The sequence below is a fragment of the Rhea pennata genome, chromosome 1 (genome assembly GCF_028389875.1).
Source record: "Rhea pennata isolate bPtePen1 chromosome 1, bPtePen1.pri, whole genome shotgun sequence".
NCBI classification, from domain to species: Eukaryota; Metazoa; Chordata; class Aves; order Rheiformes; family Rheidae; genus Rhea; species Rhea pennata.
Genome location: NC_084663.1, coordinates 97,881,486 through 97,997,068, shown reverse-complemented (window position 1 = coordinate 97,997,068; position 115,583 = coordinate 97,881,486). Strand labels below are relative to the sequence as shown.

General features: G+C 40.4%; 3 protein-coding genes and 1 long non-coding RNA gene across 9 annotated transcripts; 3 read left to right on the top strand and 1 right to left on the bottom strand.

Moving 5' to 3' along the window:
- The first annotated feature begins 9,979 nt into the window (after positions 1-9,979).
- Positions 9,980-13,568, top strand: LOC134138582 (uncharacterized). Its single transcript, XR_009957935.1, has 3 exons — positions 9,980-10,159; positions 10,538-10,578; positions 13,469-13,568. It is a non-coding gene; the product is annotated as an uncharacterized LOC134138582 (long non-coding RNA).
- Positions 13,569-19,880: 6,312 nt separating this feature from the next.
- Positions 19,881-67,478, top strand: MYH15 (myosin heavy chain 15). The gene is made up of 42 exons (XM_062596757.1): positions 19,881-19,991; positions 21,188-21,291; positions 21,819-21,962; positions 23,712-23,868; positions 25,495-25,522; positions 26,429-26,522; positions 27,887-27,907; positions 28,508-28,600; positions 29,897-29,960; positions 30,075-30,173; positions 32,333-32,436; positions 32,867-33,005; positions 33,632-33,750; positions 34,961-35,110; positions 35,865-36,035; positions 36,782-36,961; positions 38,063-38,195; positions 40,107-40,174; positions 41,853-41,940; positions 42,140-42,257; positions 42,514-42,637; positions 43,324-43,460; positions 43,845-44,100; positions 44,560-44,802; positions 45,401-45,577; positions 46,114-46,259; positions 46,826-46,916; positions 47,945-48,334; positions 49,775-49,901; positions 50,987-51,105; positions 51,574-51,770; positions 52,758-53,107; positions 54,211-54,335; positions 56,598-56,713; positions 58,757-58,949; positions 59,542-59,745; positions 60,858-60,983; positions 62,301-62,471; positions 63,041-63,145; positions 64,614-64,709; positions 65,198-65,335; positions 67,337-67,478. The coding sequence occupies exons 1-42, from the start codon at positions 19,901-19,903 to the stop codon at positions 67,352-67,354; spliced, it is 5,814 nt and encodes a 1,937-aa protein (XP_062452741.1). The 5' UTR covers positions 19,881-19,900; the 3' UTR covers positions 67,355-67,478.
- On the bottom strand, positions 65,256-80,071 carry HHLA2 (HHLA2 member of B7 family). Of its 5 annotated transcripts, none has more exons than XM_062596768.1 (9): positions 79,570-80,071; positions 78,444-78,510; positions 76,465-76,648; positions 76,000-76,096; positions 74,701-75,021; positions 73,997-74,257; positions 72,172-72,456; positions 69,510-69,601; positions 65,256-68,113 (listed from the first exon to the last, which is right to left on the bottom strand). In XM_062596768.1, the coding sequence occupies exons 4-9, from the start codon at positions 76,061-76,063 to the stop codon at positions 68,084-68,086; spliced, it is 1,053 nt and encodes a 350-aa protein (XP_062452752.1). In that variant the 5' UTR covers positions 76,064-76,096; positions 76,465-76,648; positions 78,444-78,510; positions 79,570-80,071; the 3' UTR covers positions 65,256-68,083. The 5 variants fall into 5 exon arrangements, with proteins under 5 accessions (XP_062452752.1, XP_062452761.1, XP_062452770.1 ...); XM_062596777.1 differs by having other exon boundaries at positions 76,000-76,092; XM_062596786.1 differs by having other exon boundaries at positions 76,465-76,527.
- A 237-nt stretch (positions 80,072-80,308) lies between these two features.
- Positions 80,309-100,128, top strand: IFT57 (intraflagellar transport 57). Of its 2 annotated transcripts, none has more exons than XM_062596743.1 (11): positions 80,309-80,475; positions 83,204-83,366; positions 84,504-84,622; positions 85,587-85,677; positions 89,052-89,120; positions 89,656-89,778; positions 92,469-92,540; positions 93,139-93,270; positions 94,546-94,608; positions 96,337-96,403; positions 97,577-100,128. In XM_062596743.1, exons 1-11 carry the CDS (start codon positions 80,381-80,383, stop codon positions 97,753-97,755), a joined length of 1,173 nt encoding a protein of 390 aa, XP_062452727.1. In that variant the 5' UTR covers positions 80,309-80,380; the 3' UTR covers positions 97,756-100,128. The 2 variants fall into 2 exon arrangements, with proteins under 2 accessions (XP_062452727.1, XP_062452718.1); XM_062596734.1 differs by lacking the exon at positions 80,309-80,475 and adding an exon at positions 81,954-82,854.
- The last annotated feature ends 15,455 nt before the right edge of the window (positions 100,129-115,583 follow it).

Here is a 115,583-nt window from a genome sequence, read left to right as displayed (position 1 = left end):
AGCCTCAAGCTAACAGCTGGCCAGGAACTATGTTGTTTGTCATCTGTTTTCTTGATTCTGAGGTAAGTACATAATTCTCCAGGAATTCTCTAACTGCACTTTTCTGGAATAAGTGTAAGGCAAAGTGGGCGGAAAAACTCTATCAAAGCTGCTGATGCCCAGCTCTATAGGTTTGGTTTAAGTCTTCTTTTGAAGATGTAAGGAGAGGTTCTCTACTTATTTTTCTTGAAAATGAAGGCCAAGTTTACTGTCGGCAGCTGAAGATCAAGTATTTTTACACAAGTACATATTTCACAAGGAATGCTTTCAACCTTGCAAAGTTGGTTTATATATAAATAAGTTCCTCCATGCCTTCCCATCTGGCTACTTTTAAAATCTTCAGATTTTTTTCTCTGTCTGAAACAGACTTCCTTTCCAACCCTCTCGCTAGGGTTTGCCTTCTGCAGCATGATGAAGTTGGGAAGAGACTGCTGGTTTTTACATCCTCAGTGATAGATTCCCATCTTTCCTCCCTAATCTGATCTAAACTGACTGCTTTCTTGGGAGTATGCATGAATGTGGCACAGCTAGTCACACTCAGAATTATGTCACACTGAAAACTTTAGCTTGTTATGTAAGTTTGTAGCTTCTTTCTGTGCCTGTCTTCCCTTTTAAGCAGAAGATTTGTGAAGAAACCACTGAAAAGGGAATACAATGGAAAAAAGCTTGTGGGGCAGCAACTTTCTCCTTTACAGGTTTATGTGCCCTCAATAGGGCCTGGGGGTGGGGGGAGGACATAGTGTTGGGAGTAAGGCACTTTGCTCGGGCGTAAAGAAGTCGATGTTCTTGACTTGCTGCAGAACTTGCAGTCTTGACTTGCTGCAGAACTTGCAGTCTTGACTTGCTGCAGAACTTGCAGTCTTACCATGCAGGTGATGGCCTAGTTTGAAAAACATGCTGTGTGGACAAAATCATCCGCAGTTCAAGGATAGCATACCTTGCTCAGAAGTGGACACTGTAGCTACTACTGTTGAGTTGGATTTTGAATGCACTGCTTATTTGTTTGCTTGGCTTTGGGATGTCTTTTCCTTTTAAAGCCCTGTGTCAGATATGAACTCCTCGGTGTTTGAGGCATGATGGAAGTGGCTTGCATGGGGAGCTAGGGAGGTGGCTAGTGCTATGGCCTGTGAAATGTTACCAGCACTGCTAGTGCTCTGGGGTAAGAAAAAGGGAATGAGGGGAAAGGGGGAGTAATGCCACCTGGTCTAAAGGAAATTAATAGGAGTGGAAATTCCCAGATTTCTGTGGTTAACCTATTATACTGTAATAGTTGATTGCAGTTTTCATTTAATATGGTCATCTCATGATACAGAGTCTTTGTTCTAACTCCAGCCTGTGGGTTGTCACTTAAAGTATTATGATTAAATTCTGTGGGATCCTGTTCCTCTGAGCCAAAGTGTATCTCTGAAAAGGTTATCTCTGCATGGAAACCAAGCACTTTACAATGCCGGGATGTCCCACGTAGCAGGAAGGACAACCCTTGATTTCTCCATACATAGCTAAGCCTTTATGTAAGAGAGCACATATCTGTATCACAGTTCAATTTTTCTTCACAGTAATTGAGCTAACAATGTGTTTTAGGGGTTTGCACTGTATTAAGTTATTAAAAACTAATTTAGCTAGTAAGCAGCTGTTGTTTTGGCTGGGTTGTGCTTTAGAATAATATATCTGTGTGTATTGTTTATATTGATACTGAAGTGTTGCATTTCAGCTGTGTTTTATAGTACAGCCAGAAAGTCTTATAGCCTTTGAAGGAAGTAGAAGTATTGCAATTTAAAAATCCAGAGGCTTATGATAAGCCCTGGAGAAAAAAAATCCCATGCTGCTCAGTTACAATATATTTTGTTTAATCTTAGAATGGGTCAAAAAAAAAGGTCAGGAACCATTGCTGCTTGCTTATGTGTCATATCAAGTGCTTTAATTGTTTCTCTTTTTATCCCCTAAGGATCAAGCTTAGAAAAACATCTTTGGTTTATTTTTTCATCTCATCTAGCAATTGGATTTGAATCTAGGTTACCAAAAAGCCCTTGAATTTTCTTTCTTGCACTGATTCACCTCATCCTGTGTATGACTCCCTTGCTGTGACTTTCAAAGGCAATAGGAATTCTCAGAGCTATTTTGTTCGTTTCAGTATCAACCTAACTGTTTGCTTCAGCATTGACTTCTTCAGTGTATGGTGTATATGGTATTGTGCTGTTGCCTTGCTTATGTTCTGCAAAGGCTGAGTAAACTCCTTTATATTTTTCATTGGCAAGAGCAAAAGAGATTTTATTTTTTGAGGGTTATGATGCTGAGTAACAATACCCTCTCTGCAGGTGTGGCTGTTGTCACTACTCAACCTGTTTAATGTCTTTAGCTGAAGAGCTATGTATTTTTAGGCATCGTGTGTTCAGAGAGCCTGGTTCTGGGGCTGACTGATGCATGCTTCCCTCCGAGGTGACTGTTTTTGTCCCCAGAGATATAACAGGCTACTTGGCTCTTTGGAATACCAGGGTAAATGTTGCACATACCTCTCTCTGCATGGGCAGAACGTGGCTGCAGCCTGCAACTCGGACAAATGGTTCTTTTGAGACTGTGCCCTTGTGTAGGTGCAAAGGACATTAGATAAATATCTAATGGATAGCCTTCTGCTTAGACTCATTCATTTCTTTGTAGCACTTACCTTTAAAATATCTTCATACAATACCTCTGATTCTACTCTCATCTTATGAAAAGAGAATCAAGAGAACATTGAGGTGGAGTACCTGGTAATTTGGGATCATTACTTGAAATGCTGAAAGCCCACATTTGTTTCTCTCTCGTGTGTGTGTGTGTGTGTGTGTGTGTGTGTGTGTTTGTATAAAAACATCTTCTATTCAAAGTATGGTTCCTGATGGATTTACTACAGCACTGGCACTTCTGTGTGTTTCCACTCAGCATTTCCATGAAAATCAGAAGGCTTTTGCAAGCCCAGGGCTTTCAATCTTGTTTTTTTAGAAAACAATACTAGTTATATAGTGGTTGTCTGTCTAAAAGTTGGTGTAATGGCTTGCCTGCCATTGCAGAGGTACTCTGGTGAAGCTTTCTGGCATACTAAGGCAGCAAACAATTACATGAATCTTAAAATCATTTTTTTCTCACTTCTGACTCATGCGGAAGGCAGCTTCTGCAACACAGTGAAAAGGACATGCAGATTGCAGTGTTCTTCACCACATGACTTTGCCTTCATCCCCACGCAGGTCTATCTTGTATGTAAAATGAGGCAGAGCCCCCAGGGGAAAAATGGCATCTAATCACATCACTGCAAGCCAAGTGCTTGTGCACGCAGGTGCTGAAGTGAGGTTGCACAGCCTCCAACTTTAGTTCTGTTTCTGCAGCCTATAGTACTCCTAAAAAAAAAAAAAAAATCCTTTTCTTTCTTCCCCTCCGGCTTCTAAGCCTTATTTATTCTGAATCTAACTACTTGGAGCCTGATATTGTCTTGTTTATTCTTGAGTTGATGAGAAGAGAGGGCAGAAGCTAGCCCTAAACTGCAGATAAAATTTTACCAGCTTATCAACTCTGCCTGCAAGAAAGATAGTGAAGGACTATTACCAGAGGGCAAAAAGCATTTTGGCTGAGGCCAAATGAGTGCCAGTTCTCCAGGAGGCCATACCACTGTTATGTAGGAGGGTAATACTTCCTACTTTGGAAGTATCTCTTCTATCTTATCTTAATATCCTGTTAAGACAAAAATGACCTTTTTTTGACAATATGTCTCAGGCTGGAGGGAGTGTTTAAAACGTCAGTGTCTTGAGTTCCCATAAAATTTTAATACCAGTTGTGATGCCTGCAACTTTTTTCTTTTCTTTAAAAAAAAAAAAAAAAAAAAAAAAAAAAAAAAAGGGATATGCAGGGTGTTTAAATGTTCCCTCCCTCCCCCTCACCCCCAACTAAAGAAACATGAGATAACTTGCATTACAGAAACTGATGTTTCCTCCACCCTACCCCCCCCCCAAAAAAAAAAAAAAAAAAAACTTCAGTTTCTCAGAACATGAGGTAGAAATCCTAGTGATTAATAGAGAGAGAAAAGTGGTGTTAATCTCTGGCAAGTATCTTCCATTCTTTGTGGTGCTGAAGTGCGATAAAATTTTAAATCGGGCAGCTAAGTCTGGCATTAGTCTCTGGCTGTTGTTCAGTGATAACATTTTCCTGGATTTCTCCCAGACTCATTAAGTATCGGCAGTCTCAGGCAAAATAAATAAGGACTTGTGCTTGACGGGATGGATCTTTTCTGGGCTGAAATACTAGATCATTCATACACTGATATGACCTTGCAATTTTTTTGTTGGAGGGTTACAGTGAAGCCTCACAATGTAGCAGTAGTGCCAGCTCAGAAATACTTTGGCAGAGGAATTGTCTCTGTCTTCTTGCCTCTTTCCCCATAGCACTTAGTGCTGCACTGGTACTCCAACCCAATGTCTTTAGCACTGGCCTGACACTACTAATAGACATGCTTTATAGAGCCCTAGCTCCTTTTTTCACTTTTTTTCTTTCTTTTCGGGATAAAGGAATACAAGCAAGTCAGTATGAGTCAATGGGCTACTGAGTATCAGATGAGCTATGGTAACTCCTTATGCATTTGTCTTTAGCCCAAGGCAAAGTTAAGCTCAGTGATTTAGGTCAAACCTCTTTTACTGCTGGCTTAAATCAGTTGCTTTCCACAATTCATGCATCTGGGCAACTCCGCTCCCATGCAGTAATGTGCTGTGTAATTGTAGAAAATCACAGTAGCTTTGAGCTTGTTCATATTCTGTATGTATTATTCCCCCATGCCAAGGTCTCTGTAATCTCTTTAACACTTTCTGAGGATGGAGGCAGACTTTTCCCCTCTTCCAGGCACAAATCTGTAGTCCAAGTTGCCATCTGAATCATTAATTTTATATCTTAAAAACTATTCACTACAGAAAGCTCAACAACTAAAGCAGTACTTTGTCACAAATCCTTTTACGGTAATCTTTGCTGCTCAGTGCTGTTCTTCACCATATGTGCGTAGTCCTTCTCTGCAGTGTTTTCATTTATGTTGCTATAGAGAGTAAGAGATGTGTGTTTATTTTTACTCATTTAGAAAGGAATAAAGCTTAGGTCTGAGACTTGAGTTCAGAACTCAGGTATCAACACTTCCCAAATGCTGATCTATGTAAATGAAATTGGATTTTTTCATCTGTGTTAAAGACTTCGGGGTGCTTGTATCTTTAAAACATCGAATACTTAAATGTCCTCAGATGCAATATCTTTGAGAGATACAAGTGCTAGTATAAATGCTGCCTATACACCTATTTTGCAGCAAAACTCTATGAACTCATTGAAAAGTTAGATAACACCTTAAAGCTATTTATGGCCTGACTAGGAATTTTGTTTGGAGATATTATTGTGCATTGATGTTGCGTTTTTAATAACCCTGTTTAGCAAAGAGAATACTGGCTGGTTTCTATAGACTCAAGTGGGTCGATAAATGGGTAACAGATGCACGTGATGTGCTGGAAAACCACTTAGAGAACAATAGCCAAGGTCACTCCATGTCACTTCTGCAGAGCATTGCAGAACTGTGAAGCCAGGTTTCCCTCCGTTACTTTTCCAGCCAGGAAAAATGTAAGCTCCTTTACAGATTCATGCACAAATAGTTTGACTTCAGAAGAGAAAGATAACTCAGCAGGAGCTGGTTACTATGGCTATATGCATTACTTACTCTATTTAGAGAAATCAAGACAACAATCACTGTATACATTAGCTATATTTATATATGAAGGAAGCGCATTGCCAGCAGCTGTGTGAAGTTGTCATGCTGAACATCCAGCTTTGTTTGTGCCAATCAAGGACTTGGTGATTTTTCACGCATTTAAAAGCAGAATTTGCTGAAAGCAGCAAAACTCGTGTGTGGGATCAGGTCTTTTGTCTTTTTTAAACCCTGTTTTGCTCTACACAAAAGTGACCTCTGCTTCTGTCCCTCTATGCCCTTAGTGATGCCCTCACTGGGGCAGCAACAGTGTGTAATGGTGTTGGCTCTGAAATATTGAGGTGCTTGGTGGCCAGCCAGGCAATTCCATATGGAACATGGAAAGACGGACTTCTGCCTACCTTGGCTTTAGTGAGGCACTAAATCTGAGAGTACAGCTTCTAGCCAGCTATTGACATGTGGGGAATGTCCTCAGAGATGCTGTCCTGTTGTCAAATATGGTTGGAATTGATCAGGAAAGATAAGAGTGGTTGTACTCTTACCATTGGGAGAGATCCAAAGCACAATTGTGAGAATATTTTACTTTAGATTTGCAGATGAAGAAAATAAGTCTATCTTCCCTTTTTGGAGTTATCCAGCCCATTGATGCTAGAGTTTCTGTGGAGTATCTAGCTAATTTCCCATATTTTGTTGCAGGGTGACTGTTGACAGCTACCATAGCTGGGCATTGGTTTTTCCCTTTTGTACAATGCTGCACAAACACCTGAGTGTTTGGCAGATTAGGAAGATTAAGCGAAGGCTGTTACGACTGGATAAAGTTCCTGTTTCTAGTGCCTTGATTTCTATGAGTGGCAGCAATGGGCTTGGGTATTCTCAAGAGACTGTACCCTAGAGCCCAAACCGATGAAGCTCTCATTATTTGCTTTTGTGTTTTTTTTTTTTTTTTCTCTCCACTTAAAGTAGGAGTTAAATCTTCAATCTGAATGCAAACTAGAGCATATTATCTGTAGTCTTAAAGACCTGCTGTTTGAAAATGGAATAACATTTCTTCATGGAATCTGCAAAGCTTTTAATTAGTCTGAGTTCAAATTACTTAAAAACTTTCATTTAAAGAATTAAGCACTTGTGTTTTTCACTGAGTTCTGAATGATCTTAATGGAATAAAACAGGCACTTGAAACTTTCCACATAATTAAAAATAATTGAAACCTTGTGTCTGCATGTACATGAAGAAATCAGCTGGTAATTATGCTAAGTTATTTGCAACTGCTGTACTTAATGTTATGATTATGTGTTGGGTACAGACAGGCTAAAAATTCTTAAATAGGTCCACTGTGATATTAGAGATAATGCAACTCACCACCACGCTTCCGCAGTCAATTTGTCAGCAAGCTCTTTGCTGGCTGAGATGCTGCTCGTATGGAGAGACGGCATGTGTACACTCTTGCTAGAGGGTTAACTGTGCTTCCTAGCTTTTAGCCTTTAAAGCTTGAGTAGTTTTAATGGTCGAGTAACTTGCATGAGTTGTCCTTCATACCACTGAAACTTTGGCTGCTTGGGGAAATGAGGCGGAGATGCAGAGAACACCAAAAGTCTGGTGCTGGCAGGCCTTGGAGAGTAGGTTCCCCATGCCCTTGCTTTGCTTTTTAAGAAAGCCAAAAGCCAACAGTTCTGCTGCAAGTTAAAAGCCAGAGCTGTGAGCAGACTTGAGCTTTTGCCACAGGTCTGCAAAGTTGTTGCAAGCCTACTTAGAGGTCTGGTAGCCAGCAGCTGTCTTGTGCTTGCCCACCATCCCAGTTACTCTGACCTTAAAATAGGGCCCTGGTGTTTGGCGCTGTGCTTCCTTGGAGTGCCAGAAACCTCGGACGGGAGCCCCAGCACGTGGTGTTTCTTTGGCGTCCTCGTGGTCGCTCTGAAGTGGGAACTTCTCAGAGGAAAAAGAAGCCTGTTAGTCATCTTCAGCACTGACTCATTTTAACTCGGGGACTTTAGAAAGGTGAAATTAGCTTTAAAAAAAGTTAGGAATGCAAACGCTTAAATGTCTTAACCACAGTCTACCCTCACTGTACAGCAGTGTTAAGGCTGTTCGCATGCCTTAATTTTATTTCTTTAATTTCTTCAGATTTCTTTTTATCTGATCTCTTAACTTTCTGAATCAGTGATGCTTGGTTTTAGGATAATGGCAGCATCCTTGTTATATCTTTTCCTCCTGTAATTCTATTCTTAAAGTGTGTTTTTCTTTGAAATGAATATGTGAATACCAGGCTGGATTTACTTAGACTGGCTGAAATACTATCTGTGCAGGAGAATGGGATATCCTGAGTGTACTTAAGTTTTTAATACTAATGCAAAACTTTCAGCTTTAAGAGCCCTAATCCTTACTGGCTCAGAAGATACTCTCTTAGAAAGTGCTGGGGGCCTTTTCTGGTATTTGAGGTCTGTAAAGAAGTTCTAATAGACCTGACAAATGCTTCATCTTGAGAAAGATAAATTAAGATGTCTGTATTTAAAATGTTTTGTCAGGCTGTGAACACATCTGAGGTGATGTGTTCATTCTGTCATTTTGGGGGGGGGCTTTGGGGGGGTGGAGAGAGGAAGGTGGTTCTTAAGACGATAAAGAATAAAGGAAGATGGAAAAAACATCTGATGATTCTTCATTGCCCATGTTTGGTTTTCTTTTTGCTTTCTAAATGCAGCACCACAGGCAATGAATTCTCCCAATGCTCTCCTTTTGACAGGCGCTCCCCCTGAGTCCAAAAAGCAAATGAGTGCAGGGAGATTGGGAGCATGTTCCCAGATTGCCCTGCCTTCACTGAGGGAAGGGAGAGAGAGGAGCAGATACCAAGGAAATTAAATGATACGAAGACATTAAATGATTGACTGTCGCTTGGCTCGCTCTTTGAATGCACGGAGTTATGAACAGCTTTCATGGCTGGCTGACTGTCCGTGCGCGTGCCCGCCTGTCTCAGCCTGTTCTCACTGAGCCGGAAAGTGGAAGGCAGATGCGAACCCTATTTAATGAAAGATCACTACACATACACACGCAGAAAAAAAAAAAAAATCTTTGCTTATACTTTTTCAGGCTGTGAACCAGTATCGGGAAACTTTCAGGAGACAGACATCTGGATTAAGGCAGGCACCACAGCTTCCCAAAGTCGGGTTATTGTGAAGGTCTTGGATGGCCTTTTCGTATGTTACGGCTTTATCGGTGGCTAAGTGTCAGAGGTCTGGAGTTCATCGCGGCAGAGCCCCGTGTGACATGTCGCACGTTGTTACAGCCAGCAAACGGACAACGAGATGGGGAGTAAGAAGAGGGAGCGGAGGATTCTGTTTAACTTGCCCTCTTGCAACCTCACTTTCATAACCTGTATAAAAGCGAGCACTTTTTGTATTACCATTTACAATGCCTGCTAAAACTAAACTTGAAGCTGTGCCTTCCGGTTGAGAAAGCAGATATTTTCTGTCTTGTTTGAACGCTGCATGCACGGTGCAGTAAGTCAGGAAGACCTGTTTGCATAGCATGGGTATGGGACAGAAGTGTTGCCCTTTGTTGGAATCTCTTCTAAGCAGTTTTTGATTTATTATTTTTATGGAAGAGATCTGTCTTTCTGCCTTGTGATCCCTTCTCTTCTTGAAATAAATTATACTGTGTGGTCTCCTACTCCAGTTTCTGTGGGGTGTCCCCCAAAAACCTTAAGGAACACAAATGTCGTGTGATATTAGTTTGTAGTTCACATTAAACTAATGGGAATTTCAAGTGATATCAACAAATGCAATAGAAACTGTACTAGTTTCAGTGTGAGCTAGGGCTATTTTTCTGATTACAAGCTGCAAGCAGCTACAATTCAAGTTGGTGTGAAGAAAGCGAAGAATGACTCTAGTTTTTTTTTTTTTTTTTTTTTTCTGAGATATAATTTGAGATATAAAAGCTACGGCCGCTATCTTTAACAGTATTTTGCCTATTCTGTTTTGAACAATAGTTCCACTCAGTGCTATCACTCCTTATACTTTCAGTGTCTAAAATCTCTCTCATGTCTTGACTCTTGTCCTTGCTTCAGTCTAAATTGGTCTGGAAAAATAACTTGCCTTCAGTGCTTACATGGGTATCTTGTACAGAGAAAGCACTGAGAATTAAATGCCTCATTGTTTATATGGATTTAACCCTTACTTTTGCCTCAGACAATCATTTTCCTAGAAAGGTATCAGTAACTTCTGTATTACGGTGAGGTTTTTTTGTTTTGGGGTTTTTTTTGTTTGTTTGTTTTTGAGGCTAGATGCATTGCAGGATCTTGAGGCACAAAGGAGTGTCGGCAGTAGATGAATGAAGGTATCCAGACCAAGCCAGAAATGCAATGGAAATCATCTGCACTTAAGCTCTGCACTTCCTTATCTGAGGTTCTAGTGCATGTTTGTGTGAGCATGGGAGGTGAGTGTGATTTTCTTTCTTTCTTTTTTTTTTTTTTTTTTTTCCTGCTTTGGAAAAATCCCTGTTTCTCAACTGCAGTACACTTGGTCCTGGTAGAAATCCTCATCCTTCCCAATATATCCTGACAGGCAAGAAGCAGAAAAACCCAGCTTAAATAAATTTTCTTTTCTTTTTTTAATAGCGTGCTTTTGTACCTCAAAATTGTCAATGTTCTTGTTGAGGTCTGTGTGAAAATTTGCAGTTAAACCTTCTGCTGCATGCTTTAGTTCTCTGAAAATATTCAGTTTATATATATCTCTTTTTATAGATAAATAAAAACGTTATTTTGTTGCCTTTCACGAGTCATTGTTAGGATCCCGTTCTCTTCTCTGACAGCAGCAAGGCACAGGAGCCTGGCCAGCAGAGCAGGACTTGGAGAGGTGAGATGAATAACCACGGGCTTCCACAGGGCAGTTCAGCAACAAGCAAATCATGACCACTCTGATACGTTCTTTTGGTGAATAAGCTGAGGTGTCAGTGAGAAGTTTCTGCGGGAAATGCTTGTCGGATCAAAACCTGAGGCTCTCCTTTGAGTGAGTTTTGATGGAAATTTAACACGTTATTTGAGAGGACCACCAAGCCGCTTGAGTTGTTTGTATTGTTATGCTGCCGGGCTACCAGTATTTCAAGAGAAATTTCAGAGGCACCTACTGAGCTAGGGCACATTTCCCATTCTTGCTCAGTGTCTAGAGCAATCTGCCTATACGTTGTTATACCAGACACATTATTTCCTTTCTTCTTTCCCTTTTCTTTTTGAGACTGTTGTGCAAGAACAAAGTGCCTAAAACTATCTATGTGGCAAGTTACTTCAGCTTTGTGCAATCAGTCTTAAGCATATAATTTGTTTTTTGTTTTTTTCATCTGCTTCTTCTTTTCTTACAAAGACACAATGTGTATTTCAATTACAAAAAAAGAAATCAATTCTGTTACAGAAGGATAAGGTGCTAATGGGGAGCCTCTTTGTCGCTAAAGGGAATTATGCCTCTAACTTGACTGGAAATCTCAGATGCTTCTCTCTGAAGGACTCAGCCCAGTGCTGTGTAGACTTTTGCATTCTTCTGGGCTGTCCAGCAACCTCCCTTCTCACCGTGGCCTCCCAGAGCAGACCCCGTCTTCTGTAACTACTAATGGCTTGGTGCATCGTTCTTTGCTTTGTACCCAAACTGCAAAGAGGCAGCAGGCATTCACAGCAGCTTGGCATGCTAGAGCTCAACATTTCCCCCTTTCTGACCTTATTCCGTTGTACATTTTCAGAAAAAAATTTGACTTTGGATGTGATGCAATCATGCAGGAAAATAGAAATGTCCTATGCAGAAAAGAGGCTGAACTTAAGGTTCTGCTTTGGAGCATTTCCTTGCAATTTGGATACTTTGCTGGTGGTGGCATTTTAGCTCCAGTTTAAGCCTGCACGTTTTCACAATGCTGAACCTGAGTAGTAGGGAGGCTTTTTGGAGCCTGGCAATGTAAAAGGGAGGAGTGTTGCGGAGGTGGAATCAGCTACAGCCGAGCTGCTGCACAGCTCAGATTCCCAGGATCAGTTATGCAGGTCTCTAAGGGAAAAGTTCATTTTAACTAAGATTAAACTATAAGTGTGGGACATCATATTTGGGAGAGATTCGCATGTATCTGTATATGCATGTGTGTATTTATGTATATATATATATACTTACACACACGTGTGTATATATGTATGTGGATATAAATATGTATAGATACACACACACCCCAGCCAGTTGCTCCAGAACATTAGCATTGCTAAGAAGGATGTCATGTTCATCTATGGACGTATTGATGCTTATTGGTGGTGAAGTTTAAGGAACAGGTGAAAAGCACAGACATGCTTTCTCAAGCTTGCAGCAGAAAGCAATCTTAACAGCAGTTTTTAAGCCGTTAGACTTTTTGTTTGTTCGTTTTTTTTTTCCAAGAAATGCTGCTGCCTGAACTTCCCAGCAGAAATGTTGGAGTAAAGCTGTATTTGGAAAGACACAGTATCTTGTCTTTACTTAAAGAATGTAAATACTGAAAAATCATAGACTTACCTTCCTGTAATGGCTTCCTGATATTTAGTATCTATGTCAATCACATAGTTTTTCTTTTTTTTTTTTTTTTTTTTTTTTTTTTTTTTTTGGCACTTGCAATGATGATAAAGTATCCCTACAAGGCAATTATTTCACAGATTAAGTTGTCATTGCATTTCTTAGCAGTGTTTGGCTTTTTGCCAACTGTGCTACAAGACAAATAGTCCTTGACAAAAAGCCAGGTTAAGACCTGATTAAAAAAAGGAGAGGAAAAAATGAAAAATCGCTTATGTCTGAAAAAGCATAAATGTTTTTTCTTTCCCCTTACCTGTTCTTAAAAAAAAAAAAAAAAAAAAAATCCACAGCAGCTAAAAATAAAATAATAATTAGCGGAGTTAGGTACAGTCCTTGCTCATGCCTGAAAGAAAGGCTTTAAATACTTGAAGCTGAAATACAAAAAGATTGGAAACAACAAAAGCAAGCGGTGATGAAGAAGCTTGTCTCTGAGGGCTGGCGTATGTTGTGTTTGAAAGCCTAGAAGTATTTTAGGGTGGTTCTGTGTATGAAAATAGGAAATATGGTTTGCAAACCACTTGAGCAGAGCAGATAATAGCATTTATGGGCTGAAGTAGGGGCGCTGGAATCCCTGTCTTCTGAGGTAGGTTGTGCAATACAAACCCCAGGGAGAAAACCATGTATTCTCATTTTCTGTATTGACTGAGGCTAAAGCACTGCTGACCTTAACTTCAGAAGGGCGTAATAAAACTGGTGAATGGGCTACAGCAATTCTAACGAAGTGCTGCACAAGTAAATGCTTAGTTAATGAACACTGAAAAGAATAACTTGAACTGCTTATGTGAATTATTAGGGTCTTTAGCCCCTTGCCTTTCTCCAGTGGTTACGGGGTAACATAGAACGGTTTCAGAGGAGGAGAAAACAAGCTCTCACTAAGGGCAATTAAAATGGCAGGATGTGAAAGCTGTTACCAGAAGGGTGCCTTCCAACTCCAAAAACACGTCGTTACCTATTCTCTGACCTGACAGGCGGGTTAGGATAGTCAAAATTATCGGAGACCGACAAATTTTCTTTGGGGAAATAGGGCAGCATCAGCTCTTGGAGACAGAAGAGTAAGAACGGGCCTGATGGAAGACCTCGCTGTCCTTCCCCAGTGTGTTTCCAGAGCTGCAGAGCTGAGACCATTCGTTTAATTAGGCTTGCTTCTTACTGTTTTTGCTTTTCTGTTTTTTCCTAGGTGCTGCGAATCAGCGTGCGATGGGTTTATCAGCACCAGTAATCTGCTCTCAAAGAGCTGTCAGTCTCGCTGCCAGAAGCTGAGCTCGCCCATTAAAACCTTGACCCTTTAAAACGTTCTTAAGATACCGTAATGATGAAGTGTCAGCAGGGGAGAGGGGCTAATGACGGCTCTGGCACATCTCTTCTCATGGCCTGGGTTAGGAAGGGAGCGCGCTGCTGCGGCGTGGAGCCTGGGTCTGGCACGGGATAACAGGCGGAGGCCTGCCGAAAGCACCACCGGAGGTGGCATGGAGGCTTATGGGCCTTCTGGAGCTAATGAGGGAGGTTGCTGTCCTCCATGGCGGCATGCGGCATGCGGCATGTTCTCTGCGGTCACTGGTGATTTTTTTTAAGCTGTTCAAAGCAGGAAGAAGTATTCGGTTGCAGGCATCTGCATGCTGATGGCAACAGATCATGGGTTTTAGTGGTTTTAAAAAGCACTTTAAAAATTTGGAGGGACTTAGAAATTATTTCCTCGGGCACATTTGCACAGCAGCAGATGCTCTCCATGAAGAACTTCAGATTTGCACACCACCCTGTAGCTATCAGTAAAGAGCTAAAGGATGGGCACTGTTTAAAATGATTATTCAGAAAGGAACGTGAACAAACAGAAGTTACTGATACCTCTTCAGGTTGTGGACACTGGTGTTCGTAAACTAGCATGCACGCTGGAGCAGGGGAAGCATGAGGGCTTTCATAATCCGGAAAATCTCTAGTCCTAGTAACATGAGTCTAGCACAGTCTAGAAACACACTTCAAATGTGCTGTTTAATGCCAGTTTTCTCATCCTTTAGACATGTAGCAGAGTGCAACTATTTTAAAGCTAAGCTCCTCTCCACCTCCAATTTCTCTTTGGGCCACCAATCACTTGAAGAATTAAACCATACCTCTTTGTAAGAGAGAATATATCCAGTCATACAGAATGGACTTGGATTTGCTGTTGGTCAATATGTGCCAGTTCACATTTTCCTTCCTCTGAAGCCATTCCTGCGTGGATGACCTTTTTTGAGGAGCACTTCTGTTAGTTCATGTTAACTCTTTCCCATTTGTCTTTTCAATGGAGAGGGCAGCAGCAAGGAGCAGTGACCAGGCAGCCCCAAGGTAAGTTCTCAATCTCCAGCTACAGTCAGGTAGATGCATTGAGCTGAAGGATATGCTCTCTGCTTGCTTTGGAGCAGTCCAGAGGATCATGACTCAGCAGACATTTTCTCCAAACATCCATTTCTTGAAATAGCATCCTCCTATCTCATGGATCTCACTTTATAGGTGTGCCAGGATATTAAAGTGAAAATTTTATTAGGAATATTCTAAAGGCCAGATTTTGTGAAAACAGTTGGTTGTTTTTTTGGTTTTTTTTTTTGTTTGTTTTTTTTTTTTTTTTTGTTTTTTTTGTTTTGTTTTGTTTTCTTCTCAAGAAAATAGATAGGCGTTAGAAATGGGCTTTTACAGTTCCAACATGCCAGCTTTCCAAAATAAGACCACAATATTGACACTATCTGTGTCTAGAACAGATAAATGTTATTGCATTCTTTTCCAATATGTAATGTTATTAAAAATAGATTAGTCGCAAGGGCTTCTTATCAAAGTTCCTCGTTTCCCCAGAAACGGTGACCAGCATTAACCTTTCTAAAAGTAGCCCCTGCCAGAGACAAATGTCTTTGGTTGTCACTGTTGCGAATTTAATCCAGGGGAAATGTGCCGTGTATCCTGGTTCATGTTAGAACAAAGCAAATAGACTGCAGAAAGGCAGGAATAACAGATGCGCAGTGCCAATTCATGTCAGGCTAGCAAGGAAAATGAATTGATCATGTTTGACCCAGTGCTGTCTGTGTCACTTTTCAAGTGACATCAACACGGAAAGTGCTTTGGCATCAGCTGCAAAAACAGTTGTTTGCAGCCTCAAAAAAGAAAACTGAGGTGTGGGAGAGAGATTGTAGTGTTCATGCAGGGCTGACAAAAGCCAAATCTTTGTAGTACAGAAAACACGTAAGTGATAACAGAGTGTTTGAGGAAGATGCTTCCTTCCAAGTAAAGTCGGTAGTAACGGTAGTGTTGTGTCTGGAAGAGAAGCTACTGGCAGAGTGAGGAAGGAGCAGGGGGGCAGAGTGCGAGTGCGTTATGTCCTTGTGGTGTGGATCGATCATAGTCCCTGTCTTCCGCAGCAGATCCACAGCATGTGTAAATCCAAGTGTTGTGTGCCACTCACCTCGTCCTGAGTTACGTGATCAGGAGCTGCTACTTAAGCTCCACAGAATCATTCATTCTTCACCAAAACAGCCTGTACCGAGACCCCTAGCTCCGTTTGCCTTGTAACCAGAAGCCTCTAAGGGGGAATTCAGCTCTGCTGTGGATTTTATTGATGATCTCGGGCAATGTTCTCGCCTCACCCTCAACCTGACTGGTTTAAGCCCTCCTTTTCCTTACAAGCCTCCTTTGTCCGTCCAACCTGTCGCTGTCCAGTCATCAGCACAACAGCTTTAAAAATAGCAGATGCGGTATGCAAACGTTTTTATTCTTGTCTGCTCCCAAACCAAGCCACTTGCTCCTGTGGGTAACCAGGAATTTGATGAAGCTGTGGCTGAGCTGCCTCCCCCTTGCTTCCTTGGGACCGAGTCTGCTGTAGCCCTAACACATGGTCTTCCCTTGTGGCCAGCTAGGGTTACCCACAATACTTATTTTCCTTTGTTTGTGTATTCAGTTCCTTCTGGAACCAAAGGAAGCCTATGTATATTTACCTCCACTGGTAAAAATCAAATCAGTCTGGACGTATCAGTTGTTTTGCTGTTTATGGGCTGAAAGGAAATGAGACCTGAGCTACTTAACGGTATCTCTTCTATAGGAAGAGGAGTTTACGACGAGAACGCCAGACTATGCTCAAGCTCAGTCTATGAGTTTCCTGAAGCAAAACTCTCTCTAAAACTGGTGTCGCCTTTATTCATTATCTGTGATTCACTTTCCAGACAGAATCAACGTTGTCTTAAACTTTTCCTCCCCGTTCTTGCCTCCCTCCTAACCCGGCAAGTGCCTGTGTAACCCCAAGCCAGGGCTGCGGACTTGGTTCCCGTAAGCAAGGGGCTTCAAGGTGCCGGGCTGTGATTTGGGAACTCCTGTCCCGGCTCTGCCCCTCGACTCACATAGCCGCGTTCCCTCGAAAATTGCTTATCCCTCAGGCAAGAAGCTTTGATTTTTTTTAATTATTATTTTCTTTTTATTATTGTTATTTTCCTTCCTTGGGGAATTGCATCCGAATAGTCCAACTTTCCCCCACTTCTCCCCCCCATGCCCTCAGCCAGGCAGCAGTAATTAAGTTCTTGAGTACAAAGTAAAGCAACGCCTGCCGCCGTGAAAAAGCGGCGTGGAAGCGGCGGACGCTTCTCCCATGAAGTCACGGAGCAAGAATGAGGCGGTGGCGGCGAGGGAAAGCGCGCGGGGAGCCCGCCGCCACCCGCATTCCTGCGCCTTGTCTCCTCCTCGGGGAGCCGGGCGACAAATATAGACGCGGGGGAAAGCTGCCGATGCCTTTAAAAAGTTATCGCCGGTGACCTTGAGGCAGGTGCATATAAAGCCCCGGGCGGGCAGAGCCGCGGTGCTCTGCAGGCGCACGCGCGCTCGCTCCAGGGTGAGTACCAGCCGCCCCGCGCCCCAACGCGCTGCCCTAGCTCGCACGTCGCTAACAGCTCGGGGGGTCGCCGGCGTTTTTCGCTAAACCTACAGCTCTTGTCGGCCCGAGGAGGCGGTTTGAGCACCGGGGTGGCGAAGCCGCCTGCCATCCCGTGAGCTGTGTTTCTCGCACTCCCTGTCGCTGGCAAGATGTGCTATGTTACGCGGGTCACGGTTTTGAGCACCGGCTCTTTTCGTTGTTAGGCGGGACGGACCGAACGGGAAGTCAAGGTGTTTGCTTTTTATCTCTTATTTCCAAACTACGCTACCTTTTAAAAGTAATACTCTGATCACGGGCTCTTCCAATTTCTCCTGTCTTGCAAAGGGTTTCTCTCATCGCCTCTGAGGCACCCACGAGTGGGTGCTTCCTGGGCTCTCACCTCTGTTGTCAGTAATCTCATACGCTCGGAGTTAGGAAAGATGGATGATTCTGGGTGAATCAGAGCTTCTTTACACCACAACGTGCTTGCTATAATGAATATACTTGGAAAAATAATACCCCACAAAAAACCCAGAAGGTAATAGCTCAGTAACTGCCCCTAAGAGGTCTACCAATGGAGCAAAACCACACAAAGCAGAAAGAGCTTAGAACAGTTTAAAGTATATTTGGACTTGCAGCAACACCTCCCAAATCCTCAAGGTTAATATCGGAGTGGCTCCTCTTATATTTGCACGTGTGATGTGAAATAACCCTTGCATGCTCCACCACTGCTCTGTTTAGATGCCTGAACCGATGTAAGTTTACTGCTCTGCCAGTGCCAAGACAGGTCCCTTCCTGCCATGGCACTACGCGGGAGAGAGATGCTTCCATGCTGGTCTTCAGCTGTCTCTGCAGTTGGAGGTTTTGTCAGCTCTGACAGTGTTAAAATAACCGGTGTTAATTGTACACTCTTGGTCTTCAGAAAGAAAAGTTAAGGCTAGTTCTGGGGAAGAAAGTATTTTTTTTTTCTGGTGCTACAGCAACAAGACAGCAGGTCTCTAGTTTGTGCTGCAAATGGGGGGAGTGGAGTGGTTGTAAGATGCTTGGCAGTTTTGCTGCCTTTGGGCTTCACCTTCCCCAGGACGAATGCACTGAAAAAACTGCATGGATTTTATTAGACATTGAAAATGATGTTAAGGTTTTTTTTTTTTTTTTTTTTTTTTTTTCCAAAAAAAAAAAAAAGAAAAGAAAAGACTACAGTGTCTGTTTTGATAGGGGTCTTGAAAGTTTATCCGCTTCCTCTGGATGTGGCAGGGTAAGTAAAATGAGGGAACAGGTAATATCTGAGGATCACTTGTGCAGCTTTGAATAGTAATCAAATAGTATCTCAGATGGAAAGAAAAAAAAAAGTCTAAAAAAATTCTGTTAAACTTGGGGTAGGTGGAAATCTTTGGGCTGTGTGACTTCTAAAGCAAATTCCCTGGGCAGCACTGTGAGCAAGCATACTTCACACACTGTACCCTGTGTATATATATGTATACACACAAACATATATGTGTATATGTATACATGTATGTTACATATACATGTATATACAAACACATATAAAGGTGCATCTATGTGTGCATATATGGAGGGAATTTATTTCTATAATCATTATAGAGGGAAAGCCACAAGTATATAGCAATCAAATAAATTCCTAGTAAAAAGCCCTCAGTTTCACTGGTATTCAGTACAGCCTCATTTGGCCTACTCGTCAAATCCTGCATCTTTAAAAAATAGATATGGCCACGAAAATAAGTACAGTCAGGACAGAGCTGTTTAAAGGGTGATTTTACTTTGAGACTACATGGCGTGCTTTTAAAAAGATTTCGTGATATGAAGTGCTGCTGACTTGAGCTGATCGTCTGCTTTCCAGACAATAAAAATAGGACTGTCGCGGGATAACCACTTAGCTCCGCAGCGCCTGGCAGTACGAACCCAGCAAACGGGTCTCGCTTACGCGAAGCCCCCTGCCGTTGCTCTCCTGATAAAAGGCTCCCAGGCACCACGGCTTGGCCGCTTAGGAAGACGAGTGTAGATACCGAGCTGGACCGAACGGCCCAGATGGATGTGGAAAGCCCCCGAGCCTTTGCACCAGCGCCGTGGTGGCTCCATGGGATGCCCGCGCTGCTGATCTCGGAGGTCCCGGCGGCTGGGGGGGGCCTCCCCGGCTGCGTCAGTCTTGGTTCCCACGGGGCTTAAGCGCGCGGCCGGAGGGCCCCGTAACAATTTTGAGTTTGCGGTGGCATGTCCTTGCTCTGAGATTTCAGGGAAACGCCTGCCTGAGTTGACGTGTGAAGGGGCTGTTTGGCAAAACCCCGAGGAGCGGCGCGGGAGGGCTTGGGACAGCGGCGCCGGTGGCTGAGGTCATTTGAAAGGAGGCAAGACAGGCCACTGCTAAGTGGCTTTCAAAATTGCAGCTTCAAGCGTTTCCTTTTGCCAGTTGCTCTTAAGCACCATTTGCGCAATGAAGAAGAGATTAAATTCTCCCATGGAGATAACTGTGATCCATGTTAGGGTTTTGAAACACGCAGGATCTGATTGACTTTAACTAAGTCAGGACCAGTGAAGGGTTTGACTGAAGGTGTAGTATAGCCTCAAATCTGTGCCAGGTATTTGCATTAGTCTTCACTTTTGCTGCAGCCACCAGCCACATGGTGCATCAGATGGACCATAAAAATAGATATTCTTCCCCTCCCTTTTTTTTTTGGTAGACCAGGTCCCTTTCTTTCCCCTTGTTGGGCTGCGCTACCTTGAAATCTTGCCAAGATGATGGACATGACGGAATTCGGGGAGGCTGCTCCCTTCCTCCGAAAGAGTGAGAAGGAGCTGATGATGGCCCAGACCGTCGCCTTTGATGGTGAGTTGCCCTATCTGTCTTTCATGCTGCCGGGGACTGGGCTAACCTGAATAAGAGTTACGTCCATAGCGTGGATGTGGGAATGCGGAGCTATCCATGCTGCAAAGCCTGTATTGTCACTGCTATGCTATTGCTGCTGTATGAAGTAGCTGGTTTAATCAAGCTTTGATTTCTTTATTCCACGAGGCAATAAAAAGCCCTCAGGTAGCATTAACTACAAAATAATTCTGGTTGATTTATACTACCTTAGTTTATTATTGGTTAGTACTAATTTATATAAGTTTAACCTATATTGAATAATTAATTAACAAGATTTGGAAGTTAAGATCTATACAAGCTGCTCTGCTAAAGTAGATAGAGATCGTTCCTTTTTCTTTGCCCTTTTGAGAGGAGGGTGCTGCACACTGAAGTTCCATCAATGAAAGAAATTCTGTGGCGTGACTGGATGTCCCGTTATATTGTATCTGTATGTCTGCTGGACTTGCCCTCTGCGTGACAATCTATGATCTTAGATTCCAGTTTTCCATAAGTTAGTTTTCATAAAATGGATCTATGTGAGCTTTGAGGTGTAATAGTAAGTTTGAGTATGTCAGTAAGCACAGTAATAGGCTATTCATAGCACCTGCTGTTAAAAGCAAGCTACCTAAAGCCTAGTGCAGCTACTCTAAGCTTCCAAAAAGAATTATATATATATAATATATTATATATATAAGTTAATGCATAGTTATTAATATTGATGTTCTTCAAGACAAACTTTTGAAGAACGTGCAGACATAAAGTTAAATTTGATAGCTGTCAGGCAAAAAAAAAATGCGGGCTGTATTCCTCATTCACATAGCAATTTTCTGTGTGACTTTTAGCAAACAGCTTAATTTGGGCTTGGCTCTCAGTTCTTCTGTCTGCATACTTATGCTGATTATGAATTTCCCATGGAGGCTGAGGTAGCGTTTATGAAATATTTTGACACTTTGTGCTGGAAGGACCTCTGGATGCCAAGCTGTCATTTCAAAGGATACACAACATTTGGGAGCCCTGTACCTTCTGTTTTGGCATGCAGCTCTCATAGTATTGCAGATTTGTTGTGGCCCCAGGGGTTTTGTATGCTTGGAAAAGTAACCTTAGCAATCTAACCTAAAGTTGGGCATGGTATTACTATTTACCTGAAGACTGAACCCTGTGCCTCCTTAATTTCACAGGGAAGAAGAAATGTTGGGTTCCCGATGAAAAGAAAGCTTATGTTGAAGCTGAAATTACAGAAGCCAGCGGTGGCAAAGTGACCGTTGAGACGGCAGATGGAAGGGTACAAAACCTTTTTTTGTCTGACCAGTGACTAATGAGGCCCAAGTGCTAAGCTGCAAAAAATACATAACGGTTTGAATGCCGTTACCTGACTCAAAGCATTCATGAAATAGGCTGTGAACGAGAAGCCCTGATGATATATGAAAATGACATATACAAAACAACCACGGGCAAGTAAAAACACAGTAGAGTCTAAAGAGCGTTGGTGGCTGCACAGCAGTTGGCAACCTGTGAGCGGAGGTAGGCAGTCAACCAGTTCTGGGTTTGATCCAGCAGGGAGAAACGAGGAGACAGCAGGTGAAATCCCATGCTGTAGTTAGCATGTTCCACAGTCTTACAGTTATACTCCGTATTTTAGTCACCTCAGCCTTCCCTCATTCTTCTGCTAGCTGCAAGAGCGAATGATATTATGCGCGTCTGAGCTAAAGAATTTCCCTCTGTGGGGAAAAAATGTTCTCCTGCAAGGTACGTGCTGCAACACAGGATCTGCGCGTTTTCCAGCAGTGTCTTTCCTGTCTGTCTTTGCAGATCATGACTATAAAAGAAGATGACGCACAGTCGATGAACCCTCCCAAATTTGACATGATTGAGGATATGGCTATGTTGACCCACCTGAATGAGGCATCAGTGCTGTACAACCTGAGAAAGCGCTACAGCAACTGGATGATTTATGTAAGGGTCATTACTTGGTATGTTTGGAAACCTGCATTCCAAATGCTGTGACGTTTGATCACATTGTTTTCTTTGTATGCAAGTTACAACTTGGCAATGCCACAAAACTGAGAGTCTTGCTCATTTTTTTTCAAGAAAACACTGCTTGCAGTTGGTTTGTGACTGAACATAGACAGCAGTGAATGAATAGGCTTGTGTTCTCGTTCTCAGTTTTTGCTTGTTTATCTTGCAAAATAGTGTCACTGGAAATATTCTGCAGTTAAAACCTTCTGGAGGTAGTTAAAGCCTTCTGGTCTCTTTTGTCCACTCATACTATTAATCTACGTTATTACTAGCTATGGAGGTTTCCTTGTTAAAAAAAAAATGCCTCAGACTTAGAGTATACATGTAACTTCTTTTAATTATGAGCCTTTCTATCTTTAGTTCTCTTCATTTTCAGCGCTGATATCTTTCTTATTTTGGTCTGGAGTCTCCCCTTGGTTTGTGTCTTCCCCAAAAAAGCATTAAGCATTAATTTCTGTCAGCAGCAGAACAAGCTTCAGTAGCATCTAGTTTCTTAAGGCCAAATTTTGCCTTATGTTTGCTATATCTGAAGTCAAAGTCAGTGAGAGTGATGTGTGTATTTCCTAGCCAGTTCCTATTCCAGCTTTTGTTTTTGATCAAGAGATGAAACCTTGTTTTTCATTTAAACTCCAACCATCATACATTTTCTGCATATATCTAATAACCCCTATATATGGTCATGTAGAGCCCTAAAGCATGGCTTTGTCTTGGAGGTCAGTATAGTTAGACAATGAAATTTGTTGTCTTGCCTGAATCCAGTTGTCAGTCCACTGGTCATGCTTTTTCCCCTTGCAGAACGCGATTCTGTGACTCATACAAAAGCCCATGTGTAGCAGGTCCTGACGCTGTATTTAGGAAAGGCCCCTGCATTTTACCTGAAACTTTTACAATGTAATTGAGCTCATAACAGAATATGCACGTGGGGCCTTTGCCCATGTAATATCTGGTTTTCTCTGAAGACTTCTGTTTCGACCCAGAGGAAGTACCTGAAAAGTTAATGGCTAACGTCTGTCCCCAGATCCATGGGAGGACAGATGTTCTCCCTCAGAACTGCTGGGCTCTCATTAATTAATATAGATAGCTTGAGGAATGATTATGGAGACGGATTTTTACCAACTATGTTTCTCCAAAAGCCAAAAACGCTTTGCGGCTTTGGGGAATAACACTATGGAGTTGTTTTCTCTCTGAACATCCAGCTGATCCAACTCTAATTTGCCTAAGGTGCTCACATCAAATTAATAACGGGAGACTGTTTCTCCCAAATTCCCCTTCCTAAGAATGGAGTTCAGACTGGGAAGCTGTAAGTTTTCTTTGCTCCGTAATCCTTATTTTTAAGAGGAAACAATTCTTGTAGGGGAACAAGGTAAAAAGCTTGGACCCAGAAGAAAGTCTGTGCTGCTTCTTAGTTCTGCCGAAGGGGCTGCTCCTGTTTGCTTGTCACTTGAAAATATTTTTTGCCTCTGCAAAGCTATTTAATATCTGTCATTTAAATATCATCTGTTGCCAATAGGAAGCACATAGCAGATCATTGGCTTTAGAAACACATATCAAAGGCATGCTAAAAATATAAAATCAGATGGGTACTCATTTTTGAAACCAGCTAATTCCTGCTTGGTTGACTGAGATTTTTTTCTTATTCCATTCTTTCAGATTTTGTTTTCACTCTTATTTTGGGTCCCTTTCTAGACCTATTCAGGTTTATTCTGTGTGACTATAAATCCCTACAAGTGGTTGCCTGTCTACAAGTCGGAGGTGGTTGCTGCGTACAAAGGCAAGAGGCGCTCAGAGGCCCCTCCTCACATCTTCTCCATCGCTGATAACGCATACCATGACATGCTGCGTAGTAAGTAGCACTGTTCACTTTCAAATTTGATTTCACTTTATTTAGCCTATGTGATTGATATGGGATAGAGCTTCCTGGGAGCATTTGCAGTGCAAGCCCTAAGCACTGAATATGTAAATACTCAACCAGGAATGGGAGCTTAGGAATTTTCATCAGTAATTTTTGTTTATTTATTTATTTATCTTCCTCACTGTCCCTGTGGTAGCTCTGATAACAGTAAGCTCCATGCACTGCTTATCTGTAAGGCCTGTAGTTCCTAGGTGTCTGGACTGGGATCATCCAGCATGGTTTGTAATTGAAATGGGCTAGCCTCAGAAAGGCTGTAAGTATATTCCCAATTTTACTGTCAGTTTATGCTCAGAGTTCTAATGCTCATAAGTTATCTACATTCATGAAAAGCAGATGTAAAACTTGCCTATTCAAATATTTCCACAGAAGAGGCATCCTCACTTGAGGCAGCTCAGTATCTGGTGAATTAATGTAAAGCTGTTCCAAACTCTTCTGACACAGTCTTAACTCAGAGGCAATTAATAAAATGATCTGATAGTATTTGTTGTATTATTTGTATGAACAAAGAGCTTGGTGCCAGCTATCCATGTTGCTGCACGCACATCCTTTGCTCAGACCTGTTGTGGCTCCGTGCATCAGTATTGCACTGACTGCCTTTGCTGGGGTCCTGGTGCTTGTCTTGTGGGAAACAGCTCCAGAGTTTTGTGAGAAATCTGCCTGCCCTGACCCTTAAGCGGCTGCAAAGACAATTTATCAGCAGAGGGCAGCAGTGATGTACTTACACCAGGTCCTACGAGGTTGCAGAGAGAAATCCTGAAAAAAAAATAGGGGGACACATGCTACTGCCACCCAGCTTTAATAGCACGGAGAGTGCCACAGCTGTGAGGGGACAGAAGTGGCCGGGGGGAAGGGGCATCCTGAGGTACACATGCCTGCAAAGAGATGCTGTTTTGTCAGATACGGGTGGATTACGGCCAAGCTAGGTCAAATTAGTTATTGATGTAAGTTGTTGTGATGAATGGAATTAAAAAAGGATAGAGGAATTTAATCTCCATGGTTTGGGAAGTTGTTCTCATTTTAGCATTTGCTGAACTTGATTAATAATATAGTATGGATGCAAAGTGTTATTTTAAATACTTTTTTCTGCTCAAGCCATTAACAATAGGGAGACTATAAGATTGCATCAGCAATGTGTGTAGTGAAAGACAAGTACACATAGAATGCAACAGTTAGCAAACAAATCATAAAATTGTTTGGGTTGGTCCAGTAATACAGGGTCAGATGTAAGCAAAGATGTATTCAGAAGTCAGAAAAGAAACATTTTGCTGATAGGAAATTACGTCCAGTTACAGTTTCACAGATATATGGAAATGTTTCTGACTGGCAGGTTTTTAATACTGACTTAAAATATAGAGGAGGGTTCAGGGCAGAACTGGCACTGCTGGAGGTTGTCGTAGATGACAGTTGTTTTTATCTTTTCATCTCTGCTTCTTATGACTCTCTCCTATTCTCTTGGGAACAATTCTGGAATAGCTGGTACTTATTTGCAGTGATAATAAGCAATTTGTACAGCCTACTGACTTTGCCTCGTTTACTTGCCTTTTTATTTCTCCTCAGATCGGGAAAATCAGTCTATGCTGATCACGTAAGTATTTCTTTTTGACAGATTTGAGATTCTGTTGTTGCAAAAAACCACAAAAACTAAACAAAAAAAAACTTTAAAAAAGAAGGGAAAAATCATCTGAAGTACAAGTTTGCTGGTGAAAGCTCGGCTAAATTGTCTGGAAATTGATGCAAGTCCAGTGACTGGCCTTTTGGCCATCTGACGGTTACGCTGCACCACAAGGGAAAGTGGTAGCCAAGGCTCAGATAGAGCTGGCCTGCTTTCTGATCCCCCTTTGGTGTTTGTTCCAAGCGCATGAAAAAGGCTCAGCAGGCAGTTAAAATAAGCTTGTTTCAGGGTTGTCCTTGCTGTGTGCTGCCTAGTCTGCTCATAGAAGACTTTCTCGGTGTGGTTGCCCTTGCCACAAAATACATTTAAGAGCGTTGGGTGAACAATTGAATGTATCAACAGAGATGACCACGGTAGAAAAGAAGAGGCGTATCACTTGCTGGCAAGCCTAAAAGATGGGTGTATTTGTTGCTTTGTACCATTCTCATGTGCTCTTGGATAATGCTGGGAATGTACTGCAGGTTTTCTGAATGTTTTCCAATTCATTAGCTCTATATAAGTACACCCCAGTGCCTGAGTCTGGATGTTTGTAGTAGAACTTCATGCCCTTAAAAGAAGTTCAGTGTAATACGAGTTCATATTAGATTTCTGAGACCAGTAGCACAAAGAATTAGTAGTTGTTATCGCAGGCATTCACCTCTGTTCATTCAGTCAATTTGGTGTGATTTTGCACTGGAATAACCAAACAACAGGTTGCAGAAACCTCTCAGCATCTCGGAGAAGTGCCTGTGCAGAGGGAGGAGCTGGTGGGACTGGCAGGTAAAAGGATGAACTGCAGCTGGTTGAGCAACATTATTGTTCCCTTTTTTCTTCCCTTAGCGGAGAATCCGGTGCTGGCAAGACTGTCAACACGAAACGGGTCATTCAGTACTTTGCCACGGTGGCAGCCCTGGGTGAACCTGGTAAAAAGAGCGTAAGTCTGCCAGCAGCGGTGGCCTTTCAAACTTCCCAGACTTTTCTATTGTGTGCAACTAACCTCACAAGTCTGTACTCCAAACGCCAGAACATGTGCTAGACCTCAGCAGGCATGGTTAAGAAGAGTATTTTTCCCCTTTACTTTGGGAAAAGATATTTCTGCCTCTGTAAGTGGCATCACTGAGTCTGCAGGTAGAAGGCCAAAGTAGTTCTGAACCTGCTGTGCTCCAGATGGGACAACCAAACCCCTCATGAGTTTGAACAATTGCTTGTTGCCCCCTCTCTTTTTCTAGCAGTTTTAGCTTTGGTAATGTTAAGTACGTTTGCAAATGTATTAAAGTTGGTCAAAAGCTGGGGAGACTTTGAGGATTTAAAAAAAATCTGTGGATTTTTTTTTTCACAGAGAGCCTAGTGTTCAGAAGCATAGCTTTCTCATCAAAATGTCTGTTTTGTTGAAAAGCTTTTTCATCCACAAAAAAAGAATATTTTGACAAGAGATTTTCAATTAGTTTTTCTGTATTTCCCTTTGGATAAGTGCTATTCTGCCTGTAAGTGCACTCTAAGTGCACTGAATATTGTATTCATGTTGCTTTTTATTTTGTATTGCTAAGAGCTATTCACTAAGTGTTTCATTGCACTTGGGGTCTCAACACACTTCTACAGCAAATTAAATGATTCCTATGAACTCTATGTATAAGGCCAAAATTTCAGCCAGGCTTGGATTCTGTGTGCGTTACTGATGTCGCCAAAACTTGATACACATTCATTGGAGGCCTGCAAAGCTCTCTTAAGCGGTTGAGTGCTCAAGAGCTGGCTTTTTATGCCAGTGAGGTTGGTGCTCATTTTAGTGGCTAAAGTCAGATGTGCTCATGGAATAACTGTGCAAATAATAGATATTGCAGTTGGAAGCTTTTCTTAGTAGATTGCCAGCTGAGGTTACATTTTATCCTCATTATCACCCCTTTTTACAAAGAATCCAAAAGTTCAGGTGCAGCAAGATCTAATTGTCTAAAGCCTGTCTGTTTGCATTTATGTCCTTTTATTCTTATCACCCCATATCAACCTCTTCTCTGCGCCCAGTTTGTCTTTTGGCTCCTTGTGGAACACCTCTAGAGCAAAACCTGGTAGATGTTTGGACTAGGGGTAAAAATAACAAGCTGATAGGAACAGCCCTTGGCTATTTTGTGATACACGGGGAACATAAAGCAACAGCTGCACAGATTTTTTGATGCAAAAAATCCTGCTGCTTGCTACGTTGGTGCCAGCTAGATCTCTAACCTTGCTAATCTTCATCTTCTGTGATGTCCTTCATGTTAGTTCTCACATTCTGTTTCTTTTTTTTTTCTGTTTCTCTTTTGATAGCAACCAGCTACCAGAACTGGGGTAAGTAGTCAGCTTCACTATTTTATCTTTTCCACACGCAAATGGTATCGAGCTCTGTTGACGCATTTCATGACCCCTGGCATTGCTCTTCATGTGGTTTCTCAGTGGAGGTGTTCCCTGGGGCCCAAGATGTGAAAGTAGTTCACTTCAGCAAAACAAAGTCAGTGGGAGTGGAAGTTAATCTCCCCAAATGCCCAATATTTCAAGCTCTGAGTGCTTGCAAATACATTTCTTTTCAATGCTTGTGGCTCTCTTCAGTAGCCTCTCTCCTACTCTCCTACACACCTGCACACGGATGTCTCCATGTGCTCCCAGTACGCTGAAAGATATGGTTGCTTCATCTGCATGTGGATGGCATAAAATACAAAATCCGCAAAGCAAAGCAGTAGAGAGCAGCTCAACATTTAAGGCCTTTTAAGCTCTTGTTATTGAGTGCTGATGTTGCCACTAGGCTGTTCTCGCTGTGCCTACCCCTAGTGGGGAGCTAAATTGTTTTGCTCAGGATGGTTCTCACTGTAAGTGAAATGCATGGCTCCTACAGTTGCCAGCTGAATTTTTAGCCTGCAGGTTTCTCAGCAGTATTTCAACCTTGATTTCTAGGGAACCTTGGAGGATCAAATCATTCAAGCAAACCCAGCCCTAGAAGCTTTTGGAAATGCCAAAACCCTGAGAAATGACAACTCTTCACGTTTTGTAAGTCTAGAATCTAATAACGTCTTGTTCAGCAAGGGCCAGTTAATAACATCTCTGTAATAATCTTTTCACAAATTGTTTCTTGTTTCGTCCGTTAGAATAGCTGAATTCCTGCACAGGTAAAGAACTTAGGCAGGGAAAACTATGGGGAAGATTAAAGAAAAGAAGGAAAAAAGAGCCACCCTGAACAGCTGTTCCATGCCCAGGGAATGAAGCCTGGTTTTATGAAGCCCTTCACATCCCCTGACTCCCCACGGCAATGGCAGATCCTCCCCAGGACGGTGTCTTCTGCATAGCCTTATCTCACTACCATGTTTTCCCTTACTTAGCCAGGATTGCTCCCTCTTCCCACAACATCACTCCTTACTCTCTGTCTGAAACATAGCACAATTGCCCTGCTCTCTCCCACACCTTTCCCCTCTGCAAATGCACACAGATAGCTACGTTTCCTCCACATTGGCTGAGTAAGCCCTCCCTGCTTGTTCCTCCGTGCTGTCATTAACTTGGGCATCTCGCCTCATTCTCATTAGGCGTGCAGGAGAGAGATCTCCTTGCGAGCTCTGCCTCTGCCACAAGGGCTTGATGTTGGCTGAGAAGCTCGAAAGAAATGGTGCGAGGATGACAGTCTGAGTGTGTAGCCCATGTTTCCCTAAGAAACCCCCTTAAACAAAACTGAGATTTGAAGAGGTGGAAAAGGTCAGAGGTTGTAAGCACCTCCAGGAAACCAAACAATTGTTTGAGGAGTTTGTCAGCTAGAACGGAAATTAATATCAAAAAGATAAAAACCACAATGGGTTTTAATATGATAATTTGGATAAAATCTACTCAGAGGTTTTTTGAAATACAGTGGATGAATACACAAATTTTATGGGCCAAATAATATAAAAAGCACAGCACCTCACTGACGTTAAGTAGTGCATTCAGGTCAGGGTTGCAATCGTGGAGGAGTCCAGACTGCGTGTCTCATGACCAAGCTTATTGCCCTGAGTTCTGCTTTACAGTAAAGCTGCATCATGAAATTTAATGCTGTGAGCATTCCCCTGTGCCTTAGCCTGGCAGAAGAGGACACTGTTATCCTTTCCCCACGGGGTAATTACATATCAGTATGTATGGCTTTAGGCTTAGAAAAGTGCAATATTATTGTTTAATATTTCTCGCCCAAAATCTGCCTTCAGAAATCCAAGGAGTTTGCATGAACTGAATTTTTTGACCAAATGATTCCCTTTAAGGAGCATCCTTTGTTTACCTTTGTGTACAATATATACATTAATTAGATTATTCTTCCATGTGAATTAGGGAAAATTTATCCGAATCCATTTTGGAACCACGGGCAAGCTGTCATCTGCTGATATTGAGATTTGTAAGCAACAAGCTCTTTTCTGCTTCTAAAAATACAATTTCTCATCTGATACCTTAGAGAACCTTTCTCACTGATTTTTTTTTTTTTTTTTTTTTTTTTTCATTATGTGACTAGATTTACTGGAGAAATCTCGAGTGATTTTCCAGCAGCCAGGTGAAAGAGACTATCACATCTTCTACCAAATCCTGTCGGGAAAGAAATCGGAGTTGCTGGGTAAGCATTAGATGGATGCACATCTTGCAAGAACTGACCTTCAGCTGAATAGGCAGTGGCTGAAGAGGGCACTTAAGGGAAAATGGCTATGTTCAAAAAGGCTCTTATGCTTCCACTTGTCAAAACTGAACTTCCACTGACAAATAGGTTTTTAAAAGGTGGTGTTCTGACGACAGTAATAAAGCCAGTTTTTCCATGATACATAGGTGCAGGTACCCTTTACAATGAAGTGATCTTACAGATTATAATAAGGGAATGGAGACTCAGACATGACTCTTAAAATATAGCATTATAAGGGCAAAAAGCAGCACACTGAATTTGTGTAGTCTAAAGCCTCAAAATATCCAGAAAACTGCTTAAGCCTCAGAAAGCATTTATGGCAATAAAGCCTGTAGTACCCTGACTTTACATGTAAGGAGATTGATTAAAGCTCCATAAAGAAAAACCTGTTCTCTGTTTCTGCCCCAAATGCTAGAACTGGCATCCTATCATGCTGCATAACGAAGGAGAATATGCAAAGGTGCACAGAGCTCATTACATGAGAGACCACCTTCCAGGTTTCTCCCTGCTTGAACGTGGTCCCATAGACCTGCTGGAGAAGAATAGACAGCAGATGAGATCCCTGCTCCCATCTCCCAGTGCTTTGAAAAAATACTCTCTAGTTATTTCTCTAACTCTTTCCCCAAGTAATGTGTTTCAATTACTTTAACCTGTGCTCTGAAGAAACACTAAAGAGCTGTTTTATTCCTGCACTAAACTGTTACTAAGCCATAGTAGTTATAATCTGTTTTGAAGTCCTATTATTCTGACAATATGTGGTCAAGTCCCTAAATCCCTAACCTTCTTAGCTTTTATGTGACCTAATTAGTGAAGATTAGGGGAAAGACTTCAAGGAAGTGCTGCACTTGTGTGAGAATCTCTATGCTGGGAAAATGTACTCCTTCTCATAAACTTTCAATTTGTATAATCCACATCAGCACACACCCTACTTATCAGCAGAAGCACATCCACGGGCTCTTAAAGAGGCTGAAATCAATAGTGACTTTGTTTTATATCAAGATGTATATATACTTACATATAAATATGTACATATCTAAATATAGACAAGTATGAATACAGGCAAATATATAAATATAAGTAAGTCTATATAATAAGTATAAATGCCTACATAGCAAAGTAACATATAAAATATACAGAAGATCTGACTTTTTATATATACATATATTGGTAGGCACATATATGTACATACACACACGTTTGTGTGTATGTATATGTATGTGTGTGTGCATATATACACGTGTGTATCCCATGTTTCCCTAAGAAACCCCCTTAAACAAAACTGAGGTTTGAAGAGGTGGAAAAGGTCAGAGGTTGTAAGCACCTGCGGGAAACCACACAATTGTATGAGCAGTTTGTCAGCTGGAACGGAAATTAATATCAAAAAGAAAAAAAGACAATGTGTTTTAATATGATAATTAATCATATTACCATGTTATGATCATTATGATAATATTATATTATCATTAATATGATAATTTGGATAAAATCTACTCAGAGGTTTATATATATAATGTGTGTGTATACACACACACACACACACACACACACACACACACACACATATATATATACAAAAGGCTGAAATCTAGACCAAAGCTTGGTCTGCTGAGTAAGGGTGAAACTTCTTGTTGACTCAGGAGAGCAGCACTTGCCCTGTTGTGGAGCCAGTTAGCTTTCTATAAAACAGCTTCACTTGTTTTCTGATATGGAGGAAAAGGGAGTAGGAAAGAAGCGGAGAAGCTTGTTCAGACTTGTATTCATTGAGAGCTGAGTGTCTTCTCCAAGTCTGAAACTCAATTTTTAAGGAGTCTCATGTAAATGGAAGGTACCATGCCCATTGTCACTAAATCATGCTAAAACCCTTTTTTCTCCTCTGTATTTGGATGGGCTGTTTACTCCCAGAGCCTGGCAAGGCAGACAGGCAGGGCTATACAGGAAATAATGACCTTGGCATATTGCAAGACATCCTTAGTAGATGTGTATACAGTATCCACATATCCTTCTTATTCACTCTATATCTTGGGTTAACCTTTTCAATCTCCATTTTATTGGGATATCCTAAATGGATGGCAGTTTTGACCCTGGCACTTGTTTTACAGATATGCTACTGGTATCTACCAACCCATATGACTACCACTTTTGCTCACAAGGAGTAGTTACAGTGGACAATTTGGATGATGGAGAAGAATTGATGGCAACAGATGTAAGCAAAATTTCAAATTAGTACAGGCTTAATAGGTACACGTGGAGAGGAAAAGTACTGACAGAAGCCTAATTTCTGTCACTGACATTTTTGGACTAAATGGAAGTAGAAGTAGGTCTCAATTGCTTTCATAATATGAAGCATGAGGATTGATAAACTATTATGCTTTTGAATGTGGTCTTGCTCCATGTAATGTCCATGGGCACAATGTTATTATCACTTTGATGTACAAAATCCTGCGTAGTGGAAACTCTCCCAGTTCTCCCCAGCCACTGCTGGGCACCCAAGCTGTTCAAGTGGCTACTTTGTCAGATAATGCCCCTTGGGAAGTTAGTAATATCTGCCATGCAAAGGTAGATTGTGGTGCTTCAAGACGTCATTGTTATTGAGGAGGCAAATGACAAAATATCCTGGTGTTTCCTTTTCACAGCAAGCCATGGACATCTTGGGATTTGTGCCAGATGAGAAGTATGGTGCCTACAAGCTCACAGGTGCAATAATGCACTTTGGGAACATGAAATTCAAACAAAGACCCAGAGAAGAACAAGCAGAGGCTGATGGCACTGAAAGTAAGAAAAACACCTAACGTTGCTCCTTACCTTTAAAAACCTGGCAGGTATTTAGAGTAACATCTTATTGAGGAAGAAACAGGTCCTTGCTGCCTCGATCTTGCATGAGGTACTCCTTCCTCAGCCAAGAGTGATGTATTTCATTTGTAGTAAGGCTTATGCAGTGGCAGGTGAACTAATTTAGTAGAAGGTGAATAGACACAGTCAGAGCAACCTAACGAATATTCACAGGCCCTATGTTTTTGCGACTGTATGAGCAAAATGTCAAAAGTTGTTGCCTTCACTCTCTTGTGTTTCCGGTCTTGCTTCTTTGCTTGAAGGAGGAGGAACTCCCTCAAGCACCTGAAATAGTTTTTTTTAATTTTTTGAACTGTTCATGATCAGTGTAAAGATCTGTTGTTTTCCCTAAACCTGAAGAGTTTCTCAGGTATAATTCTTGTACCAATTAGAGTCTAAGCTGAGCTTCTCTACTGCATGGTGGAGCACACACACACCTACCACAAATCATTGGAAGAGCAAAGTTATGCAGTTTTTCTTAGGAAGTGGAGGTGCTTAACATTTTTTTGGCTGCACATGTTTTCAAGTAGTAATTCCAAGCCAGCTGAAATCTTGTTTCTCTTGCTCAGGTGCTGACAAAGCTGCCTACCTAATGGGAATCAACTCCTCTGATTTGGTTAAGGGTTTATTGCACCCTAGAGTAAAAGTTGGAAATGAGTATGTGACCAAAGGTCAAAGTGTTGAACAGGTAAGAAGAAACTTTCAGAGCATTTGGGCGCCTGTCCTGCAAGTGCTCTTTGAGGGTTCAACTCTTATGTCCCAAAAAGAGAGACAGCTGCTAGAAATATTAACATGTGTCTGTGTTACACGAACAGTTGGATCCTCTTGTACTCATTCTCTTGTTATATCCTCAAGCTTGGGGAATAGAGAATGACGGAAGGAGAAACTGATAGATAGTAAAGAGACTAACAAAGGAAAGCAAGGCCAGTACCGCCTTTGGTAGCATTATTTCTGCAATGTGTTAGTAGCAGCTATTCAAGGAAGCTAGATGAAGCAAAGCCTCATGAGAACTGCTATCTAATTCTAGATCTGAACAGATAGCTAGGAGAGCTGAGCCGTAGTTTGTTTATTCACTCATTCATCGTTCATGTAATTTTAAGCTCTGTGTGACCTCAGTTGCCTAAAGGCAATATCCACCTAGAGGTACCTCTTAATTTATAAAACAGAAGGCCCTAGATTAGCACTGCTGCTTTTCTGAAATTTCTTAGCAGTGTCATAGATGAGGCTTCAGTGTTTTGGTGATGATAAAAATTGCTGCCTGAAGACAGATTGCGATACAAGCTCAGTAACCAGCAAAATGCTGGAGGCAGCTATATCCTGTTGATATAGTTGAGTATTTGGCAGGCTGAATGGCATCAGCACCATTTGGTTATGTTTTATGCTTATTGTTTTGATTGCTCTTTCAACCTCCTGCTTATGCATTCAAGACACAAGTCCAAAGTCACATAGTTTCCTTCAAAAAATGAAAGCAAACTGCGATGACTAACTTGAGCACAGAGCTCCTCTATTCTTACAGTGGTTTTGGACTTTCTACACATCATGGCTGGCATCAGGCACACAAGCTTTATGGTATCTAACTTCCACGGCAATGTAAGGGATTAAACTATTTGCAACTTGCTGCCCAACTGTTTTCCATAAGGCCCTTTATTAATACTTTATGTACGTACGTGCATATATGTGACTGCCACATATATACATAACTGTAATTCAAAGAAAAATGAGCTCAGATAATGGGAGAAGCTGTGTGTTGTATTAAATATGCACTTCTGATTATATGAACCATTATGAGATTTCACTTAAACCGCAAACAGGGATTGAAAAAGGCTGCCGTACTGAAAACCTTGTGTTTCATAATGAATCCTGTTCTACCTACTGGTGTTTTGAAACATGTATTTTAGGTTTTGTATGCTGTCGGTGCCTTATCCAAGGCAGTGTATGATCGAATGTTCAAATGGCTGGTGATCCGTATCAACAAGACCTTGGACACTAAGCTGCCAAGACAGTTCTTCATTGGAGTCCTGGACATTGCCGGGTTTGAAATCTTTGATGTGAGTATTAATGCATGAGGATTTGGGGGAAGGTTGTGAAAGACACTAAGCAATAGCTCTTGGGTGGGGGCTTCTTTTTCCAACCGCACAGAAGGTAAACAACCTAGAAAGCTGAAAAGCAAATAGTCTGTGTAATTTTGCAAGATTTTGCAGTGAACAGATGTAACTAACAGCATTTAGCACAACTGGACATGCTGACAGCTCCTGGGGAGGGACAAGGCTGGCAACCTTCAGCAAAGGGATCATCTCGCTTGCTTTGGGCTGCGTTTCAGGAGAATGCATTACGCCCACTCTCTCTCTCTTTTATAGGGTGTAATATTTCTCCCACTTTGTATCATCACTGTCAGCAGGTATATGTGAGAAAAGCGCTTCAGAACTTGTGTTTCTCAGAACCCCTTCATGAAGGCTGGCGCTTCATGCTGTTACTGCTGCACGCTGCTCTCCGGCGGAGCAGAGCGCTTGGCTCTGCTTTGCAGGACTGGTGTGGCACGCTGCTGAAGGCGGCATGGTGCCCAGCGGGGGACCTGAGTCAATCTGGGCATCCTGGTACTCCATGGGGGGACTGCGTGCGAGGCAGCTGGCTGCCTACAACTGACCTCCCTCCTCCTTTGCCTCCAGTATTATGCTCAGTAGTTTCTCAGTCGGTTACTGTTTCAGAGGTTTAAGATGTAAAGGATTTTGTCTTTGCTTTTCCACCAAACTCTTGCCATAGTTAACTGTGTGCCGACGCTTCTCTTTTTGTCCTTTTCTGCAGTTCAACAGCTTTGAGCAACTTTGCATCAATTACACTAATGAAAAACTGCAACAGTTTTTCAATCATCACATGTTTGTCCTGGAGCAAGACGAGTATAAAAAGGAAGGCATTGAATGGGTCTTCATTGATTTTGGCATGGACTTACAGGCCTGTATTGATCTAATTGAGAAGGTATATACAGGAGTGCTAAGACGTATTTACTGAATTGTTTTTATTTTTGATGTTCCCTTAGAAATGTTCTCAAATCCTAGTGAGAAGAGCAGACGTAATGTATAAACAGCATAAACAAGTTTTTCACCTTCCAACATGCAAACCAGATTTAAAGGAAAATCAGTATTTGTGGCTACTTGCCTTTACTTCAATGAGTTTGCCATACAGAACCAATAGTAACCGTCTGTTGTTTGTCTATATAGCTGCATAATCTTGCTTTTTCTTTCTCCTCTTTTCTTATTCCCCCATTTCTTCCACTTACCTTATTCCACATATGCTTAATGTCAAATTTTCTTGTCAGCTTTTCAGGGAAAATGCTGTATTTCAGCAATGTGCCTTTACCTCCCTCCAAGAGGCCCCAATTCTTAAGTTGCATTAGATTCTGATGTGCGAAGTCCATCAGGCTCTTCCTAAACTTAAACTATTGCCTCCCTCCAACCTCTTCCCCAGAATGGGCTATGTCTTTCCTTTTCCCTTTCTTATGAGTATAATGGGATCCTGCAGGCCTGCAAGATTTCTTCTTATATTGGTGAGGAATCTTTTGATTAGTCTGTTAGTGTGGTAGCCCTACCTCTGCCTATTCACTGTGACATTTCTGTGGTGTTTAGGCTACCTGCTTTTAATATCTGTGCAAGTCTTTAAGATTCCTCTGGTGGTTTAGCAGGTAGCCTAAACATTTTCTTATAAAAATCCTTTTAAATTAACAGCCACTGGGAATCCTGTCTATCCTTGAAGAGGAATGTATGTTCCCAAAAGCTACAGATATGACGTTCAAAGCCAAACTCTACGACAATCATCTTGGCAAGTCACCTAACTTCCAGAAACCCAGGCCTGACAAGAAAAGGAAATACGAAGCTCATTTTGAGCTTCTTCATTATGCTGGTGCAGTAAGTTCCTCTGTCTGGGGGAAGGTTTATATTAGAGGTGTTCCAGGTGGGGTTTAGCCCTTAGTGCAAAAGGGAGGGGAAACGGTGGGAAGGATGAGAAATGGGAAGAAGGGACAGTTAGAAGTAAGAGTAGACTTCTACTTTCTCTGCATAGGTTTGCAATGTATTAAGATGCTACCATACTTCAAGATATATGATCCTTGGACACACAGATAAAAGGAAACAAACTGAGGAGGGCTAAGAACGGTTTTGCTGAATGGTTTTCCAATAATCAGAGTTAGATGAGTGTTTAAACAACAGCAGCATCTTGCTTTCTGTCTTGTTTCCCTGTAAAAATGTATTGAGTCTTCTTGGAGGGGACAGATTTCTCACCCCTTTTTTGCTCATGTTAGGATCAGTCTCAAAGCTGAGTTTTCAGACCACATAAGCAGAAAAAATTTGAGGAGAATGCAATAAAAACCAGAGTTTTTATGATGCCTCAAGAGAGTAGAGCTAGAGCCTATCTGATGCAATTTATGTTGCTTTCAAAATACAATCAAATGTTAAGCTAATTTTGTATTCATTAAGAGAAGTAATGTCCATTTTGCTCTTTATGTGTAGATGTTAATGTACTTGGAAAAGAAAATGAATATTTATATCCCCATGTGGTCCTGAGAGTGGAATGTATTTGCCTACTAAACAGAGCTGTGACAAAGCCCAGGAATTAATGCTGAAGTGTCTATCAGAAAATCTTAATTATTCCAGTGTTCTGTGCTGTTGCAAAGTGAAATTATTGCTTGTGTGCTTTATAATTTAGCAGTTACAAGTAGGGTTCCTGGGTCACTTATCAAATGTGGGATCTTTACAGCTGGCCCCATGGAGTCTATGAGAAAATGTAGGGACTGGAAAGCTTGGAAGGAGTGTGCAGGATTCAGATGGTAAATATTAGGAAGAGAAATCTGGGAATTAGGAAGCAGAGAATAGTATGGGAAGTGATGAAAAAACAAATGCCAGTTACCACTGTGAAGCAGCGCATTGCAACATGTCATTTGCTTTAAGCCAGATCTGAAGGAGAACATTTGCAACCTCTGATTTATGTTTTTAATACGTTGCTTACTGTAGGTGCCCTATAACATCATTGGGTGGCTTGAGAAGAACAAAGATCCGCTTAATGAAACTGTAGTAGGTATCTTCCAGAAATCATCCAACAAACTGCTGGCAAGCCTGTTTGAAAGTTACGTTAGTGCTGACAGTGGTAAGCAGAACTGGCTCCCGTGGTTTGTTTTTCATTTCTGGGAGGCATGCTGTCTTGGAGGAGTGTGGAGGGATGTGCTCTGGGTTGGGAGGGAGGAAAGTATGGGAAAATACAGAGGAGAGCAGGGTGGAAAGGGGGAAGCGCACCGTCACATGTGCCTGGCAGCAAATTTAAGAAACAAAACAAGGCTCTAAACTGCAGCTGGTGCAATGCTAAATGAGGCATTGGCTAGTTATTTAGATGTGTGCAGCATCTGTGTAAGTTTACCATGCTATCTTAAGGAGGCTGTTAACTCAGCTAGTTTTTATGTGTAAAACTTCTGAGGAATTTTGGAAAGGATTTGTGTGTTGTGAAGGCTGCAGTGAGGATTTGAGCATACAAATGTTCAGGTATGCAGACAAGTTGATGCACAAAAAGTTCCATACATAAAAGCACAAGAACAAGAATAGTTCTTGTTTCACACGCTGTAGCCCTCCTTGCTAGCCATCCTCAATTCAATAAGAAATACAAAATTTGAGAGACACTTTTGGAATATTTTACAGGGAGACTGTAAGATAACTGAGCACTATTCCAGCTTGGCAAAAGCAGCAGAAGGTTGCAAAAATACACATTCTTTTTCTGTTACTGTTGGTTTTTCCTTTGACAAGACTGATGTACATCTGAGGACATATTCAAGCTGTCTGCATTATATACAGCTGTTTTATTTGTGGCAAAACAAGTAGCAAGCATCCATAAAATTGATGTTAAGTAAATAAGACTGGCTTTCATTACAAAGATGTAGCTCTTATGTCCTGAAGTTGCAATCACTTACAGCCTATTTATTAGTAACCTCATTTCTATAGATGTTGCCATGAATCATAAGATACTTTCTCAGAAGTAAGCAGGCTGCAGACTTCATAATGTGAATAAGAAATGGAGCTGAATATAAATAACAGAAATCCTGCCACTAGCAAATTCTTGCAAGTTACTAGGTGTGTGTGTGCCTGTGGATATTCCTGCTTGTCAGAATACTACCTGGCTTTTCTTTGGAGTCAGGAGGAAAGAACAGCCTGTCCAGATTAGCCTCTTCCAGGCTTGGCAATGTCACTTCCAAAGGAGGAGAAGTTTTTGATAATTGCATCAAACACACTGCACTCTTCACTTCTCTTCCTATGTTGACTGCTGTTGACAGGTGACAGAATGCCAGACCTCCTGGGAATGATCTAATGGTCCAGTATTTAGAAAGTTACAGCAGGTCTTTTAGGGTAGCGTTTGGCTCGTGTATGGTGAAACTTCGTAAAGGTCGTGTCAAAAATTAGCATCCTCTTTGAAGATTAGAATGAGTTTGACTGAAGCTTTAAGCAAAATTCAGGGGGTATAAAGCTACAAGATCTAAAGTTACAAGAGAAATACCCTTGCTTTCTCTCTACTCTGGACAAATGTTACTTACACAACTCCAGTATCTCCAGAACAGATATGTGGGAGCTATGATTTCAGTTGCACGGTACAAAGTCTCTCTTGCTTTTCTTTGGCTTTTTCTACATAGTCTCACCTATCAGTTTTTTAATGAACAACAAACTACTCTGTTTCTTAAAAGCTATTTTTGCCTTATTCATATTTATGGACTTTCTGCATAACAAGTGATGCTGCCTGGATCTGAAATGAAAATGTAATCCTTAAAGCTTACAGTAGTCTTCGACAAAAACCATTATTATCAAACCATTATTATCAAGAAGGGCAAATTTGTGATATATAACGCAAGTTCAGAATTTTTTATATATTTGAGCAATCAGTCATGCAAGTCATTTGCTGTGCTTTTTTTCCAAATAAAGTTGTGCTTTTAGAAAGATTTGTCTGTCTTCTTGCACCCCTCATTAAGATTAAGAAAATGTGAATTTTTTATTTCTTACTTTTTTTTTTTTTTTTTTTTAGCTGACCAGGGTGGAGAAAAGAAACGCAAGAAAGGTGCTTCTTTTCAAACAGTATCCTCGCTACACAAGGTTTGTTTCTGCCACCCCACCTCGTAGTCTAAATTAAGACAATACACTGAAGAAAATGTTAAGGTCTGTCCAAACTGAAATTGAAATCCCATACCAGAATTTCATTGGCCTGAGACACTGGCCTTGACTAAATGAGTACATTGTCACTAAAACTGCACATGTGATGGGCTGTTCAGTTTTCTCTTCTTTGAGTATTCAGTAGATTATGGGATTTTTATTATATTTGAGACAGTATCACAAATTTTGCAAATGGCTTTTATAAGTGTTTCCAAGTTATTTGCTAGCCCCTGTTTGCTTTGTAACTGGATCCTAAGATTGGCGTAACCATGGAAAACAAAAGTCGTAGAATGCAGTGGAGTATAACCCTTCCTTTTTGCCCTTGAGTAATTCCCTCCTCCTAGAACTGGAATACACTCCTGGCAGAAGCTCTCACTAGGGCATATCTGGGGAAAACTGTGGCTATATTTACCATTACTGAAATTTCATATGGGTAACATTAAGGAAGTTGTAATGTAGTTAAAGCTCAGGTGAGGAAAGAGATATTTGTCTCCCCCTAGTTATGTTATTTTGTTTTATTTGGAGTTACTCCTCATGAAGTGAAATCACTGGAAATTGAGACCTTTATCTTGCCTGTATAGATACAGCTGAAGAAGTGCGAAGATAGCTAAGAAAATATTTCTAGACACTTGTTTAATAATCCATAAATAGAAGCCCATTTTCCAGGACACAAGATGCTGCTAATTACCCAGCTCCTACTGTTTCCTTTATGATCTTTGGTAGCATATGAGAAATTTTCAATTTGAACAGTCTCCTGATGACATAATATTCCACCTCTAATCTTCTCTATTTTCCACTTACTAAACAAAAGACGTTTCACAGAGTTTGGTGATCTCTGGTAGGCACTGACTGTTTGATTTCTTCTAAGCTAGCTTGCTGCCTGCCTGGAAGGTATCTGATTAAGATCAATAAAAGAAAAATGTTGGGATGGGAGGAAAAAAGCCTAGCTCTTGTGACGAACAGGTGGGAAAGCTGAATTACCTTCACTGGAGGAGGAAGTCGCAAGGCAAAAATACAGTTCAAATCAGAGTTTCATTAGCTGAAAGGAATTCAATACTCATAGCAGATAGCATGAAGCCACAGTTTAGACAAGATGGGGCACAATCCTAATTCAGGTAGTACAGTGGGAAGAAGGAGTCCTAATGCTCACTATAGAATTTTATGATTAAACAAGATTTGATGTCAGCAACTCGTGTTAATGAGGTTAGTCATCACCATATCAATACATTATCACGCATCACTACATGTATAGTACGTCCTTTAGTTAGTGTAAGAGACTTTTAGTTAGAGTAAGAGAAAAGTATATAAGAATAGCTTTACAGAAATGGTCTTCAGGATGACATTGAATCTTACTTGCTGGTCATCTTGTTTCGGATGTACTGAGGTTGTGAGTAAAACACTTGTGTCTTTAGGACTTCGCTAAAACTGATGCAGATTCCTAAAATAGAGTTGATTGATATGTGGTTTATTTGAATACATTTCTCTGTAATGATTTTGCTAAGCTTATCATTTTGTTTAGAGAGATGACCTTAAACTTAACTGCCCACAAACCAAAGAAATTAATAACTGGAATTCCACTGAACCATTAAAGCTAATTGTGTTTTTAATATGTGTTTTCTAGGAAAATTTAAATAAGCTGATGACTAACCTAAGATCTACAGCTCCTCACTTTGTACGATGCATTATTCCCAATGAATCAAAAACTCCAGGTACGGAAAACACAGCAATCTTAAAATGTCATTTCAATATTAACCTCTAAGTCACCAATGCTGTCTGTGTCATTCACCTTATCCAACAGGGTTGCCTTTTTAGGAGATGACACTTCGCATTTTCTAATTCCCTCAGCAAGATGAAGATTAAGCCCTATAGAAGGGCCCCATTTAGTTCAGCTTTGTTTTTTCCCTGTAGGTGAAATGGATGCTTTCCTTGTCTTGCATCAGCTCCGCTGTAATGGTGTTCTGGAAGGCATCCGCATTTGCCGTAAGGGTTTCCCAAACAGAGTGCTTTACGCTGACTTCAAACAGAGGTAATGCCAGGTTGTGTTGTCTCCTGTCCCGCCCTATCAGTCAAATTAACTAAGCACAGCTTCTCATTTTAATTTGAGGTATTTTATTCCATTCCAGTTCATTTTCCATACAGATTATCTGAACGTGGAAGGCAGAACTCTGCTCTTGCTTGTGTCTGTGCAAATATGATGTAGGAAATTACTCTAGGTGATGTTTTAGTTTTTAAAAAAGCAGAATCTAGACCAATTTTATTAATTGTTAATCTGTTATTAACAGGTACCGCATTCTGAATCCAGGTGCAATCCCAGAAGATAAGTTTGTGGATAGCAGAAAAGCTGCTGAAAAATTGCTGTTATCTTTAGATATTGACCATAACCAGTATCGTTTTGGACACACCAAGGTAACCAGAAAAGTCCATCAATGACTATGTGAAGAGAAAGGAGATGGATGAAATGTGCAGAATAGGATATTATGCAATTTCTAGTGGTGGTAATAGACAGCTAATAATATAAGGAGCCAACAATATAGCAGCAAATGGATGCTAATTTTTAAGCTGTGCTAGATGAATTGTATTTTTCAAGCTTAAGCTCCCACAAAGCTTCTATTACAGCAGTGCTACAGGCAAGCACAGAGGCAGCTGATGCTCCGTGTCCCCCAGTAAAACAACAGCTTATGTAGGACAGATAGGCCCAAACGTACGTGGACCACAAGATCAACTTCAGCTTTTGAAATGAGGCCATGTGCAGTTATGACATGATCTTATTCACAGAGATCTGAGAGTTGGGAGCTGGGGTTCAGTTGACCTGCCTTGAACCCTGCCACAGCTGAAAGATTTTGTGTAATGTGGCAAGAGGATAGTCTGGCCTGTTCAAAACTGAGAAGATGAGACCCAATTTTAAAACAGTTGGAGAACTGTACAATGCAGTCCCTGACGCAAGTAGTACTTGGCCATCTGTTTTCTGCTTTACAAATGTGCCAGTAAAAATACTGCTCTTCTGGGCATTTGTAATAAAGTCTGTGTAACTGCTGATGTACTGTCAAATAAAATAACTCTTTATGATTGAATAATATCTGTGCACCTATTAGGTGTTCTTCAAGGCTGGTCTCTTGGGTCATCTAGAAGAAATGAGGGATGAGAGACTTGCAAAGATCCTAACAATGATCCAAGCAAGAGCACGTGGCAGACTGATGCGAATTGAGTTTCAGAAGATAGTGGAGCGCAGGTATGATGGTACCCCCTTAAGTCTTAGTGGGTAATGGTCATTATTTAATTATATATTGAATAGAGCCATTATTACAGCACTTAAGACTCTCACTAATCCTGAATTAAAGGTTTAACATGGACACAGAATAAAAATAATAGCAACTGTATATTAGTTGCTCACCACTCTCATAAAAATCAGATTTGGAAATTCTTCCTATCCCTAAAAATCAAGCGATATGGAGTAGCTTCCTTGCATATTTTATAACGTATTACAAGTTCCTAATATTACTGTGAACAGAGCAGTAAAGGTGGTTGAGGATGAGAGGAAAAAAAAAACAACACTCACTTTCTCGATTCAGGCTAAGCTTTAGGGGATACTTTGTTTATTTTCTTCTTAAACCAGGGATGCCCTTCTTGTAATTCAGTGGAACATCCGTGCTTTTATGGCTGTAAAGAATTGGCCCTGGATGAAGCTTTTCTTTAAGATCAAACCTCTTCTGAAGTCTGCGGAAACTGAAAAGGAGATGGCCAATATGAAGGAAGAGTTCTTGAAACTGAAGGAGGCTCTGGAAAAATCTGAAGCCAGGAGAAAGGAACTTGAAGAAAAGCAAGTCTCTTTGGTTCAGGAGAAGAATGATTTGCTTCTCCAGCTCCAAGCTGTGAGTAGGCAAAGCTACTTTTGTTTGCATAATCGTTCAATGTTCTTTCTAATTCAGAGGCTTACAAACCTGGGAATTAGTGCAAACTCAATGCAAATAAGCTGTAGGTCTAGTCAGAGTATTGCCAAAAATTTACAGCAAATGAAAATTCTCTTGCCCTAGGAAATAACCAGAGGGGCTAATGACACAAATCTTACAAGGGCTTTGTCCTGGTCACTGTCCAGGGTAATTAAATGCAGAAATATTCTTACAGGGGCATCTGTGACTTGACATGCTCACCACTCATCCTGCTCCATTGATTATTAATTGCTCTTGCCTTTTGAAATCAAGAGTAGGAGTTGTTCCTTATGCTGCTATGAAATGTTGGATCAGGCTCTGTGACCACTTACAGGATAGGCGACAAGTGAGTAAGAAAAAGGTCAGGCAGTCACGGCTGTCCTCTTGCTTGTGCCACACTAGGAGCAAGACACTCTGGCAGATGCAGAGGAACGATGTGATTTGTTGATTAAATCTAAGATTCAGCTGGAGGCCAAAGTCAAAGAACTGACAGAGCGGGTTGAGGACGAGGAAGAGATGAATTCTGAGCTGACCTCTAAGAAGAGAAAATTGGAAGATGAGTGCTCTGAACTCAAGAAAGATATTGATGATCTTGAAATAACACTTGCAAAAGTAGAGAAAGAGAAGCACGCTACTGAAAATAAGGTACTTTTAGAACTTCACCATGTGTTTTCAAAAGAGATTGCGGATGGATTACCCCAATGACAAGAGCTAGCAGTCTTCTAATTGCTTCATTCAGCCCATGCTGCAGGGCCAGCGTATATACAGAGTCCTTTGACTTTATGAAGGAAAAAGTTTCAAGCTTGAGCTTGAGTTTCTCTTTTTTAGAAGTGAGTTGTGCTGCAATTCAGCTAAGCAATCAAGTCTAGCTTTGGCTTTTCTAAGTAAGAAAATTTGTGTTAAAATCATGTGTACTTTCTACTCTGTGTGATATCTGTAAATGTAAAGCTTAACTCCTACTTCTCCCAGAGAGCATCAGAGGCTAGAGTCCACGACAATTAAAGTGACATTGAAAAGAATTTAGTGCAATTTAAAGAAAAACATCCACAAGAATTGGCACTTGCTAGCTCCCTTGATGGCAGTTTCACTCAAAATGCAAAAAAATGAGGGAAGAAAAAAAATCCCCTTTCTTTCAATCCTTTTCCTACATACACTTCCATATAGACAGTCCTTTAAACTTCATGATAACCTGTCACTCCAAAGTCTTACAAATACATCTGTCATTGCTTCCTCTCTCACACAGGTCAAAAATCTGACAGAAGAAATGGCAACTCTTGATGAGAACATCAGCAAACTTACTAAGGAGAAGAAGTCCTTGCAGGAAGCTCACCAGCAAGTTCTGGATGACCTACAAGCAGAGGAGGATAAGGTCAACACACTGAGCAAAACTAAAGTGAAACTGGAACAACAGGTGGATGATGTAAGCTGGCTCTGCCTTAATTTTTCTCCAAGCTTGTTTGTACACCATTTATAGTTTCCATGAGTCTGAAATGTCACAAAGCTTTGAAATGTATTTCTATCCATTTGTAAATGGTCAAGCATGTATAAATGCATTTCACGTAACACTGCCTGGAAAAAAAAAGTATAATTACAGCAATTATGTAAAAACAGTTAAGCCTTTGAAAGGAGTGCAGTAGTGAGGGAAAATCCACTACTCAGTTGCATTTTCACTGTAACTGGCGTGTAGTCAAATACAGCTCTGCTACCAAGAGAACTGTAATACTTGCACAACCATAAAGTGTGGAGTAGCCCATGTGTTGTGTTTCTTTAGCCCATATATTCTTTGTACAGCCCTTTGGCTGCAAGAAAACAAAAAATGTTAAATTGGTCTCTTGTACTTACACGCTTCTGCTACAGCACTAGCAAGAGCTCAGCACAAAGCTTGTCCTAGTATGTTTCTGGCAATTGTAAATCATCTGGGCTCAATATATTTAAGAAATTACTTCATTCCTAAAGCTTGAGGGCTCACTTGAACAAGAGAAGAAAGTGAGGATGGATCTGGAAAGGGCAAAACGTAAACTGGAAGGGGATTTGAAGCTGACCCAGGAGAGTGTCATGGACTTGGAGAATGATAAGCTGCAGATGGAAGAGAAGCTAAAGAAGTAAGAGACTCTTTCAGTTGTACAAAATATAGCAGCACTGTTACCGCTGTCATTTCAGGTGTGTCATTTGCTCTGATGTGGCTAAAAGGAAATTCCATCTTAAAGGAAAGTGTGTGTAGTCAAGGAGGGAGGGAAAGTTATATTTATTAACATTAAAATTAACATTAAAAATATGCATTTATGTTTTTCGTTGCTTAGAGGAGAAAGCTGAAGTCCCTAAAATCATCCTAGCAAGCTATGACTATGTGGTTGAAAGACCTCACTCTTATAAGTATTTTAAAAGTATTTTTTCCACTGATTCTGAAAATAATTCATTCTTTATGTCTTGCACAAGTAATGTTAAAGTAATCACACAAATACATCCAGGATCTTACCTTAGCATGGTTCAGAGGAAATGTGTTTTTATACATATTACAGTACAAGAGGTTTGCTCTTTCAATTTCACCGTAGATTTCGCCTCCTCCTAACAGGAGTTTCATTGAACAACTCTTTAAAAATTGCATTAACCTAACTTTGTTTGAGCTCCAGGGCAAACTGTCAAAGTGGATTTTTCTTTTCTTTGGCAGGAAAGAATTTGAAATAAGCCAGATGAATTCCAAGATAGAAGATGAACAAGCTATAGTGATGCAGCTCCAAAAGAAGATCAAGGAGCTTCAGGTCAGCCTGCCTCTCCCATATTTTTGCACTGAAGAGGGAGTCTCCCTCTGCGCCTCACTGAAGTGCTTTGCACAGATTTTCACAGGTAGCTGCAATTCAGTTAGCTTTGAGACCCAAAGCAGTACAACTAGGTAGCTGCCCAGACTGGTTCCTGTTTCCCTTGGGATGCTCGTGCTATAGCACGTGGTTTCTTCCCACCTATGACTGCAGAATGCTAGTGGTTTCAAGAGAGGCAGGAAGGCTTCGGCATCTTGTTTTGAAGCAAATAACGTTGTTCTAAACCAACAGAGCTGAGGGCAAGGGGAATAGAGGGGAGGTGTTTAGCAGTGATCAGTATGGATTTGAAATATAGGGGATGGACTCGAATGCACACGACATTTTCAACTGAAATGAAAAGGCCAAAGATAACCAGAACAGTCCAAACAAAATGTTTGACATAAAACATCAGCTCTTATTTTTTTTTCTTTTTTTTTGTGGTTTCTATGTTAAAATTGACCTACAATTAAAGTGGAAATAAAGAACATCCTAATAATTTGAATGTGGAGCATTGGTTGGTCAAAATAACTTTTTTCAAAGAAAAAGACTACCCCCAGTGCAATATATCCATTGTTTGTGCCGTTCTACATAATGCTGTATTTGAAATCCTCAGCTTAAAATTCCTAGAGCGAGGTTACGCCTTTCACATAACTATTAAAATGGGAACAAGGAGAACTCTTACAGTGGCCTTCAATGACAATTGCTACTCCTCCCTCTTCCTACAAGTAATTTCTTTTATGTTCTTGACCTAAATATCTTGAACTACAACTTGTAGGAGAAAATATCTGCTGAGAAAGATGTGACTCATCAGTCTTATTCCAACTCAGAATCTGATTTACTGGCATAATTAGGCAAGTTCTTTAACTGCTATGCCTCAGTCTCTGCTCGTAAGGTGTGGGCTGGCAGTGGATTCACTATTTGTTAGGTGCTTCAAGGTCTTGAGGTAGGAATATTTTGGGAGTAACACGAAGGTGCTTGTGTCTCTTTGGTAGGCTCGTATAGAAGAACTAGAAGAGGAGCTGGAAGCAGAAAGAACTGCTCGAGCCAAGGTGGAAAAACAGAGATCAGATTTGGCCCGAGAGCTGGAGGAATTAAGTGAGCGACTTGAAGAGGCTGGGGGAGCCACTGCTGCGCAGCTGGAGATGAACAAGAAACGTGAGGCAGAGTTCCTGAAGCTGCGGCGGGACCTTGAAGAGGCCACACTTCACTATGAAGCTACAGCTGCCACCCTGAGAAAGAAGCATGCAGATAGCGTGGCTGAGATGGGAGAGCAACTGGACAACCTGCAACGAGTCAAGCAGAAACTGGAGAAGGAGAAGAGTGAGCTGAAGATGGAAGTGGATGATCTGGCATCCAACATGGAGCAGATGGTCAAGGGAAAAGTAAGGGCCCTAAGGCTTCCCTATTCTGCAAAGATTGCACATAGTCAAGCTGGTCTGAAGGTTTCCCAGGACACCTGCTAGGGCTGAAGTGTTTCAGAAGGCAGTGCCTCAAAATCTGCGGGGCTTGTCTGTACAGTGTCACCCCTTCACAGAATGTGGTATAACCCTCATCACCTGGAGATGAGATGGCAACTGAGATGGTTGGTCTAAAATATCCCCAGACCCAGGCATCTTCATATTACATCTGCATATTTCAAAGCATATAACTATATAACTTAAACTGTGCTCTGCCAGCCTAGTGATGAGAGAGGCATGCTGTGCAAAGCTGAACATCTCCCATCTCCAACAAGATCCTCTTAATGCTACCCGTAGTTTCACAGTTTGGAGTCACATTAGCAAGGAGGGCAAGTAAAAGCTTGCAGGACCATTGTGTGTGTTTTTATTTCCTGTGGATGAATTGTGGATTTTGTTTCCTGTCTAGATAGTCTTGGTAGCTTTCAGAGCACGCCAAAAAATCCTTCCAGTAAAAGGAAGGAAAACAGATTTCATCATTCTGAGCTTTAGAAAGCTGTCATCAAACTTAATTTATGATAAATGGCAATTAAACCAGACTCAGCAAAGCAATTTTCATTGGAGGCAATTTCCCCATCTAGGAATGAAGAGGAAGGTTTATGCCTGAATTTCATGAGCGTATGATTGCTTTTGACGTTCTTGTGGAGTCTTTTCACTCTGATACTTCAGTTCAGAACCTAGTTACAGGAAAACAAATGGGGCAGGGTGGTGTAATGGGGAGACCCCTGGCCTAGGACGCTGTTCACAGGGCTTCTATTCTCTACTTTACTGCTGTCCTCCTAGGTGACAGCAGGCAGGTTTTCCTCTCTTCACTGCAGTGTCCCATCTTCAAAACAGTGACAAGATTTTGATCTGCTTTATGAAATGCTGTTAGAGGTACTGATAAGAAAACACACTAAGAATGGGAGGTGTCGGCATCCCCCTGCAGCCTCTACCTTTCATGAAGTTGATCTTGAAAGACATTTAGCACCGTGTGCACACGCGGTGGGAGGAGGAGAATAATTTCTTCTCAATTGCTTTTAAATCTGATCTATATCCCAAATTCTTTACTCAAATTCTACTCACTCAGAGTTTCTGGAAGGTGCTTTTCACTGTTGTCTTGCTTCAGTGGCAAATGGAAGAGTAGCACAAATTCTTTAACCAGGATGTCAACAGAACATGATATTAGTGTTCTTGCTCTAAAGCTTAAGAAGAGGAGGTCACAGCATGTCTTACCCTCTACCTCATAATACCTTATTTGATGGTGATGAAAATGGTGTTTGTGTCTTTGTTATCTGTCATTTCCCTGAAAGGCAAACAAAAGATGACCTTTCCTCTAGGTTTTGGAAAGGTACAGCTTGGTATGTGTTTTCTTCTGATTCCTATTAGGCAAATGCAGAGAAACTTTGTCGGACTTATGAAGATCATTTGAACGAGACAAAAACTAAACTGGAAGAAATGACTCGCCTTGTGAACGATCTCACTACCCAAAAAACAAAACTTCAGAGTGAGAATGGTATGTGAATGTTTAGCCCCAATAAGTTACTGGAAAAAAGTATATACTTTTTGATATCAATGTCAGTACGATTTATTACATGATGGCATCTGCTTTGAAAGTAGCTTGGTTAGGATTGCTGAATGGACCTGTAGCTATATGTGTTTTAACTTGTCAGTCTTAAATATTCTTGTAACTTTGGATGGGGGGGAGCTTTGCCTTGGACTGGCTTAAAAAAGCAACCTATAACCATACTTACCAGCATGCTGTACTACCATTTCATGAGCTGAAATAGATGTGCTGGCCAAGCACCCAGTTTCAGGAATGATACAACATGTCTATTTAGCAATGCTCGAGGGAAGGCTAGAGTTAGTATAGCGCTGTTGTCTGTGTGAACACAATCTTTCCAAGTGTCACCTTTTGAATTGCACCCTAGAAGGCATTCACATCAGTCCAAAAATACTCCATATGCTCCAAGTGCTTGCTACTTTTTTAACCAGAGTATAATTATTTAATTTCTGAATCCTCATCAGATTTCACTGCTCTGCTAGACTAACTTCATGTATATTTTCGAAGATGCATATTTGTCATTTCCTGCCTGATTTAGTCCTATCTGCTCCTATGAGGCTGTGGTTTCCATCCTGCAGTGATACCATTCTTTTAAATAGCTTTTCTTATGTATCCCTCTGTTCTGTACAATGGCAACTGTTAGGTTCTCAGGTTGCTTTGGAAGCATTTGAAAAGTTATCTGTATAAAAGCACTATAAAATAGCAAAGAAAAGTACGAACAAAAACTGATGCCTGCTTTTATGTGTGGTTGCAACTGTCTCGGCTGATCTGTGAGCTGAACTAAAATTAATGAGCTGAGGTAAGGTCAGTACAAATAAAAGAAAAAACTAAGGAAAACTATCCTAGTGGAGTGTGTGATGGTTACAAGTTTGGAGGAAAGCTCACAAGGTCAGCCACAATTACTATTGGTTCCTTTGCTCAGCAGAATTGGGTAACTGGAACTTTGCTTTTTGTTCTGCAGGAGTGTGCCACTTTCTTACCTTTTTTTGTTTGTTTGATTTGGTTTGTTTGTTTGTTTTTGTTAAATCCCTTGGTAGGTGAAGTTGTAAGACAGCTGGAAGAGAAGGAGTCACTGATAAGTCAGCTGTCCCGGGGGAAAACATCGTTCACACAACAGATTGAAGAACTTAGGAGACAGCTAGATGAGGAAACCAAGGTAATGCTTTCACTCTGTCCCATTGGCTGAGATGGAATGGGAAAAGCTGTTCACATTCATTTGTAGCCTAGATAAAAGCTGAAATGAGATATGGGAGTGAGAATGCTTCCTGGTAATTATACTGATTATAAACTCCTGTCTTGGACTGAGACAAGTCACAAAAGGAGAAGAATTCTGGAGAATGATCAAAGTCCGTAAGTGCTAAATAAAATGTACTCAGTGGTATGCTCAAAATTCCAGATCTTGCATCTTAAAAGTTTTGATGCTTCTTCAAAGATGTTAGAGTAACTTCAGTCTTGATAGGTTGCTGAGCACATCACCAGGAGAGGTTTTCTTAGATTTCAAAGACTTCTTGCCCTCACTTGGTCAGGAATGTCACAGCCAGAGGCAAAAAGAAACAGACTTTGGTCTCTATTTGAATTCCTAGGGGCTATTTATTCAGATTTTGCTGTGACTTTTCTATCGCAGTCCAAGAATGCCCTGGCTCACGCCCTGCAAGCAGCCAGACATGACTGCGATCTCTTGCGGGAGCAGTATGAGGAGGAGCAAGAAGCCAAGGCAGAGCTGCAGCGGGCCCTTTCCAAGGGAAACGCCGAAGTGGCACAGTGGAGAACGAAGTACGAGACCGATGCCATTCAGAGAACTGAGGAGCTGGAAGATGCCAAGTAAGTGGGCTATATAGGCTTCATCCTGTCCCTGGCTGGGGCACTGAGCTCCCTGTAACTTGTTTTGGCAATAAGGAAATAGGGTGATCCGGTTGGAAAGGGCCCTCTGGCTCATTCACATCCTTTATTAATGTCCTTTTTCTGTTCCTTTCATTGCTTCAATGGGTCAACATTTCTGCTGAGTCTTTGTCCATGCAGTAATGGATCTGGATACTGAGATTTAGTTAACCACCAGCAAGATTAAGCTTTTGCCCTACTTGATTATCTCACACACTCACTTGCTTTGCTCCTGGCCCAGCAGCACATTCTCTAGGTCTTAACTTCCCTCCGTAGTAGGGAGGTCTCTACTGAATTCGGAAAGTAGGTCAGAAACTCATTTTAGTTCATGCTGTGCAGCTGCTCACAGTTACTGCTCTTGGGTGTTGCCAGCCAAAGTCTCTGAGTATCCTGCAGCCTTTGTCTCCATGCATCTTTCTGATCTGCAGGATCCTTCTCCACTTCTAGAATAATTCTTCCAGCTAATGTCTTCACCTTCTTTCTTGGACCCTTTTTTTTTCTCTCCAGGATCCCTTCTTCTTTGCAGAACCTCAACACTGCAATCTTCCCAATCTAAGTAGACTATGTACCAAAGCACAATGTGTGATCAGCCTCCTAATTAGTGATTCTGGCTCATGTCTCTTTATTAGCTGGAGGATTCAGGACATGCCACTTCTGTTCAGTCCAGGTGTTACCAAAATTTACAGCCAGATCATACTGGTTGCAACTACAGCAAATAGCAGGCTTCTGCTTGAGAGATTAGAAGTTCAAATTCAGATATTCACAGACCCCCCCACACATACTTATCTGCAGCTTATCAACTTGATTTTTTTTCTCTTCCATTCCCTCTTTGGAAAGTAAATTACTGAGATGATGCTTCGGTGTCAGTCTTGCTGGATAAAATGGTAGTGGTTGCTCTCAGTCACTGTATTGCTTCTTCTCACATGGTAGGAAGAAGCTTGCTGCTCGCCTGCAAGAATCTGAGGAAGCAATTGAGGCAGCGAATGCCAAGTGCTCTTCTCTGGAAAAGACAAAGCATAGGCTGCAGAATGAGCTGGAAGACATGATGATTGATCTAGAGAAGGCCAACTCAGCAGCTGCCTCCCTGGACAAGAAACAGCGTGGATTTGACAAGATCATCAATGACTGGAAGCAGAAGTATGAAGAGTCACAGGCTGAGCTGGAGGCCTCCCAGAAGGAGGCCCGTAGCCTCAGCACTGAGCTTTTCAAGTTGAAGAATGCTTACGAGGAGACACTGGACCATCTGGAGACACTGAAAAGGGAAAACAAGAACCTCCAAGGTAGGTTTCATTCAGGTTCGGTGGTCGGTATGAGAGTGCCACTCCAGCAGATAGCTGTAGGGATGCAGGTGCCCTGTAACAGCTGTGGGGAAAGACATGCCTCTTGTCCCTGAGACAAGATTTCAGATGTGTTTGGAGGCACTGCCTGATGTTGGCAACGCAGGTTTTAATCATAGAAAATGGTTCAGCCAAAGGACTGCAAGCTTCCCTTTGGTCACCTGCCAATAAAGCTTAGCCTTGCTTGGTGTAGAGTATCTCTACAGGAGTAAAGAAGTCACTGGAGGCTTTTCAGTCATGCCTAACGAGCAAGCCTGTACAGAACTTCACTGTACCAAGCACGGTGCATGTTGCTAACTATGGCTAGACTAATAGATCACTTAACAAATTGGAAATCACTGTTCAATAAAGAGTTTTAGATCATTCTCTTATACTCAATAGCTTGTGCTATGCAATCTGCTCTAATTAGTAGATTTTGAACAGTTTTTTGATCTGTGTCCATCCTTTGGGATTCATTGCTCTGGCTGTTACTATTTGATTAGAGCTGTACAATCTGACACTTGTTGCCTAGAGTTATATTTAAAACAGGAATTTTTAAGAGTATAGGAAGGCTTTTTAAGAAAAGTTTCAGTAGCTTTTCACTGGCAGTACCACCCACACTTTTTACACCAATGAAGAGTGATTCACATCATCAAAAGCGCCTTTCTAACCATAACCAGCACCTTTTTCATCGATCCCATCCATGGGAGGGCATGGAAAAGTAAGCCCATCACTGTCACCCACAGAGGGTGCCGGTCTCAGGTGAGGAACAAGACAGGTGACAAAGGCGCAATGCAGGAAGCTTAGATAGCTCCTAAAGCAGAGCAGTGTACTTGGCCTGCAAACCACAGACAAAAGCTAAACTGCTGCAACCTTTTCAAAAAAAAACAATTACAGGAAAGTCTGCACTTTCAGTTTGGTTGGGTAAACAAAGCTGCCGTTGTTGAAAGAAAGGAGTGCTTGTGTATAGAGAAACCCTCATGGTAGTAATTTGAGGCATGAGTCTGTGAGTCATAGTATGTTTTGGACTCTTGGATCACTAAATCTGTCCATCCTTTCTGTTTCAGAGGAGATTTCTGATCTGACCAATCAGATTAGTGAAGGAAACAAGAACCTCCATGAAATAGAAAAAGTCAAGAAACAAGTTGAACAGGAAAAGTCAGAAGTTCAGCTGGCTCTAGAAGAAGCAGAGGTAAGGAAAGAAAGTTCAAAGGAAAGGCCATCTATGTCATCATTTTCCTTCCTTTCTTATCCTCTGCACAACAGAGCAGATGTTCTGACTGTTAGCAAGTGGAATGTCTCTGTTCCCTGCTCCTCCAGGCTTCCTTGCCAAAGTCTTCAAGAATCACTGGTGACTACTGTAGCTTTCAGTTCTACAACCAGCAAAGGGGAGGCCCTTTCAAAGGGAGTGTCCTGGGGATTTTTGTTCTTTTCTTTTTTTTTTTCTTTCAGAAAGCTCAGAAATCCTCTGCCCACCACCTGAAAATCCAGCCCTTCTTACTCACTTGAGCTTGGAGTAATGCCAGGGTTTGAGGAAACTGGAATTGCTCAGATTGGTCTTACAGTATTTTATCAGATATTTCTGATACCTAGTTTCCATCAGCAAATTCCCCACTTTTGATCTTTGAGAACAAAAACCCAAACTTCCTGAAAAAGTTAAATAAGTTCTCAATATTGCATTGTATACTATGGCCAGCTTAAAATAAAAAGAGCTAGCAGTCTCCGAAACTAAATGAAAATAGGCCATTTAGCAAATTTTTGACTCATGAGGGAGTTTGGCAAAAACACTTAACATGACTGCATTCATTTTTATAGCAACAGTACGTGTATATTCCGGAGGGATGCTTCACTGTATTTTCCAGAAAAAAATCAGTAATACAGAACTTCAGACAGGCCAGCTGAAAATCCTGGTTATTCATTTAAAGGGTTAGGTTGTCAGTTTTTTGAAAGTTTGGTGCATTGCAGAGCAGAGTGGCGTAGGTGTTGCTGGCTAGAAGCAAGGCAGCATATAGCAAGGGATTTTTAGCAAAGATTGCATTTCATTAGGATTTACTCTGTTTGCTAAAATGAAACATCGTCCAGTGACTGGGATCTGTTAATACTTTAAATACTGTGCAACTTCTTTTGTCTGTTACAGGACGCTTTATACGTTGCAGGGATTTCACGACCAAACAAACAGGTGTCAGGATCAGAGCAGAGGGAAAAGCATGTGTGTTTTCCACGGCTCTGAGATGCGGAGAGTGAATATATGCTCCATCAATAAGTTTCTCTCATTAGGAAGAATACATCAGTTCTTGAGGGCTGTAACAGGCACACTTTACTTTCCTGAACTGTGTGGAATGCCTTCCTAAAGCTCAGGGAAATTGGAAACTAATGAAAGTAAAGTGATGATGTATTTGAATGCAGATTTTTCACCCTTCCCTGTGAGTTTGGGTTTCTGGAGTACCACACGGTACTTCTGTGTGCTGTTCTCCTTAATACGTTGGGGATCCTTGGTGCGAAGTGTTTGTGGAAATGACCTATAGCTGGTGGTGCATGATAGCCAGAGATTAGCAATGGTTTTGTATAGTTTCATCTTCAGTTACTCCATTCTGTTTCCAACGTCTCTTGAGGGAAATGCAGCTGAGCCTATGAGATTTTACCCTTCAGAGAGCACTTCTAAAATATATGGTGTTCAGTTCTGCTTTCCTTCCCTCTTCAATGGGAGCGGTGAGCCAGAACGCCACTGAGCTTGGTTAGTGTAAGCCCTGGAAGTCTGAGGCCCCGGTATTTAACTAAAGGCTCTTGTCACGTCACTCAGTTCTTGATCCCAGTATACGAGGAAAAATATAAGACCAAAGACATTTGAACCAGTCTCTCCAGTTCCATGGAGGTTCCTTCATTTTAACGGGAAAGTGGGGAGAGAATAGTTTTGTGTTTTGTTGTTGCCGAGCTGATTTCTGTCATTACTTTCCTTAAAGCCACACTGCCTAAGGAGACTGGGTACGCAAGAGATGTTCAGCACTCTGTGATTTCCAGATATCTTTAGGTGCCAGTGGATGTGTGGAGCTCCTCAGCCCTCCCTGCAGTAACCTTGTGCATATCCTGTAGAGCCCACGGATTTCCAGAGGGTGCCTGTGCAGGGGGTGCACAGAGCAGGGGTGTCTCTTGATAACAAAACCGTGCCGGTAAGGCCTAAGGTATTCTTGTGTGAGCTGAGGACTGTTTGACAACGTGTACTCTGAGGAGCTTGCTGCTCGGTTTCCCAGCTGCCAAGTTGCATTAAAAGGCAAATAAATGTGTTGTTTCACTATATAAGCAGCTCACGTCCTTGCCTAGAGAGAGGCAAAGATGAAACAGTTCTTCTGCGAACAAGAAGAAAAGTATAAAAGGATCCTCTTTGGGCTGTAACTAGTGACTTGTGCAAAAAAATGGCAACTTCTGTTTTGCAAGATTTTGGTGCTTTCTGTTTTAGGGAGCTCTGGAGCATGAAGAAAGTAAGACCCTTCGTTTTCAACTTGAACTTTCCCAATTTAAAGCAGACTTTGAAAGGAAACTGACAGAGAAGGATGAAGAAATGGAAAATATAAGGTACTGTGCAGTGAGCAGTACGTTCTGCTGCTGGGGGGTAATCTCAAGGTCCAAGTGAGCCAAAGGTACCGCAGGTCCTTATGCCAACAAAAGGAAATGCTGTCTGTACCAGAAACCAAGAGAGCTCTGGTTACTTGCCAAAGGACTGTCTACCACGGTAACATTTCAGAGTTCAAATACTCCTGTCAGTTCAGTCATTGCCAGTGTACACACGAACCCATCATACATATCACGTAGCAGCAATAACGCACGTTGACTGGCACCACCAGGGTCGTGGAGCAGACCCTAAAGCCGTCAAGTCTGTGCGTCTGTAATGTGGAGCCAAGCGGCTCTAGCTTAGTGCCTCCCCCAGGATGATGCTTCCCAAGCGGTACCACAGGCAAGAGCACCACAACTACATCAGTGGTGCTCAAACCCATTTTGTCTAAAGGGAATCTTTAAGCCTGCATTTGGTTAATTTATGCAGCTGTAGCTTCCTTGATTGTGGCAGGATGAGGGGCTCACAGTCAGGAGTCATGTTTACGCCTGTCCGGTAAGCAGTGAGAACTGCAGAGATGCAGAACGTATGACTAATAAAAGGAGAAGAATTTGCAAGTGAAAAGGATAAAAGTGATAATGGGAAGTAATTGGATGACAGAAACCGGATGTCTTTTGTCTCTTGTCCATCCCCTCCTCCCACTGTACAAATTCTTATCTAAAGAGCTGTGCTTTTTTAATATTGTGCTATGCTAGGCCAGATTTTTAGTAACGTGCACATTCAGTTCTTCAGAAAACTCAACTTGAGTTATTTATTAATCCAAGCACCACATCATTGTTCATAGTAGAAAGGGTAGGACAAGAGGAAGTCTGAAGTCTGCTTTGGCCATCGCAGAGGCAAATGTTGTTATGTCCATGGTTTCATAAACAAATAAGGTTTTGGCTTTGGTTTCATAGAATATCTTCTGATGTCCTGCAGATGTCTGTGTTCCAGAAATCCTAGGAGAAGTGTGTCCTAATCGGCTCAGCTTTGATATGAAGGTTTTATTGCTTAATTTTTCAGTAGGCTGGCTGTGTTGCTCCTTAGGAATCAAGGGCACAGTTCAGTGCTCACTGAAGCGATAAGCTCAAGGTTTCCCTTGTTGACTCAGTGAAATTCCCAGAACTATCAGCAGAACTCGGCCAGCAGCGAGATAAATACATTTCACTATATGAGTTGTACTCTCTGCTTTGTGTTACTGTCTAGCTGGAAAAAGGCAGAACTTCTATCATGGCTTTTGGAGCCTAAAATTGTTGCTTTTCAGGCTTCTCTGTTCAAATTGTTATAGAGTCAGGAAAAGTATGCAACTGTAAGGTATATCTGTTTCTCCATCTTTATGTTGACACTAACCTACCTTTCCAGGGAAACTAGACTGTTAATTAGGGAGGGCTTAATCTCTCCTAATTTTAGAGATCCATAATTGCGGATTTCTATTTACGAACTATTCCTCTTCTAATTAAGCATAGGAAATATATGTTTAGATATCTAATTTAAGGTGGGATAAATGGTACCTTACAAGTAACATTTACTATAGAGGGAGCATAGGGTGATTAGTTTTGATGTAGCTATCTACCTTCAGTTTGATTAATCCCCTTCCCTAATGCCTTCATAAAAAGGTTGAGATGTAAAACATCGGGCTCGGTAAATGACTCGGTAAATATCTCAGTAAGTGACTGCTAAGCTTTAAGTGCTTCTTGTTATGTTCAAAACTGCACTTAACTTGAGCTGGTAAGAGATCTGAGATAATTCTTTGCTATAATATTGCCAAAGGAAACAGGGGAGAAGGATGCTGTGGATGCTTATGGATCAGGAGTTAGCTGAAGGAGTGAAGCTCTGCAGCCAGTTAGACGACAGTGACGCACTATAAACCAGCACTATATATGTCATTCAGAAATATACTGGTATTTCTAGAAATGAGAGACTTTCAGAAAGTAAAGTGTTCCTGCGCGTAGTTCTACATTCCTCTACAGGGGAGGCAAATGACTCCCTTTACTTTTAATGTCCCTTTTATATTGTTCCAAAATCAGGAGAAATCAGCAACGTGCCATAGATTCACTGCAAGCCACCCTTGATTCTGAAGCCCGGAGCAGAAATGAAGCCATCCGGCTGAAGAAGAAGATGGAAGGGGACCTCAATGAGATGGAAATCCAGCTCAGCCATGCTAACAGACATGCTGCAGAAGCAACAAAGTCTGCACGTGTCCTGCAGACACAAATAAAGGTACTCCTTTAAAGCGTAAAGACTTGCATACAAACAAGCTTGAAACATAAAACAACTGTTGAGGCAGAAAGCTATAGTTCAAGGTATCCAAAATATTTTCTTGGGCACTTGCAAGTGCTTCAAAAGTGGAGAGGAAGTCAGGTTGGCTGGAGTACAGGGAGTATCTATATATTCAGCTTTGTCCTCTGTTTCAAAACTTGTAACAGTTAGAAAAAAAACAGATAAGAAAAAATAAAGAAAAAAATAAGCTAAAAAGCTTTGCTAAGAGCCCTCTTAAATCACCACCTGCCTCATGTCTCTCCCATGCCCACGCAGCTGCTTCTGCCTTCGGCAGAACTGCCAGCATTGACAAGTTTGAACACTCAGGTTTTTCCTCATCGCACCACATACCAGAAAAGCTATACAGTTCACAGTGTGGAGGAAGCCTTTCTCCGAGTTATCTTCTTAAAGGCCTCCTGAGGTGAGCCCCATGCAACCTTTACAGTCTGGGGTTCTGTCTTGTAAGTACAGTGGTTGGAAATGGAGTTGCATTGTGCTGCTGCATTGTGCTGCTGATATAAAAAAAAAAAAATAAATGGCTGCTTTGTTCTAGGAGCTTCAGGTGCAGTTGGATGACTTGGGACATGTGAATGAAGATCTGAAGGAGCAGCTGGCAGTCTCTGATAGGAGGAACAATCTTCTCCAGTCAGAGTTGGATGAGCTGAGGGCTTTGTTGGACCAGACTGAACGGGCAAGGAAGCTGGCTGAGCATGAACTGCTGGAGGCCACTGAACGTGTGAACCTGCTTCACACCCAGGTTTTCTTTATCTGCGCTCTCTCTTTCACTGGGTCTTATTGAGCCTTGCTGATTAAGCACTAACCAGTCTCTGCTCAGACAAGAATTCATTTCCCGTGCCCATCTTAAGTAAGTCATGTGCTTCCTTACCCTCTGATAAGGGAGAAAATAAGATGAGAGGAAATGTCTCACTCTGTAGACATGCCACCTCATTCCCATAAATTTAGCTAGACTTGATGATTTAGCCAACTGCTCTAAATAATTCCCAGAAGAAATAATGATGCAAGGTAACAAGTGTATATTGATTTCTTTTTTTCCTCTCAGTGCTGTGAAACCACAGCTTCTTGTTTTAGCTAAGCCATGGCCCAGTTAGTGAGTCATTACTGTGGAGAAGCAGCACATATGACGCTTTTGTGCAGATGATTGCACAACTGCTTTGGCAGTCAGTGATGAAACTTGCAGAGCCCGAGTTCTCCCAATAGATGTATTGTGTGGGGCAGGAAACTACTCCGAGGCAAAGAACTCTCTGCCACATGATAAATCTTCATTAACGTGGGGCCATCAGAAGAGAAGAAGGTTTAGAGAAGGGGATAAGTCTTCAGATTTGTTTAACCATTTTATCACAATGGAGACTGTTTTTAGAGGGTCGCAGTACAGTATGTCCTGACTTGCCAGCATTTTTGCTACAAAACCAAAACTATTTCTCAACAAATAATTGTTAGAACACAAGAAACGTGCTACAGGCTGGCTGTGTTTTGCAGTGCTTCCTGCAGCGCATTGATGAGATGGCATTTTTATTTCAGTTATCTCTTAGACTAACTGATTATGGATCATTAGTTTCCCAGATGAACAGCCTAATTCATTCTGCTATTTCAGCCTCTTATTACTTTATGCTTTTTCAAAATCTAAATATTTACGACTTTGAGAATATCTTTAATCTGAAGCAAAGTTAGATAGTTAAGCCCAATTCTTACCACATACATCAGTCTCCCTTCTCAAATAGTGCTCTGTGTAATCCAAGGGCTGCAAAAATCACTAAGCCTAGGTTTGCTGTGGTGCTTAAGAGAATTTACGTCTCTAATAGTTATTTCTCTTCCTTTTCCACTTTTCCTTTGGGGGAAAATTAACAAAAGAACACAAGCCTAATCAATCAAAAGAAAAAGCTGGAGGGTGATATTACTCAGATGCAGAACGAAGTGGAGGAATCGATTCAGGAGTGCCGGAATGCAGAGGAAAAAGCTAAGAAAGCAATCACAGATGTAAGTGGCCTGGTTCCTTGCTCACTTCTTTTCCTGCAACCAAGCCTCAAATCTCCATTTCTGTGCTTGTTATATAGCTCGCAAACCTGATACAGCCCATGTGTTCCACAGCTATCTGGAGGTAACTGGTCAAACTATAGAATAAAATAAGGTGGAGGTAAAAAGAAAGGAAAACTTCCTGATCTTTTTTCTTTTTTTTTTCTTTTCTTTTTTTTTTCCCAAGAAGGCAGATTCCACTGGTTCTTAAAGTCTTCGGTTATGTAGGTGAATCTTATAGCTGGATAGGCTGTACAAACACTAGGCAATCTCCTGGCAGCAGTGTACATAGAAAAAGAATCTGATGGGTGAAGGAAAACTGGTGAATCCCAAATGAAACATCCTAAAACTAGGTATTTGTTGGGAAAACATGGGGCCTCAAATCCCAGGAAGAGAGGCTGAGGGCATTCTTCTAGGGAAGACATCAGTTGGGCTAGTAAGCTTCTTTTCCCACAAACCTGGAGAAATCCATGTCTTTAGAGTCCAGTCAGAGAGTATCACATCATACCAACAGATGATAAGAAGAAATTTAGAACAGGAGGTTTCTATGAGTTACCTGTCTGGACTTCCTGAGCGAAGCTATTCTAGTACCACGTTCTTTACCGCTTCTCAGCTGACAGTGCTATTACTGCCTGCCAGACAGAAGACACTAAATGTCGTTGGTTCTGCTCCAGTCAGGACTGTAATGATTGCTGCCTTCCAAGGATTGCTCAGTAATGGATACAAAATCTGAAAATGGCTCTTGGTGGCAGGAACACATGTCAAATCAAAAATCAGATAATTGGTACCCTCCTTATGGGTCTAGCAGATAGGTCAGGGACTGTGTAGGATATTGAAACTGAGCTTCTCATCCCAGCGCAGACTGGGAAACAGTTCTGCTGTTGTAGCTGCTCAGGCAGTGCTAGTCTATGGCTGTGCAGGGGAACTTCAGTCTGCCAGTTGTTTTAATTCACCATCTCTCACAAGTTCCAGACTCCAAGATCAGATTTTGAGTAAGTTCTAAGTAAAATGTCTGCAGTGAATGGCAAGTGTTTACTTCTAAGCATGATAAATGAGCACAGATACTGCTGGATCTTAAAACACAGCATTAGAATATGGAGAAGGAAAAGATCTACAAGATTATTGTGTGTACTACATTCTCTCTGGGCAGGACATATGGGCACAAAATATTCTCTGGAGCTTTGGGTACAAATGATCCAAGCAGTACATCTTCCTGCATTTCTTCTGAAATGTAATTCAAAAGCATAACAAAGCTGCTATAAAGTTTGGTTGATTTCTCAGGCAGCAATGATGGCTGAGGAGCTTAAAAAGGAGCAAGATACTAGTGCTCACTTGGAGAGAATGAAGAAGAACATGGAGCAGACCATTAAAGACCTCCAGAAGAGACTGGATGAAGCAGAGCAAATAGCCCTGAAAGGTGGCAAGAAGCAGATCCAGAAACTGGAATCAAGGGTAAGTTTATGATCGAGCTGTGGACTACTACCTCCTGCCTTACAGAGCTGAGACTAGGCGGGCGCCCTGGGGCCTCCTGGTGAGTTCATAGAGCGCAGTGAAGTATACTGTGAACTCTTTCCTCTGTTGCCCAAAACACAGGTGAGCAGTTCTGAGAGGCATGTTTCCCCTTCACCATCCCAGTTACAAGGAGCTATTGTTGCATCAAGCCCATGACTTAAAAAAAAAAAAAAAAAAAAAAAAAAAGCTGGGAAAAGCAGGGGACAAGCCAAGGTCTGAAAAAATAGGAAAACTTTCTCCAATGCATGCTTCACTTACTTAAATTTTTTTTTGGCCTTCACAGCTGTCTGTAGAGCATCTCATTCCAGGTGGGATCTCTTGACAGCTAGTGCAGCTTACATACCTTTATGAAAAAGCAGCACAGAAAGGCTGCCTTTTTGATCTGTTCCTGAAATTCAGCTCTATGGAGATCCTGCAAAAACAAGCACTGCTTGAACTGTGAACTAAATTATCTGTTGCTTTAAATATACGGCAAAAGGGAAAGGGTTTTGGTTTTTTTCCTTTTGCAGGTTCGGGAGCTGGAGAATGACCTTGAGAATGAACTCCGCCGTAATTCAGATGCCCAAAAAGGAGCCCGCAAGTTTGAGAGGCGCATAAAAGAGCTAACTTACCAGGTACTGTGAGGACTGCACTAACCACCAGGTCCCTGGAAAGAAATGCATTCCCTAAGTCTGCAGCTGCATCTGTTTCACTAAAGGACCGTATGTCTCAGAGTTTTCTCATTGTGGGGATTTTTAGGGACGGGAAGAACATCTCATCTTGCTACTAATGCTAGAAGGCCTGTTACTGCTGGGTTGTGTGCAGTTCCAGCACAGTGCTAGCGTGGAGCAGCCTTAGATGACAACCAACATCTGCTTGAGAATAGAGAGCCCAGCTGTCGCTCAGCTGTGCTCATGTTACTAAAAGGAGCCAAGAGGATTCAGCTAACTTTCATCCGTGGTTTGGATAGCTGACATTCCTATGTGAACTTACATGCCAGTGTGCCAATTTTAATGGTTAGGATCAACCTGTGCGTGCGGCTCTTGCAGGCATGGCAACTGACTGTGAGCAGCAACAGCTGAGCGCAAATTTTAGAGGTCACTACTAAGTACCAGCTTGAGCTTCCATTTTCATACGGAAAACGGTCTGATCCCCAGTAATTCCTCCACTCACAAACCTGAGTTGGTTGGCTTAGCAAGCATGACTTCAACAAAGTGGGGAAATAAAAATGCAACAGGCAGGTCAGCAGGGTGAATTTATCCCCCAGACTATTCACAAATGTCCTTTCTGTTTTTTTTTATGGGGCAACCATAAGCCTGGCTCCTTGTTTCTTACCTCTAATGCATCACACGGTGTAGGACTGTCAAATCCCAGGGCTCAGCCACCTGGTGCTGGGCCACAAAGCCTGGGCTAAGCCTCCAGCAGATTTGCTAACAGATGCTGTTACTGCTTGTCTTTCAAAAAGTCTTCAGCACAGAGCACTGATCCTCTCACTTTCAGCACCATTCTTCTGAAGATAATCCCACCCACCTGCTTAAGGAGTTTTTTTTTTTTTTCAGTTGCCTACCTGTTATTTTACTCTAACTTTCCCACACAGAGGCCAAAGGTTGTTTCCTCAGAAAACAATGCTCATGCACAAGTAGACAGACTTACGGGCTGTGAGAGCTTAAAGCTGGCTCCTTTGAACAAAAATGCCTCCAAATTTTAAAAAGAAGTAAATTAAACGCATTCTAGGTTTGCCCATCAGTCTGTTTCACTCAATAATGGCTCTCTGTAACGAAGAGAGTACTCCTCACTCCTGAGCAGGAATTCTCCATGTATCTACATACATACAGCTGTATGTGTGAGTGTATATATACAGATTTATGTATGTATAAATGGAAGGCTGCTTTCTCTTTTAGTCCTCAGCCTCCGAGTTTACACACATTCCCAACCAACCTATAGATATTTTTCTCATCTGTACACAGGGTGATCACAGTATGGTGTGTTTGTATTTCAAACTATACTTTTCCATAATATATATGTCACCTGTAACTACTCGACTGCAGGAGACGCTTTAGACCTTTGCACTCTATTAACCCATTCAGTGGTGTTTTGGTACAGTCAGAAGAAGATAAGAAGAATCTGGCCAGGATGCAAGACCTGATTGACAAGTTACAATTAAAAGTGAAGAGCTATAAGCACCAAGCAGAAGAAGCTGTGAGTAACTAATTGAGGTTTCTTTCTGTGAGAAATTCATTGTCCTGTAACCACAGTCTCTAGTGGCAGAAGCTTTCGGTACAAATACACATTTTGTGTGTGTCTCTATATTTGTATAAACTATGTATTTACACATGCATTTATAACATAAAAATATATAGTATATATGGTGATCATATTTAAGAAAAGATGTTCAATTTTAAGACTGCAGTGTAATTTGCTGAGGTGGGGAGGAGGGAGGCCACAGCTTATTCCCCCTACTAGTCCCTCAGGAGGCAGGTGGAGAGCCTCCCAATTTACTTACTTAAAATGGAGAGTGCCACTGGAAACATCAAACCTGTAAAGTGACAAACTCAGTTCTCCAAGAGGCAAGCAGTTTCTAGACGGCCATTGCCGAGTCATGTTGAGCACTTTCTGTCATGGTTGCAAATGAGGGCTTTGTTTCGCACGGAGGGCAGGAAATCAGCCTCAATGTTTTCTCTCACCAGGAAGCACAAGCCAATCTCTACCTTTCCAAGTACAGAAAACAGCAACACGACCTGGATGATGCTGAAGAAAGGGCTGAAATAGCTGAATCCCAAGTTAATAAGCTGAGGAGCAAGTCAAGAGATATTGGCATGAAAAAGGTATGGTTATAACATAAGGCATAGATGCAACTGTTTAATACACATTAGTGCATACAATGTACACATGAAGATCTGTTGCACCTCTTAAAATAGCATAGGGTACAAAAAATGTTCTTTATTTTTTGTTTCAGTCAACACTATTTTTACGTGAAGGTAAGCAGCTGAAGCTTACGAGAAGTGAAAGGCCCATCCCCTCAGTGTTGTCATTCAACCTTTGTCGCTCAGCAGCCACACCCCAGAACTGATTTTCTTTACAAGGGGTATTAAAAACCTCCATCTTTTTCCCCTCTGATGATGTAAATTCCAATGTACATGATACAGCCTAGGGATAACTGCTCTGATTGCCACATACTCTAATGCTGCTCGTTCAATGAAAACATGTTGGTTTTAAGGGCTAGATGAAAACAAACTATCAGTGATTAGTCATTTGGGTGCTGGGAAATCATTAAAAATTAGAAATATGTCTGTGTTGTTTTGCACTTGGGCAAAAGGGTAGTAGAGTAATATTGATAAAAATGAAAGATGCCTAGGAACTCGGTTTAGAACTGAAAGCAAACCTTTGCTTATTTGTGCTGCTTGCCTGATGGGAACCAGAGCAAGTGAGTGTCGGACCATTATTTGTAAAAGCTGGATCATTGCCTTACCTACTTCTTTTGGAAGTGTGACATAAACCCCCATGCTTAATGTCTTAGATTTTTTACAGGCAAGACAGGTCCTGCATCAAGTCAGAGAAAAGAACCCTTTCCATATCATTTTGTTATTTTTAATCACAATGATCCCATCACCTCCTTTTTCTCTGCTGTATCCACCATTCTGTGGGAGGAATATTTCTGCTTTTATATTGCACCAAGAGAGTCACCTTTAATTGATATAAGTTACTAGCTCCACTGACCAGAGCAGATCTACATCAAACTAGTTGAAGAACTAGTCTTTTATACATTTACATATGATGGAAGCAGTATTGCAGCTGAAGCTCACAGGATGTTTTGTGGCTTTTAATAGTAAACATTTCACGTATTTTTCTTCTTCAAACTATTCCAGCCCTATAAAACAGATGAAAACTTGTATAATTTCACAAAGCCATGCCATCACACAGATACTGAAAGAGGTAAACTATGGAAGTAGGGTTTTTTTACGTTGTAGTTAAGAGTATAGTTTACTACCTATCTCTTACTAATACCCTATTTCTTCCTCAAATAGGCAGAATTCAGAAGAGTGGATGCCTATTTTTGTCAGATAGATTTGGTGTTACCAAACCTCTTAGTACTGGCTCAGAGTAGAGTATTGCTCTGTCAGAAGATGAGCTCAATGGTACACATGGAGGGTGCTGTTTCCACAGGAAGGGAATTGTGGCAGTAATGGCAACAGCTACCAGGAAACATCCTCACATTCAGGCAGCAAATGCTACCCCAGGAGCCATGACTCATCTCCTTTGGCAATGGAAAGGCACCAAAGAGACTAGGTCTAAAGCAAAGGAAGGACAGAGAATTCTACAAAACAGATGTAGCCTCATGCTTGAGCATGAAATCTATTGTCACGGAATAACTGGGAAGCCTATAGGTTGAGTTCTGTTCACCACAAAAAGTCTAAAAAGACTTTTTAGATTATTTTTAATAGTGTAGCACTTTGAAATAGCTTGTGTACTGCTACTAGTACCCGTATCCCTGAGAACTCTGGCAAGTGTGTGCTGTTCAGAGAGAATAACACTGTACACTAACAGTGCTGTATAAAAGTCATCTGCTATCAAAGAGGGATCTACCTGCCCTAGCACTGGGACTAAAGACCTACATTGTTAGCTGAAGTAAGATAGGAAATGCTATCTAGCTTCAATATAATATGCTAGTTTAGTGCTGGTCTATTCAGCTATAACTTGGTAATGCCATAGGAGCAGAGACATTAGGGAACAGAAGCCTTTATCACCTACTTGAGAACTTATTCTAAACCTCTCTCAATGCTTCCCTTTTTAATGAATGTTTACCATTTCTCTCAACTGCATTTCAGGTTCATGAAGAGGAATAAATACCATCCACGTTGACAGTTATGAGAAGATGCTTCACATAATCAGCTGCACAACTGAAAGCATAAGTAGCAAAAAATAGGCACTTACTTACAGAAATAAATATCAAGTGAAAATCCAAAGAAACTGCTTAGTGTATTCCATTTGTTCCTTTGTATTTCTATTTTGCCTAGCCCCAGGGATCAATAAAAGATTACATTCTGCTGATTGCCCATTTCATTATGTTGGAACAAATCTTAATTGGCAGCTCTCTTGACAAATTCAAAACCAAGGGCAAATCCAATCACGTTTCACAGCCGTCTGTCCTTTATATGCAGACAGTTAAAGCAGCACAGATTAAAATCCACAGCCACTTGCTGCTTATATCTGTCCTGCCAGTTAGTGTCTGCACCAGTTCTGTAAGTCAGCAAAATAGCAAGCCCTCTCTTCCCTCTATACTGAAAAATAAAACCCCTCAAAACTGAACCTTTTTCTTCTATGAAATTTCATTTTATTTTCAGTCTTTTGAGCAGACTCATTGTATAGAAATGTCAGTTGATTTGAACAGTTTTTCTGCCAGTTTCTTTGCTTGTTACTGTTGCTCAGATAATTACATTTCCATTTGCTTCTGACTGTAACTCAACCTCGCTGTTCAAGGAAGTTTTTGTTCTTTCACGCTTCTTTTTTTAGCAGCAATCTCAGGAGCATCTGTGTTTGCAGAGAGGGTTTTTCCTTTTGGTACGTCAAGGGGCTTAGATGATGCTGCTTCTTTTGTTGTAACTCTAGCCAAAGCAAAAACGTTTGTAAGAACTAACGATGTGTAAAATTAATCTTCTAGTAAGAACAGAAAAAGACATGCTCCTTACAGATGTAAGGGTATTTTCTGTTTTGACATTAGCTGAGTTAAAGCAGCATCTATGTACGAGTGCAGAAAAATCCTGTTTTTTCCATCCATGCCTCCATCAATGCAACAGAACTGTGTTAACCTGAAGGCTGTTCTGCTTCCTCTGAATACAGTATGTTAAAGGTGTCAGGAAGTCTCAAGTTAAAGGAATCTTGTCTAATTCTTTCAAGCTTTGGTATCTACATTTTTTTCAATGAACTGTAACAGCTGCATCTCAGAAGTTGGTCAGAGTTACAACTGACTAAAAAGGAACAAGCAAGAACACGGGGGCAAAATGAGAAAAGATTGAGACTCAACCATTCAAGTGTTTGCATGCTGATGCATAATTATCATCTCATGGTAGCCATTGTAAAAAGTCTCCTAAAGATTTTCGAATTTGGGGTGTCAAAATCTTAAGGCCCAGAGGAGTGCTAAGGTAACTCTCTCTATGGATAGGGTCACGCTGTCAATCACAGGAAGTTTTACGTTAAAAAATAAGAGCAAAAGCTGGGTTTTTTTTAAAAAAAAATGGTTTTGGTTTTGTTTCAGGATACTCACTATAAACGCAAAGGAAGGACAGAGAATTCTACAAAACAGATGTAGCCTCATGCTTGAGCATGAAATCTATTGTCACGGAATAACTGGGAAGCCTATAGGTCAAGTTCTGTTCACCACAAACGTTTAGTGCAAAAGAAGGACAGATGGGATGGCGTGGATGGAAAAGACGGCATAAGGTGTAAGCAATTAAGTCCAACTAGGCTTAAATTCTGACCGGCTGAGGAATGAAAAAGATTGAGGCAAAAAAAATACAGCAATATGCAAGCAACTGTCTTTATTGCAGCATGAGAACTGGATATAGTTTTTGGCCTCACTGCAGACTAGGTCTGTGCACTGTTTGAGGGTCTGTTTGGGGTTTCTTTTTTCTTCCTTAAACACGAGAAACATGAGAAAATTAAACAATATTTGATTAGTTTTAAAGCAACTTATCAAAAGGTATTCGTGAATTGTAATCAACTTTCTGATCTTTTTATGGAGCAGAGGAGAACATCTGGTCAAGGGAAGTGCATGCTCGCATTTTTACAACTAAAATACTATTGTGTAGGTAGTCCCAGAGCGCTTCTGGTCAAAGAAAACAGCAAACATGAGGACAATTTCCTTATGCTTAGATATTTATCATTTTACATTTTCAGTTTCTGTTTGCATGCTTTTAAGCTATAGAAATCAAATTTACATTTCAGTGAAACACTCAAGGTCTGAATTTCATCTGAATAGTACAAAAAAATGACTGTACATACCTTGAAGAAGAAATAGCCACAGGTGCATATCACAGCCACTGAAATGATCACTCCTACAGTTATCCAGGTGGAATCTGAATTATCTGACTTTTCTTTAAAAATATAAATACCAACGAGTTAAGTCCTTACACTGCAAAAGTAATGTTTGCTGTTATTCAACAAGTATATCAAACTATGATTTTTCCTTTATTTATAATTTTAAAACTATGATTTAGGGAAAACCTCTCAGTTTCTTTTTGATGTTAATAATGCAATAATGACCAAATTACTTGACTATAGTATAACGAAAGACTTGAAATTGATACTTTAATGACTTAAGTGTGAATAGGAGAGAGCAGATTATTTTACTTAATTGCATTGATACAGAATTCTGTATGTTCTCAGATAATCTGAGGATTTCTTAATTCAAGCCCTATTTAAAAACAAGCAATTGCCTCATCTGGTAAACACTAATTCCAGTTATAGTGCTATGTGCCATTAATAGTATTACCAATTACCTACAGAACAACTCAGTAAGCGCTACTGAGCCTGGACCACAGATTTTGATTTCTGTTGTGAAATATTTGCAATTTGCATCTGGAACATTTCCCAACTTTACGACGCAACCATTTAGTGCAGGTGAGCACAAGCAGCAGCAGATTCTGAAATGATAACAACAGACTCCAGAGAAGAGCCCACTCTAGTAGAGGTTGGTTCTATATGGCACTGAGCCCCTCATCACTCCAGTTAGCTGATTTCAACAACCTGAAACCACTCAGACTCACAAGACTCATTTCTTTCTTTTCTTTCTCTTTTTTTGAAGAAAGATTTCTTCCACTTCAGCTTTCCTTTCTGCTGCTCTGTCCTGTTAGTTTTTTTTTTATTCTTCTCTGAAAACTCCCTATGGTTGTCCAGCCATGAAAAATGAAATTGCCAGAACAGTTAATCTAGTCATTGTCTTAGCTTGGTTCTCTCCCACATGCAGATGTATGCTTACATCCTGTCAGTTCTTTTGGTAGAGCGGAGACCTTCCTTTACGCAAAGGAAGACGTCCACAAGTACTGCAAATTTATCTAGTTTTTCCTTTAGAAGTCTCCCTTTCAAGGATGCTTGGAAATCTTAGTGATGGTTGCACAGCTGCTGTGCTATTACCACTATCCATCATACTTATGCCCTACTGTCTCTATCCAGTCACCCTATGCTTTCAGTCTGTGCTGCCAAGAGAATGCTAATCTCTTTGGTAAATGTTTTCCTAATTCCATATAACGCATTTTTGGTCCATGAGTAGAAAAATTCTGAGTGTCATAATAATTTAGCCACTAAGGAAAGGATTTGTATCATTCTTTGCTGCTGCAAGGTCCCTCTGCAGCTAGGGACCAGAGAAAGGCATTTGTAAAAGACAATTCTGATCAAATTTGGACTGGAGAGCTAGCGCTCCCTCTCCTCTCTCTCTCTATCTCCTCCCCCGAGTAAATTTACAGAAAGCCTAATGGACTCCACACCTAAGTTAGGAGCATCCGTTGGATGTGTAAACCTTGGAGGTGTCCTGTATCCTCTGCTTCAGAGGTACAATATTAGGTTTACAGGACAAGGAAGATGATGCTGGCTTTTGAGCTGCAAGGAAGCGTTTGACAGAAAAGTTTTCTTTAAAGTAACTCCCCACCTCCTTCAGACTTTATATACCCATTGACACTTAAAACATATCACATACCAGTGAAAAGTCTTAAAACACAGCCCTAACCAAGTCTGTAGACTGAAACTAAGCTATTGAGGGGCAGAGGAGGGAACACAACAATTTGCAGTTTATTCTATTTCCTTTTCTGCTATGTTGCCTTTATTTTTCATGCCATTCTACCAACTTGTGTCAAGTTCCCATCTTGCTTAAAAACCAAAATGGTCTTTTAAGTGACTGCAAATAATTGCTTAAGATTCCTATCTGCTATTAGTTGAATGGTTTTCCTTTTTCTACCTTCAAACTGCCAGTTCAAGGAGATAGCTTCTCACACAACATACTATTTTTTTAAAAAAATGTAATTTGTTTTCACTATAATTTTAGAAAGCTGAAGTAAATTTTTAATCTTCAGTAAGAATTTTCAGCAGGTGGGAAATTCAATCAGCAACTCTCCTGGAAACTGGAGATAACGAAATAACTGTAGCTAAAAGTTCACAGCCACAAATCTAGAGTTCATAGAACTTTGGCATGCATACAAATATATGTATTAAGTCAAAAAAAAACTTTTAAAATATCAGTAACTGTGTGTTCTCCTCAACAAGCTTTTTTTCAGCAGGAAAAAACTATAGAGAAAATTTATACCACATTCTTGGGCTTCCCTGCATGCTCCTGCTACCTTTAAACACAGCTATCTAGAAGTTGATTCTGTATGTTGCTCTGAGCTCTCAGTTCTGAATGCAGTCAATGGGAAATAATGGCATTCACCAGTTTTCAGACCTTTTACCATAATAAGCTGTTGACTGCAGAAATACAATCTTCCATTCTTTAAATAAATACATTTTAGGCAACCTTTTTTCTCCTAAGTCAACTCCAACACAGAATCTCTTCTATCCACCTATATCTATTGTGCAAGATGTTTTTTCTCAATAATTCACAGATTTGATTGACCCTATTCCTCTGCATTCCCCCCACAGGCTCCCATCCTCTGATGTAAAAACAGTATTGACTTACCAACATGCAAAGTTCTCACAATAAGTCTTGTGTAGTGAGGTGTTGAAATATTACAAAGATATTCTCCACTGTCATTTGTAGTAAGATCATTTAATATCAGTGAAAAGTCAGCTTGGTTAATCTGGGCTCGTGGCTGGCCAGAGTGAGATGTACCATTGAAGGAGGCCAGGACCGAAATGACTGCATGTCTGTTTATTGTCCAGACAACATTGAAACCCTTTGTAGTGTAATTAATGTATTCACAAGGAATTGCAGTGCTATTTCCTTCCACACTGGACAGTTGCTCTGAAACAGATAATTGAAAAACCCTCAGGAATATTTTGGAAAATATTTTCACAGTTATTTAAATTTGTCTGAAATTTAAACTGATTGTACTACAATGTGCAATTCTAAAAACATATTTCATTATTTTGATATAGTATTCAAATATCACAGTAAGCTTCTACAAATATCTGAATTTGGATTTTTTTTAAGCGATATTAAGAAATGCAGGGGCTTTTCAAAACAAACCTATATAAAAAAAATCTGATTAATTGGTGTTAGTCTATACTTATGAAAACTGGTCTTGTTTTCATGCGACTATCTCTCTTCTACTTGGTTTCAGTTCCTGGGAGATACTAGTAAAAGTGATTCAGCCTAGTCTGAGTGTACTGCTTAAACCAGCATTAAATTCTAAGTGCAGGGAGTGGAGAGAAAATGCAACTAATCAGATACCTGCATACTGAAAGAACAAAGCTGTTGTTACAATGCATTTTGCTTTATTAAAATAAAATGATTATATTTAGTTTAAAAATAGTTAGAAATAACTTTTACATATTGCAGACTTAAATCCTTTATCTGTTTGTAATGAACATTTACATTCAATGAATACCCATCCTAGTCAGAGTGGGGCTGAAAGCCATTAGGGAAAAAAAAACAAAACTAACTGGGCTGCTGCTATCTAACAAAAATGAAAGCAGTACGTTCTCAAAGCATTCTGTTGAGACAACTGGTGGATGCGTGTAAATTCAAACAAAAATGTAACGAAATGTAGCGTTTTCTCTTCCAGTTCGAAGGACAAATTTATTAGAGACATTCATAGTACACTTGTTACCTAATAGGATATCATGCTTGAAACCTACTGTAACTGTGTGCTATTATATGTAAATTAAAAACAATGTGATTGTCCTGAAGTGTGTATAGAAGACTGTGAATGGAGAGAGTTCTAGCCGTGTTAGGGGAAAATCAGGGCAATGGAGGTAGCCAAGCATATCTGACAAGGGAACTGCTCTTGCATTGCTGTTGGTCCAATTAAGAAATATTTCCTAAGAGATACTTGAGGTTTAAAGGCACCAGTTACTTACCGAACTGTATTTCTAGTGAATACCTGGGATTGCATGAGCAGGACAAAATGCAGACTTTAAATTTCACAGCACTGCTCTTTCTTACTTAACTAACAAAATAAGCTGCTGTTTGCCCAGATCTGAACAGTGCTTGCTGCTCTTCCTTCCCATGCTCCCCATACACTGAACCTGGGTGCGTAAGAATGCATTTTGAGTAAAAGAAAATCAAATGGTACTGAATAAACTCAGGCAAAGAACAGGAAATGGATTGAATAGGGAACATACATATCTATAGCAGAAGGCTTGATCTATGTTCCTGGCAATCCTTCCTTGAATAACCCACAGCTACAGTAAGATTTTCATATATTTTGGCTCAGCTCAACAGAGTGCAAAGATCAATTACTATGCACCTCTCAAAACGTGAAACAAATAAAGAAAAAGGAATTCAGAGAAAAGCCAGTGATTCAGCAATGATGCAGGAAGCAACTGTAGTTCGTTCTTACCTTCTATCTTCCATTCAGCAATCCACTCTTCATGAGGGAGGTAAATATGACACTGGTAAGGCACAGATGTGTTTGTAATGTTCTGGTCACTTCTAACAGTATAGAGAATTCCAACCCTGGTTTCCTCCAGATTTGTTTGTTGGATGAATGTATTGCCTTGTGTCCAAGTTATACGTGGCATTGGGTAAGTAAGAAAGGCAGAGCACTTCAGCATCCTTTCTGTGTCTGTCTTTTGGTATTCCAGTGCATAATAAGAGGAAACTGTAAATATAAAAAAGTCCTATTACTTTCAAAATATTTTTTAACTTAAAGTGATTGGACTTTTAAACTATTATTGGGGCAAATAAACATAACTGAGAAAAATTTAATCTGTTTTGTTTCAGAAGACAGTATAGCATTATTTACTGTCAATACTGGGGTTTATACTATTGCAAGAATCCACATTGTGTGTTTAAAACTCACATATGCTATTTCATTACTCTGTACAAATCACCATGCAGTAGGTTATGAGAACGAACTCTGCACTATGATTTTTCAACTTCTGTTGCAACAATATTTTATCAGAGAAAATAAATTGCACGGGAACATTAACAGGCCAAACAGAGCATCTTTTGGGTTGGAGAATTTCAGTTCCATGTGACAAATAACATGGTGTAATCCAATTTCTATTGGTGCAATCCAAGCAGTTTTGATATCTCACTAACCTCTTATGTGCAGCATGACATCCTCTTCTGTTTTAGTTTGCTGTGTTCCCACATAGCAATGATAAAGGCCCTCATCAGTAAAGGTCAGGTTACTAAGTTTCAAGGAGGCATTTCCACTACCAATGTCCTCATGAAAAAGGAGTGTTCTGTTTCTGTAGTCCATGTCTTGGTTTCCCAGTTGATCTCTCTGATAGTAGTAGCTATGTACGTTTTTGTCCTTTATCTTCCAGTAAATTACTACATCATTACCACGTGGAAAAAAGCAAGGGAGGATGCAGTCTCTAGAAAACTGTCCCAATACTGTTGTCTGTTTTCTAGAACCTAAAGCACATAAGTGTTACTGAATAAGTTAGATTAAATACAGTCTATGTACATACTTCTGCTCCTCCTTTCCCCTGACAAAAACGCTCTGGTAGGTAGAATATTCCTACTGCTGGCTTCAAAAACATGCCCCTATATGGATTTGCTGTAATCCTCAGCACAAGTTTCCAGGATAGAAAGGGTGGAGCAGCAGTGGTATCTTTACTCCACTTTATTCCACTTAGTATTATAATGCAGGGCTCTTGTCTTTGAACTTCTAATCAGTTTAAGTAGGTAACTGGACTAAACACCTATATATTCAAACAAGCACACCTCCACCTTAGCACCAGAGCTTCAAATGATTTCCAAAAGTACCACAAAAATACCCCCAACATGAAAACCGGTTGAAGGAGTCCTGACCCTCAGGCTGCAGTTTGCCTTTCACTTACACCATGACATGCCCATGTTGCAATGATCTGGGTTACAAATAAACCTCACACAATCCCAAATGGTTGTACCATCACATAAAAAACAAGGATGCAATCGTGCAACTTCTTGAAATGGCTTCACCACCGCAACCAATGTCACCGAACCCTACCCCAACTTCCCGGGACAGTCCAAATTACTTTTCCTCAGCACCTTCAGTACAAAGTGAATCAATTTACTTCAAATCACTTTCAGTATTAGTTGACAATGACCAAGCCAGCTGTCTTTGTACAGAAGTGGCTGCTGAGCAGTCATATGATGTACTCCACCGGCCGAGCTGCATAAAGGTGACCACTAGCAGAAAGGTGAAGCACAGCCTGGGGGCTCAATGTGTGCAATGACCATGGCCATTTGTGCAGTGACCTTCCAGTCCTCTTTTGCTTCAAGAGTGCTTTACCTTAACACAGATTCATTCTTTACCATTATTACTTTAACAGTGCTTCACTTAATTCACTATTAAAAGAGCAGTAGTTGTCTTAGTTATTTTTCCAAAACAAAATGACCAAAACCTACCCCAAACTGTAAAGCATATATGAGACAAAAAGATGAGAATAGATGCTATTTTCTGTTCCTTCATGTCTTCTTTGGTTGATAGTAGACCCACTTCTAACTGACAACATAAAAGAAAGGGAAGAAAAACAGTTTAAATGCAGGTAAAAGACTTATGTTAATCACATAATTTTCTTTCTATAGTATTTCAAGGACAGTAGGCCTTTGTAACAAGTATTTGTTTGTAACAGTTTAGGCTTAGATTTTCAGCTGTAAGGTCTTTATGTAATATTATATATCTTATAACAAATGAGGATCTCTCATCATGACATAATCCCTTGCAGATTTAAAAATTCTATTGATTTTAAATGTGTTTACCCTCAGTGTTCTTATAGGGTTAGGGAACACTGATTATCAGAATTCATAAACAGGACACTGAGGAAAAATGGTCAGGTGTTATTTCCAAGAAAAGGTTTAAAAAAAAAGTACCTTAGCAAGTCAGATTTTTCCAGTTTCTAAAATAGGCCCTTGATTATTGCAACATTCTTCTTCCTGTGAGATGAAAATTTGCCTGCATTTGCAAAAATTGTAGACATGAAGAACTTTTCATGCTTTACTCCTCACTTCATTGAAAGGGCACGGGCTGAATTTCCAAAACTGCATACGCAGAAATCTAAAGTAGAAATATGCATGAGGAGGAGAAGGAAGGGAAGGTTCTCCCTTCAAAACTTCTGGTTTGTCAGCTGAACAACAATAAACTGAGGAAGCTCACACACAGAATGAGAAATTAATAATCTTATTGTAACTCCTAGACCACACAATTCCTCCACCCAGGTGCAGTATTCTAAAATCTAACATGATGGTGGAGAAATTACCCCATGAATAAAATAGCTTTAGAAGATGCAAAGCATTCCCCCTATTCCTTCTCCCCTCCCCAAAGGGCAGCTATAGGTATCTTTCCTAACTTACCTAGGGCACAGGTTTAGCCAGGCTTACTAACCAGTTCTTTTAACACTAACAAACAATTTTGACTGGTGTGTTAGTAATGGATGCAAACCTTACAAGGTATTTGTACATTATTTCTTTTGTGGAGATAGAGTGATTATTTTATGTAATCTCAATTTTATCTGAAAACAAAATAAGGTGGCACCAAACATTAAACCTGAGAAAGTGCCAGACTGAAATAAAGACTTACGATCTTTAAGATTTTTGATCCATGACAGTTATGCCCCATAGCAGTAATTGCTAATATCTACCTTCTTTTCCCTTTGCATTGGCAAATGGTGTGCATTATGTTTTCCTGGCCAACACATTTCCCCACTTGTTCATCACCTCCAGACTTAATTAATAAACACATCATGCTTGATGCTTGAATTTCAGAAACTTTAGTCAATGCTTAATTTCCTTTAGCAAGCATTGACACATCATTAATAGAGAGCTTACGCAGTTTGGCAGTGATGCTCTGGGAATAACATGGATCCAACAGTACCTTTGCACTGTCTTTGTGGCCTGCATCTTGCTTGCCTGTTCTAATTGCACTCCATAATGCTGTAGTGAAACACAAACTAGTTCCAGGGTTCACTGTAAATTTTCCCATTCAGCACAAGTGCTAGCTTTGGGTTTTCCCATTGTAGCATGTTGAGAAAAATATCACCTCAAGTTACAGAACAGCTTCTTTATAGGGATTGATTATGCTCTTAGTGACTCTGAAATTTAGCAGATAGACAGTGAGAGAGAGTAGAATAGAAGGTGAACAGGGAAAGACCATTCAGTAGGTCACCTAATGCTGAAACTAGGATGACACCAAATGAAATACCATGGTAAACTGCAGAACCTGCTGCCACAGAAAGTTCTGAATGCCAAAATTTTTGTGGATTAGAAAATGATTAAGCAAAATCCCCTTAGTCTTTGCCTGATTTTTACTTTTGAGCAAAAAGAATTTCTACTCCAATTCAGAAAGTCCTTCAGCCAATGACAGCTGGGAGGCAATATCAGGGAATTGTAATTCATATCTGTCTCATTCTAGGTCTGTACAAACATGGTTGTCAAAAGAGGAGTTCTGAAAAATTTCAAGTTTTTAGTTAATTTAATTCAAAGCTAAAAGCTAGCTACCTGAACACTTGCCAGTTTCTTTCTTTGTATCAAAACATTAACACCATTGCACTTTCTGTGCTTCTGCAGAAAATCTTGAAGACTGTAGGCTCTGGCAAATAGGCTTTTCAAAATTTGGGGCCTTATAAATATGAGGTATATGTATGCTGATATTGAGACGCCCACTGCAAGGTACCAAAGAAACATGGTCTTCTGTGTGCTACAGACCTAACTGGTGTTACCAAGAAATTGTATTTTGTATGTGGCTGCGTAGTGAATTATCAACACAAAATTATTGAAAAGTACAGCACACAATTAGAGTTAAGAGCATTGTAGTAATGTGAGTTACTGCTGCTCCTTTCAGGAGACTTACTTACTTATGCATACAAGTAGACCAGACAAACAGCTGAGATCGTGGGAGGGGCAACAGGAAACTTTTGGCCACTGCAGGGAAAGAACATCAAAAGGCAATTCTTTTTTCAGTTCGTCAGTCTGATGCACATAATATGATGTATTGCATCATATTATACTTCGCAATCGACCAGCACCCTGATCAGAGCACTCTTTAATAAAAATTACTCTTTTTCCTTATCAAGGTAACTTAACAATAGCACATTTCAAGTACATACATGCTTGTGAGAACTGGAAATGCAAGAGGATTTCAAGTTTTACTGGCAAGCGAACATAGAAAGTTTTGAAAAAACATGTTAATCACAAACCGATAAAATCCTGTACTAGCCCTAATGATACTAACTCTCCAGAGTTTTCCCACTGGATCTTCAGGTGTCATTTCAAGCAGCATCAATCTTCTGCTTTTCCCCAGCTAAAATTCTATGACTTAAATCATAACTCCATATCTGTGCTGTTGAGAAATGCTCCTGCAGGAAGAAGGCTCCCACATTCTAAATATACACTTAAAAGAAAAAAAAAGCAGATGACCTAAAACATTTTTACCTCAATATACACGTATAGCCCCTCCGACTCATATATTTGTAACACCAGAGTTGTTGTAAGAAGATTTATTTTTACCTCTCCTGACTTCATGAGCAGCCCAGAAGTTCAGAGTCCTGACAATTGTTTTAGTTGTTTCTCGGAGGCAGGATTACAGGTTGTGTGTGTACATATGTATGTGTATATCTATATAAATTTGCATAAAATGACCATACAGCTTCCCCTACCACGGCAGCCCCCTTTTCACAAAGCTTCCACACCTCTGCACTCACTGCTTTTGCTCTTAACCACCTCTGTGCCTGGCTTAATCAAACAAGCATTTTAGTAACTCCTGCGGGCTGTAACTGAGTAACAGAAGTTAATTATTGCCAAATGTGGTTTCACTAGCAGTGGTGATACCACTTAGGGATTGGAATTGTGCATTATCAGCACATAAGCACCACAGCCACAGAAGAAAGATGGGCAATTCTCTTTTTTTTATTAATGCGTAACTTACAAGTCTTATTCATGGATTGAGAAATTCTGTATGAACACTGTGCAGAAGTTACTTACCATCTTAAATGTAAGCCAAGATGCAAATCAGTGCAATACCATTCTTGGAAAGCCAGTAGTGTGAAACAAGAACAGTCTATGCATCAGGCTGTCTTGCAGCGTTAGATAACCGATTCTCTCTTCTCTTTAACAGTAATAATTCTCTAGTGTGTCATCTTCTCCGGGCAGTTGAAGCCCTGCGAGAGTTGCTTCTCAACAGGAGACACCGGCAGTACAGCTGCAACCACGGCAGAGGGCTCGCAGCACCGAAGTACCGAGCTGGGACCGCGGGCGGCAGCCGAAGGGGAGCAGTTCCCCCCTGCCAAAAGCAGGGCACAGGCAAGCAGCGCACCGTGCCGCACGCCCTCCGCCCCTCCAGGGAGCGCAACCTGCCAGGCCACCTGCTAGTTAAAGACAAGCAGCCAAGGGCGCTACTTCGGGGGCGGCTATAGGAAACGCCCCGCCGCCGCGCCCGGCCGCGTCGCGCCGCTCCGCCCCGACGCGCAGCGAGCACATGCGCCATGTTCCCTCACCGCTCCCCTCACCCCCGGCGCCGCGCACGGAGCGGAAGTGACGCTTTATCGTCCCCTTCCCCCAACCCCGATCCGCGAAGTTCGTGGGAGGGGGCGGTGCCGTGCCATAACTGAGCGGTGATTGGATGCCCGTCCCGGCATGCTTCGTTACCATTGGTGGAGCCGGTTGCCCTGGCGACGGGCGGCGGCGGCGGGGGACCGCGAAGATGGCGGAGGAGGCCGGGAGCGGCGGTGGCGGCCGGGAGCCGCGGGGTGGGGAGGAGGCGGCGGCGGAGCGGGGCCCAGGCGCGGCCTATCACATGTTCGTGCTGATGGAGGACGTGCTGGAGAAGCTGAAGCTGCTCAGCTACGAGGAGGAGGCGCTGCGGCGCCACAACATGCGGCCGCTCTCCAGGTGCGGGCCACAGCGCTCGGCGGGGGCGGCCCGGCGAGGGCAGGGGCTCCGCTGCTGGCGGCGCGGGCGCCTGGGACCTCTTCTTCCTGCTCCTTCTCCTCCTCCTCCTCTTGACAGGGGAAAATGGGGGAATGTCCGCTGCCGGAGGGGAAACCGGTGCCCCGGTCTGCCGGGGCGCGCAGCTGCAGAGGGGAGGGCAAGAGAACCGCTTCCCCGTCTGTCACGGGGTTGCCTGTGCCCTTCCTGTGCGCTGCCACGCGAGGCTTCAGGTGCCGGAGGTGCAGTGAGCAGGCGTCGCCTTTGCGCTGCACTCAGGAGTTTGTGCGGGCAGGTGGCAAGGGCTAGCAACTGAGGGGCTTCGGCAGTACTGCCTGTTGCAGGCCAGTGGACTTGCATCCTGATCGTGCTTGTGTCTGCTTTAGGTAAGGCTTAAACAGTAAGTGTTGAAGGCGTAGTGTGAAACTCTTGACAAAAGTTCGTAGCCTTCTTTGTTGAGGTGAAAGGTATCAGAATGTGGCAACGAATATGCGTATCGAAGATGCTAAATCGGAACGCTAGTAAAAAGAAATTCCAAGTATTCAATACCCCTCCTTTTTTTTTTCTTTTTGATTCCTCATTTGGATTGTAGTAAACAGTCCAGCAGGTCCTGCAGAAGTCTTCATATACCTCACATAAATGATCCCACCAGGTTTGACATCTTATTTAAGGCAAGATAACAATTATTAGGAGACAGAAATTATATTAGCAAAAATGACCACATATTCAGCTTGGTCGTTTGGGCTGTTTGTATGTTTGCCATGTTTAAAATAAGCAGTGACAAGAGGCTGGCATTAGGATGTTTTCAAAGATGAAGGATTATTAGGGGGCAGGTTTAGCTCAGTTGGTTAGAGCATGGTGCTGCTAATGCCAAGGTCATGGATTCAGTCCCTGTATGGGCTATGCTGAGGGTTGGACTAGATGCTCTCCAGAGGTCCCTTCCAAACTTACCGTTCTATGATTCAAACCATTATTAAGATTGGTTTAAAAAAAATGTTTTCTATTCATAGCTATGGCATATCACTGCTAATTAATACTTTAGATTTAAAAAAAAACCCATTTCAATTAGGATGGGACTGCCTATTGTAACAGCATATTTACGAAAACTTTAAAGAAAATGAGGGAGATGGCATGCATACGCCAGACATTAAGATAAGAAGGTGCAAGAACATATTAAATATAACAAATCCAAAGCTTTTAAATACTTACTTTTATGCTCTGTAAGGAAAATAATTTAAATTTCTTTGCTGGTGATGTTTAATGGGCTGCTGTTACAGATGCTACATTAGATGTTACATTAGATGCACTCTTGGACCACGTTTTTCAATGTACTTTCATCCAAAATACATTCAGTTTGAATGCTCTCCTCTGTAATGTGACCTAAAACACAGTGAGTGGGGGCAAAAGGAAGAAGTACTTTAAAAGCATGCTCCTGATCTGAGCTTTTACGCTTATTTAGATACTCCTGCCTCTTGCTCACCAGCTAGTTGAGGGACATGGGAAGGGGAAGAGGTTTGGGGAATTTTGGAGCAAGGAACTGGATGCATTTCTGTTGCCAGGAAGAATCTTTGAGGCTGTTAGGGAAGGAACAGGAGGTAGGATTTCTGTTGTATAATGGCATGGGTGAGGACTGTATGCAGACACAGGACATGTCCCTCCAGGCAACCAAGCTTTGTTAAATTTGCTGTCTCCTCCGCACAGAAGTGTCATTCAAGTTTTTGTGTGGTCACTTGGAGGAATAGAAAAATCTTTTTATAACATGAGGAAGCATATTCATATGACCCCAATACAGATACTTTTCTTTGAGATATTTGTATAGACCTCTTTTACTGGAGAGAAGGAAGCATTTCTGAAGCATTTTTTAACTTCTTCTAAAGTAAATAAGAGAGAGATGAGACAAATCCACCATGGCTTCCTGTGTCATGGGTACAAGTATAAAGCTTTAGCAGTAGATCGTATTCATACTGGTTTTAGAATAGATTAGTTGTTGTGTGGCATTGACAGTAGTTCTCAGGTAATTTTAATAACCCATTCTTATGATGGTTTAAAAGTTAAATTTTCTCTTGCGCTTTAAGTCCTCTTCCCTGTGAAAACTGCCTCAGATTAAACAAAGCCAGTTCGTCTCATTCGTGGACGACAAGGTATTGATGATTATGAGTCTATGACTTTTAATTCCTTTTGAGCTTTTAAAAATATGTTATGTTATGCAAGTGACATTTGAATGACTCCTTTCTGTAGAACCTTAATTGCTTGGTGATATTTTACGGAATGATGGAGTGGATTCTGCATCCCTAAAAGTCAATGGGAACAGAATTGACCTCAACTTATTTCAAGGCTGTTCAGGTAAATTAGCAGAGTAACTTGGTTTTATATGGAAATATTAATTTAGTGGTGTTTAAGTGAATCTGCCTAATCCTGCTGGAAGGGAGGAGGAGAGCCCAATTTCCCTTTCGTTGTAAGTCTAACGTTGACTAATAACTGATTTAAATCAGGAATCAGATGAATTACATTTAGAAAATATACTCTGCTGCAGTGGTATGTGAAAATAGACATCCTGAATTTTAGTTCAAGCGATTCGCTCATTGAGAACTCAGTTAACAAAACTGCTTTGCTAGCCTGTGCTGACCTGTAATATTAGAATTGCTTCAGGAATGCAAAATATCTTTATTTACAGTTTTTCCTTTTTAAACAGGCACTACTTTGCACTGCCCACTAATCCTGGTGAGCAGTTCTTTATGTTTTGTACACTTGCTGCTTGGCTGATCACTAAAGCAGGACATCCCTTCGAACAGCCACAAGAATATGATGATCCCAATGCAATAATATCAAAAATACTCTCAGAACTGCGGTCATTTGTAAGTGATTCACATGCTGTCTTTGCAAAGGTGTTTCAAATATGAAATAACAGTAATCACACTTCCTCCCCTGTCTGAGTATATTCCCAAGGACTGTGCAGACTTTTTCCTGTTTGTGTGATAGTAATTAGCTAATGGTAATTTTATAGCGGTACCTATGTGCTAAATTTTGGGCCTACAGAAATGGTCTTATGGTATTATATGTGATTCTAATTAGTTTTGTTCCCACCATTTGTAAAATGGATTAAATCAGACTCGCTTCTTGTACTGCCACATATATAAAGCTTGTGTTTAGTAGTATAATTCTCAGAAATTAGTGCTTACGGTCCTGCACCTGCTAAAGTCAATGGTATAACTCATATTAAAAAAATGGTTTAGAATTGGGTTTGTATCTTTTTGCATAAACTGTCAGAAGCTATCGGGATTTTTTCAATAGTTTTTTTTTTTTTTTTTTTTTTAAAAAGCCCCTTAGGGTCAGGAGGGTATGTCTACTTAAGAGGGAATTCTCTTCTCTGCCTGAGGGATAATTCAGTAACTATTTTTCAAAATGTACAGTTGAATAAAAAATCAAAACCTAAATAGTGTAAAATATTTGTGTAAAATATGATCTTATGGAAGATTATACTGTGATGCACTTGTAAAATATGTATAAAATATGATCTTGTGGAAGATAATACTGTGATGCACTTCTAAACAATGTTAAGTATGCTGTTCGCTGAAAAAGTAAAACTGTAACATACTAAGACAGTAATTCTGCAGGACAGTAATAAATTATCAATAAAATCTGGAACAAACAAGGCAATGTTGAAAAGCTAGTGTTTGAATCTCAGTGCCTGATTTCCTCCTTTTCTGTTCATTACTTTGCCAGCATGTCATGTGTCTGCTTGACAGCTGAGCTCCCTTGCAGCTTCTGACTCTTCTGCTCCCTGTGGGTATCCTCTCGCAGCATACTTTAAGATTCTATAGTGCATCTGTTCCTTGGGTTGTTCTACTTTCCCTTCTCTTACCTGACTGGAGTTGCACAGGGAAAGAATATGAATTAAATTGGTAAATTCTTCATATGAAGTGGACACTTCCTGAGAAGAAAGCCTGATTGATGGATAGCAGCTAGTAAACAGCACTACCTTGTTATTTTAGGGAAGGCCTGTGGATTTTCCTCCCTCAAAATTAAAGGCAGGTTATGGAGAACAGGCATGCTACGTTCTGGACTGTTTAGCTGAAGAAGCCTTGAAATACACTGGCTTTAGCTGGAAAAGGTATGTAGTACACTTTTAAGACTCCTGCCTTATACGTCATTTTCCAATGAACAAATGTAAATTGTAATTGTAAAGGATAACAGACAAAATGTGATAATGACAGGAAATGTTTCATTTGATACTTCTGTGAGATTCAAAACAAATTCAGCTAGGCTTGAAGCAGTAGGTCAGATTAATTCCTCATGCATATTCATGCAGTTTAGTGGCATTACTGGCAAGGATGAGTTTTGGTAATTAATAGGCTAAATTAATAAAAAGTTGACTGATTACCTCGTTTTGTTCATTTTCCTATATGTAACTGTTTGCTAATCTGATAGTTCTGTTGAAACATCAATATCCCTTTAGGTCCTATCAATCATTAGCAAAATTCTTAACCTTTACAGCTGGAGGTATGCACACTATTTGAATCCTGTTACAAATAGGCTGCAGTAACTCTGAGTATTTAATCTGAAGGAAATATCAGGAGAAATTAGATGAAGAACAATTTTAAGTATATGAAAATTTGTTTAAAAGTGCTCTTTTATTTTATTCCCTCCCTCTGATTGGTTTTGTCAGGGTATAGCAAAGTAATTTCTACCTTGGAAATTTTTTATCACTTTATCTATTTAGTACCTGGATTTCATCTGTAAGCCAAAATTCAGAAATGTACTTGAATTTCATAAAATTAGACCAAAAAAGAAAATGAATCAAAAGTTAGTCCCCAGCTGCCTTTGCAGTACAAATGTGCTATAGTGCTTAGCATAATAATTAGCCCTCGCTTTGAAGTCTAAGTTTAAGTTGAACAAAGGCTTTGAGGCTGAATATTAATTCTATTTGTTTAAAAATATTAGAGACTAATCACTGTCTAGTCATATTCTACATCATCCATTTTCCTCCTGAAGTCTTTTGTTTGATTAGGAGCAATTTACAGAATAACATCTTATTAACTGTGTTTATAAGCTGGTGTTCTTTGAACATACTGCAGACCAATATATCCAACAGAAGAGCTAGAAGAAGAGGAAATAACAGAAGATGATGCAGAATTAACGCTCAATAAACTGGAGGAGGAAGTTGTGGTAAGGTTACCTGACTGACTTTGATTATGTTGGTATTGGTCAACTATGAGATAATTTTTACTCACTGTACATTTTATTTGGCTTTGTTTAGGAAGTATTTTCTACTGTTTTTTTCTTTTTTCCCTGCATTTTCTTTCCTGCATCACCACCTTCTCTGTAGGATTTCTTGTTTCCTTTTAGATAAGGTTATAAACTCTTCAGTACAGAACATACAGGCTAATGAGCATTTATAGTTAATACAAGTGTGGTGGTATCTAGCAAGACATTAAAATTAGATAGATTCAGAACTTTTATTTTCTACTGAGGCAAGCTGTTGATGTTCAGTGACACTTGAACCAATCCCTGCTTCCAGAGTTGGCCAATATTTGTTTAAATAGTTGCTCAGCACCTCATTAATAGAGCGCTAACTGTCATAAATCAGACTTTACTGTAAATACCAAGCAATAACTTTGATACTTAGTTGAGCTGAAGATTTGGGAAGAGAGTAGATGAAAAAGGTCTTCTAGAAACTGAGGATTTGTTTTAAAAATGCCTACAATGACCGAAATAAAAGTTACAGAATTGTTTCTGTAGGGCAATATAATGGCACTTCATCACAATATATTCTATGAATAAAATGTTTATATCATGTCATCCATTCAGGCTGCAAATAAGTCTTTCTATGAGCTCTAATTACCATGACAGATGTAAAGAAAAAAGCATAAACTATCCCTATATCCTATAGATTATAGTTTCAAGAGCTTTGAAATATCATTTTCCACCACCATGGCAATGTTTGAGGATCAGCTTTTTTGTTTAGGCCTGTTTACCTGTAATAATTACAGTGAAGTTGCCTTGTCTATGAAGTTGCCTAGCCTTACAAAATAAGGCTATAAATTCAAATATGTTTTTAGCATTTAGTGATGGATAGATGGATGTTGAATAGAAGTTTTGTTACTGATTGACTTTCTCAGCGATTGTTTTTGAGAGTTGGAGTCTCACTGTCTGCAACCTAGTGGCATAATGTGATCGCAAGGAGGCATCTTCATTTTCATGAGCTTCTCTTGGTGTACTTGAAGTACATTGTTTTACTGCTGATTTAAACAAGACTTTTCTGGAGAGGAAAGCTAGTTGAAGATGATTGAAGTGAAAATAACAAAAAGAAGTTAGTTTCACATCTGGCTTAGCCAAAAGGTGATGATTCTTTGCAAAGTTAATGTAGATCACAAACCAAAATAGTCAAAGCTGTGCCTGAGGAGTACTCACTTGCTGGGCAAGTAAATTATTTGAGGACAAAAGAATTTTCTGGAGTCCTAAGTGCAGCAATACAAGATAGAACATGCCAGAACTATCATATTTTTATATTCAGCTTTTTCAAGTGCTTGGGAACAGCTGAAGGTCACAAATGTGGAAAGTACTATGCTAGTAATGTTATCATATGGCTCTGAATTCAGCCTAACTCATGTGCCACAATAGTCCTCAAAAACATAAGCTGAAGAGTTCACTTCTCTTCCTCTTTTTCTCACAATTTTCCTGAGAGTTGCCTTTTTCTCATTTTTATTAACCAAGAAAAAATCCAGCCTAATTTTATGCAATATGTAAACACTGGAAAGTAAGTATCAATATCTGGTTGCATTTTTATCTGCTATGAAGTCACCACAGGAAAAGTCTGAATAATTCTGAGAAAGAAAGAGGCATTCAGAACTGCGTGTTTGACAAGCCTCAAAACATAACTGTTGGCTAAGAGCTTTAAAAAAGAAAACAGTAAGCTATCTGCTTTTATTTATGTCTTGTTAAGACCTAAGGTTTAAATGGCGAAGTGGAGAAGAACATTTAACTAAAGCACAGATGAAACTCTTGAAAGAATCTCTGTATTTGCTCTGAGATTGTGTCTTGAGACCATGATTTTCACACCTAACATTCAGTGAAATATTTGAAGCTTGTGTGTTGGTAAAACCACCCAACTAGGTTTAAACCATGCAGATGACCGCGTTTTGGAGCCCCTGTTGGTTCTACAAGGTTTAATTATATGCTGATATAACAATTTATTTCCAATCCATTGTTGCTGCCAATATATGGATATGTCCTGAATATACTACCTGTATGCATAATGGAATTCAGCAGAATTGCTACTGGTTAAATACTAATGATGAGCTTCTTTGATTGTTTTTTCCACCTTTACTTCTTTCGAATAAAACTGATGAGGCTGATAAGGACATGCTTAGTTCTGTATGTCTTGGGGAACCACGTGAACAGTAGCTAGTCCAGCCAAATCTGTTCATTTTCTATCTTCAGTTCTGATAACTACACTTTTATTTTAATATTGTATTAGTGTTGTAATACATTCTTCTATGTGCTGCACAAGTACGTATTATTTGCATAGCAAAAGAAAGTCCTAATCTAGTCACCATTAATTCCTTGCAGAATTAGGGGGTTAAGGGCCAAATATGCCAGAATCAAATAAGCTAGCATAATGTAAGTGGTCCTTGTTGGTTGAAAACTAGGTAAGGTACAGAAATAAGCTCCCAAGTTTTCACTAATTGAGTCCTGAAGGTGTCTATACTAAGGCCTGTACTATTTCAGCATTCAAAAATTGTTTAGAAAAGGGGTGAATAATGAAAACTGGCTTCAGAGGAAGAGACAAGAACTGACTGAAAAGAACTGCAGAAGGTCAGACTGCACAAAGGGGAAGTGTATGGGTGATAAAATGGCAGGTGAAGTTCAGCATAGATAAATGGAGAGTAACATATGGGAAAAACATCTTTGATTTTACATACGCAGTGATAGGTTCTGAGCTGATCATGATCACTGAAAAATGAAATCTTGAGTCTAGAATAAATAATTCTACTAACCCATCAGGCCTATGCTCAGTCATGGGCAAGAAAGTAGGTTGACTGATTGGTGGTATTAGGAAAAAAAAATGGAGTGAAACAGAAAGCATCATTCTGGATAGCCGTAAAAGATGGCATCATTCTGCAAATGTAAATCCATGTTGCAAACTGCATCTTGAATACTGTGTAGAGGTTTAGCTGTTCCTATTCCTTTTAAAGGGAAAGTTTTATGGCTTGGTTACACCAAAATAGTCCTGTGGTACTGTAACTTCTTGATAATGGCCCATATCATGTTTTTTGTTTGCTTGGCTTTTAATCCTGTAGCACCTCCAGGGAAATGGGAAATGCGAGGCAGTTTCCGTCTGCCTGCTCATACCAGAAGATGCTGTGTGTCCTCAGAAGATTTTATGTAAATGCAAGCTCCATTTTCAAAAACTCTCCATGTTCTGATTTGTTCAGAAATTTGGAATTTAATACCCCTTTTCCTGTGCTCCTGCAAAATAAAAATTTTGAAGAAAGAAAATGCAATAATTATTGAAGTCTTACTTTGCAACTTTTCTTAAGGAAGAAGAGTCAGACAGTGAAGAAAACTTCATCGATCTGAATGTTCTAAAGGCACAATCTTACAAATCAGTAAGTTGTTACTCATCCACCCCCTCTTCAGAGGTCTGATATGTTTAGCTCTGATTTATTTATGTTAGACTTAAATCTGAAAATACTTGCATATGCTAAACTTGAAAAATATTCCAACTGAAGTGAATTAGCTTATTTTAAAAGAAAAATAAACAGCCAATTTCCAAAGTGATCTCCCTGCAAGGATGATTTACAAGACATTTTTGCGGAGACTATTACAGAAGCAGTGTTAGTTTCTTAAATGCATTTTTATTATTTTTCCCCTGTTATTTCTGAAAATTGTTATAGTTTCTTACATGCATTTCTTTTAAATTCTATGTTCAGAAAAGATACTTACTTCAATTCCTAATCTTTATGAATTCAAAGAAAGCCATTAGAAATTCAGTTATATCAGTAGTTCTAGATCTTTCTGGTTATAAGTGATTTATTGATATGAATGCTGTAAGGCATTGTAATGTGGCTTCTAACAGTTCTCACTATGTATAATGATCATCTCTTGTATAAAACTTTTTTGTTTTTTGTTTTTTTAATGCAGGACATTAATGATTCTGCGAAGCAAGAAGAGATTTTGGAGTCCACGACAGATGCAGCAGAGTGGAATCTGGAAGTGGAACGTGTGCTTCCACAGCTGAAAGTTACAGTCAGGACTGACAATAAGGTATGTGAGAGTGGATTTGTGTGTGTACATTTGGTGAATAAAGTGTGCTTTGAATCAGCAATGTTGATTACATTTCCATTTACATTTATTCTCTTTTTTTGTTATGCCCAGAATCGTTAATAATGATATTATTATCATTAATAAATAATAATCTTTTCCAAGCCTATCATGTCAGAACCTTTGTTGCTTACTTTGACCCTATAAGAAATACTTCACAATAGTGTTTTCTTCAGTATTGTATAATAATTGCTTTTTTCCTGCTGCTAGCAGGGCACCTTATTTTCATACATTTATCTGAATTCAGTGGAAACTTCTTAAATCATTAAACATTTCCAATGGATTCATACTTTTCAGAAATTATACCTTCAGTCTAGCAGTTATTAATAGATCTTCCTGGAAGATAACCGAGGAGCTTCTTAACATGCAACTGTTTTATTTGTCAGCCACATAAAAGGTTGATTAAATGGAGTTCATCCTGCTGAACTTCATATGGCAGTAAAATAGGTCTCTATTTCTGATCTAGTCATCATGGGCTTTACTTATATTCAGCAAAAAGAAATGAGTACTCTTAGGACTGATTTTACTTGTCTGGCTAGATAGCTACCTCAAGATGAAATCTGTCATTTCCTAGAAATGTGTATTTCTCTCCATAATCCAATCTAAAGAATCTAGAATGAGGACCTCAGATGTAGACATCTGCCTTTGGCCAGTCAAAGTCTAGTGCCTTTTCCTGGCATTGCCACAAGCATTCTTTCTAAGCGCTTGTATAACATGCATGAATTGGTGCAGTATTGAAATTGTGCATTTGTAGTGGCCCAGATAGTTGAGGCGGTGGAGCAGTCTGCAGAGTGATACAGAATTCAATGAAAGATAATTGATCTTGCCAAAAAAAAAAAAAAAAAAAAAAAAAAAGACTGAGATGTCAAATACATGTTAAATTGCTTGCCTGTTTTACGCTACATTCCCTTCTATGTGAAGAAACTCCTGGTTTTGGCTACCTTCCACTGGTCTTCAGCAAGCCCACCTGTTACAGAGAGCATGATACTTGTTTCCCACATTAAGAAATGAAAGCTTGATAAATGTGTACAGAGAAAATTGAAGCCACAGTAGGAACTGAGTTTTACTAGCTCCCATTTTAATGCATCATCTCTTGACTTTAAGAAATATGTCAAAATGAACATGAAAAGAGGATTCTTCTTCTAGTTTCTGTGCTTTCAGAAATAAGTGGAAAAAATACTCATTCTAGTTTAGCTTTTTTTCTTTTGATAAAGAAGAGTATCATATTCAGTTTCCTCAGCTGTGCATGCATATGTCATACCAGGAGAAAGTTAATGGTTTAACAGAGTGCATTAGAAACTTAATTGTATTTTTAAAGTTTTGAGGGAAGGGGTTATTTGTTTTCCAGTGTTTGTTGCTTATTTTATTTTTAACTTCAGCATTTGGAAAATTGCTAGCAATTGTCACCAGACCAAGAAAAGGATCTTGAGTCTGCTGCCAATGTAAGACATACAGCATACACACATTTTCTTTATTAGCCTTTGTTTAATTCCTGAAGAGACTAGTGGGCATCTGCATACCTGGAAATATCAATGAAACCTCATGAGCTTAATAGCTGTTGAAGGTGCTCACATGTGCTTATCTGATAGAAGCACCAGTCCTTTGGTAGTTATGTGCATGTCCTGTGAAGGTGAGTAGAGTAGCATCACTTCAAGTCAGGGAAACTATTTGTGATTGAAGGCAGGCATGTGTTTATTAAGTATGCAGCTGCCATGTTCCATTTTTCTTTACCTATTTTACAAGAATTGATTTCAAGTGATAAAGATCAATCAGCATCACTTTATTTTTTAACACCTTGACCAATACGCTACCAAAAGATTAAAAATCTTTTTAGTATGTTCAGAAACACAATACTGGAATAACATTAATTGTGCAGTGCTGCTACTCTGCTTCATTCTGAACTCAAAGTACTGCCTGCAGCTGTGGTCTGGGTCTCGGGGATGTAGAAGTCTGAACTGATAAGTGAAAATTTGTCATAAAGACTGGAATTGATTTCAGAGTAAAAGATGCCTACCTAGTCATGTTAAAACAGCCCATTTTTTATTCCCCCATCTCTGACTCCATGTGTGTTTTCTATGACTTAGCAATTGCAAATAATTTTCCTCCCTTCTAGCTTTATCCCACTGCTGAAAACAAGTTTGAGTATTGCTGCATTTTTCATTTCTTTCCATCTTCTTCCTGATAATAGTAAGGGTTAACTAGAAAAGGAAGATCTGATAGTTCTTCTGTATTTGTAGGTCTTGGACATTCAAAGCACTTGTTTTCTCTCCCTAAGAATAAGCTTAGCTAGCAGAGCTATAATCATTATTTTCAATATTTGTGCCCGGAGTGGTTTCTTGCAGAAATACTTCCATGAAGATCAAATAGACTCTAAAAAACATAGCTACTGCCCTGTCATTGAGCATGTCATTGTTTATTTCTAGATCTGAGCATCACATTGCAGTGTTTAGAAGATTTATCAACTGTCACATTAAGCAAGTGCCTCTGGGTATGAACATAGCAGTGGCAGAATGATACATGGTAACAGTACACAAGAGGACTGACCCTGAGTTGGGTATCAGCCTTCCTTTAGCAACCAGTGAAGGATAAAGCTGTATTTTACTTATGTTTTACTTTGTGGCATCTTTCTTTAGGATTGGAGGATCCATGTAGATCAAATGCATCAGCATAAAGATGGAATTGAATCTGCTTTGAAAGAAACTAGGGTATGTCTTGCGTGTGCTATGAATATTCCACTGATTTATCAATGCTTTTATTTTCTCTTTTATTAGATATACATTTAGAGATAGATTGAAAATTACTTTCCTTAAGATAATGCTGTACAACTAAAAAGGAAATATGTGATAATGATGATTAAGGACAGTGGGACTGGCAAGAAAGATCTTGTGGGAAGTAGTTTTACATATGAGGATTAATAGGGATATAACAGTTCATTAACATATTATTAGCATAAGCACATCCTGAGTACAGAGGGCAAAATGGAATAATACAATCTGATTAACAGTTGATTTACAACAAAATAAACAAAAAGCGCTGTCAAATGCTGCTGTTAATTTATTGATGGTAACATTCATAATTTATCAGGGGGGAGAACTGATGGAAGCACTACAGCTTGAAGTACAAATTTTAGAGATGGGTGAAACAGAAGACGTCCAGGAGTAATTCTTCATTGGTTATACATAGTGTTTTGTACTATTTTTCTCTCACTTGTATGATTCCATATCCCTTCTGAATTACAGCATCGTTTTAATGTTCTTTACGTGTTATCTGTATACTGTCAGCCCACAGAATATGATTTTCTAGGGTTACCTTGACAAACTTCATAATGAAATCAGCAGAACATTGGAAAAGATCAACAGCAGGGAAAAGTACATCAACAATCAGTTAGAGCATTTGGTTCAAGAATACCGTTCAGCACAAGCCTTGTTGAGTGAGGTAATGCACAGACCTATTGTGGTTGCTTTCTTTTCTATTAACTTGCTATTAAGTAGGGGAGAAGGGAAAGAAGAATTGGGGGAGTTTTCTGTGAATTCTGCTGTTGAATGTAAACCATGGGAAAAATTCATTGGCTGTCAAATTATATAGTTGTTAAGCTAAATTAGCAGTTTTAATTCAGCTATTCTGCAAAGGAAAGTAAATGTTTTTTGCATGAATATTATGTAAATCTGTTGCCAATCTTGAGCTGCTAGTAAATTGCTAGTTCTGCTTTCCCTGTGAAGCTCACACATCTGTGATGAGTGGAAAAACTACAGTGTCAGTCCAGCACTCATCTCCTAAATTGATTACTTGCGCTAATTTGCACAAAGCACTCTGATTACCGCTCTACTTCATTTAGTTTTTGTATCAATAGACTGCTGTTTGAGAAGCTTCTTAATTTTCTAGTTAGGAATCTTGTGTAAGCTGCCATTTGGCTAGCTCTTTTGCTCCTATTTCTGGGCATTACATAAAAATATGACTAACAGGATTTGACTTCTGTGCTTGCTGTTTACCTTGCTGGTAAACTGAAGTATTGAATATGACTGTTACCTACCTCAGATAATAAACTAGGAACACTGGTGTGCAACTTTGCTATGTAAACTTACTCTGTTCAATAAAAGAAGTAAAAATATGGTGTTGGTACAGGATGATTTTTGATCTCTTGATTTCCAGATATATGGGGCAGGGGAGAGAGGATTCACTGCAGAATGACTGCAAACTTAATTTCAGATTATGCAAAATATTCTCAAAGTTATTTTTTGTAACACTTTGAAAAAGATTATGTAGCAGTATCTCATGATTTGTTTACAGCTAAAGAAACAGCAGCTTACATTTTCTACTTGAGTCATAAACTGAAATTTCAAGAGAGTAATTTACTGTTGAAAGTATTCTGGATTTCAGTATTAGGCTCTGTCTCCATTGTGATAAATTTTCTGTGTGTTTGTTTCCTCACATGTAAATAATATTAGGAAAACCTACTTCTTACTGTGTATGCATTAGGGCTGTGACTAACAATTTTTAAGACTGCTTTAAATTTATGAATAATAGTCATTGTATGGGCTGATGTTTCAAGGAAAACCTTATATGTATCACCCTGTTAATGTCATTAGGACACTGTGGGAGACCTGGGCTTGTGACTCATGACGTCAGGTTCTGGTGTTATAAATTCTCTGAGCTATATGTGTATATTCCTTCAGTTTTTATCATTAGAGCAAAAAAATTGCTTCTTTCCAGGCTAGAGAGAAGTACCAGGAGGGAAGTGGAGGAGTAACCGAGAGGATTAAAGTGCTTTCAGAGGTAAAATATGTTTTCACATAATTTGCATTTTGCTTATTTTAAAATGTTTCAGAGACTTAGTGTTTAGTGTTTGCAATTTTATAAACTTAGGTTTTTTTCTGATGTGTTCTTGTGTTAAAGCTTAATATGTTTGTTGAGTGAAAGTGGTCTAGTCAGATCCCTGAATTTTCATCCCAGGTTCCCATTGATTTTTAACTTGTGAACTTGGGCAAGGTATTTTTAAGCTCTCCTAATTTCCCCAATTTGTAAATGAGGGTAAACGTTCCTGTATGTTATAGCCTCTCTCCTAGAATTATTGAGGATTAATCAAGTCACATCTATACAGTCTTTGGAAGAAGAGAAACTCAACTCTTATTTTTGGTAAAAATGAACACACACACACAAAAAAAGAAATTTTCACCTTCCAAGTATTTAAAATATTATTTGACCAAATAGTAATTTTGATGCCAGTCAAACTTAGGACTGTGTTTCTGGTAATTTCTTTTAAATCCATGTTGCAACAAATAAAAACAAAACCCAGACACCTAATCCTCCAATTTTCAACCCTTAGGCCAATTCAGAACTTCTCAGAATAGTTCAATTGTTTGGATTTGAAAAGTCTACTTTATTTATTAGAGGCTAATAGATCTGAAATAGTCACGTAATAGACCCCACTGTGAGAACTTGTTGGAAATCTAAAAGAGGTCTGAGACTTTAGGTAGGTAATAATCATAGCAGCTTAACAAAAGTTTTCTGTCAAAGATTTCTTAGTGTATGGCTTCTGCAGAATTTGAGCTTCTTTCTATTTCACTCTTCAAGGAGTAGTTTTGAAAAAGGGAGTACTTTATGATGACTTCAGATTTAAAATGTTTTCGTGCTTTGGAAATTGTTGACAGATTAGTAAAGAAAAGTATGTCACAGGTTGGTAGACTTGGAACTAGATTAATAAAGGGGTGCATATCTATGCTAAATTAAACATAATGGGTGTTACCATAGACTTACCCTCAAGGATGTGATCAAATCTCAGCCCACTAGGTGATATGGTGACAATGTGTCAATATTGTCACCAATACAATACAATAAGAATGAAGTGACGTGGTTGTTTGCTTGTTTTAACTGAAAAGGCTTCACTGAAGCCTTAACGTGAAAGGCTTTTTGTTTTAATATTTTTGGCTATAATATAAAATAATTACCTTGAATGTAGCTTTGAATCATATAGTTGCATTTCATCATCTATAAAGGCAAACTGGTTGATAGTCAGTGCTGAAATGTATTTTATTCTTTATATATGCATTTCACATATGTATAGCCATGCCAGCAGATTTTGCTACTGCTTCGTCTTTTCCTGCAGTAACATTGCTCAGGGTTCCACCATCGCCTGCTGAAGCCTTGCTGTTTCCAGAAGTGCAGTTGTCATAGTCATTTGGTGAATCTTGGTCTGTAGTGATATTGCAGTGTTCTGCACTGCAACACTTGCACTGTTTTTTTTATTATTTTGGGAAGTGCAGATTCTCAGTAATATCAATGCTGCTTAGCCAACCTTTTACAATTTTTGCTATAGTTTTTACTACATTTAGAATTTAAATTAAATTAAATTTTCATCATAGTTGAAAAAAAATTGTTTCTCTGGATACAACAGTTAAGACAGATCTCTCTTTTTTTTAATGAATGCAGCCATTCAAAAGAATAGTTTGTTTTTTATACTTGATGTTCATCTGGTTTAACTAATAAAATCTTCCCTAATTTAAGATTACAGAAGTATTAGAGAGAGTAAAGCAGGAAATGGAAGAGAAAGGAAGCAGCATGACTGATGGTGGTAAGTATGTTTCTTACCTCAAACAAAACACCCGTCTTCTCAGTGACAGATACATAATTGGACCTTTACTAAAGAAAAATAAACAGTCAGAGTGAGGGACTAATCTAAAATATCAATATTAAAATTTTTTAAAGTGTCTAAGGAAAAGAGGTCATAACCCCTTTCAGAAGGTTATGTATGTCTGTGGAAGCTAGGGATGCCAGCATTTCCTTCCTTTACTAAATTACCTACAAAATCTAAGACAAAACTTTCGGGGCTCAGATTTTAATAACTGGTAACTTACTGAAGGCATTTCACACATTTGCAGGTTCAAGCACGGTAACTCAAATTGTTACTGGCAGTAGCTATAAGGTTCTCTGCTAAGGCTAGCTGGAGTCAGAAAATTCGTTCTGGTGCTTGTAATGGACTTCTTCAATATTTAAAACTATGTAGCTATTTGAATTAATTTGTCTCAGACTCGGGGTTTAATGGCTTATTTTTTCTGATAAAGGGATTCTGTTCCAACTCTATAACGAGTACAAATGCAGAAACAAATTGATGCACATTATAGTATGGCTAAATATGCAGGCTGTATCTGTATTTAGCTGTAACCACGATGGCTAATTTACTTAAGTAGTCACAGCTGTTGTTTTATAAGTAAATTTTGAGCATGGTCACTGGGAAGGAGCTATTCACCTACCTTGCAACACGCTTTCTGTACTACAGCATGGACAAAAATCAGGATAAACTCCAAAGCCTAAAATCACAAGGATCAGCATGATGCAGCAGCATCTGTAGGATGATACTAGTTGGGAGTGAGGGATTAGAAATTAAGTGTGGAACACAAAGCATTTTAATAGCTTTTTCACAAGTAAGATGACCTATACCGTAACCCAACTCAGCTATGAGGATGCAGCTTACAACTGAGCAAAATACATCACTGACAAACCTATCCTAATGTTTATGCACATCTTTACGCAGATCCAAGATGTCAAAGACAGCAAAGTTATCACTGTCTGTTTTCATCTTTAAAGTGTCTTGCATATTAAAAATAATGTATCAGTACAGTCATGTCTCTAGAGTAGAACACCCTTTTGTTCATTCAATTCTTCAATTTTAAGGAGAGAATTATAAGAATGCTTGTTGTGTTAAGTCAGCTGACGGAGAGATGTGCTATTTATCTTTTTTAAACAGCTCCTCTAGTGAAGATTAAACAGGCCTTAACAAAACTGAAGCAAGAAACTATTCAGATGGACATACGAATTGGTGTAATGGAACACACCTTACTCCAGTCAAAGCTAAAAGAGAAATCAAATATGACTAGAGATATGCATGCAACAGTGATTCCAGAAACCACAGTAGGTGCCTATTAAAATTGTTTGGAACTGACTTGATTTGCCCAAAATACAGTTTTCCATCATTTGCTTTTCTGTTATTTTGGATATTTTTTCCTTTTGTTTTTCTACTTTGGTGGGTTTGGGGTTTTTTGTTTGTTTTTTTTAACAAGGTGCTTGTTGTGCACTTTTAAGTAACATTATGCACACTTTGGACTCAACATGGACCTACATTTAGTTTTTTGCTTTAAAGATTTACTGCAAATGTCTTACAAATATACTAATAAATTCTTATTAATGAACATGTCTACTTCATTGTAGAATGCTAAGGAATGTGAAAGTGTATAGAATTTTACTGACACAGCCTGTAATCTTTAAACCTGATTAGATATTCTACAGTGCTGAAGGAAAATTGCTTGCAAAGGACTTGAAAGGAATTCAAAATGTCTATTATTGCCATTTACATATATTAAAGTATTTAATTGCTGATATTGAAATAATACAGCATTACCCTTCCTAAAAGCCTGAGTCAAATTTGATTTCAGCTGCAAGTCAAAGTAAATTGTTGCTTCCACTTGAAGTTTATGAACCGAGCATAGTAATCTAAAATGTTGATTTCAAGTCACTGGGCCCCACTGAAAATCGGACTGTGGTTGAAAGGCAATCACTGGTTAGCATCATGACTCCAGGAAGATCTTTATGTGTATGATCAATGAAGATGAATGTGATCTAGTGTTTACTGATCTGACATTCACATGAAACGTGGGCTCCATTCCCTGCATGACTTTGGTTTACTCATGGAGTGGCCCTTTTCCTTAGCCCTGTGGTGGGTGGATATGTAATGTTTCCGTCAAGACCTGTTCTACTGGTATTTCTCTGAAATTCTGAGTATTTAAAATTATTCACAATTAGGATGAAGCAAGAAGGTTTCTGTATATGTCACTATTGGATGCATGTTCCCAAGCTGTTACAAATTCTTTTCTCTGTGTCTGTTGTACAGCCTTGAATTTATTCTGACCTTGATGTCTGGATAACATAAATAAGTTTACTGTTATGTTTCCATAAGGACAAAGGTGCAAAGCAGAAACTAGACAGTAGTTGCAGGGGGCACACAACATGACACACTCCACACTAGTGCTGGGACAATTTTGGTGTGTTCCTATGGCAGGTCAGAGCCACAGCTGAGCCCTGTACAACTTTGTGAATGCACAACCCCATTCCTCACTTTTTTTTCTTTTTTGGAGTAGTCGTCTGACATGGATGTTCTTTGTAGTTATTTTTATTTTTACATTGCCTGTAACAGAAGCAATAAAAAGATAATCTACGCAAAGGCCAGAAAATGTGAAAACTGATGTGGAGATCGCTGCTGGCTTTCTGTTTTTCCTTTTGGTATCATCACTGTATTTCAGAATCGCTTTGTATTAGCATTGAGTCAAATGTTGCTTTCACTTGCAGCATACATAAAGCCCCATTGACTTCATTTGGATTATTCTTGATTTCTGTCATTGTCAGAACACTTAACTTTGATCTCTGTCAGGTATAAATGTTACCAAATCTAGATGTATAATATAAAATGAAATAAAAATATAGAGAGATGGGGCTGGAAACGTCATGGCAACAGTGAACTCTTTCTCTTGGTAAACATGAGCTAGAAAGTGGTTCTAGAGGTTATAAGCTAATGGAGTGTGGAGTGAAGAACAAGCCATATTAATATACTAGTACGTCCTTTGGATTACTAATGTTTGTAAACCATAGACAAAATTGTTAGAATTCCAGTTATATCAAATTCCTCCCCTAACTTCTGTAGGTAATTCCACTCATCTTGCAACAGTTTCTCACTCAAAAGCAAATTTGTCACATCAGCAGTATTTTGTAGAAACAATGGATGTGTCCTGTGTAAAACAAAAAGACGCTTGACCTACAGTCAGTCAGTCCCATGGGTGTCAAGTTTCTCAACTTTGTGCTTCAGTATTTCATTTGCAAAAAACAAAACTCCCCAAAACAAAAACAAAAAACACCCCCGCAGATTTTAATAAATGAAAAGCAATATGTAAATGCTGAATATTATAATTTACCTGTGCAAGCAGCTGCCAAAAATCTCTATGAATCACACCTAGAAATCAGTTTCCAACCTCTTTGCTGCCTACCTATATCCTCCTACATCCAGCTTAAATTAGAAAAGTTATTATTCATGTTCCCTTTATAAGGTGGTGTTGCTACTGCATATTTACTTTAACAGTGGGTTTATTTCAACTTAGGATAAAGCAAACCCTTCTGCATTGCCTGCAAAGCACACAAATGCTTTAGGATTGCTGTATAAATGCTGTTTATGTAAATTCTTTTCCCCCAAACTACTCCTTTGTGCTAATACAACAAATAAATTTAATAAAAACCTTGCCTTATGTTGATCAAGATTCTTTCTCTGTTTTAAAATACTCTTACGTGGTATAAAGATCTCCAGAAGGGAAGCTAATGTCCTTTATGCCAAAGTAATTCTAAAATAGTGTGCTAATTATATGTAATTCATCTACATTATTTTTCACAGTACTGTCTGAAACTGCATTTATCTATGCATGACACTTCTGTTGTCATAAGTTAATTTTCATCTAGCAAAGAGTAGCATTTGCCCAAGGAACAGTAAAATCACTTGAACCTGCTTTGAAAGCAATCTGACCAAGGCAGCAAGTAGCCACACCACCTTCCTTGAAAGCATGAGGAGAGCAATGGAATCTGCCATGAGAAGTCTGAAAGGCTGTTCTAAAAAAAAAAAAGATTATCCATATAATTATTCCACTAGTGGATCGATGCAGGAAGCAGGTGTCATGTTAAAACTAAATCACATTATTTCCTACAACACTTGTATCTAACACAAAGTCAGAACTGAAGACTAATGGAATTAAGGTGTCCCTAAGATGTAGGGGATAGGAGGTAGTAGGGCATGTATGAAGCTGTGGTGTGCTATAAAAGTCTCCTATCTTCTGAAGAATATTTGGAGACAGAAATCTCTTGAAAGGGAAAACAAATGTCCATCTACCATTAAACTCTGACACTTTCTTGGAATATACCTCTGCAATGCACTGTGACATACAAAAAAATCACCATGAATATTACTATGAGTTACAGTAAGAGCAATTAAGTCATCTTTACATGACATACAAATAGGGCTAAGCCTGAATCAAGAGCTTGCATGTGAATGTTTCCAGCTTCTGAGCTTTCTGAATTTTGCATCCAAATTTTGCAGCCTAGGCTTCTATCCAAATTTGACAAATGTTAATTAAAAAAGAAGGAATTAGTGTGAAGCTGCTTCTTCTGATGCTGGCTCTCGTCCCACTCTAAGAATGTCAGTGCTGCAGTGTGCCGCCACAGTGCAGCTGCACGTGTGTGTGCACATGCGTTGAACACACGCCTGCCTGTCAGTTTGCTGAAGCTAGCAGCTGACTTTGGCAGCATAAAAACATCACTGAGAATACTCTGTCCTGGCTCCTGCAGCCTCACTGCCTTCCACTTTCACATTGATATGTTAAAGTTTTTTGAAGTGGCTGGGTGTTTTCTGAGAAAGAGTTGAAATAGAATCTTAGACTCGGTAAGGTTGGAAGGGACCTCTGGAGATCATCTAGTCCAACCGCCCTGCTCAGCAGCGTCACCTAGAGCAGGTTAGACAGGGTTGTATCCAGGCGGGCTTTGAACATCTCCAGAGAAGGAGACTCCACAACCTCTCTGGGCAGCCTGTGCCAGTGCTCTGTCACTCTCACAGGGAAGAAGTTCCCCCTCATGGTCAGGCGGAACTTCCTGTGGTTCAATTTCTGCCCATTGCCTCTTGTCATGTCACATGGGACAACTGAAAAGAGTTTGTCCCCATCCCCTTGACACCCTCCCTACAGGTACTTATACACATTGATAAGATCCCCCCTCAGTCTTCTCTTCCCCAGGCTAAACAGGCCAGCTCTCGCAGCCATTCCTCCTAGGGCAGATGCTTGAGCCCTCTGATCATCCTCGTAGCCCTACGCTGGACTCTCTCCAGTAGCTCCATGTCTCTCTTGTCCTGGGGAGCCCAGAACTGGATGCAGTACTCTGGATGAGGCCTCCCCAGGGCTGAGTAGAGGGGCAGGATCACCTCCCTCCACCTGCTGGCAACAGTCTTCCTAATGCAGCCCAGGAGACCATTGGCCTTCAAATAAAACTTGGGAAAATCATGGCTTGTAACATCAGTACATGTGAGCTTAAGTAAACAGATGATAGGAAAGCCAGATTATGTATTGTTCAAAGGTGGGGAGTTTCCACAGAGGGATGTGAGGTTGCAAAAGTGTTTTTTTTTTTTTTTTTTTTTTTAATCTGCTGTTTCCTCCTCTTGACATATTTCTTTCTTCAGCAAACACAATTACTATGGTTTTCCCAGCTATTAGCCTATTAGCTAACGTTTGGTTGTTGCTGCAGGGCTTGACTTTACTGGAAATGTCTTCTAGATTCCTTGGAAAGGCCCCACCCTTTTGGAGATAATTCTTCACAGACAAGCCTGGCATGAGTGAGGTGGAGGGTGGTTTTCTTGTGAGCAAATATCAATTTGAATAATGCTAGTCTGTTGCTTATCATATACAGTTGGACTTACATTTTTTGTTCCTGGTCCTAAGTAATTAAGATGGCTTATACCCCAGTACTCCAAGCCAGTACTCAGCCACTGCTGAGACATGCTAGTCATTCACAGGTGTCTTAATTCTCTGTTGTAAAAATTAACAAAGGAGAATAATTTAAGGTCAGAAGTACAGAATAATTATTTTTAACAATATTCTTCTTGACTCAATAATCATACTTGTTCATTCAAAGTATTTTCCGTTTCCATGGCTTTCAAGGGATGGCAGTACTTCAAACAACATCTTAATGTTACTTGGCAGTAGCCTGAAGAATTAAGCTGTGAATCGTAGCCATCCCTTGGGCTAGTTTTCCTATCCCTGCTCCTCTGCTCTATTTTTATGGCTGAAGTTTCTTACTGTATCTTGGGGTGAGGGGGGGAGGAAAGAGAAGGGGATATATACTTTCTGACAAGACTTTTGAGAGATTTCTCTATCCTTCTGTCAGTGTTGCTGGTCCATGATCATGTTACCTCCCCTCAAAGAACCCATTTGGGAGAGAATACAAGCCATTAGTCAGACCAAGTGAGACAGGCGATTGTGAAATTTTCCGGGATCTAGAGCCAAAAAATGTCACAGAAGGTTTAAAGAGGTTTTACAATCTGTTGATCATTGTTTTCTTTGCTAGAGGGAGTGTACAAGTTCCCAGTAGGATGGCAAGAGGGATTTCTGCAGAGTTTGATAAATGCTATCAAACAACAGTAAAAACAATGAAAATCCTGTGATCTTAAGAGTGCCATTCACTAATTTTGCAGTAATCTGTCTGGCAACCATTTCATTACAGCTTTCAGTAAATGCCCATATTACACCCTATAAAACATACCTGGGATTTTTTATTATCTTCAGATGTACTATATGGCAACAAAAAAGAAAAACTATTGTTCTGAGAAGACTGTTCCTGGGCAAAAATGGTTTACTTTGGGTATTTTAGGCTGAGAACGTGTTATTGCTAAATGTACTCTAATACAATTCTGCTTTAGCAAGAATGTACTTAAGTATGGGTGTGTAAAATCTCTATTGAAAAACAGAATTACAGGTAACTGTGTTAGAAAAGATATACAATTAAAGGTCAATTAGATTTTCTTTCTGTTGTATGTAGGATTGATAAAGAGGTAACAAATTCAAACTGACAGAATGAAAAAGCATCCTTTGAAAAGCTCTTCCATAGTCTCTTAGCTTAAATATAGAAGATTTGCCTTCACTTAGTTGTATTTCCTTCATTGCTTTCTAATCAGTCCTCCATTCCTCGTCACTCTTAGATGTGCAGCTTACTCCTCCATGATGATGATTCCCTTCAGATATGTAATGACAGAGATTTTGCATTTCATAGCTAGAATGTTTTCTGCAAACATTTAGAGACTACTCATACAGCCATGAGCCAGACTAGCACTGCAGGCATAAAGCAAATTCTCATTGACCGCAAATAGTGTAACATAGCAAGGCAGAACTAGATTCTCTGCTGTGCCTAGCGACAAAAGATTGACTCATTACATTACAGTCTTCAGTTTTCAGTAAAAAAGTATGTTTTTAGAGTTTAGTCTACATTTAAAAGTTGTGCTGACACAGCAGTGTTGGGGGGGGAGGTTCAGCATTCCTACTTTTGTCTTTCATAGTTGTGTTTGACAAACATACCCTGCTATATAGTACGTATTCAGTCTCTGCTGAAAACCATTTCCAGTGTAGCTCTCAAACTCTTGTGCTATTTGGCTGTTTGTCCTAAATGTTGATAGCCCCAGCTTACATGGTTGCAAAGAAAATTTTTACAACATGACCGGAATATAACTGATGTGGTTAGTCTGTCTGAATTTATGGTAGCCAGGATGTAAACAACGTGGTGCAACTTTGTAGGGTGTCACATGTAAGCACCCACTGCTGGGAGGTGGCGGTCTTGCTGACATCGTTTTGATCTGAGTGTCAAGAGGAGAGCAGGAGCAGTAAGATGGACCTGGCAAATGAACCTTAGCTGCTCTGCTAAGTATTTTAAGTCCCCTGCTGCTCTGACAGACTGTAGGAGGGAAGGCAGACCTAACCTGCTACCACAACTACACATAAACAGAAAGGGGAGGTCCATGGTAGTTGTCACCCTTCTGTTAAAAGCAGCTAATCAAAAATCAGTGTCTCATTGATCGCTGTAATGGAGGAGGAGAGAATGGTTATCAAGAGAGGAAGTTATTTCTGTGCCCAAAAAGAATTTAAAAAGTAGCAAATAATACACATAACCTGCTCACAAATTCAAGTCTTCTCCTGGAAGACCTATTACTTGCTCCTTTGGCTCGTTCTCAGGGTCAGGCTACCCATGCTTCTGAGTCAGGATTAGCTTTTCTCACTGTGTTTTTTTACAGGTCTTCACTGTCTCACTGTTCACGTTTCCAAAAACTGTAATCTTTCTCCCTAAAGCCCTCAGAACTCTGGATGGATTTTCTTTTCTCTTTGTCTGGAGGAGAGATGTATTTGTGTTTCAGGCTTTCAAAACCCCTCATATTTCAACCACCTGCTTCTGCAAAGAAACTTTTTCTCATATGCATCTTAAAGAGCTGTAAATGTGCCCAGAGTTTCGAAGTAACTTACCTCAGCCTTTAAAAGCAGAAGGTTTGATTAGGAAAAGGGAACTTTTTGCTTTTGAAACACCATTCTCATGGTGTGCAAGAGAAGGAGAAATGGGAGGAGAAAACGAGGCCACCAGATGAATGAAGCCTTTGGAATGTTGTAATACTCCTTTTAGACCCAGATTGTTATCCTATGGCCATATATTCAGGGATATCTTTGAACATCTGAATTTGCTGTTCCTTATTTGCCAGAGAGACCTCAATATAAAGGAACACAGCAGTGGACAGGACCCACAGCCTACAGAAAGATCTCGCCATGCATATCAGTAAAATGCATCTGCATCTCGGAAGAAACTTGGCATTTATTTTTTGATTATTTGGAACACAAAATGCTAGTATATTAGAGTAACTTAGGAGGGACCTCCTGGCAAGCAGAAGACAGAATTTTGCTGTGACACAGCAAATGCAACCACAGTAAATGACTATGAAATCTTTGCACAACACTCCCTTTTGTATTTCATCTTGGAGAATGAGGCTAATCTCCTTTTCACTGTCTGAAGTGTGCTAGCTCCACTATATATATCCTGATCTTTAAAGGACGCTTTGGCAAGCATATCTTTTATTGCACTTCTGTGATTGATTATGCTTTAATCAGTAGGACAATTGTTTACAACACACCACAGTCTTCCACTGGCTGAAAACACATTTATTACAGACAATGGTGCCAGCACTTATCTGTTCTTATTGGCGATTTGAAAACAAAAGCCAAACAAGACAGCTTCTGTTTCCAGTGGGTGGTCAGGTTAGTACTGGAAGTCACTTGCTGGTGCTTTTCACCCTGTGTTGGATTACAGCTGTCAGCGCTCAGGGTTCCCTTTCATTCAAGACTGCCTTCCTAGGAGTGCAGTAGTGGACTCAGTTTGGGGCTAATTTTAGCAGTGACCTCACCTTTCACAAGCTTTACAGTGAGGATATTCCAGGGAAATTTTCAGACTGAGTCATTAGGGCCCTGACAAATCACTCATACAGTTAAATAGCCAAGAGTGCCAAAATGAGTCATATTCTTTGAGTGACTATTCTGCACTGCACATACCAGGACACACCATGACCTTAGACATTATAGTGTTCAAGCCGATTTCGGTTCCCAGCACACAAGCAGGTAGGGAAGTTATATTATTCTTATCCCTGAGCAGCACCTTGCTCTTCCCTGTTTCTTAAAATCACCCTGCTGGGCGTACACCTCACCACGTCAGGAGGAAATAACTCAGTTGTTTCCTGACTGAGTTTTTACAAAACATTGCTTCAGGCAAAAAAAGAGTGTTTCTTTCCACGGCCAGCTCTGAACCACAGACCCCATATACAGCACCTCTGCCTCAGAGAGAGCTGAAAATGGAACAGAGACCCCAAAGGCATCCAAAATCACACAAGTGTGCAGAGTGAAGGGAAGGCAAGGCTAAGGATTTCAACATGCTAGCTGAGATCATTCACATGGAGGATGGACTCCGAGGACAAAAGCCAGAGGAGCAAGTGGGAAGTGTGAACAGGAGCAAACAAACAGACGTACGTGCTCATGTAGAGAGAGGAATCAAAAAGGAAATGGGAAAGGTGCAGCTTGGGAGAAGTCATTAGTCCCTAGATGAGGCTGTTTCTGTGATGTAAAGGCACAGAAGGTGGCTGTAATTAGGAAGGAAGTTAATGAGGAAGCAAAAGCACTGGAGCAAGTATATTTGCAATGAGCATAAAGAGAAGAGAGAGAAGCGCAGTTGCTGGGGAAAAAAGGGAACAGCTTGCTTGAAGGAAGAGGGAAAAGGAGGCAGTGAAGGTGGGAGAACAAACTGGTCTGAAATTAGTTTGCTATGGCCTTAACATAAGCGCAAGAAAGTTGTCATACACACACGCGCTCACCCCGCCCCGAGCACACACTAACGAAATGAAACTTCCGTTTACCAGAACTAGCTTTGCTGTGCAAAAGCCACAATGAGAATCGAAGGAAATAAGGATAAAAAATTGAGGGAAGTCAAAAGGTTAGATGAGGACGGAGGCTAAGCAGCTTCAGAAACAGACACACAAGGAAAGGAAATAATAAAAGGAAGAAGAGGAGGGTGGAGGAGGGGGAAGGCAGAGCCCAGTGAGCTGAATATGCCGTAGTAATGCTGTCTTTTTCACATAGACCTCATTTGTTAGCTGCTCTTTCAGTTCTGGTCTCTGAATAGCTGGAGCTGTTTCAGTTGTTACACAGCGAGATACTACATATCTGCTGCAGCCACAAAGAACTAGTTAAGAGCAGTATACACTGATGCAAGACTACAAGCAACCCTACTGGTAACAGCTACAAGCCTGAATAAAATTGTCCTTGTTTGGCTCCTATCTTGAGGGGAGAGAGTAAAACAATTCTTACAGTAACCCCTTCCAGGGCACTATTTTTACCACCTTCCTTGCTTTCCTCCTTCTTTGGATGTGAACTGCATTTATCTGCTGTTACTCAGTAGATAAAAAGGACTTTGTTCCTTAACAGTTTATGTTCAACATAATTTTTACAGGCAATAGCAAAATTTAAAACAAAAGCTATGTTTTGTAGTTTTTCGGTTCACCAGTAGTAACTCCAGTGGTGTTCCTGTTGAATACTTCCTTGTTTCAGCTTGCAAGTTTAGATCTGATGTCAAAGAGCAGAACTTGCAATTATCATTTCAAGTACACCAGATTTGAAGGCAGTTATATTCCAATCAAATTTAGCTGGAAAAACATCCTCTGGAGACCTGCTCCTGGATATGAGGCAACAGCTAAATTTAAAGTTGTCTCATTTAATTCAGAAAATAATTTCTGGTTCCTTTTTTGTCCCTGCTCCAACTTGAAGATGAGCTGCTTGGAAACACTCCTGTATAACAAAACACAGGTGGAAAAATGCCCACTGAAACATTTCATTTGAAACAAGTGAGCTGCAATGTTCAGGCTAGGGTTGAGCTGGACTCCTGCTTGCATCCCTGGCACAGTGCCCCAGAGCTTTGGACCAGCCAAACATCCCCACACCCCAGGCCTGGGCCACTCCACCTGGGAAGAGTCCTGGGTCCCCAGCTTTGAGGCTGATCCCCCAAGCTAGGGTAATGTCTCGGGGGTTTGGAAAGCCTTATAAGCCCCAACTTCAATAGCTGCTCAGCTCTACAGCTGGAAGAGGGACGGAGCCCACGCGGAGCTGCAGCATCTCACTGGCAGCCACTGTGGCAGCATCACACATGCAAACCCAGGATTTCAGTTTCACCGCCAGTTTAGGCTGATCTAATGAGGAGCTGCAGTGGAAAGGTCTGTTTTCTCATTTTTGTTTCCTGGTGCACACCTTTCTACCGCTCGCTCTGCACAGCCCCTTGGAAAGAATGAGAATGCAAAACAGAGGAGAGGAAGGTACAGGGGTCTTTTGCTGGTAATCTACAGTTAAATCAGCTTCAGCTGATTGTCCAACTGCACCCCACGAGGCCAGAGCTTGTGACTCCAGGTGAGCCATTAACAGCTCCTGTTTGTAGTAGAGTCTTGCCAAGCAGCAAACAGGCAAGAGTACATAATACATAAAAATAAAATACCCTATTAATTATTCCAGTATTAATGAATCTTGCTTGTGAATTCGATCTTGAGAAGTCCTGTGAGAGAAACAGTTTAAAGATGTGCCTCCACCTCACAAAAGCATTCAGTTTCCAGAGACGACAGACATACATGCCCATACATGCACTCTTTTGAACATGATTTTTGAGAAAGACTTTTATGGCTAAATTAAACACTGGACAAGAGAATGGTAGAAGACCAGCCACTTTATCTCATAATATTATTATTATTATAATCTCACACAATATTTTTGACCCTATTTTATACTCATGTTGTCCTTCTTCCCTTTTGAATCAAAACATCTCCTTTGTCAGCCATTGATTTTATTCTTATAATAGCATTACTCTGGAACACAAACTAGACAGGTTCATGCACATAACCATACAAGAAGGGAGAGCAATCAAATTCACCCATGGTGAGCAGCTTAGTGCAAAATCTGTTGTCTTTAGTGGAAGGTGCACCTGCTCTCTCTCCACTGTGGATTATAAAATACACAAAAAAGCATGAGTTCAGGGAGTCTGAGCTAAATATGATTGGAGGTTGAGGAAGCAAGATAAGAACTACCATACATGTCACCCTGTTCCCCAGGCACTCGCATCTGGTCACTGTTACTACAGGACACTGGGGTAAATGGGCTGATCCAGTACAGCTGGTTTCATGTATTATACAGCACCTGAATTTGGTTCTGGGAAGTGATAAGAATTAATATCTGAATCTCATGGAATTTTCCCATTGGCAAAGCCTTATGATTAGCAAACAGCACCCTGTCACAAAGCATATCAAGCATTCATTGGGGAAACACTTCTCCATCAGTTCCATTTCCCTGCTCAAGAAGCTTTACATGCTATTCATAACACTGTATAGAAATGGCACACATGCCACTACAAGCACATAAAAATTCCTCTAAAATAATGAAACTCTTGCTAATCTTGTATGGACATTGTGCTAAAAGTGGTAGATCCATCAAAAGAAAAACAAAATCCATTTCATGCAAACTCATCAAGAAAACATACACAATATGCAACCATTTCACAGCTGCCAAAAGATATCAGTCTATTTTCTTTTTTTAGCTGGAAGGGGAAATCTAACCAGGCAAAGCTGTTGGGAGCCAAGGAGACTTAATTTTTTTTTTTTTTTTTTTTTTGAAATAAGCCAGAATTTCATCCAAAGGCAGAAGAGTTTGTCAGTGAAACGAACATACGGGGCCAAGCGAAATAATAGTTTCAGCAGTGGTTACTGCTGCTGACATTAATGTGGCTGCATGTGGGGCATGGCAGTAGTGAACTTGCATCCATCTTCTTGCTTTACAGAGTTGAATAAGCATTTTAAGCTGCTAGTGCAGGGAAGAGCCCTATAAATGAATAGTTCCCAAGGAACTAGGGGGAGGCAAATTCAACTTTGTTTTCCTTTCTGTGGACACAAAACATGTCCTGTACCTTTTTAATTTTTTTTTAAGTGACTGGGCTAGCAATTGCTTCTTGGCCAGTATTTTCCCTTCTGCCAGTGCTATTAAGTCGATTAGGCTGCTGCTGTTGTCCCTCAGTGAAGCATATTACAGCTGCTGTTTTATGTACATGAGTTTGGAGAGTTTGGAGAGCTATTTGTAATCCTGGAGACTACAGCTATACCAAATGTTTCATGAAAACGCTTTGTTCTTATCTCTCCCATCTTTCCTCCCCCTTTCCTCAGCCCTTCCCCATACAACTGACTGCATGCTAGCAATATTTCTCTTCATATTTATGTAAATACCGTTAGATCCAAACATGCTTCAGTGTATTTGAACTAATGATGTGCTTGCATGTATTGGGTAATCAGTAACTTCCACAGGACAAACAATCTCCTCACTCAGCTTTCAGTTTCTTAAATATATCTCGAGAATGGTATGAATTGTTTCAAAGTTTTAAATTAGTACTAAGAGTAATCCTCCTCTCTTCCCCCTGGCCCCACCAGGCCCGATTCACATACCATTAGAAACCCATTCAGCCTAAAGAGAGGCCAAATGTTGAAAACATTTGGCTGAAATGTGTATTTGGACTGCAGGCAGGGCAGGTGGATTATCCTGCCAAGCTCCAGAAAAAGATTGACTGGTTCCATAGATGCAGCAGCTCAAGCAAGAAGGAGCGAGGATGAGCGAGGACTGCAGAGTCCTTGTCCAGGCTCTGCTAGGAAGCAGTGGGAACAGGGCACAGGTGCCTTCTGGGGGTGGCGTGTGAGCTGCTGGACCAAAGACAGCTCTGGGAGGCTGTGTGATGCAGAGAGATACCTAGCAATCAGCATTTTTCCACCTCTCTCCTGAGAGCGCAGCTAATGACTTACTCCAGAAATAAGTGACTTCTAGCGCAACTTGGGATCCCAGTGCAAGTAGCCTTTATGGATTTGCTTACATTTTTATATAGCTGCGATCCGGTCACTGTTTAGCCACATGTGGCTTCCAGCCACTTAATTACCCCCTTAAGACCTCAGTCACCACCTCTGAAGAGGGAGATATGTCCCTAGCTATGCATTGCTCAGATGAAAGGAGTAGTATTATTGTAATTAGTACAGTGCCATTCTGCTGCAAAGGGATTACTTGGACTTGGTTACCTACCACATATTTAGTCTGTGAGCATAGCAGTCTTCTCTCCATGTTGTCACAGATTGGCTCTTCAAAGCAAGGCCCTGTGTACCCAGGTATGATGATAAATGCGTTTTAGCTTTATTATCTCAGGGGCAAGCTTACGATATTGTGCTGTCTGTCATCTGTCTCCCCCGATAAGTTTTTAACTGCCATGGCCAATTGTAATTACCTCTAAAGAAGAAAGATCCCTAAAGGCAGAAGTTTCAATGAGAAGTATATTCCTATGTATTTTGTAAAGACAGCAGCAGGCTGGTTTGGGGGTAAGGAAAGGAGGGAGAAGACAGGGCACAGGGCCATGATGAGCAAATGCCATGGTGTGGAGGTTCAGCAGATCTCAGCAGATCCATGTCCCAGGCAGAGGTGGCCAGCTAGCCAGGTCACAGGCACCAAAGACTCAGTTGGCATGTATGCACCTCCAAAACAGCCCACAAGATGTACCACCTCTTACCCACCGAATATTTTATAGGAGACATCATGGCAGTGGCAGTCACTGCAGTGCAGAGGGAGAGCAGCTACCGAGAACATGAGTTTATAGCAGCAGAGACCACAGTAACTCCACTCTTCACGTCTTTCTTACAGCCATGGCTCCTGGAGACATCTTTCATCCTCCTTCTCCCTTACTTTCCTTTCTGAGGCCGTTGCCTCCCAGTGAAGAATGTATTCAGCAAACTCAGCAAGTATTTTAAAGCAAATGGCTCTGAATTGCTATTTAGTCATTGCAAAGAGCATCCATCTCTTCCTCGATGTTTTTTTCCTATGTTGTCTTCTGCTAAGACCTTCTGTCTGCCAGCTGTGATGGAGGAAAACTACGTGGCTGTTTTGAAGCAGGCAGTGGCAATATTTTGTGCGTGGCTTGAGATTGCAAAACTTATAGTGGCAGAGAGGCTGGGTTAGTGGGCACCTCTGGGGAGGATCAATTTGCAACATGCAGGATATGGTCAGAATAAGCTCCATGATGTAACTAACTGAACATACTTACTAGGTGTGTGGCTAATAAATACTTCTGACATGTTGGACAATGAGTTTTATATGCTTACAGACCTGCCAATATACAAGCAAAAGCTGCTAGAGCCAGGTTTGTAAATGTATTTATGTGATTGAGCCCAGCTTTTTGAAGATATGTAGAGTTTAATTCTCACTGAAATCAGAAGGGACCTTGATTTCATCACATGGGAAGTCATGTATTTATGAATAGGTTTAAAACTAGGAATCCTGTTTCCTAAATACTTCGCAAAAACTGACCCTCCATCTGAACTAATCTTGTCTGAAATGAGAGATTTCTGGAACTGCTGTAGAGAACTGAATAGGAAATTGCAGCTTTTCTTCAATGAAGCCATTCCCTAGAATCAACATTGTTTCACTACCATAGGACTTTCTTGAATGGGTCAAAATGCCTAGGATGAATGAAGAGCCTCTTCACCACCAAAATAACATAACATATAATTTCCATAAGGTTATTGATAATCACCTGATCCATTTCTCCAGGAGCTTCATGTAAGTGGAGGGCACCTGCAGGTAACACCAAAGCCAGTTGCTCCATTGCCACCAGTTCGCCGGCAGCAGAGCAGCTGACCTGCCAAGTCCTGTTGGGGTGACACCATGTTACTTGGACCAGAGCATACACAGAACCACAGACTCTCTTTACCAGCCTGGGAAAGAAGGTGAGATATGCAAGATCTTTTGCACTTTAGCTTCAGCCTCTGCCAAACCTCATCTGTTTTGGGCATTCAGTGAATACAGGTAAGAGCACAAGAGTTAGCACACTGGGTCAGACTGACAGTCTACTTCGCTGTCTCCAACAGTGGCCCATAGCACATGTTTATGGAAGGCAACAAGGAGCAGAGATAGGATCTTGTGCATTGACCTTCAGTGCAAAGTTTCTCACTGCATTTAGAAGCCTTTGAGACAGAAGAGAATTTTTCACAGGCTGAGTTTTCCATGGCCTTGAAATTATTAAAAGAATAAGATGCTTGATGAATCCCATCAAGCAAGTGGCATGTGAGTAGAAATGCAAAATAAAAATAAAAATGAGGAATTCTTATGCCTGGACATTGGTCATGCTATGGCACTTGAATACAAAGAGAGAGAATGAGAGAGAGAGGGAGAAAGAGAAAGAGAGAAGTACATGTCCACAAGAATTTTTTTTCCTTAAAATATTTAGTTTTGAAAGGAAAGTGATTGTACCTTAGCCCTCTCAAGCCAACATAATTGTGAAAGGTTAACACTTTTTTCACAGTATTGTTTTATTTTTGACTAACTCATCAGCAACTATTACTCAAAGTTAATTCAGGCTTTGCTCTTCTTTTGGAAATTTTTTGGCGTGCTAGTGCTTGGGGTCCCATTAATATTTATAAATGTCACTTTAATCCCACTTTTACCCTCTTGGTCAGGCAGGATCTCTCAGAAGAAGGAATATTGTTGTTATTCTTGTTTTTCTTTTTCTTTTTCTTTCTTTCTTTTTTTTTAGAACTGTAATAAGGGTTTGGGGTTGAGCCTGTACTAAAAATGTCACATTCTATAGAGCTGTGATGTATTGCTTTGGTAGCGTGCCTATGCCCCCAAGACTGGTCTCAGAGTTAGATTTTGGACCTGGAGAAACAGATACAGAGTCTATTCTCAGCTCTGCCACTGGCTATTATGCAACCTTAGCCAGTTTATTCAGCCTCAGCATGCCTCAGTTTCCAAATGGGCGGGGGGGGGGGGGAGGTGGGTTAACACTATGCTCCTTTGTGATTGCTTTGTGGTAGTAAAAGAAGAACAAATATTACCTATCATATTACAGTTATACTGTGACTTCTGGACATGGGGTTGTTCCTGTGAGTGTTTTGATAAAGGACTGCATGCATGTCAAATGAGCCCATGAACAGAGATGATGGTCTGGCCACTGCATTTCTTGCTGGGGGAGATAGCACTCCCAGTCAGTTTGACAAATCGTAACTACAGATACCCTTTGCTTTAGGCATGCAGGCTTTCATGTCACTCCTCCAAATTTTCCTGCAAGTCCCAGCAGTCAGCTGCCTCTTGGATGTTGGCTTGTGTAGGGGAGTCATGTCTACAGCAGCTTCACTCACCAACTGCAGATAATGATCAGTGGGGCTCCAAGTAGTGGTAAACCAGTATGGTATGATGGCAGATCACTGCCCAGCAGTGGGACTATATTAGGTACCTCATTTAAGGACCAAAAGGGTGCCTCAGAAGGCATCAATGAGGGACTCACACAATCTAAAAAATATATGATTATCCATTGTTTAGGAGCACTTAGATTCAATATGCAAGTCTGAGATGGTTCAGTGGTTTTTGCAGCTTTTGGGAAGCATTCCTGCACAAGCTTCCAGAGCATTCAGGCACTGGGTGAAGAGAGATGCATAGTTCTTCAGGGCAAGAGCAGATGGAAATTGTCACAGAGATGTTAGAAAAAGTGGTCACAAGCTCACAGCTTTTGTATCATAATAGGGTTTACTTTGCATACCTGTCGTAGAAAGACAAGCAGAACTGTGTAACATTTCTCTCAACAGACCAGAAGCATCAGAAGCACCTTGTGCTGCATAACCTAGCTTCCTGAAACTACCAGTAAGTAGAAGCATTGCAGACCTTCCTTTCTCAGCAACAGAAGACAAGAGTATTGCAGAGGCACACCTAGCTAGATTCCACAGCTACCTCCCCCAAAAAACAGGGGAGTTGCATGCATATAGAGTTATCTTTCTGGGATTTGCACAATTCAATTCAGTACTACATGAGATGATAGCAGCTAATACAAAACAACGCTCTGCCTGGCTGTAAGAAATTTCCTATGTGCACTGTGTTGCTTTTAGGCTAATGTGGGTGTGTTATATGCTACCTTAGCAACAGCAACAAGCGGGTGCTGCAGCTGTAGCCTTCTCCTCTTTGCAGCAGGAGGAGAGCATCTCCCCAGATTTCTTACAGATAACATGCGGTGTAAATCTCCACAGAGCTCACAGTGTCCCCAATGCCTGCCTGCAGCTCTCAACATGCTGGCACTTAGTCTGGACACAAACACATGAGCTATGACTGAAGCAGACATGTCTTCCCTGCTGCCCTCCCATTTCTTCTTCCTGAGACTGTTTCTTTTGGCCTCCAGTGAGCATCATCCAAATCAGTCTGCCAGGAGCAGGATCAGCTGCTTCATGCCAGCTCCCTCCATCGTTTTTGGAGTTAGATGGCATCCTCTGCTAAAGGCTTTTTACTAAACTTGACTGCTGGAGGATCTCTGAGTGCTTTATAAATATCCAGAGAAAAGAAACACAGTAGTCAAGGCAGAGGTATCCATAATCACTTAAGAAGGGTTGAGGGAAAGAATTTAAGAGAATACAGTGATCCTCAGAATGGGGGGGGGGGGGGGAAGAAAGAAAAAGAAGAACCCTCAAAACCAATGTTAATGTCACAACTGAAAAAAAATGTAGTAAAAATACATAAATTCAAATTTTCACTGAATTTTGATTCTATCCTGGCTTTCACTAATTCATCTTC

Coding starts and splice junctions, on each gene's coding strand:
- MYH15 (XM_062596757.1), top strand. CDS start 19,901: ATGATGGACATGACGGAATTCGGGGAGGCTGCTCCCTTCCTCCGAAAG. Junction 19,992..21,187: donor CCAGACCGTCGCCTTTGATG/GTGAGTTGCCCT, acceptor TTAATTTCACAG/GGAAGAAGAAATGTTGGGTT. Junction 44,101..44,559: donor TGCTTCTCCAGCTCCAAGCT/GTGAGTAGGCAA, acceptor GTGCCACACTAG/GAGCAAGACACTCTGGCAGA.
- IFT57 (XM_062596743.1), top strand. CDS start 80,381: ATGTTCGTGCTGATGGAGGACGTGCTGGAGAAGCTGAAGCTGCTCAGC. Junction 84,623..85,586: donor ACTGGCTTTAGCTGGAAAAG/GTATGTAGTACA, acceptor AACATACTGCAG/ACCAATATATCCAACAGAAG. Junction 89,121..89,655: donor AGGCACAATCTTACAAATCA/GTAAGTTGTTAC, acceptor TTTTTAATGCAG/GACATTAATGATTCTGCGAA.
- HHLA2 (XM_062596768.1), bottom strand. CDS start 76,063: ATGAAGGAACAGAAAATAGCATCTATTCTCATCTTTTTGTCTCATATA. Junction 75,022..75,999: donor TATATGCTTTACAGTTTGGG/GTAGGTTTTGGT, acceptor TATGTGCTTTAG/GTTCTAGAAAACAGACAACA. Junction 74,258..74,700: donor TGTCATGCTGCACATAAGAG/GTTAGTGAGATA, acceptor TTATATTTACAG/TTTCCTCTTATTATGCACTG.